Here is a 144,179-nt window from a genome sequence, read left to right on the forward strand (position 1 = left end):
CACAGCACTGTCAATACTGATCTCTTCAATATGAATGAGGGGCGCTCTGAAACTCACAGCACTGTCAATACTGATCTCTTCAATATGAATGAGGGGCGCTCTGAAACTCACAGCACTGTCAATACTGATCTCTTCAATATGAATGAGGGGCGCTCTGAAACTCACAGCACTGTCAATACTGATCTCTTCAATATGAATGAGGGGCGCTCTGAAACTCACAGCACTGTCAATACTGATCTCTTCAATATGAATGAGGGGCGCTCTGAAACTCACAGCACTGTCAATACTGATCTCTTCAATATGAATGAGGGGCGCTCTGAAACTCACAGCACTGTCAATACTGATCTCTTCAATATGAATGAGGGGCGCTCTGAAACTCACAGCACTGTCAATACTGATCTCTTCAATATGAATGAGGGGCGCTCTGAAACTCACAGCACTGTCAATACTGATCTCTTCAATATGAATGAGGGGCGCTCTGAAACTCACAGCACTGTCAATACTGATCTCTTCAATATGAATGAGGGGCGCTCTGAAACTCACAGCACTGTCAATACTGATCTCTTCAATATGAATGAGGGGCGCTCTGAAACTCACAGCACTGTCAATACTGATCTCTTCAATATGAATGAGGGGCGCTCTGAAACTCACAGCACTGTCAATACTGATCTCTTCAATATGAATGAGGGGCGCTCTGAAACTCACAGCACTGTCAATACTGATCTCTTCAATATGAATGAGGGGCGCTCTGAAACTCACAGCACTGTCAATACTGATCTCTTCAATATGAATGAGGGGCGCTCTGAAACTCACAGCACTGTCAATACTGATCTCTTCAATATGAATGAGGGGCGCTCTGAAACTCACAGCACTGTCAATACTGATCTCTTCAATATGAATGAGGGGCGCTCTGAAACTCACAGCACTGTCATTACTGATCTCTTCAATATGAATGAGGGGCGCTCTGAAACTCACAGCACTGTCAATACTGATCTCTTCAATATGAATGAGGGGCGCTCTGAAACTCACAGCACTGTCAATACTGATCTCTTCAATATGAATGAGGGGCGCTCTGAAACTCACAGCACTGTCAATACTGATCTCTTCAATATGAATGAGGGGCGCTCTGAAACTCACAGCACTGTCAATACTGATCTCTTCAATATGAATGAGGGGCGCTCTGAAACTCACAGCACTGTCAATACTGATCTCTTCAATATGAATGAGGGGCGCTCTGAAACTCACAGCACTGTCAATACTGATCTCTTCAATATGAATGAGGGGCGCTCTGAAACTCACAGCACTGTCAGTACTGATCTCTTCAATATGAATGAGGGGCGCTCTGAAACTCACAGCACTGTCAATACTGATCTCTTCAATATGAATGAGGGGCGCTCTGAAACTCACAGGATTACTTGTCTCTCCAGGCTAGATCTCTTCAATATGAATGAGGGGTGGTGATTAATAATCAATTCATGGATTACTTGTCTCTCCAGGCTAGTGTCTTAAAGCAGTGGTGATTAATAATCAATTCATGGATTACTTGTCTCTCCAGGCTAGTGTCTTAAAGCAGTGGTGATTAATAATCAATTCATGGATTACTTGTCTCTCCAGGCTAGTGTCTTAAAGCAGTGGTGATTAATAACCAATTCATGGATTACTTGTCTCTCCAGGCTAGTGTCTTACCTGTTGTGGGAAGCCCGAAGTGCCCCAGCCACAGTTTTCTACAGTTAGAAGTACACCCCAGGAGAGAGATGGAGAACAGCCTTGTCTGTAAGCTGAACTGCCCTCTCACGCTGCTATGAGTGGTGTTTCCGATTCTTCACCCAGATCCAGCACATTGACTTAAATAACATGCACACAGAGCCGCTTTCAAATCACTAGCACCCAGGCTTACTCATAAACTCCATTAGAAAAGACACACGGCCATCAGAGTGCCAGTCCCAACTGAATTACCAGGAAGATCAAAACTCAAAAGCAGGCGCAGATTTAATCAGGGACTTCTTGAACCGGAGCCAGGGCAAATTAATTGAATTGCTGAAAGAACTCTGACTTCATTCTCAGGAAAGAGCTTCTCTGTTTAACATCTAACGCTTGCACTGTAACCTCTTGGTCTGAATAGAATGGGGGCTGTCAATTAAGTTCATGGATGTGTTAAAATAGGTTATTTTCTGACCTTTTCCATATTTTTACAGACAGAATTACACTAAAGAGCCCCACGTGCATGGCTAGGTGTGTGGTTTGCATGACCTATTTTAATCTGGATCGGTATTTCAACCCTGCGGCCTGCGGAACATTAAGAGTTAACGAAACATTCCGGATGAACAAAGGAAGGGTCATGTGATTCCGCTCGCACTGGTTAGATCCAGCCCTGCCCAGCTGGGGACAGCGATAGCCTCTGGAATGCACTGCCAGATGTGTGCTTTTTCACATGAGGAATGTTGTCTGAAACTGTGCATCTGTAAAATGCAGATAATCTGTTTCCTAGCCCTGCCAGAGTCAGTTCCCAGAGCCTGCAGGAATGGGTTTCTATAGATTTCAGTGGGGTTTGTTTCTAAACCAGAAACACCTGTCATATGTGCATCATGTGTGCATTTCTCATGTGCATGCTCTGCCTGTCTTCTGATGAATTTGTTATGCATCCCTGACATGCATTCTGTAATAGATGCAAGCTGCATCTCTCAGCTTTGAGAAGCATGGGCAGTTCCTAACAGCCTCAATTTGAACTTGAAAATAATCAGAGGGCAGCTCAGTCTCAGAGGTTGTGGTGCGATTCCCTTTATACTGCTGGACAGCAACATCGTACAATTGTAATTTTAGATGTGATGGTAGATCTGATACTGAATCAATTCAGTCCAGTGCTCTGTCACACTGCTGAGTGCGGATTTTGTTTTCTTTATTTATAGTCTCTTTCACTCTGTCATGTTTGCAGAGTTGTATTTCGAAAGCATTTGTCTGACTTTGATGTTTGCAGAGTTGTACTGAGATCATCCTGTGCTTGCTGATCAGCACCTACAGATAAAAAGGGGGGGGGGGGGGTGCTCTTATTTTACTTGCAAGAGTATCATGAATTTATTATTTTCAGCAGTGAATATCCCACCCTGCATGCAGTTCTTCACAGATCCTGGGTTTCAGGTCCTGCGTGGGGCTTTTGAGACGCCCTGTTCTTTCTTGAGCTCTCTGTGCTTTCAGCCCGACTCCAGCCGCGTATCTATATCTGCCTCCACCACATTAGCAAAACAATGGCGTTGCACGCCCGTCGGACCAAAATCATTTATTTAGAAGATAAGTTAAAGGGAAACACATTAGTTAAAACTGTGTGCACTAAGCTGCATGTTTTGCTTCAATTTCAACCGATCACTTTTTATATTTTCTTGGCTAGAGTTCCTCCAACTCTACCCCTCTTCCACACACACACACACATACACTGATACACACACAGAGCGACACATAGACACACTAAGACACGCACACAGATATACAAACACTGAGACACACACACTGGGACACACACTCATACACATTGACACACACACTTAGACACACACGGTTTTATTTTAAGGAAATCTCTCGTAATCAGAGGAGGGTCTGGAAATCATTGACCGCTCGCTCTATAGTGGTTTGACTGAGGGCCAGACGTTTTTTAAACAATCAGAGCCCAGACTTCAGAACAGCCAGTCAGCACGAAATTCCAGAATAGCTCAGGGGCTAAAAATAGAGTGGAGAGATTTTTCCGAGAGAAAGGCTCTGCTTATTCATAATGTTATCATGGGGACTCTCCTGAGAAAGGCTCTGCTCATTCACAATGTTATCATAGGGACCAAGCTCAGAAAGGCTCTGCTTATTCACAATGTTATCATGGGGACCGAGCTGAGAAAGGCTCTGAACGTTCAAAATGTTATCATGGGGACCGAGCTGAGAAAGGCTCTGCTCATTCACAATGTTATCATGGGGACTGAGCTGAGAAAGGCTCTGCTCATTCACAATGTTATCATGGGGACCGAGCTGAGAAAGGCTCTGAACATTCACAATGTTATCATGGGGACCGAGCTGAGAAAGGCTCTGTTCATTCACAATGTTATCATGGGGACCGAACTGAGAAAGGCTCTGCTCATTCATAATGTTATCATGGGGATTGAGCTGAGAAAGGCTCTGCTCATTCACAATGTTATCATGGGGACCGAGCCGAGAAAGTCTCTGCTCATTCACAATGTTATCATGGGGACCGAGCTGAGAAAGGCTCTGAACATTCACAATGTTATCATGGGGACCGAGCTGAGAAAGGCTCTGCTCATTCACAATGTTATCATGGGGACCGAGCTGAGAAAGGCTCTGCTCATTCACAATGTTATCATGGGGACCGAGCTGAGAAAGGCTCTGCTCATTCACAATGTTATCAAGGGAAAGGCTCTATTGTGAGTCTGTCGTCTGTTAAATAGTCTGACCTGCTCACAAAGATTAGTTTTAAGAGCCTCTTCTCCCTACTTTCCATCACAGCCCTCCCCAGATCCCACATTGCCCAGGAGTGAACCGTGCTCGCGATGTGGAGGAGTGGGAGTGGAGAGCTGCAGGATCCTCAGCCTCTGCTACCCTTCAGCACATCTGCAATCTGCTGGAGAAAAGACACAGGAATAACTAGAGTAACATATTGCAGTGTCTGCAGCCTTCACTGTACATGGCATCTGCAGGGAAAGGCATCGGCCACGACCTCCTGCTCCACCAATTTCATTAAAATGATCAGAACTGGCTTTGCACCCTATTGGGTCTTTGTCAACAACTGCATCCAGTTTTATACAAGAAGTGTCAACACTACAGAGTGAAAAGTCTATCTTGTGTTAATTCAAATCCAACAACAGGATGACCGGAGCAAATCGCAAATGTAACCTAGCTTACCTGTGTGACAGTGACCTCCATGAGGGACGGGCACACAGAAATGTAACCTAGCTTACCTGTGTGACAGTGACTTCCATGAGGGACTGAAGAACAGTGGAAGCTTCTCAGACCACGTTCCTTTAAGAGAACGGTGATGCTGCAGATACACACCCCTTATCAGTTTAATGTGGTGTACCCAGGGAAAGGAAAAGCTAAAGGGGCACAGCTAAGCTGATAAAGCACAGACACACACAGGTAAGCAGCAGTGTCCTGTAGCAGACAGAGCCGAGCAGTATCTACAAAGCCATGCTGGAAGGAGCTGAATTCCACATGCTGCACAGCAGACTGCAGGCTCCTCCTTCTGCAGCACCTGGTTCCAATCACACAGAACAGGAACTGTCTGAGGGAACAATGGGGAGCATTGAAGTCCCTCTCTTACAGAACGGTGCCCCTCCCTGGCTGAAATGTTCCAAACAACTACCATTCGGATAATGCCCTAACAAAATCCTAGCCCAGCCACAGCAGGGCCAGCGACAGCAACACAGCGGGTCTGGAGTGAGTTTTGCACTGGGACCCTGGCATCCGGGGACCTTGCTGCTGATTGAACTGGAAGTGCACAAGACGGTTTGAGCTGTTGTGATACCACTGAGAATTATACAAACCAGCCTGCTAGCAACACCCCTGCTGTGACTTATGTTCCTTCATTTCTCTTTGGAAATAGGCACATAAAAAAAAAACATGTTAATATTGATTACATTAAAGAGTGAGTAGCGGGGTTGCAAAAAATATAGCAATTCACGTCCCAACGTGTTCCTACAGTAATACACCGGTCATGTTTCTTTTCATTGTTAACATCTGGCAACTTTTTTCACTCATAACTTTAAAGTCTGTTTCAAAGCTCCTTTCAAAACAGCCGCTCCAGTGCACGGATGTGTAAGGATTATTGCCCACATTGCCAGTTAACAGATCAATAACGATCCCTGATGTGGTACGGAACAGAAAAGCCAGAGCACTTGCTATGTTTGTTTGTTTTTTCATCGCTCTTCCTGCAGTGATTTAGAGGACAGATCTCAAACCCCAGTGCACTAGAGTGGACACTTTGAAAAGAGCTTTGAAACTGACTTCAACGTTATGAGTGAAAAAAGTTGTCAGGATGTTAACAATGAAAAGAAAAATGACAGATGTGTTATTTAAACAGTTGTAGCAGCACGTGGGGATGGGTAACGCTGTGTTTTAAAATGACAGGTGTGTTATTTAAACAGTTATAGCAGCACGTGGGGATGGGTAACGCTGTGTTTTAAAATGACAGGTGTGTTATTTAAACAGTTATAGCAGCACGTGGGGATGGGTAACGCTGTGTTTTAAAATGACAGGTGTGTTATTTAAACAGTTATAGCAGCGCGTGGGGATGGGTAACGCTGTGTTTTAAAATGACAGGTGTGTTATTTAAACAGTTATAGCAGCATGTGGGAATGTGTGACGCTAGATTTTAAAATGACAGGTGTGTTATTTAAACAGTTATAGCAGCGCGTGGGGATGGGTAACGCTGTGTTTTAAAATGACAGGTGTGTTATTTAAACAGTTATAGCAGCGCGTGGGGATGGGTAACGCTGTGTTTTAAAATGACGGGTGTGTTATTTAAACAGTTATAGCAGCACGTGGGGATGGGTGACGGATGACGGGTGTGTTAACGCCACAAAAATTTTACTGTCCACACAAATAAATTTGTCAATATCGTCGCGCACCCCTACCCACTGCGACACAAAATTTTTACTGTCCACACAATAAATTTGTCAATATAAATCGGAACCCCTACCCACTGTGTTACAAAAAAATTTTTATGTCCACACCCCTAAATTTGCAAATCGTCGTGCACCCCTACCCACTTGCGACACAAAAAAAAAAATGACAGGTGTGTTATTTAAACAGTTATAGCAGCGCGTGGGGATGGGTAACGCTGTGTTTTAAAATGACAGGTGTGTTATTTAAACAGTTATAGCAGCACGTGGGGATGGGTAACGCTGTGTTTTAAAATGACAGGTGTGTTATTTAAACAGTTATAGCAGCGCGTGGGGATGGGTAACGCTGTGTTTTAAAATGACAGGTGTGTTATTTAAACAGTTATAGCAGCACGTGGGGATGGGTAACGCTGTGTTTTAAAATGACAGGTGTGTTATTTAAACAGTTATAGCAGCACGTGGGGATGGGTAACGCTGTGTTTTAAAATGACAGGTGTGTTATTTAAACAGTTATAGCAGCACGTGGGGATGGGTAACGCTGTGTTTTAAAATGACAGGTGTGTTATTTAAACAGTTATAGCAGCACGTGGGGATGGGTAACGCTGTGTTTTAAAATGACAGGTGTGTTATTTAAACAGTTATAGCAGCACGTGGGGATGGGTAACGCTGTATTTAAATACTGTTGCCCACTATGTTATTTAAACAGTTGTAGCAGCGCGTGGGGATGGGTAACGCTGTGTTTTAAAATGACAGGTGTGTTATTTAAACAGTTATAGCAGCGCGTGGGGATGGGTAACGCTGTGTTTTAAAATGACAGGTGTGTTATTTAAACAGTTATAGCAGCACGTGGGGATGGGTAACGCTGTGTTTTAAAATGACAGGTGTGTTATTTAAACAGTTATAGCAGCACGTGGGGATGGGTAACGCTGTGTTTTAAAATGACAGGTGTGTTATTTAAACAGTTATAGCAGCACGTGGGGATGGGTAACGCTGTGTTTTAAAATGACAGGTGTGTTATTTAAACAGTTATAGCAGCACGTGGGGATGGGTAACGCTGTGTTTTAAAATGACAGGTGTGTTATTTAAACAGTTATAGCAGCGCGTGGGGATGGGTAACGCTGTGTTTTAAAATGACAGGTGTGTTATTTAAACAGTTATAGCAGCACGTGGGGATGGGTGACGCTGTGTTTTAAAATGACAGGTGTGTTATTTAAACAGTTATAGCAGCACGTGGGGATGGGTAACGCTGTGTTTTAAAATGACAGGTGTGTTATTTAAACAGTTATAGCAGCACGTGGGGATGGGTAACGCTGTGTTTTAAAATGACAGGTGTGTTATTTAAACAGTTATAGCAGCACGTGGGGATGGGTAACGCTGTGTTTTAAAATGACAGGTGTGTTATTTAAACAGTTATAGCAGCACGTGGGGATGGGTAACGCTGTGTTTTAAAATGACAGGTGTGTTATTTAAACAGTTATAGCAGCGCGTGGGGATGGGTAACGCTGTGTTTTAAAATGACAGGTGTGTTATTTAAACAGTTATAGCAGCGCGTGGGGATGGGTAACGCTGTGTTTTAAAATGACAGGTGTGTTATTTAAACAGTTATAGCAGCACGTGGGGATGGGTAACGCTGTGTTTTAAAATGACAGGTGTGTTATTTAAACAGTTATAGCAGCGCGTGGGGATGGGTAACGCTGTGTTTTAAAATGAGAGGTGTGTTATTTAAACAGTTTTGAACAGTAGCAGCGCGTGGGGATGGGTAACGCTGTGTTTTAAAATGACAGGTGTGTTATTTAAACAGTTATAGCAGCGCGTGGGGATGGGTAACGCTGTGTTTTAAAATGACAGGTGTGTTATTTAAACAGTTATAGCAGCGCGTGGGGATGGGTAACGCTGTGTTTTAAAATGACAGGTGTGTTATTTAAACAGTTATAGCAGCGCGTGGGGATGGGTAACGCTGTGTTTTAAAATGACAGGTGTGTTATTTAAACAGTTATAGCAGCACGTGGGGATGGGTAACGCTGTGTTTTAAAATGACAGGTGTGTTATTTAAACAGTTGTAGCAGCGCGTGGGGATGGGTAACGCTGTGTTTTAAAATGACAGGTGTGTTATTTAAACAGTTATAGCAGCACGTGGGGATGGGTAACGCTGTGTTTTAAAATGACAGGTGTGTTATTTAAACAGTTATAGCAGCACGTGGGGATGGGTGACGCTGTGTTTTAAAATGACAGGTGTGTTATTTAAACAGTTATAGCAGCACGTGGGGATGGGTGACGCTGTGTTATTTAAACAGTTATAGCAGCGCGTGGGGATGGGTAACGCTGTGTTTTAAAATGACAGGTGTGTTATTTAAACAGTTATAGCAGCACGTGGGGATGGGTAACGCTGTGTTTTAAAATGACAGGTGTGTTATTTAAACAGTTATAGCAGCGCGTGGGGATGGGTAACGCTGTGTTTTAAAATGACAGGTGTGTTATTTAAACAGTTATAGCAGCACGTGGGGATGGGTAACGCTGTGTTTTAAAATGACAGGTGTGTTATTTAAACAGTTATAGCAGCGCGTGGGGACAAGTGACACTGTATTTATTGGGAACCCCGCTACACACGATATAAGCAGTTGATTCGGTATTTCTTGAAAAAAGAAGGAGGTGTAAATACAAAGAAAATGGTCAGGATGAAGCTGTTTCCATTACAATGGAAAGTTATTTTTCTGTGTTGGTAAGTGAATGTTGTGCCTCATTGTTTGCGGTTTATCTCTGTGCTCAGGTAGATAAGCGTTATCACTGAGTGCACTGCTTTCTTTATCTCTTTTTCTTTTCATTGACACTGTGTGCGCTCAGAACAATTGCATTAATACATGTGAGCTACAGGCAGAATGAGATCTAGGGCAATATTATAGCATTGTAACTCCAAATTAATCACACAGGCACAATTTCAGGATTTATCAATTTCCCTAATCTTAGATTTCCCTATAACATAAAAAAGACAATTATTAAAGCACTATTAATCACAGTTTTGAAATAAAATAAGACACCAGCCAAAGAAAGAATGGAAGCAAACCAAGGGATATTCAACTTCCTGTATTTAATCAATTATTTAAAAAGAAAGGCAACAGCAGATCATTATTGACGTTTTGCTTTTTTTTTTTTTTTTTTTTTTTTTTTAACTAAGTCAAAACATGTTCTTTATCTTCCAAGCAGGGCAGTGCAGTTAGCAGCCACAATGTAAAACAGGTGAGAAAGCTGGAAGCTGGTACACAATAAAGAGGGGACCCAAAATATGTAGCAATTACACAGTACAGTGGGGGCCCAAAATGTGTAGCAATAGATTTAATAGCACTCACAGAGAGGAGGCACAGCCAGTAACTGTCCCAAATCCCTACAGCCTCTCAGTTTGGTGTGAGAGGGGGTTCTATAGCCAGGATCACATTGTGGAGCACAATGACCCCCAAGCATGGCTGCTGTATATACACATACCTTCCAGCAGGTGGCACTTGTGTATGTACTTTTTAATATCCCCTGGTAATTCATTCAGGAATGATAGCTGAAATGATTCAATCATACCGCATTAGCACACTGGGCCAATGCTTTGCAGTCCTATGCATTAATCAGTGTGGCTAATGCCTTACGAACACAGCCTCGATGTTGGATTGATCGGGGGGACTCTTTCCAACACTACCCTTCCCCTTAATCCCAGACCTGCTTTCCAACAGCCAGGCCGAGCCGCTCGTCTCACAGCTGCACAGCTGGGCACACTGAAATCAGAACAGAGCGTAGCGGTACACCAAACCCAATGGCTTTAAGACCAATAAATACAATTATTAAAAAACAATCATTATTACACAGCAATCCGTCACATATCCGCCCTCACCGTTTATCCACCATGATAAACCTCGTCGGCCACGTCAGTTTATTATTGAACAGAGACGTTCAGAGATTGAAGATCCCAGCAAAGTTTTCATGCACTGTGTTGTATGTGCTCCGTGCACTGCTATTGCTGCTAGTGTCACTTGAGATGTTTAGTGTGTTGACATGCAAATAAATCCTGTTCACCTGAGGGGCGCATCAACTTCAACCTCCATCTCGATCTCCTGCCTGTCACTCAGCAGTGAATGCACGCACCCACACGGCAGACGGCTATTCTGTCACAGGAATTATTACCCTGTATCTTTCTAAACAAGGGATGTAGGAGAGCTAATAAAAGCTGAATCTCAAAACAATGATTGTAAGAATATAGCCATTGTTTTAGCTGCGTATAATGGGATTTAAAACAGGATTCATTCATTTGACTTTTTACATATCTGCCCTTACTCTGGTCCCATCGCAGTCGGATATGCGATGGGTTACTGTAATAATAATAATAATAATAATAATAATAATAATAACAAGGCAAAGAAAACAAAACACAAAAAAGTCACCTCAGCAGTCCAGGTTTACAACAACAACAACAACAACAATAATAATTATAATAATAATAATTAAATAACATATTATAATAATACTATAATAACAATATCCAGTAAAGTTTTCCTTTTCTTTTTTACTTTCTCTAGTTATTTCCAGTTTGGCAGAAAGCTTGTTGTTTTCTCGGGTGTTCGTTGTTTGTTTGTTTGTTCGTAGGTAAGGTGTGTAGTGGATGTTAGTTGTCATACACGATTAAGAGTTGCAGTGAGAATATAGGTAAGAACAAGACTAATCAGACGCTTCTAAAGGTTTACCGCTGTGTTTTTGTACAATATTTTTACCATGCTTTTCCTATGGTTATACACTGCATGTATCATGATTTGACATGTTTTTATTATGCTTTACCACACCTCACTATGATTTACAATGCTTGCCTATTCTTTACTATGCTTTATTACACTTTGCTATGCTTTTACTATGGGAAACCTTCATAAGGGTGTGTCTGGACTTGCTCTTGAACTGATGATTACTTCATTAGAATTCAGTAGCTAATGCCCTTTAACTTCATGTGCCTCACCAGTGAATGGCTGCCTTTGTTCTATAGTGTTACCCAGTTACACAATGTGCTGGTTGCACAGTGCACACCTGCATTGAAACTGGAACCAGTGATGCTGCCCATTCGGGTCCCATTCAGTAAACTTGAACTCCTGGCTTATTTAAAGAAGCCTGTGTTTCACCTACCATGCAACAGCACCACAATGTATTATTGTTATACCAGTGCCCCTTAACTTGCTGTGCAATGGCCTACAGAATATAAAATTGGCATGATTCTCGAGGATCTCTTACTAAATTCAAAAACAACACCTGCTATTGACAGGACTCAATCTGCTTCCCACGTAATGCTCCCAGTACAAGCCCACATGCTTCAGTCTACACAAGGCTTTCTAAGATAATACGGGTTACTTAGTATAAATATTGTGCACATACATTACTTCCATCCCACCACTGCTCTGGCAGCAACAATGGCTGGATTACACAGTATAAATATCACTGAAGACTTTCATTATATCAAGTAGAACCAATTCCCCAAGCCTGATAATACACACAGGGGTGGATTGCAGGCTCGTTCCATTGCCTGCTGCTTCTGAGACCCGTGGAGCAGTCAGGCAACACCCCGGGGTCCAGGGTTAGAGACTGAGCCACAGCACGAGAGGTGACAGGTGCACTTTACCTAGCAATGATTCATGCATTCATTCATTCCTTCTTTCTGTTCTGCTTTCCTTGAACAACATAACACTGCTGTGCTACAGTACCTTATTGCATTGTCATCTTTGGTGTATTTTTCAGAACAATTTAAAATAATGTACTTTTTTTTTTTTTTTAAATCAGATTTGACACTATCCCTTAGAAAGGGCCATGGTCTGTGAAGGTCCCAACAGCTCACAGAGTATATAGGAACTGCCTGACTTTGGTAATACGGTCCTCCATCTACAGTACTTTGTAGCTTTTCTTTGGTAGCTCTGCTTCTTCACTAACACAACAACAAACCCACTGCATACCTGCTTAATCCTTCTACAATATCACTGCTCTGCTCCGTACTTTACTACATTACTCAATCCTGTCTGCTCCACAACTCTCCTCCAACAACCTCGCCTGCAGCGGGAGGGGCATTCGGAGGAACGGGAGAGGTGTGGCAAGAGTATGTCACACACACACGTGGGAGGGGTTATGCAAAGGGGAGGGGTTATGTAAAGGGGGAGGGGCTATGTCAGTATATGCATGGGTTGGGTTATGAATGAGTGGGAAAGGCGATTTGCTGAATGCAAGAATGTGAGGAGCTGTGTAGTAGTGGAAAGGGTTGTACGCATGCAAGGGGTATATAAGCAGCGAGGGAAGAGGGATAAAAGATCAATAGTGGTGAATAAGCAGCAAGGGAAGAGGGATAAAAGATCAATAGTGGTGAATAAGAAGAGTCCTCATGCCTTCTCCCAGATAAGACAGCAGCTTTCCTTCAACATATCCACAACCCTTCTACTAAGCAGTAGTAACTCAATCTCCAGCTTTCCTATCTTTTATCGATTACACCCTGATGTAAAGACTCATCTATGCTGTCCAGTCCAGCCCACCGAGTCTCCACCCTGCTGTTTCTGAAGCATGTCTTGCTCTGCAAGGTGATACGTATAGAGAGAGCAGACAGCCACACATGTGGAAGTCAAGGTTGCAGTGTTACAGCACTTAGATTACACGGTTTTAAATGACATTCATCAAGGAAAGGGCTGTCTAGACAAGCAGCACAGTAATGCCGGCTGGGGTTCTGAACTAGGGAAGTCATGTGATCCTTGACCTGAACCAGATTCCAACATGACATCTACACATTAGGACCGGGGCGGGGCGGGGCGGGTCTCACACATTTTTCATCCACCTCCCTGGTCGGAAGACTTCAGACCCCAGCTGATCCAAACTGGCTGACTTCCTAATCTCCCCTTTCTTCATATGCCTTTATCCTGCTCTCTTTACAGAAAGTAAAAGTACTCACTGCTTCATTGTCCTTCCCTAGTAACTTCTAAATGGGACGGGAAGGAATGACAGTGGAATGGCATAATAGAAACTATTCCCTACTGTTCTAATTCGCTAGTACCCTTGGTTGCAATACAAGCGTTTATGTGGAGTCAACTGTTTCTTTTTCCTGTTTAAATAGAAAACCAAAAATGGACCCTTTTCATCTTTAGCGGTTTAATAATAACTATGTCTCTTGTGTACAGCTATGGCCAAAAGTTTTGCATCACCCTAAAGAACTGTGTTATGAACAGAAATTATGTTCATATAGTTTTTTTGTTTTAATTAGGTCTCAATCTTAACATTCTAGGGTGATGCAAAACTTTTGGTCACAGTTTCAACCTGAAACCTTCAGAACTGATTTCAAACTGTGAGTTGCAAATGAAAGACTGGCTCGATGTGCTACGAAACAAAGAAAATCCCAGCAATCTACCGGTCGTCGTTCTAACCTCCCCACCCCCACCCCACCCAGGTGCCCGGCCGCATCGCTAGGTCAGATTGCCAGTGATCTCCAGGGCTTGCTGGTAGACCTGCGTCATGTCGTCCATGTCCACCAGCAAGGAGAAGCTGCCACTGTCCCCCTCCAGCAGCCGGCCGCCCCGGTAGAACTTCCCCCTGTGCTTCTGCGGTGCGGCCTGGAGTCGCCCAAAATCCCCCACCTGGAGCAGATTATCTGCTGAGACGCAGCTTCTGATCCTGGCTCTCCCCCCACCTGCTCCAGAGCCCACTCCGGCAGGCCAGTCCAGCAGGTCGAAGGACTCATTGGACAGGATGCTGTCGTCGCTCACCACACTGGAGGGGCGGCTCAGGCTCCGGGGCAGCCCGGGAGAGCTATGGCCTTCAGCAGAGGACTCTCCCGCTCCAGCCATGGCTGGCAGTGTGCCACTGGTGGAGTATTTCCCATTGCGCTTCAAAATCCCTTTCCTCCCCAGAGCTCTCTTGGTGGCAGAGTTAGTTCGGGGAGACTCCCCACCACCCCCTAGCTGCTCAGAGGACTCGCTGCCTTCAGGGGAGGAGTAATACCCTGACTCCCGCTGCTGCTGGGTCTTTTTGAGGATGCCCTTTTTGGGCATGGTGGTCGATTTCCCGGCCACCATCTTCAGTGGCGAGGCACTGCTGGCTTTATCTTGCTCCAGAGTCGTGCTGGAGTTGAGTTCCTGTCCGGAAACGGCAGCCTCTGTGGCTCCGGTGCTGTGGGAGTCCTGCTCTTCGGGGCTCCTGGTCTTCAGGATGCCCTTGGGTCTCTTCAGGCCCGGCTTGTCCTCATCATCCAGAGAGCGAGCCATGTCATTCTCCTTCTTGGACTTGCGCACAGAGCGCTGGCGGGCGACTGCGAGTGGTTTACCAGGCTTGTTCTCGAGCTCGGGCTGCAGGCCGGAGGAGCGGTGCTGCCAGTCAATGAAGCGCGCCAGCAGAGGGGAGCCAGCCTCCCGCAGGGAATCGCAGTCGCACACGCTGCGACTGTAGCCCCAGTTCACCCACCAGTGACTGGCGATATCCTCCACCGTAGCCCTCCTATCTGGGTTCACCATTAGCATCCATCGGATCAGACCACGTGCATCTGGACAGGGAATGGGAGGGTATAGGGAGAGCGCAAGAGAGAGAGAGAGAGAAAGAGAGAGAGAGAGAGAGAGAAAGAGAGAGAGAAGAGTTAGCACTGGAGGATTTCATCAATATATCTATTTATCTTACCAAGAACCCCTGAGATCACAGACCTCACTCCCAAGATTGCAACAGTTAAAATGACTGTGAGCTACAATTACAGTTCAGAAAAATACAGTCTGCAGAGGCTGGGCACAAACCAGAGGCCTTGTACACTGCAAGAGAGCATCTTAACCACTATACAAAAGAGCATGGGGTGCTTAACCTCATCTCATCACGGGAGACAGAATACTGACACACCTGAAAACAAGCATGTTTCCTAATAGACTTAAACATTATTAAGTCTCTAACGTGAAAGCATCATGAGATATGGAGGATGGGAGATGAGAGAAAGGGTGGAAGAGGAGAAAACAGCAGGAAGACAGGATATAAGGAAAGAAAGGAGCAAGTGGGGAAGGGAGGGAAGAGAGAGCAGGAGAGCGAAAATAAACAAGAATGGAAAAGTCAACAAGCATTATGTTATAGCAATACATAAAGGGAGAACGAGAGAGCAAGAATAGTATGGGAGTGAGTGGAATAAATTCAAGCCTTGTGTAGCACAGCGTTCTGTGGCACAGCTCTCTGTGGTACAGCGCTGTGTGGTGCAGCACTGTGTGGTGCAGCATGGTAAAGCGCAGTCCGCTGTACCTGATGACTGTGTGGGCTCGCGGTACTCCCCGCTGCTGATCTGCCGGATGAGGTTCTTGTGGTCGCCGCCGTCGAAAGGCATGGTGCCGTAGACCAGTGTGTACAGAAGCACGCCCAGGGCCCAGCTGTCCACCTGGAATCACCACAGCACAGACAGGGTGTGAGCACATCTTGTAGTGTTTAAAGTGCTCTATTTATACTCAAAGAGCAGCAGCACTGTGAGCCTCTCCATGCTCCAATGTGCCTCAACAGCCTGGCTATGGAGGGACCACCCCTGCAGGGAGACTGCAGTCTCCAGCACAGCCCCGCAAGGATCATGCAGTCTCCAGCACAGCCCCGCAGGGATCATGCGGTCTCCAGCACAGCCCCGCAGGGACCATGCGGTCTCCAGCACAGCCCCGCAGGGACCATGCGGTCTCCAGCACAGCCCCGCAGGGACCATGCGGTCTCCAGCACAGCCCCGCAGGGACCATGCGGTCTCCAGCACAGCCCCGCAGGGACCATGCGGTCTCCAGCACAGCCCTGCAGGGACCATGCTGTCTCCAGCATAGCCCTGACACAGTTGCTTTAAGGGGTATTGTTGGGCAATTTTGTTTCAGCTTTTAATATTATTTTAGTGGACATGTCTTATTTATTTTTTATAACTGCAGTACCCACGGGTATAAATGGAATGTGTGATGCAATACTGTGAAATATGAAGGGTGTTCAGTGTGACCCACTTCGTTTTGCCTGTGTGATTTTTGTGTGAGCTGTCTGAAAGCCTAAAAGCAGAAGAACATCTGTAAATATTTCAGCAGATCACTTCTGGAGCCCAGCTGCCAGCAGATTGTGATCAGTGTGCATTCCAGCCTGCCCCAGCCCTCTGCTGTAGGAGAAGCTTTCTACAGTGGGACTGGGCTTATTTACCTGAGATACTGCATTCTCCTCGCAGCCTTGCCAGCATACTGTATATCTTAAATGGGCAGCGTGTTGCAGTACTGAAGCTAACCTTCCTATTGTTTTACTAAGTGCCTGTCACTGCCTACGACATTTTGGAGCTTACATGCACAGAAATAATTCTGGTATTTTTCAGAAAAAAAGTTATTCAAACCTATTTATCAGAAAACATATTGGAGCGTTGTCATTGGATTAGCTGTTCCTTTCCATGAAAACATGATTTCAGTGTCATGTGCTCCCCTCTTTTCTCCCAATCCCCTGCTGTATCCCAAACTGTGGCTGCTGTTTTTACATTATTATTCACAAGCACAATAAACCTCCCCTGTCTGTTTAAAAAGTCTTTAGAAGGTAAATGTCTCCCTCCCATAAACATGCAATAAAAACAGACGCAACAAACGGAAGTGTGTTGCCTTCCAAGTGTACCATGTTCTAGAATTCCTGTTTTTAAATAAAGACTATTTAAAATAAGATGGAGTATCAGTGAATCCCTTGCAAGGCGCTACATTGTTGCCATGGTGACGCACCTCGGGCCCGCGGTAGGGCCGGCCATTGACGATCTCCGGGGAGGCATAGAGGGGGCTGCCGCAGAACGTCTGCAGGAGCCGGTCCTTGTGGTAGAGATTGGAGAGGCCGAAATCTGCGATCTGAAACGGACGGGACAGCTGGTCAGGCACCTCCACACAGGCAGGCAGCGTCTTCTGATCAGTGCTGCTGTGCACACTCACAGCTTTCTCATGACACCATGGTCAATGTGTTTATATATATATAAAACAGCCAACTTCCCAACGTTTCGGTATGTTTCATATTTTTTTCAAGGAAAAGTGTTTTGAAAACAAGCAATGGAGGTACTTTCATAAAGAAGGACCTGCATAAAGAAGGAAAAAACATTGAATGAAATAGCTTGCATCACTTGATTTTCAAGGTGTGGTATCCAAAGCATAATCAACAAATACAGAGAAACATTATCTGTAATTGACAAACCCAGCACTGGAAGACACAAAAAAGCTATGTAACAAGCATGAGCCACAAGATAAGACAAGCGTTGAATTGACAATAGAAGTGGCAGAAGGCACAGGTGTCGTTGTCCATCCATTAACAGTCCAAAGCACCTTTGACCATTGTTCCAGAGTCCAATTTCTGTGTTCTTGTGCATATTTCAGCTGTTTAGTCTGGTTCCCCTTTCTTAACAGAGGTATTCTTATTGCAACACATCCTTTAAGTCCTGATTTCAAGAGTGACCTTCTGCCAGTTCTGTTGTTAATTCAATGCTTGTCTTCTTTCTATTCCTTAAGGATATTATCTTCAAGTATTGCTCATCCTTGTTTTTCCTTCTTTATGCAAGTCAAGGTTGTTATAATAGTAGAAAACACTAGTGGAGGCTTTGAGTAAATTGTTGATGTTCATAATGCATCAGAGTAGAAAAATGCAACATGCGTAAGACTTTTGCACAGCACTGTAAATACACACAATGACAAAAATGAAAAGGTTATTTTTGGATGTACACAAAAAGTTGAAATGCAAACCCATGTGAGATCCCACTCCGTCTCCCAAACAAGCTGTGCTTCACACTAGTGTTCTATCTGCTCTTTGTTTTTCTTCTCTGCTCCTCCTGTAGGAGTATGAGTCAGGGGGTTTGCATTCGGAGAATGTCCTCACATCATGCATTGTGTGTATTTATATAATATTCCATTTCAAACTAATTCTTTTTTTCCTGGAAGTGCAGCAAGCTGTAATTGCAAAAACCTTCCATGATCCTAATTGAATCATAAACAGTATCCTCCAGGGGGCTTTTCTTTCAATGGGAGGGCAATGAAAGCAGAGGCTTGAGGTCTTTGCCTACGACTTGAAGAATGGAGAGTCAGGAAGGGAAGTCCTCTGCCTTCTCTCTTCCCTTCTCATTCTATTTCTCTGTCTGCCTGCGGGCCTGCCTCCGTGTCTCCCTTTATTTCAGGCTCTACCTGAGTGCCTCTCTGTCTGCATTATTCTGTGTGGATCAGTGAATGAGCTCCTCATGGACTGTACAGTGAAAAACAGGGACTTCAAACAGTACGATGAAGCATGGCCATCTGAAAGAGAGAAGACCAGCAGCTCTTATCAGGTAGCCGCCATAATCTCTCAGCATATAGACCAAGCTTTGGGGTGCAGTAACAGCCACTTCCCACGAAAGTGCATAAGACCCCCCCCATCTCAGCAGCACAGTTCCTCCGCTCCGGGGAGCCTGTCCTTCCTCTCAGATTCCTCTCTACTGTGAAGAGTGCACACCCAAGTGACATGCTGATTCAGATCCCAAGCAGCAGGACCCCCACCCCACACCCACCCCCCCCCCCCCCCCCCCCCCCCCCTCCCCTCGCTCCCTCCCTCCTCCTTCCTCCCTTGCCTTGTCATCGCTCAGGAAGAGTCTCATTTACAGCGGGGTCCCTCCCTTCCTCACAGACTGATGCTTATCACTACTCCCATTAAATCTTCCTGCAGGGAGATGAATGCGAGCGGCGATTACTTCACCTCCCTGGCACTCCGCTGCTGGTTCAGATGCTTTCTAAGTTCAGTCTGGGATTGAGAGTGGTTGAGTCGCTGCCTGTGCTATGCCCGGCTCTTCCTGTCTTTCTTTCTCTCATTGAGATCCACCGGTGGCCCCTGAATGCTGGGCTGCTGGTCGAAGGTATTATTCATACAGGAAGGGCACGTCCTTTCGGGTTCAATATCACAGATGCTTTGGGGATTAAGGAATTTGGGGGGATTAACTTCATCAGGACAGAGTGCAAGAACTTTTTGATCCGTATAGGAATTTAAAGGAGTGCTCATCTATTTCTGACCCCCTTATAACAAGCACTAGCCACTACCGACTGCTCCTCCTTTTCTGGTGCTGAAGATATTTTGGAAAGATATTTCTTTTTTATTAATGCACAGCTCTGCTCGCAATTTCAATGTTACAATCGTGTGCAGTAGTTTTATTTGGCAAGTGGATGAGCAATTTTGAAACTTTAATGAAATACCTCCACTTTGTATCTTTTTATAGAGCAATGGGTTGATAACATATTTACTCCCATTAGCTCAATCCTCTACTCAGAAGATGGACAGTAGTTTACTACAAAAGCAATTGAGTCCTAAAATTAGACAGAAGTTTTTCATTTTTTTTAGTGTCTTGCATGTTATAATGAGTTGCCTCTCGCTGTCGAATCCTATACAGGGTTAGCCTGTATTAACAGCGCACCATGGTAAAATCATAGCAGTAAAGCACAGTATGGAACATGATAAAGTACTGGCAAGCGTTTTTAACAAGTCTCTTACTTTAATGTTACAGTTTTCATCCAGAAGTACATTTTCCAGTTTCAGATCCCTGTGAACCACTCCATTCTGAAACACAGAAGAAGCAAAACATATTAGTGCACATACATGCTGTACATACAGTACATACATACATACACATGCACATATGTGCATACATTAGATGGCTATTTGAAGTTCTGTAGTCCAGGGGAGGTTGTAAAGTATTAGGATTAACCAAACCCAAATCTGAAATTCCTCAGGCACTATGATGCAGGCATGTGGAAAAAACAGGGATGAGGGGTGGCGACTGACTGACCCAATAAGATGCTCAAAGGGAGTCATTAGTTGCCTGTTCTGTTCTCGTTTCTGCTTTAACTCACATTGATCCTGCTGTATAGATAACTGATCCAATTGCATGCCAGTTAAAGAATCCAGTTTGAATCAAAGCTAATCAGTAACCCCTAGATAAGGAGGACTGTATTCATTTTTATTTGCATGATAACAGGATAACAGATCTTGTTGCAATTCATTCATGCACACACTCAGCAATTCATGGAATGTCTTCCCAGGATGAGGGCTTGGAGTTGCACACACACTTCTACGCTCATACACACAAACACACACGCTCACTTCCCCTTCCCCCTCTGCTGGAGTCTGGATTCCACTTGTTCCTCACATGTCAGCATGGTGAGATCTTCCTGTGTCACCTATGGGTCCTCGCCATGGAGACACTAGAGTCCTCATGATGGCCCTCAGCTCTCTGATTAGCTGCAGTCAGCACAATGGTTCCCATCTGGGCCAGTGACATCACCACTACTTCCAGCTGTGCAGACAATAAGGCAGCCCAGCCTGTGCATGTTTAACTGGGTTCAATAAATATCTTGAGTGCAGAGCTGGGATAACTAATGAAAAGGTCTACTTTCTTTCTTACATTTTGCACTGGTTACCTGTAAAGTTCAGGATTATTTTCAAAACTCTCTTGCTCACCTGCAATGCCCTTCATCACACAGGTCCCAAGTACCTCCTCAACCTGCTGACCCGCTATGTCCCTGCCTGCAAGCTGAGGTCCTCCGACTCTGGCCTGCTTGTTATCCCCAAGCAAAAGTGCACCACACTTCTACAACACTCATTTAGCTTCATGGCTCTGACTCTTTGGAAATCTCTCCCAGCTGTGGTGCGTGATGCTCCCACTGTCACTCGCTTTAAATCAACTCTCAAGACTCACCTGTTCTCTCTTGCTTTCCATGCTCTTTAAGCCTGATATCTGCTATTAGCTGCTGTGTTGCTGCTATTATTTCATGTATTATGTTACTATCATGTATTCTGCACTTTCCACTGTATTTAATGTATTATGCTTTTTTTTTTCATTGTATATCATGTATTTCTCTGTATTTAAGGTATTGTGGATTTTCGTGTACATACTGCATCTTGTAAAGCGCTTTGTGATGGTGGACCACTATGAAAGGCGCTATATAAAATAAATATTGATTGACTGATTGATTAATTCTTTCAAGATCATAACTTAACAAATAGTGGTACAAATTTATAATGGGAAATTCTGCCTCATTTGTCCATCTTTCTGCTTTCTTAAGAACCAGACATACAAGTGAATCCATTAATACCCCCTTCACACACAAACCCTCCATAGTCCACAGGAGACTTGTAATGACAGTGCTCAGCTTATTGCAGTGGTGAAGGGCAGCTCTCGTAGCAGGAGTGAGTCGAGCTCTTACCTTGTGGCAGTAGTGGACAGCGGACACGATCTGCCTGAAGAAGTGGCGTGTCTCCCTCTCACTCAGGCTCCTGCGCTCGCTGATGTAATCATAGAGCTCTCCCTTACTGGCATACTCCATCACGATCACAATCTTGTCTTTGTTCTCGAACACTGTAGTGGAGAGAAACAGGTCAAACCTACCTTCCCAGCACATCCATCCAGAAACTAACATGCCCTGCTGTCTTCAAATCCATAACTTCAAACACTCAATCATACTTGAGAGTGAGATACAAAGGGTTTGATTAGATTAGTCTATACCCAGCCAGGATAAGGCATGTGGATATTTTTTAGAGCATTTTACTGCACTTGGGGAAATCACCCTGGCATGCATCAACCTCTTAGCCCTGGTAATCGCAGGATTACCTGTAAAAACACAAGTTTGATACAGTCCAGGTGGATCCCCTGGAACCGCAGAATCACATGAAACAATCCAGGGATAGGTTGATGAAATCTAACCCAGCAGCTGGAGTTCGCTGGAGTGTCACCAGGGCTGAGGCCTGGCAGTGTCGCCAGAGCTGAGAGAGGAGGCCTGGCAGTGTCACCAGGGCTGTGAGAAGAGGTCTGGCAGTGTCACCAGGGCTGTGAGAAGAGGTCTGGCAGTGTCACCAGGGCTGAGAGAGGAGGCCTGGCAGAGTCACCAGGGCTGAGAGAGGAGGCCTGGCAGTGTCACCAGGGCTGAGAGAGGAGGCCTGGCAGTGTCACCAGGGCTGAGAGAGGAGGCCTGGCAGTGTCACCAGGGCTGAGAGAGGAGGCCTGGCAGTGTCACCAGGGCTGTGAGAAGAGGTCTGGCAGTGTCACCAGGGCTGAGAGAGGAGGTCTGGCAGTGTCACCAGGGCTGTGAGAAGAGGTCTGGCAGTGTCACCAGGGCTGAGAGAGGAGGCCTGGCAGTGTCACCAGAGAGGGAGGCCTGGCAGTGTCACCAGGGCTGAGAGAGGAGGCCTGGCAGTGTCACCAGGGCTGTGAGAGGAGGTCTGGCAGTGTCACCAGGGCTGTGAGAGGAGGCCTGGCAGTGTCACCAGGGCTGTGAGAGGAGGTCTGGCAGTGTCACCAGGGCTGTGAGAGGAGGTCTGGCAGTGTCACCAGGGCTGTGAGAGGAGGTCTGGCAGTGTCACCAGGGCTGTGAGAGGAGATCTGGCAGTGTCACCAGGGCTGAGAGAGGAGGCCTGGCAGTGTCACCAGGGCTGAGAGAGGAGGTCTGGCAGTGTCACCAGGGCTGTGAGAAGAGGTCTGGCAGTGTCACCAGGGCTGAGAGAGGAGGTCTGGCAGTGTCACCAGGGCTGTGAGAAGAGGCCTGGCAGTGTCACCAGGGCTGAGAGAGGAGGCCTGGCAGTGTCACCAGGGCTGAGAGAGGAGGCCTGGCAGTGTCACCAGGGCTGTGAGAAGAGGTCTGGCAGTGTCACCAGGGCTGTGAGAGGAGGTCTGGCAGTGTCACCAGGGCTGTGAGAGGAGGTCTGGCAGTGTCACCAGGGCTGTGAGAAGAGGTCTGGCAGTGTCACCAGGGCTGAGAGAGGAGGCCTGGCAGTGTCACCAGGGCTGTGAGAGGAGGCCTGGCAGTGTCACCAGGGCTGAGAGAGGAGGCCTGGCAGTGTCACCAGGGCTGTGAGAGGAGGTCTGGCAGTGTCACCAGGGCTGAGAGAGGAGGTCTGGCAGTGTCACCAGGGCTGAGAGAGGAGGTCTGGCAGTGTCACCAGGGCTGTGAGAAGAGGTCTGGCAGTGTCACCAGGGCTGTGAGAGGAGGCCTGGCAGTGTCACCAGGGCTGAGAGAGGAGGCCTGGCAGTGTCACCAGGGCTGTGAGAGGAGGCCTGGCAGTGTCACCAGAGCTGAGAGAGGAGGCCTGGCAGTGTCACCAGGGCTGAGAGAGGAGGCCTGGCAGTGTCACCAGGGCTGAGAGAGGAGGCCTGGCAGTGTCACCAGGGCTGAGAGAGGAGGCCTGGCAGTGTCACCAGGGCTGAGAGAGGAGGCCTGGCAGTGTCACCAGGGCTGAGAGAGGAGGTCTGGCAGTGTCACCAGGGCTGAGAGAGGAGGTCTGGCAGTGTCACCAGGGCTGAGAGAGGAGGCCTGGCAGTGTCACCAGGGCTGAGAGAGGAGGCCTGGCAGTGTCACCAGGGCTGAGAGAGGAGGCCTGGCAGTGTCACCAGGGCTGTGAGAGGAGGCCTGGCAGTGTCACCAGGGCTGAGAGAGGAGGCCTGGCAGTGTCACCAGGGCTGAGAGAGGAGGTCTGGCAGTGTCACCAGAGCTGAGAGAGGAGGCCTGGCAGTGTCACCAGGGCTGTGAGAGGAGGTCTGGCAGTGTCACCAGAGCTGAGAGAGGAGGCCTGGCAGTGTCACCAGGGCTGAGAGAGGAGGTCTGGCAGTGTCACCAGGGCTGTGAGAGGAGGTCTGGCAGCGTCACCAGGGCTGAGAGAGGAGGTCTGGCAGTGTCACCAGGGCTGTGAGAAGAGGCCTGGCAGTGTCACCAGGGCTGAGAGAGGAGGCCTGGCAGTGTCACCAGGGCTGAGAGAGGAGGCCTGGCAGTGTCACCAGGGCTGAGAGAGGAGGCCTGGCAGTGTCACCAGGGCTGTGAGAGGAGGTCTGGCAGTGTCACCAGGGCTGTGAGAGGAGGTCTGGCAGTGTCACCAGGGCTGTGAGAAGAGGTCTGGCAGTGTCACCAGGGCTGAGAGAGGAGGTCTGGCAGTGTCACCAGGGCTGAGAGAGGAGGCCTGGCAGTGTCACCAGGGCTGAGAGAGGAGGTCTGGCAGTGTCACCAGGGCTGAGAGAGGAGGTCTGGCAGTGTCACCAGGGCTGAGAGAGGAGGCCTGGCAGTGTCACCAGGGCTGAGAGAGGAGGCCTGGCAGTGTCACCAGGGCTGTGAGAAGAGGTCTGGCAGTGTCACCAGGGCTGAGAGAAGAGGTCTGGCAGTGTCACCAGGGCTGAGAGAAGAGGTCTGGCAGTGTCACCAGGGCTGAGAGAGGAGGCCTGGCAGTGTCACCAGGGCTGAGAGAGGAGGCCTGGCAGTGTCACCAGGGCTGAGAGAGGAGGCCTGGCAGTGTCACCAGGGCTGAGAGAGGAGGTCTGGCAGTGTCACCAGGGCTGTGAGAAGAGGCCTGGCAGTGTCACCAGGGCTGTGAGAAGAGGTCTGGCAGTGTCACCAGGGCTGAGAGAGGAGGTCTGGCAGTGTCACCAGGGCTGTGAGAGGAGGCCTGGCAGTGTCACCAGGGCTGAGAGAGGAGGCCTGGCAGTGTCACCAGGGCTGAGAGAGGAGGCCTGGCAGTGTCACCAGGGCTGAGAGAGGAGGCCTGGCAGTGTCACCAGGGCTGAGAGAGGAGGCCTGGCAGTGTCACCAGGGCTGAGAGAGGAGGCCTGGCAGTGTCACCAGGGCTGAGAGAGGAGGCCTGGCAGTGTCACCAGGGCTGAGAGAGGAGGCCTGGCAGTGTCACCAGGGCTGAGAGAGGAGGCCTGGCAGTGTCACCAGGGCTGAGAGAGGAGGCCTGGCAGTGTCACCAGGGCTGTGAGAGGAGGCCTGGCAGTGTCACCAGGGCTGAGAGAGGAGGCCTGGCAGTGTCACCAGGGCTGAGAGAGGAGGCCTGGCAGTGTCACCAGGGCTGTGAGAAGAGGTCTGGCAGTGTCACCAGGGCTGAGAGAGGAGGCCTGGCAGTGTCACCAGGGCTGAGAGAGGAGGCCTGGCAGTGTCACCAGGGCTGAGAGAGGAGGCCTGGCAGTGTCACCAGGGCTGAGAGAGGAGGCCTGGCAGTGTCACCAGGGCTGAGAGAGGAGGCCTGGCAGTGTCACCAGGGCTGAGAGAGGAGGCCTGGCAGTGTCACCAGGGCTGTGAGAGGAGGCCTGGCAGTGTCACCAGGGCTGAGCAGTGTCACCAGGGCTGAGAGAGGAGGCCTGGCAGTGTCACCAGGGCTGAGAGAGGAGGCCTGGCAGTGTCACCAGGGCTGTGAGAGGAGGCCTGGCAGTGTCACCAGGGCTGTGAGAGGAGGTCTGGCAGTGTCACCAGGGCTGAGAGAGGAGGCCTGGCAGTGTCACCAGGGCTGAGAGAGGAGGTCTGGCAGTGTCACCAGGGCTGAGAGAGGAGGCCTGGCAGTGTCACCAGGGCTGAGAGAGGAGGCCTGGCAGTGTCACCAGGGCTGTGAGAGGAGGCCTGGCAGTGTCACCAGGGCTGAGAGAGGAGGCCTGGCAGTGTCACCAGGGCTGAGAGAGGAGGCCTGGCAGTGTCACCAGGGCTGAGAGAGGAGGCCTGGCAGTGTCACCAGGGCTGAGAGAGGAGGCCTGGCAGTGTCACCAGGGCTGAGAGAGGAGGCCTGGCAGTGTCACCAGGGCTGAGAGAGGAGGTCTGGCAGTGTCACCAGGGCTGAGAGAGGAGGTCTGGCAGTGTCACCAGGGCTGTGAGAAGAGGTCTGGCAGTGTCACCAGGGCTGAGAGAGGAGGCCTGGCAGTGTCACCAGGGCTGTGAGAAGAGGTCTGGCAGTGTCACCAGGGCTGAGAGAGGAGGCCTGGCAGTGTCACCAGGGCTGTGAGAGGAGGCCTGGCAGTGTCACCAGGGCTGAGAGAGGAGGCCTGGCAGTGTCACCAGGGCTGAGAGAGGAGGCCTGGCAGTGTCACCAGGGCTGAGAGAGGAGGCCTGGCAGTGTCACCAGGGCTGAGAGAGGAGGCCTGGCAGTGTCACCAGGGCTGAGAGAGGAGGCCTGGCAGTGTCACCAGGGCTGAGAGAGGAGGCCTGGCAGTGTCACCAGGGCTGAGAGAGGAGGCCTGGCAGTGTCACCAGGGCTGAGAGAGGAGGCCTGGCAGTGTCACCAGGGCTGTGAGAAGAGGTCTGGCAGTGTCACCAGGGCTGTGAGAAGAGGTCTGGCAGTGTCACCAGGGCTGAGAGAGGAGGCCTGGCAGTGTCACCAGGGCTGTGAGAAGAGGTCTGGCAGTGTCACCAGGGCTGTGAGAAGAGGTCTGGCAGTGTCACCAGGGCTGAGAGAGGAGGCCTGGCAGTGTCACCAGGGCTGTGAGAAGAGGTCTGGCAGTGTCACCAGGGCTGAGAGAGGAGGCCTGGCAGTGTCACCAGGGCTGAGAGAGGAGGCCTGGCAGTGTCACCAGGGCTGAGAGAGGAGGCCTGGCAGTGTCACCAGGGCTGAGAGAGGAGGCCTGGCAGTGTCACCAGGGCTGTGAGAAGAGGTCTGGCAGTGTCACAAGAGCTGTGAAAAGCTGCTTGGCAGTGTGTGATACCAGAGTATAGAGAAAGTTGGGCTTGACGTTTTCCTCTATTTGCCTGCACATGTCTATACTCGGCGGTACAGGCTTACAAAACTTTGTTCAAGGTGTGCATCCGTTCTCTTTGAAAAAAAAAAACCAGCTACAGTACTGCATACATAACTGAAGTATTTAAATTCTTAAAGGATGTTGACAAAATAAACCCAAAGCAATACTGCAGGCATAGCACAGAAACCAGGGCCAGAACAAACAGCTGGAAATTAGAAAGCAATACACCCTAATTTGCATAGCGTGGTGAGGATATGGAATTCCGTACATACATTGTTGTATGTTCTTACAAACAATTTGCATGTGGATGTTGCTTATTTCCACTTGTGAAACAGTAACATTGCTTGTGCTGGGTAAATCTGGCCAGGTTTCAATAGTCACTGTTTTAAGTCTCTGTAATTTCATTATTACAACTTTCCTTGTTGCCTCAAGGAATTGTTGAACCGTGATTCTAATCTAAGATCATAGTCTGCTCAGGCAGGGGCTTACAAACCTCCCTCTGTCCCATTGCTTGAACACGGTGTGACCTGATTCTGAGTGACCCAATTAAACTCAAATTAGAAACTGTTAAGAAATGACTTGGGATCCTGTAAAGCAGTCATTGTTTTGTTTTCTATTTCAGGACAAAAATACAGTTAATTTGTATCACGGTTCTGGAAATATCAGCATTAAAAAAGCTGTATCAGATTGGCATTGACCAAGCATACAGAGCACATCAGAAATGATAGCTTCAACTCCGTAAAGAGCAGCGATGATATCACAACTAAAGAAAAAAATGTAGTGATTCCAGTGCTTTCACATGTATCGTCTTACTTCTTAGCACTGACAACATTATAACTGGCTCCCCCTAACTTCTGTGGAATAACTTGTGTTTCTTTGCTTCTTTATCACAAGCAGATTTTTCAAATACATCCATGCACAATAAAAGGTGCTGCTGCTTCCCGCGGTCCAGTCCCACCCTGTGATGTTGCTCACTTTCACTCCAGTGGTCTAGCAGCAGCCAGGTGATTTTTAGACGCCAGGAATTAAAACTCCCAAAAAAGAAAGTGGGGGAGATAAGGTTGCATGCTATTAAGAATTAAGAAAATTAATTAGAATGCCTTGCTTAGCTAGCTGTCTTTTAATAATCAAATGTAGAATCTGTTCCAGGATGTAAAATCTTAAGCTGACCCAAATGTGTTCAATGTGCAGCCAGCGCCACTCTGGTAATACACGGTGATACAGGCTTCAGGGGATAAGGCATTCTTCCCAGAAGGTCCCCAAAGTAAAAACACGTCTCAGTAAACAGTCGTTTACAAACACAGCGCTGTGCACTTGGAACTCACTGCTAGCAAGGCAGACATGGGGCCAGTGTTATTGGGGTTAACACAAACCCTGGCTTCCAGACCTTCAGTTACACAAACCCTGGCTTCCAGACCTTCACTTACACAAACCCTGGCTTCCATGCTTCAGTAACACAAACCCTGGCTTCCAGTTCAGTTACACAAACCCTGGCTTCCAGACCTTCAGTTACACAAACCCTGGCTTCCAGTTACCAAACCCTGGCTTCCAGTTACACAAACCCTGGCTTCCATGCTTCAGTAACACAAATCCTGGCTTCAAGTCCAGTTACACAAACCCTGGCTTCCAGTCCAGTTACACAAACCCTGGTTTCCATGCTTCAGTAACACAAACCCTAGCTTCCAGACCTTCAGTTACACAAACCCTGTCTTCCATGTCCAGTTACACAAACCCTGGCTTCCAGTTCAGTTACACAAACCCTGGCTTCCAGTTCAGTTACACAAACCCTGGCTTCCAGTCCTTCAGTTACACAAACCCTGGCTTCCAGCTTCAGTTACACAAACCCTGGCTTCCAGACTTCAGTTACACAAACCCTGGCTTCCAGACTTCAGTTACACAAACCCTGGCTTCCAGACCTTCAGTTACACAAACCCTGGCTTCCAGTTCAGTTACACAAACCCTGGCTTCCAGTCCAGTTACACAAACCCTGGCTTCCAGTTCAGTTACACAAACCCTGGCTTCCAGACCTTCACTTACACAAACCCTGGCTTCCAGCTTCAGTAACACAAACCCTGGCTTCCAGACCTTCAGTTACACAAACCCTGGCTTACAGACCTTCAGTTACACAAACCCTGGCTTCCAGTCCACTTACACAAACCCTGGCTTCCATGCTTCAGTAACACAAATCCTGGCTTCAAGTCCAGTTACACAAACCCTGGTTTCCAGTTACACAAACCCTGGTTTCCAGTCCAGTTACACAAACCCTGGCTTCCAGCTTCAGTTACACAAACCCTGGCTTCCGTGCTTCAGTAACACAAACCCTAGCTTCCAGACCTTCAGTTACACAAACCCTGTCTTCCAGTCCAGTTACACAAACCCTGGCTTCCAGTCCAGTTACACAAACCCTGGCTTCCATGCTTCAGTAACACAAACCCTGGCTTCCAGACCTTCAGTTACACAAACCCTGGCTTCCATGCTTCAGTAACACAAACCCTGGCTTCCAGACCTTCAGTTACACAAACCCTGGCTTCCATGCTTCAGTAACACAAACCCTGGCTTCCATGCTTCAGTTACACAAACCCTGGCTTCCAGACCTTCAGTTACACAAACCCTGGCTTCCAGTCCACTTACACAAACCCTGGCTTCCATGCTTCAGTAACACAAACCCTGGCTTCCAGACCTTCAGTTACACAAACCCTGGCTTCCAGTTCAGTTACACAAACCCTGGTTTCCAGTCCAGTTACACAAACCCTGGCTTCCATGCTTCAGTAACACAAACCCTGGCTTCCAGACCTTCAGTTACACAAACCCTGGCTTTCGTGCTTCAGTAACACAAACCCTGGCTTTCAGTCCTTCAGTTACACAAACCCTGGCTTCCGTGCTTCAGTAACACAAACCCTGGCTTTCAGGGCTTTCTCCTGGGCAGAGAGCAGCTCAGATCAGTGCTGTGCAATGTGCTCAGTTACATAACCAGACAAGCACAGGGACTTTTCAATCCAAACACCCATAAGACTCCCCATTTGTGAAAAAAATAGTGAATTAGTGAAGAGCCCTTATACAGTGTAGTGCTTTTACAGTGTGTACTATCTGTGAATTACCCACATTCGTGAACGATCGCGTCGTTAAGCGACAAGCACTCACTTTATCATTAACAAACTATAGAGCACATTGGTTAACATGTAATTAAAATAGTAGGTATTATACGAGTAAGAGTGACCATTACAAAAATAATAAAGTTTAAACAGCCCCACGTGTTCCTTCACTTTAGCGAGCAGTTATGCAGGTTTTGTGTATTTTGTAAATTTTGCGTGTGTTCCCTCGTGGTCGAGGCTGTTATCAGTGTAGAGTCTCTGCTGTTGTTATAAAAAGCATTATCTCTCCTCTCCACTTGTGCTCCAGGAGTTGATGAGCTCTGAAGTGACGTATTCCAATCACAGTCTGTCCACTCACAGACCAGCCACGAATCACAGCTCTGGAGAACACTGCAGAACCACCACAGCCTGTCCACTCACAGACCCGCCACCAATCACAGCCCTGGAGAACACTGCAGAACCACCACAGCCTGTCCACTCACAGACCCGCCACCAATCACAGCCTTGGAGAACAGTGCAGAACCACCACAGCCTGTCCACTCACAGACCCAACACCAATCACAGCCCTGGAGAACACTGCAGAACCACCACAGCCTGTCCACTCACAGACCCGCCACCAATCATAGCCCTGGAGAACACTGCAGAACCACCACAGCCTGTCCACTCACAGACCCGCCACCAATCACAGCCCTGGAGAACACTGCAGAACCACCACAGCCTGTCCACTCACAGACCCGCCACCAATCACAGCCCTGGAGAACACTGCAGAACCACCACAGCCTGTCCACTCACAGACCCAACACCAATCACAGCCCTGGAGAACACTGCAGAACCACCACAGCCTGTCCACTCACAGACCCGCCACCAATCACAGCCCTGGAGAACACTGCAGAACCACCACAGCCTGTCCACTCACAGACCCGCCACCAATCACAGCCCTGGAGAACACTGCAGAACCACCACAGCCTGTCCACTCACAGACCCGCCACCAATCACAGCCCTGGAGAACACTGCAGAACCACCACAGCCTGTCCACTCACAGACCCGCCACCAATCACAGCCCTGGAGAACACTGCAGAACCACCACAGCCTGTCCACTCACAGACCCAACACCAATCACAGCCCTGGAGAACACTGCAGAACCACCACAGCCTGTCCACTCACAGACCCGCCACCAATCACAGCCCTGGAGAACACTGCAGAACCACCACAGCCTGTCCACTCACAGACCCGCCACCAATCACAGCCCTGGAGAACACTGCAGAACCACCACAGCCTGTCCACTCACAGACCCGCCACCAATCACAGCCCTGGAGAACACTGCAGAACCACCACAGCCTGTCCACTCACAGACCCGCCACCAATCATAGCCCTGGAGAACACTGCAGAACCATCACAGCCTGTCCACTCACAGACCCGCCACCAATCACAGCCCTGGAGAACACTGCAGAACCACCACAGCCTGTCCACTCACAGACCCGCCACCAATCACAGCCCTGGAGAACACTGCAGAACCACCACAGCCTGTCCACTCACAGACCCGCCACCAATCACAGCCCTGGAGAACACTGCAGAACCACCACAGCCTGTCCACTCACAGACCCGCCACCAATCACAGCCCTGGAGAACACTGCAGAACCACCACAGCCTGTCCACTCACAGACCCGCCACCAATCACAGCCCTGGAGAACACTGCAGAACCACCACAGCCTGTCCACTCACAGACCCGCCACCAATCACAGCCCTGGAGAACACTGCAGAACCACCACAGCCTGTCCACTCACAGACCCGCCACCAATCATAGCCCTGGAGAACACTGCAGAACCACCACAGCCTGTCCACTCACAGACCCGCCACCAATCACAGCCCTGGAGAACACTGCAGAACCACCACAGCCTGTCCACTCACAGACCCGCCACCAATCACAGCCCTGGAGAACACTGCAGAACCACCACAGCCTGTCCACTCACAGACCCAACACCAATCACAGCCCTGGAGAACACTGCAGAACCACCACAGCCTGTCCACGGGCTGCCTGTACCAACCTCATCTGACTTTGCATTTAAGACAAATCTGAAGATATAGCCTGCAAACAAGCCAGCCTAGATAAGAGAATGTTAAGGGCACTACACAGATTCTGCTATGCTTAATTTCCAGTTTCATTGCAATTGGATGTGCCGTTCACAAGATATAGACAAAAATGTAACCATGACCAAAGCACTGACGAATGAACAAACAGATATACAGGCTATGTCCCCGTAGCTGGCAAACTTCATCCTGCCAATTATATTTAGTTCTAGTAGAGACAACTAGAGAATCATGCTATCTTCAAGACTCTCTCCCTAACATATTCCACATGCAATATTCCATAGGGCCGAATTACTTCACTGGGTCTGTGTGTTACTGCTGCTTTGTTCTGTAAGCACCCTTCAGTGAAACTGGAGAAAGACAGATCATATATCATGTAAACTTGGGTGGTTCTTGCAGTAAAAAACTTGATAATTATACACCATTACTAACATGTCTTAGATCCCAGTACTGCTGCAGTAAAACTAGCAGAAGAGCATCGTGTTTTATAGTGGTCCGGGAGACTAACAGTCAGTAAATCAGCCGTGTTTTGGGGGGATGCCGTTGCTGTGGAGATATTCAGACTCTCTGCTGTTCAGTTCAAACAGCCCCCATGGTGTGCTGGGGAGATGTCCTGGAATGGGTTAGCTGGGTTCTTCAATAGAAGCAGCTGCAGGAGCCTGTGTTTCATCTACAGGGATCCCATCTCCCCCGGCCCTGGGATTTACAGCTGCACAGTAATAAGAAGCAGATGTTTCGTGGTGGGGGGGGGGGGGGGGGGGGGGGGTCAGTGGACCAGTCTTGATAAATCAGCTTGTAAACCCCATCCGAAACCTGACTCCTCTGATGTGGGACACCCCTCTTCCAGAGTCAGAGCCTGCCTTCCGTCCCACAAGACCCGCGCTGGCTGAGACTGGGAGGGGGGGATTGATTTCAGCTGCCCTGCGGGTGACCTGTGTAGCACACTCACATACACACACACTGACACACACAGAGACTGCAGAAAACCGGAAATATTCCACTAGCAGATTTATCTCCTCTGCAGAATGTAGCAGCACGTGTTTCAAGGGAGCTGCACGGTCACTTTGTATCATAGGAGGCTTTTTTATTATTGTCGATTGACTGCAGTTCAGCGGCTCGTTTGGGCTCCACAGGGTGACCCCCCTTGTGTTCTTGTATCGTTCTCAGATACCAGCTCCCACTCTGAACCAATAGCTACTGTTATTCAACCAGACTTCCATTTGACCTGCGATACCTGCTCACAAGAGGCATGACCGCAAACAGAGTACATGTATATTACATTGATCATCATTGCACTGAATTGCAATATTAAACCACTAGCTTGTCAAGACCCAGTGCTGTTGTCCCAGGGGCCCCAGTGAGCATGCAGCCAGGCTGGAGCTATCGATTCTGAAGTCAGGAACACCCCCCCCTCGACATGGCTCAGCTATGGCCTCCCCAAATTAATCCCAGTGCGTTGACATTCCTTCCATTGGCATCTCGGAGTTCAAAAGCACTTTTAGAACCAACCCCCCTCTACTCCTGGACTCAGATTCCAGCTCTATCTAACAGCAGATTCACTGCCTGCCAGAGCTATATTTAGAACACTGTACTCTCCTAGACAGCTAGGAAGCAGAAAAGCACAGGGCATAAACACAGAAAATACTGGGAGAGATAGACAGGTGGGTTTGAAGAGGCAGAGCGGGAGGGTTAGGGTCAGGGTCAGGGTTAGACGGGGAGGTGGGTGACCGCACAGCTAGCCCTGTCTCTTGTTTGCAGCGTTACCTTCGTAGATGCTGATGATGTGCGGATGCCGCAGCGATGACATGATCTCAATCTCCCTCCTGATGTGCACCATGTCCTGCTCGTCCTTGATTTTGTCCTTCCGGATCAGCTTGATCGCCACCTGGAAGCAGACAGAGAGCAGAGATGTGGTTATACTGTACATTTACCATAGGTTACCCTGGCTTGCCATGTTTATTAATATGCATTACCATACAGTAGTATGCTTTACAATGCTTCCCTACGCTTCACTGTGCTTTCACTGTGCTTTATTGCTTTGCTTTTACTAGAGTAAACGTTTATGAGGATTCCCATATTTTGTGTGCGGGGTGGGGACTCCTACAGGCACAGCTGGAACTGGGATGTTCACAATATAAAAACACTCTCGCCGCTGCAGGCCAGGACTCACAGACAGCACTGGAGCGAATTCACAAGAAATGCCTCCGCTGATTAATGACGCAAGACATTTAAATCAATCCCACCAATGGTGGTTAATATTGCATGATCCTTCATGCAGTGGCAGAGGAATCCTTTCCTGCTGGATTGTTTTCACTGACCTGTCGTCGTCAATTGGTCTAAATGCTGCTGTTTTCTCTCACTAACACAGGCCTGCCACGGTTATAAAGACAGCATCTTAAACAGTGTATTTCTGTCTTCAAAAAAATATGTGAAATTGCAGGGAAGGTAATGTTAAGACTATTTACAGCGTGACAATATTCTGATGAAATGAATAGCTGTTGGATTTTCAGTTCCGATCATTCATTTCTATTTTGTGCTACTGGTCCAGTTAGACTTGTGACCCGCTTCTGAGCTTCTTTCAGTTAGACTTGTGACCCGCTTCTGAGCTTCTTTGAACAAAGTAATCTCTCCTCAGTTTGTATGTTGAGGTAGAGGCCACTACAAAGGCTGGTTATACCTTTCCTCACAAGCCACATGCAGCCTTTTCTAGTGTTACTCAAATGGAATCATTGTGGGAAGAGATCAGTGGTTCAGCTTCCATTGTATTCAACAAGTTTATGAGAAATGATCTCACTCGGTATCCACACACATGGGAGAATGGGTGTTCTGTTTCTAGGCCCAGCATTAAGTGTGTGTGTTTTTCTTTATAGGCGTAGCTAGCTGCTTTTTATTTATTTCTTTTTCCTGAGGAAATGGTTTCCCTCTGTGAGTACACATTGTTTGAGCCAGTCGATAAACGCATGTAGGATTTTTTCACCATGGTAAGAGCTAACTGGAGAGAACTGGAGTCTCCTGCGAGCTCTGATACAGTAAGTGAGGACTGGAGTCTCCTGCGAGCTCTGATACAGTAAGTGAGGACTGGAGTCCCCTGAGAGCTCTGATACAGTGAGTGAGGACTGGAGTCTCCTGCGAGCTCTGATACAGTGAGTGAGGACCGGAGTCCCCCGCGAGCTCTGATACAGTGAGTGAGGACCGGAGTCCCCTGCGAGCTCTGATACAGTGAGTGAGGACCGGAGTCCCCTGCGAGCTCTGATACAGTGAGTGAGGACCGGAGTCCCCTGCGAGCTCTGATACAGTGAGTGAGGACCGGAGTCCCCTGCGAGCTCTGATACAGTGAGTGAGGACTGGAGTCCCCCGCGAGCTCTGATACAGTGAGTGAGGACTGGAGTCCCCTGCGAGCTCTGATACAGTGAGTGAGGACCGGAGTCCCCTGCGAGCTCTGATACAGTAAGTGAGGACTGGAGTCTCCTGCGAGCTCTGATACAGTGAGTGAGGACCAGAGTCCCCTGCGAGCTCTGATACAGTGAGTGAGGACCGGAGTCCCCTGTGAGCTCTGATACCGAGAGTGAGGACCGGAGTCCCCTGAGAGCTCTGATACAGTGAGTGAGGACCGGAGTCCCCTGAGAGCTCTGATGCAGTGAGTGAGGACCGGAGTCCCCTGAGAGCTCTGATACAGTGAGTGAGGACTGGAGTCCCCTGCGAGCTCTGATACAGTGAGTGAGGACCGGAGTCTCCTGCGAGCTCTGATCACTCTGTGCTGCATTCCTGTGGAAATGACCCCTGTGAGGTCAACAGTGAGAGAAACCATTGAGGAAAGGGAGGCAGAGAGGAAGCATCACGCCGTTCAATCGCTTCCCGTCATCATGACAACCTTGCCCACATCCAAAGTGATGACAGAAATCCCTTGAATAAAGCTGCTGTACAGCACAGAACAAAAACAGCAGCTTCAGGAACCAGGCAATCGAGTACTTGTTAAAACCCCCTAAGAAACTGTGCCAGATCCTCTGCTCCATCGTTACAGCATGCCACTGAGGAGGTATTTCTGGGACCCCACGTGTAGTAGGCCAAACGCTGCATATAGTTTAAAAAATAAGCATTTCCTATAACAAACGATGAGTGCACAAAACATTTCCCCCTGAGAAACAATGGACATCGCAGACCAACATTTAAAACATCTTGGTATTTACTTGCTGGTGCAGCAGCAGGCGCAAGCAATGTGAATGACAGACATCAGGGCTGTGCATACTGATAAATCGGTTTAACATAATGGAAAGTGCTTGAGTCAACTCTCGTGCATTTTAAAGAGAGCTGTGAGATGAGAGGCTGAGGTGGGGTGACAGTTGACAGTAAAGGGCAGAGATGAATGAATGGCTCTCAAAGCTGGCAGGCTACTTGCACTCCCTTCACAATGGGTCCTGGGGTGTGTCCCCACCCCCACCCCACCCCCCCCACACACACACACACACACACACACACACACACACACACACACACACACACACACATACACACATACTCCGGTTACCAGCCCTCACTGAGGATCAGCATAGGTCGCCTCATCGCCATAGCAACAAGGCTCTGCATACAACAGCTGGGTGGAATACTAACCAATCATCTATAAATGATGCGGCAGCATTAATTAGAATCGCAGAGGAGAGAGGAGAGCCGGAGCAGTGTAGTCCCTCCTGAGGCCTGCTTCCTTTGTCATTATTGCTGGGATGGAGTGTTTGATTCTCAGGGGAGCACTATCGCTGAAGGACTCATCTGCTAAAGGAAGCAGTTTCACACTACAGCAGCACATGCATATTAAAAAACAGTCATTACCTTCAGTGGCACTGGTATCATTTTCAGTCCCTACCCATGCATTATGTATTGATCTGTATTGATTTTCTTTGCATTATTACTATTATCATTGATGGGAATTGTCCAAGCCATTCAACCAGGGAATAGATCCAATGGTTCCACAGCTGACAATGGATATTTTGACCTACAGATGGAGTGACGGTAGTGATACTGAATCTCTGCCAGCACGGAGTCACAGGAGCACAGTGCAGTATTAGTTCCAGATCCATTGTGATGTCATCACAGGTTTTACTGTTATTCGCTCATGGTTTTTCTGGGGTTATTCCAGAGTCATTATTTATGTAATTTTGTAACCAAGAAAAAATATATATAATCAATAAAAAAAGAATTCAAAATATCTTAATAAGGGGCTTATTTCTCATCAGCACCTTTGTACAGAACTCTAAATAAACAGCTCAACAATCCCTCACGATTTGTAACTTCTGTGCTGTTTTGCTCTTTTCTTCCTAATCAGAAGCTATGTAAAGGCACTTTGGAGAAACAGCTTTGACTGCACTGATGAAAACTCAAGTGGTACAGAGGGAAGCGGACAGGTCTAAACCTGCCATCCTCCACGCAGTCTGATCAGAGATACTGTCCCTGCTGTGTCTACAGACCAGGTGTGTCAGGACTCCATTCAGCTTTCAATACACCCACTGACTCTCAGACACTACACTACTGAATGTGCGGGCTCTCAGAGCCACAGTACTGACTTCTCTGTACTGTACTGTACGTGCTGGTTCTCAGATGCACAGCACTGACTTCTCTGTACTGTATAGTATTGAATGAGCTGGTTCTCAGATCCACAGTACTGAGTTCTCTATACTGTACTGTATTGAATGTGCTGGCTGTCAGATCCACAGTTCTGAGTTCTCTATACTGTACTGTATTGAATGAGCTGGCTCTCAGATCCACAGTGCTGAGTTCTCTGTACTGTACTGTATTGAATGAGCTGGCTCTCAGATCCACAGTACTGAGTTCTCTGTACTGTACTGTATTGAATGAGCTGGCTCTCAGATCCACAGTGCTGAGTTCTCTATACTGTACTGTATTGAATGTGCTGGCTCTCAGATCCACAGTACTGAGTTCTCTATACTGTACTGTATTGAATGTGCTGGCTATCAGATCCACAGTACTGAGTTCTCTATACTGTACTGTATTGAATGTGCTGCTCTCAGATCCACAGTACTGAGTTCTCTGTACTGTACTGTATTGAATGTGCTGGCTCTCAGATCCACAGTACTGAGTTCTCTATACTGTACTGTATTGAATGTGCTGGCTATCAGATCCACAGTACTGAGTTCTCTATACTGTACTGTATTGAATGTGCTGCTCTCAGATCCACAGTACTGAGTTCTCTATACTGTACTGTATTGAATGTGCTGGCTCTCAGATCCACAGTACTGAGTTCTCTATACTGTACTGTATTGAATGTGCTGGCTCTCAGATCCACAGTGCTGAGTTCTCTATACTGTACTGTATTGAATGAGCTGGCTCTCAGATCCACAGTACTGAGTTCTCTATACTGTACTGTATTGAATGTGCTGGCTATCAGATCCACAGTACTGAGTTCTCTATACTGTACTGTATTGAATGTGCTGCTCTCAGATCCACAGTACTGAGTTCTCTATACTGTACTGTATTGAATGTGCTGGCTCTCAGATCCACAGTACTGAGTTCTCTATACTGTACTGTATTGAATGTGCTGGCTATCAGATCCACAGTACTGAGTTCTCTATACTGTACTGTATTGAATGAGCTGGCTCTCAGATCCACAGTACTGAGTTCTCTATACTGTACTGTATTGAATGAGCTGGCTCTCAGATCCACAGTACTGAGTTCTCTATACTGTACTGCACTTAATGTTCTAGCTATCAGATTCAGATTAATATATTTGCAGTCTCAGATCCAGACACCCAAACTTGCCAACCCTAACCTCCAGCCCTGGGTAAAATTCTGGAAGCCCTAGCTGGCATTAGGTGTCGGAGCACAAGGCATTGTACTGCTGCTGCTGCCAGCTTGCTTGATCTGCCCACTTACTGCTATACCAGCTCACTTCATCACAACCCCCAACTTCTGAAGCTATTGGGAAAACAATGAGTCTATTCAATGGATCTACAGAGCAGTGCATCTCAGCAGCACTGCCAGTGCCTCAGATTCCTCTTAGTGTGATTATGCATTGCTTAGACTGCACAACTCACAGAGAAGTCAGTACTGTGGCTCTGTGCCTTTCTATTAGACATGCTGCCTGGCTCAATGTGTTTAAATCAAGATAAAAGACTGCTGTAGTTTAGCCTTTCAACCTGGCTCACAGACTCCATTGTTTTTTTTTTTTTTTATCTATTTTTATTTGCTTATTTTTTTATTTCAATTCATTTCTTGTTTTCTTCAGTTGTTTATTTTTTTACTGTTGTTATTATAATTATTTGCAGGTGATTCTACATACTTCTGTTCTGTTGAGATACTGTGGTATGAAAGGCGCTATATAAATAAAACAAATGGAAATCAATGAAACTATAATAAGATCCTAAATGGAAAATTACTTATATGGTAACAGTATCGTGGGAGACAGTCAGCATGGTTTTAGGAAAGGGAGATCGTGTCTAACTAACCTGCTTGATTTTTTTGAGGATGCAACATCGATAATGGATAATTGCAAAGCATATGACATGGTTTATTTAGATTTCCAGAAAGCTTTTGACAAAGTCCCGCATAAAAGATTAATTCTCAAACTGAACGCAGTTGGGATTCAAGGAAACACATGTACATGGATTAGGGAGTGGTTAACATGTAGAAAACAGAAAGTACTGATTAGAGGAGAAACCTCAGAATGGAGTGTGGTAACCAGTGGAGTACCACAGGGATCAGTATTAGGTCCTCTGCTATTCCTAATCTACATTAATGATTTAGATTCTGGTATAGTAAGCAAACTTGTTAAATGTGCAGATGACACAAAATGACTCCGAAATGTCTCCATCTAGACAATGTGGGGAAGCTATAAAAAAGGCTAACAAGATGCTCGGATACATTGTGAAAAGTGTTTTATTTAAATCAAGGGAAGTAATGTTAAAACTGTACAATGCACTAGTAAGACCTCATCTTGAATATTGTGTGCAGTTCTGGTCGCCTCGCTACAAAAAGAATATTGCTGAAAAGTGTTGAATTTAAATCAAGGGAAGTAATGTTAAAACTGTATAATGCACTAGTAAGACCTCATCTTGAATATTGTGTTCAGTTCTGGTCACCTCGCTATAAAAAAGATATTGCTGCTCTAGAAAGAGTGCAAAGAAGAGCAACCAGAATTATTCCGGGTTTAAAAGGCATGTCATATGCAGACAGGCTAAAAGAATTGAATCTGTTCAGTCTTGAACAAAGAAGATGACGCGGGATCTGATTCAAGCACTCAAAATTCTAAATGGTATTGACAGTGTCGACCCAGGGGACTTTTTCAGCCTGAAGATTAGATAAAGGGGCATTCAAAACAGAAAATAGAAGGCTCTTTTTACACAGATAATCGTGAGAATCGCCAAATGGCCTCCTCTCGTTTGTAAACTTTCTTATGTTCTTATGTAACAGGAAAGTGCCGGAGTTGGCCTCAGTTTTAATATTAAAATGGTGGCAGCATTTAGGTCCTCTGCCATTCCAGTCACATTGACCACAATGCTGAGCCAAACCGACTCCTAGAGAAGGCAGGTCTGTTAACACGCCACACGCTTCAGGCACGCAGCATCACTCTGCCTGCCGTTCTCCAGTTTCCTGGGATTGCAGTAATGGGCGTCCCTGCAGGTCAGTGGTCTGTAATTGATTCAAGAATGGCTGTTCTGCCTCTTCCCAAAGTAACTGCAGTAACCCCTGCTGCTTTAAACAGAGAACTGCAATGTTTTCAGTTCTAACTTGCTTGAATCAGCACAGAGCTAGACTAAATGCCCTCTATAAACATCTCAGAACAAATGAAGTCTTTGTAAGATTTTCAGATAGAATACGTGCGCGTTGCTGTGTTGGGCGTGCTTTGGCTCTGATGGCACTCTGAGAAGGGCTGCTCAGCCCGTACACAGTATGGGCTGCTTCCTGCAGACAAATATACGGAATAAAAAACAAGCAAACGATGCTTTAAAAAAAGCAGCAGACAGACATTTTGAATGCTTGGAATGCTAACAATGTGTGGCCTCCCCCTCACAGGTCAAGTAGCCTGTGCAATTTTAATCGAGCCATTATTTCCTGCCATGCGTGTAGACTAGAATAATGTCACAGCACTGGGGGGTGGGGGGTTGGACTGAGCTGACCCTGCGGTAAGGGGGGGGGGGGGGGTGCCCCCTGCAGAGCGAGGCCCCGGATTACCAGTCTCAGTGGGGGGGTGCTTCAGTCACATTCCTGGAGCCAGGTCAGGATACCAGTCTCTGGGGCAGTGCAAAGCAGACAGACACTTAGATATTAATGATTGATGACAGTACTTCTTGTCACACTTTCAGCCTCACTGTATAAACGCTTGTTTGGGTTTTAGTCAGCACATTCCTCTTTCCTCTCTTGAGCAAGTGCAGACTGGTCTGGTCAGTGTTGAGCTGGACTGCAGCGTAGCCTGTTGTCCTGCCTGCAGCTGGAGCCCTTCCTGCCCACGCGGTCTAAGAAGTGGACGCCCTGCCCAGCAGATCCCTGCAGCCCCCAGTCTCCCCGATATCGAGCAGATGGAACAGCATTGGTTTTCCTCTCTTTCAACATAATTTTTGGGTGGGGGGTTGGCGTGGGCTGATAGGGAAGGATCTGCATTTCGTCTGAAACATTAAAGCCTTGCACATATTCCAGAGCTAACTGTATGTGTGAAGTGCCAGAGTTATCGGAACTCATGTATTCTTCTTGTCGTTTGGATTCACTTGGTATAACTTTGTTTCATTCATCATTGGAGGTGGCAGAGCTAACCACCAACTACATCTGTTACACCGAGTGTAACCATTAACCTGTCCCCCTAAAAACCTCTTCCCTCCACTAGGGAAGAGGTTAATGGTCAAATTTTGGTGTATCAGTTGTGCTTGGAGGTTTGTCACCATTCTCAGAGCTCTATAGAGGAAGCAAGGGTGCTTTAAACTTTCTGAGGTTTAGAAAGCTATCTGATGACCGAAACAGAAATTTATATCAAATTAATCCAGACACTGAGAAGCACACAGTCGATACGATGGCTGTTTAGTTTTACCCTAACCAGACTGCACATTCAGATCCCCTGGCACAGATTTAAAATAAGAATATGGGTGAATAAGATGAAATCGCTGATAATAAACTTTGAAAAGGTCTCTGTTCCCCAGTTAATGGCAAGGGTTCTTTTCAAGGCAGGTGACACACAGACACTGCAAGGAGGAGGGGCTCAGTCCTGGATTTGAAGGGTTCTTCTCGAGGCAGGTGACACACACACCCTGCAGGGTGGAGGGGCTCAGTCCTGGATTTGAAGGGTTCTTCTCGAGGCAGGTGACAGACACACCCTGCAGGGAGGAGGGGCTCAGTCCTGGATGTGAAGGGTTCTTCTCGAGGCAGGTGACAGACACACCCTGCAGGGAGGAGGGGCTCAGTCCTGGATTTGAAGGGTTCTTCTCGAGGCAGGTGACAGACACACCCTGCAGGGAGGAGGGGCTCAGTCCTGGATTTGAAGGGTTCTTCTCGAGGCAGGTGACAGACACACCCTGCAGGGAGGAGGGGCTCAGTCCTGGATTTGAAGGGTTCTTCTCGAGGCAGGTGACAGACACACCCTGCAGGGAGGAGGAGCTCAGTCCTGGATTTGAAGGGTTCTTCTCGAGGCAGGTGACAGACACACCCTGCAGGGAGGAGGAGCTCAGTCCTGGATTTGAAGGGTTTTGCTTAAACACCAAACCTTTTTGTCTGCTAGAGAATCCCAACTGAGGAAATTCGGGAGACTATTATCATGGCACAAACAAGCACTTCTAAAGGATATTAACTTTCTCTCACGGCTTCATTTCCTGCTGGAGACCCTCTTTCATGTGCCATTACCCATTCATGATGCTTCTGTCATCGGGGCCTTTTCATTGTTAATCCCCACGTAGCCTAACTCTCCCTCACTCTATCCCAGCTGAGAAATGCAACAGCAGGTCAAAAGTGTACTTGCTAGATGTCTGGAAATTATTTCACAGCCTTGTCATTAGTTGGCTCACTGTGTTACTGTGTGGTTGAAATGTCTCTTTTTGCATCACACAGTTATTCCTCACTCAAGAAGGTGAAGTGAAAGGAGACTGTGAAGTAAGTATAACATCCTTCCTGTGTTTCACCAGTGCAGAGCAGAGGGAGGATGTTAATTAAGTATAATAGCCTTCCTATGTTTCACCAGCGCAGAGCAGAGGGAGGATGTTAAGTATAAGAAATGAAAGAAGTTATTTACAAATCACTAACCAAGATCATGCAGCAGTCTCTTGACACAGGGGTGGTACCGACAGACTGGAAAATTGCAAACGTAATACCGATCCACAAAAAGGGAAACAAAACTGAACCAGGTAACTACAGACCAGTAAGCCTGACTTCTATTATATGCAAACTTATGGAAACTATAATAAGATCCAAAATGGAAAATTACCTATATGGTAACAGGGTCCTGGGAGACAGTCAACATGGTTTTAGGAAAGGGAGATCGTGTCTAACTAACTTGCTTGATTTTTTTGAGGATGCAACGTCGATAATGGATAATTGCAAAGCATATGACATGGTTTATTTAGATTTCCAGAAAGCTTTTGACAAAGTCCAGCACAAAAGATTAATTCTGAAACTGAACGCAGTTGGGATTCAAGGAAACACATGTAGGTGGATTAGGGAGTGGTTAACATGTAGAAAACAGAAAGTACTGATTAGAGGAGAAACCTCAGAATGGAGTGTGGTAACCAGTGGTGTACCACAGGGATCAGTATTAGGTCCTCTGCTATTCCCAATCTACATTAATGATTTAGATTCTGGTATAGTAAGCAAACTTGTTAAATTTGCAGATGACACAAAAGTAGGAGGAGTGGCAAACACTGTTACAGCAGCAAAGGTCATTCAAAATGATCTAGACAAGATTCAGAACTGGGCAGACACATGGCAAATGACATTTAATAGAGAAAAGTGTAAGGTACTGCACGCAGGAAATAAAAATGTGCATTATAAATATCATATGGGAGATACTGAAATTGGAGAAGGAATCTATGAAAAAGACCTAGGAGTTTTTGTTGACTCAGAAATGTCTTCATCTAGACAATGTGGGGAAGCTATAAAAAAGGCTAACAAGATGCTCGGATACATTGTGAAAAGTGTTGCATTTAAATCAAGGGAAGTAATGTTAAAACTGTATAATGCACTAGTAAGACCTCATCTTGAATATTGTGTTCAGTTCTGGTCACCTCGCTATAAAAAAGATATTGCTGCTCTAGAAAGAGTGCAAAGAAGAGCGACCAGAATTATTCCGGGTTTAAAAGGCATGTCATATGCAGACAGGCTAAAAGAATTGAATCTGTTTAGTCTTGAACAAAGAAGACTACGTGGCAACCTAATTCAAGCATTCAAAATTCTAAAAGGTATTGACAGTGTCGACCCAAGGGACTTTTTCAGCCTGAAAAAAGAAACAAGGACCAGGGGTCACAAATGGAGATTAGACAAAGGGGCATTCAGAACAGAAAATAGGAGGCACTTTTTTACACAGAGAATCGTGAGGGTCTGGAATCAACTCCCCAGTAATGTTGAAGCTGACACCCTGGGATCCTTCAAGAAGCTGCTTGATGAGATTCTGGGATCAATAAGCTACTAACAACCAAACGAGCAAGATGGGCCGAATGGTCTCCTCTCGTTTGTAAACTTTCTTATGTTCTTATGTTCTTATATAGCTTTCAAAAGGTCAGGGAAACTCATTTTTAAAAAAAATTCAATAGTGGTGCTGCTATAAAAAATAAAGTTTGGTGTAGGATTCAAATCTCTAAAGGGTCACTGTAGACTAGAATAGAACTGTTCATTTACAAGAACATAAAAACCAACGAGGTGCCTGTCTCTGTCTCACCCCTGCGCAGCAAGCTGACTGGTGAAGCATGTTCTATAGTTCAGTGTATTTACTAAAAGGAGCAGGATAAAAGTGAAAGAGCAAGACGAGAGTGAAACACTGAATCAGATTACTGCCGTGCCAGAACCCTCCGAAACATTCTCAGAGCTAATCTGTTTCAAAGGAAGCAAGAACAGAAACCAATATATCCCTGTGTGGGGCAGCTTGCTCTCTGAATGAAATAGTTAAACCACAGCAAGGGATTGCATGCATGCTTCGAATTCTGTACTGGCTACTGAGGAGCTAATCATTAACTGGCTGGCCTGCTTTAGAAATAATATAGCATGAGGCTGGTGCTGCTGCTCAATGAACTGCAAGGTTGTTGAGGCCGGATTCATGAGGAGCGGATATGGATTACAGATACAGCTCTCGGTATCGCAGGAGTCTGTAACCAGGGGAAAGGTGAGGGAATGGGAGACAGGAGCCCTGTGAGATCGATACGCTGCTCAGACTGTCAAAGCACGCTTCGTCTGCACACTTTTGCAGAAGGTATATTACGTGAAAGGAAAATGTCTCTGTATAAAATGATTTGCCTACATTAAAGGAAACCCAGGAGGAGGTATTATTTGTGAAGGAAAATCTGACTCTTTCATTTATGCAGAGTGCACGTATCTTACTGAGGTCTACCGAGAAGTCTAGTAAAGCACTAAGCATGATAAAGTACAGACAAGTGTTGTAATGAATTGGCATCTCAGCCCATTGAACTGAATGGAAAGGCAAAGGCTGGATGCAAACCACAAACCATACAATTAAAAGATGAACAGCTTACCATTCAACTAAACAGCAAGCTGCGCAGCCAGGAGGTAAGTACGGGTCTTATGCTGATGTCAGTATTATTAGCTCATCAGCCACTAGGAAGAAATCCATTACAGTGTGGTAAGGCAAGGAACAAACCATGGCAATGGCTGACTATCTTTTCATTACTGCATACAGCAGGGCTTTAAAGTCTGCAAGCGGTTTCTCCTAATTAACTACAGTACATTGCCAATACAGATTGTCCAAATATAATTGCTTCTTCATTCTGCATTGCTATGAGTAATTTCATGCCAGTTATAAGAGGACTTTTAGAGTTTGAATGAAACCCACATAATATTTTTAAGGTCAACACTGTATACCCTGATATTAAACAATATGATAAATGTTTGTAATTTTATTCAGGAGAACACAACTGAACCCAACTCAGACTCTTTGAACACTCGGCGTGCAGCTGGGCTGAACCAACGCCTAGCGTGCAGCTCACTGCTCTCCCCCTCTCCTTCATATGGTTCTGTTTTCTCTGTGTCAAGTATGCTAACAAAAGCAGCTGGGTTGATAATTAAGGAAACATGCGTCTGCATGTGTGTGTGTGTGAGTGTAGTGTGTGTGTGTGTGTGCCTGCGTGCATGCGTGCATGCATGTGAGTGCAGTGTGTGTGTGTGCATGCATGTGAGTGAGTGCAGTGTGCATGCATCTGTGCGTGCGTGCGTGTGTGAGTGCAGCATGCATGCATGTGTGAGTGCTGTGTGTGTGTGCGTGCATGTGTGCATGTGTGTGAGTGCAGCATGCATGCGTGCGTGTGAGTGCAGTGTCTGTGCATGTGTGCGTGTGTGCGTCCCTTGTAGTCGAGAGATTCTCCATGCTGTCCCTTGTAGTCAAGAGATTCTCGTGATTTTTGTTCCCTCTTCCCACTGACATGTGTGTTCCATGCTGAGAGGGGGAGGGTTGTGGTGGAGCATTGTGACATCACAGGACGGGCTAGAAGGGGGGAGGGGTCCTGATTTAAACTAAAACAAACACTTCTAACGGACCCTCAGCACTGTTGTGGATTGCAGTAACAACATCTGCAGTAAACCTATAAATCCTTCTAAATCGTGGTTCCCTTTTAACTGTATGGTTCAGACGCTCACTATTACACCCTTTAACCCTCCACTCTGCTACACTGGTGCTGTGACTCAGATCTCGTACATTGGCTGCAGCCGATCAGCGAGGTTAAACTGAAGAAGCGTGATGCACTGCTGTTACGGATTCTGTCTGCCTCCAAAAGCAGCTGGGTATCAAAGACTGGGTGAATCTGATAAATGACCTGAAGCAAACTGATGTTTACCTCATAGGTCGACAGGACTGGGAGATGCTATTGTTAAGAGAGCACAATTAGACATTAAGTCTGCAGTCATTTCGATATGCGCAAGAGACATTGTTTGCCTCCAGGATTTGTTCTTCCAACCTCGCACCTACCACAGCTACAGTATGTCTCTCTGTGTGTGGAAGGGCAGCCATATAAGGAGACAGACCCGTGCTTAGCTGATGAGCAAATAAACCAGTCTCTCCCTTTCCTCCTTAGTGATTCACTGTGCTATATGTGATCCAAGGACAGTCAGATATGACAGGATGCACTGTCCTGAGTGCTAGGATGTCCGGCCAGTTTCAGCTTATCATCAGCTGTCTTCCTGCCACCAGATCCTCTCTGTTGTTAACTCCTTGTGGGCCAGCTTGGGAAGCCACGATAGGGGTGTGTGCTATGTGTTGCATGCTTTCATATTGTACGTCACTGAACCATGACCACCCCTAAACCCCAAAAGGGTCATTGTAGACTCAAACAGAACCGGTATGTGGCTGTGTCAGTGTGGTGTCTTCACAGTTTGCTTGCATGCTAGCGCTAGCTTGAACTAGCTTGAACTGTCATGGCAAAACACCACACTCTAGAAAATATCTAGAATGTACTTCACTGCTTATGACTACTTGAATGAGGGAATTCAAAATGAACGTCAAAACAAGTGTGCAAACGCTAAAGCTCCCAGAGTCAATACAAACACAGGTATCCCAGAAAAAATGCATGGAAAACTGCCCGGCCAGACTGTATAGGGTGCCTCTCCACAGGCATGCAGGGCTAGTCTGGCTTCTGAATGATATACTTCATACACAGCTGCAATTAGACTGAGAGAGGCAGGGATTGCACTAACATGAGTCCCTTACTGAGCAGTCTGGAGGAGCCCCTAACAGACTGCGCTGGTCATTACTCTCTGTGTGTGATTGGGATTCATCAGGGTTAATTGAGTGTGTGCATGTTCTACTGCTGTAGTAGACAGCACTGGTTTGTATGTGTGTGAGCAGGGAGGTCAATCTACTGCCTGAGTGTTTAACAGGATCGGAGCTCAGAAAATAATTCTGTGCATTTTCCACACCACACTGACCAAACACAGCTAACCAAACACAAGGACCGCTCCCCACTCCCCTATATGAACACACACGCGCTGCTCCACTCCCCTCCATGAACACACACACACACTGCCCAACTCAATTCCATCACAGCCCACTCCCCTCCATGAACACACACACACACTGCCCAACTCAATTCCATCACAGCCCACTCCCCTCCATGAACACACAAACACACTGCTCCACTCCATTCCATCACAGCCCACTCCCCTCCATGAACACACACACACACTGCTCCACTCCATTCCATCACAGCCCACTCCCCTCCATGAACACAAACTGCTCCACTCCATTCCATCACAGCCCACTCCCCTCCATGAACACACACACACACTGCTCCACTCCATTCCATCACAGCCCACTCCCCTCCATGAACACACACACACACTGCTCCACTCCATTCCATCACAGCCCACTCCCCTCCATGAAACTGCTCCACTCCATTCCATCACAGCCCACTCCCCTCCATGAACACACACACACACTGCCCACTCCATTCCATCACAGCCCACTCCCCTCCATGAACACACACACACACTGCTCCACTCCATTCCATCACAGCCCACTCCCCTCCATGAACACACACACACACTGCTCCACTCCATTCCATCACAGCCCACTCCCCTCCATGAACACACACACACACTGCTCCACTCCATTCCATCACAGCCCACTCCCCTCCATGAACACACACACACACTGACTCCATTCCATCACAGCCCACTCCCCTCCATGAACACACACACACACTGCTCCACTCCATTCCATCACAGCCCACTCCCCTCCACTGCCCACTCCATTCCATCACAGCCCACTCCCCTCCATGAACACACACACACACTGCTCCACTCCATTCCATCACAGCCCACTCCCCTCCATGAACACACACACACACTCCACTCCATTCCATCACAGCCCACTCCCCTCCATGAACACACACACACACTGCTCCACTCCATTCCATCACAGCCCACTCCCCTCCATGAACACACACACACACTGCTCCACTCCATTCCATCACAGCCCACTCCCCTCCATGAACACACACACACACTGCCCAACTCAATTCCATCACAGCCCACTCCCCTCCATGAACACACACACACACTGCCCACTCCATTCCATCACAGCCCACTCCCCTCCATGAACACACACACACACACACTGCCCACTCCCCATCACAGCCCACTCCCCTCCATGAACACACACACACACTGCTCCACTCCATTCCATCACAGCCCACTCCCCTCCACTGCCACTCAATTCCATCACAGCCCACTCCCCTCCATGAACACACACACACACTGCCCCACTCAATTCCATCACAGCCCACTCCCCTCCATGAACACACACACACACTGCTCCACTCCATTCCATCACAGCCCACTCCCCTCCATGAACACACACACACACTGCTCCACTCCATTCCATCACAGCCCACTCCCCTCCATGAACACACACACACACTGCTCCACTCCATTCCATCACAGCCCACTCCCCTCCATGAACACACACACACACTGCTCCACTCCATTCCATCACAGCCCACTCCCCTCCATGAACACACACACACACTGCTCCACTCCATTCCATCACAGCCCACTCCCCTCCATGAACACACACACACACTGCTCCACTCCATTCCATCACAGCCCACTCCCCTCCATGAACACACACACACACTACTCCACTCCATTCCATCACAGCCCACCCCCCTCCATGAACACACCACACACTGCTCACACACACATTTGGGTGAGGGGATTGAGGGACCTTTGTACACACTCACACTCCAAGGTGTAATTGATTGTGAGGAATACAGCCTAACTTACACCCATGAAACACACACACACACACACACACAATAGCTACCTTTTCCACACACTCACATTAACTACAGAAGCCCAAACAGATTTCATTGCAGCCATTCATCTTTCTCCCATGCGTGTGTTATTGTGGGCATGTTTATAGTGCTTATTGAACATAACAAATCATTTTAAAAGAAAAAATGTCAATGCGGGACTATTTACTATAGCCCCTTTTAGCACCCATTTTCATTTGTGTGATGATCCATGTCCTCTATGAAGTTTAGAATAGGATATATTCTTAGATAGATAGACACATAGATAGATAGATGCAGGCAGGCTGACTGATGACAGGAGCAGGTAAGAAACACTACACAACACACACTAACATCACTAACACTAAGAATGATCCATATTACACATCACCCAGTGACCTCACATGCCCTGCCTTATTTACTGTACAATACCCCCTAGTGGAAAAAAGACAAATATATTTATGCAGCCTCTACGGGCTGCAGTCTCTGAAAACACTTCATACAGTGGAGTTTATGCACTGGATGTGACAGACAGAAGCTAAAAAAGACTACATTTAAATGTACACGTGTGAACCTCCAGCCCGAAAAAAAAAAAAAAAAAAAAAAAAACACTCCCTTACTCCCTCACTCCCGCACTCCCTCACTCCCTCACTCCCTGGAAGGGGGTTTTCAGAGCAGCACGAAGCACTTGTGAACCTCCAGCCCGCACTCCCTCACTCCTTCACTACCGCACTCCCTCACTCCCTTACTCCTTGGAAGGGGGCTTTCAGAGCAGGACGAGGCAAACTGTCTCTATTTTTATTCCTGCGCAACATGAGAGCAGCAGGCTGGTGAGACGGGATATCTCTGTTTGTTCTGGCAGGTTCATATTGAAACAGCGGCCGGGCTCTTCAGAGATGGAAAGTTATCTGTGGCGCCAATGCCGGTCAGCAGCACAGTGGACAGTCTGGAGCTTGTGACTGGGGCAGCTGGCACTGCCAACAAGCCCCTTCAGCCTCCTCCAGATCCTGTCTCCAATCACACCAATGAGAGAGGGGCAGTACTCCTGGAAGGCGGCACCAGTTCCATGATTAAAAAAATAAATAAATAACATTACCAGACACACTGCTGATGTATTTGCACAATCTCTTGGTTGTTTGTTTACAAATATTTACCGCTAGTGTATTCGCGCGTGTGCATATGTGTGTGTGTGCATGTGCGCGTGTGTGTGTTTGCGCGAGTGTGTGTGTGTGTGTGTGTGTGTGTGTGTGTGTGTGTATGTGCGCGTGTGCTCCCCTAATTGAAGTCTGTAGTGATTTCCACATCAACACATCAACTCCGAGACCACGTTCACACACCAACTCCGAGACCACGTTCACACACCAACTCCGAGACCACATCAACACGTCAACTCCGAGACCACGTTCACACACCAACTCCGAGACCACGTTCACACACCAACTCCGAGACCACGTCAACTCCGAGACCACGTTCACACACCAACTCCGAGACCACATCAACACGTCAACTCCGAGACCACGTTCACACACCAACTCCGAGACCACGTTCACACACCAACTCCGAGACCACGTTCACACACCAACTCCGAGACCACGTTCACACACCAACTCCGAGACCACGTTCACACACCAACTCCGAGACCACGTTCACACACCAACTCCGAGACCACGTTCCGAGACCACGTTCACACACCAACTCCGAGACCACGTTCACACACCAACTCCGAGACCACATCCACACACCAACTCCGAGACCACGTTCACACACCAACTCCGAGACCACGTTCACACACCAACTCCGAGACCACGTTCACACACCAACTCCGAGACCACGTTCACACACCTCCGAACTCCGAGACCACATTCACACACCAACTCCGAGACCACGTTGACACACCAACTCCGAGACCACGTTCACACACCAACTCCGACCACATCCGAGACACACACACAACTCTGAGACCACATTCACACACCAACTCCGAGACCACGTTCACACACCAACTCCGAGACCACATCAACACATCAACTCCGAGACCACGTTCACACACCAACTCCGAGACCACGTTCACACACCAACTCCGAGACCACGTTCACACACCAACTCCGAGACCACGTTCACACACCAACTCCGAGACCACGTTCACACACCAACTCCGAGACCACGTTCACACACCAACTCCGAGACCACGTTCACACACCAACTCCGAGACCACATCAACACATCAACTCCGAGACCACGTTCACACACCAACTCCGAGACCACATTGACACACCAACTCCGAGACCACATTCACACACCAACTCCGAGACCACGTTCACACACCAACTCCGAGACCACATCAACACATCAACTCCGAGACCACACACACCAACTCCGAGACCACGTTCACACCAACTCCGAGACCACATCCACACCAACTCCGAGACCACGTTCACACACCAACTCCGAGACCACATTGACACACCAACTCCGAGACCACGTTCACACACCAACTCCGAGACCACGTTCACACACCAACTCCGAGACCACATCAACACACCAACTCCGAGACCACGTTCACACACCAACTCCGAGACCACGTTCACACACCAACTCCGAGACCACGTTCACACACCAACTCCGAGACCACATTCACACACCAACTCCGAGACCACATTCACACACCAACTCCGAGACCACATCAACACACCAACTCCGAGACCACATCAACACGAACTCCGAGACCACGTTCACACACCAACTCCGAGACCACATTGACACACCAACTCCGAGACCACATTCACACACCAACTCCGAGACCACGTTCACACACCAACTCCGAGACCACATTCACACACCAACTCCGAGACCACGTTCACACACCAACTCCGAGACCACGTTCACACACCAACTCCGAGACCACGTTCACACACCAACTCCGAGACCACATTCACACACCAACTCCGAGACCACATTCACACACCAACTCCGAGACCACATTCACACACCAACTCCGAGACCACATCAACACACCAACTCCGAGACCACGTTCACACACCAACTCCGAGACCACGTTCACACACCAACTCCACCACGTTCACACACCAACTCCGAACCACGTTCACACAAGGTGCTAAATCAGAACTGAAACCTCAAATACCCAGTTAAAACACTTCCAGTGAAAGAGTGAAAGTGCATGCTTATTGTATTTTAATAATAATAATAATAATAATAATAATAATAATAATAATAATAATAATAATAATAATAATAATAATGTATTGCTTTCAGTAAAAGTTGTAATGGTTATAAGAATTGAAAAAGTCTGCTTAAAAAATCAGGTATTTGTTTTGTTATTCTATTGAAATCAACAACAAAGAAGAAGATCAAATTGCAGTCAGGCTGTACGATAAATCTTGTAACAGTTGAACCCGGTGGATATTGTGCTCACCACTCTCCCCGAGAACCTCTCGATCGCTTTCTTCACTTTGCCGTACGTGCCCTTGCCCAGCGTCTCCAGCAGATCGTAGCGGTGTTTCAGGTTGTGGTTGTGGTGGTGCTTTTTCACGGACCCTTTCTCGGTCTCCGAGGCCGTGTCTCCCCTGGGAGGCGAGGATGCATGCATCGGGGGTGATGCTAGGCACTCCTTCCGAACCATCCTCGGTCTGTTCAGGGCGAACTCGGCACCAGAACGCGAAAGCAGGCGAGGGGTCATGCAGGTAGCATCCATATCCCGCACACCCCCCAGAAACAATCCGGTCAGCCTTCAGAATCTAGGCTATTTCTCCCTAAAAAAAAAGTCATCTGTTTTTCACAACTCAGCTTAAAATATTTGTATTTTATAAAGCAAGATGTAGAAGAACTGCCAGCTGTAAGGTCCTTGTTCTGCAAAAAGATTACACACCCGCACTAAACAGCGATCACCTCTCCATAGCCCCTGGACACGCTCCCCGCTTGTACCCTGAAGAGAACCGCACAGCAGGTCATTCAGCAATTACTGCTAGCAATTAGAGACGACCCCCTCATACCAATAATATTATTATGAGGCTGTTTTGTTCCGTTTTCTTTTTTCATGCTGAGACATCGCTACCCCCCAGTCCGCCTGTGTAACAGTATAGTACTAATATAACTACTGCATTAGACGGTACCGGTATAACAAATTATAAAGAAGAAATCGCAAAATCGCTAGCGTCATCGTCTACTGCAAAAGATCCGACTCGCCAGGCGCACAGTAAAATACAAGCAAAGTGCGCTTCATTTCGTCCTGAAGCCCAACGTGTTGCCTCTGTGTATAATCCCTGCTGATTCGGTGCTCAGGGGTGCGTGGTGTACAGTTACAGGACGGTGAATCACGCTGTCTAATGCCATGATCCTTTTATTTCCTTTGCTCTTTTCTTCCTTCTCTCTCTCTCTCTCTCTGTGAATAAGGAATGCGAGTGGTATGAAGCCGGAGGCGGGGTAACAGAGCTGCCTCCCTGCCTCCCTCCCCCTCGTTTTCCCTCTCTGTAACATTCCAGATGTCGTGCCAGACTCTGTACCGAGGGACCAGCAGAGCTGAGCAGAGTTTGCAAGCGGCGAGACGCGACCCCTGAACACGTTCTGAGAAATGACAGTGGTGTGCGGTTCAGAGGGCCCCTCTGTAGTCCCACAGCAGCGGGACAGCTAGTATACAAGTTCACCTCATTATCGTGTGGAGCCCAGGTATACAGCAGTACAGTTACACAGGCTTTTCCTTTTGTATTCCTATCGTAATGATAAAAGTCTTGTAGTTAGTTTTCTTGTGTGTTTCACTTGTTACTAGCCCTGGACTTTAACCACTGAACCACCTTGGCTGTATTGTCCTTCTGTAATGCCGGCAATGCAGAGTGCTTGTTCACTAGATGGCACAGACTTCATAACATTTAAGGAATGTTTTTTTAAGGACTCTATTTTTAATGGTGCTAATATACATAAAGTGTTTATAGGTTAAACAGCACTTGAAAAATAAGAATGAACTGATAAGCCCGCTTTGAAACGGCTAGGTTAATGAATGAATCCCTGTGGCTTTTGAAAACAGGTCCTTGTCATGTTTCCTCACAATCACACAAGCGGTTCTCAGCTCACGCAGAACGCACCCCAGCAGCTGATCATATAAAGAGCCCTGTTCACAGGGATCACAGTCTGAAGGGTCTTGCTGTTCCCCTGTGTGTCTGGCTCCAGTCCGCCCTGGTGCTGACAGTGCCAGGGTACAGCAGCACTGTGTGGATACAGATAACGTTGATTCCCTTCCACACTTCAGACAGCAGGAAGACTTGCCTTGCTTTATATAATGCATGGGCTTATACTGACGCTGTCATATTGAGCAGTGCTGTATAGCGTCTATGTTGTTGTATTATTTAATATAGAATCTGTTTAAAATGTTTTTTTCACATAAACTGTGATCTGTTACCTCATTTGGTTACCTGTCTGAAAAGTGAACCATTACAGCTGCACGTTACTGTAATAATAGAATGCTTTAATCTCCAACACTTCTTACCAGCTATTCTAGCAAAACATGCTCCTGAAATCAGGCTGATGGTGGGGAAGCATGTCAGTGTTGCACAGGCTTCAGTGCACACACATAATAGGATTTTTAACAGGTAAGAAACTAAATATTAGAAACATGTAGAGGATCCATAATATTGTAATAGAAAAGCAATAACCTTCAGTGTTGAAGTCCAGGAGTGAATTTTCAAAGAACGGAAGCACATTACTGCCCTCTGCTGGTTAAATTAAGTCAACCACTATCAAAGATTGAAGCTACAGGGCTGTGCCCCCTTGCTAAAATGTGTCTCACAAGTTGTGTTGAACCAATGCAAACCTGACACCATCCCCTACTACATTGTGTCTTCTTGTAAATAACAAATTTTCCTTTTATTTGTTTTACGAAATGTTAGATTCATAATAAAATAATAAACTGTTTATTGGGTTTTTAACATACTGGGGTAGACGTTACCCTCAAAGAGGCTTGCAGTAGAAAGGAAGTAAGCCTCCCTGCCGGCCTGCCTGCCCCCCTGTCCCCCTGCCTCCTGCCTGTCTCTTGCCTGCCTCCCTCCCTGCCTGCTTCCCTGTCTGCCCCCCTAGCTCCCTCCCTGCCTGCCTCCCTGTCTGCCAGCCTCCCTGCCTCATTGTCTGCCTGCCTGCCTGCCTGCCTGCCTGCCTGCCCCGCCTGCCTGCCTGCCTGCCTGCCTGCCTGCCTCCCTCCGTGCCCTGCCTGCCTGCCTGCCTGTGCTTGCTGCCTGCCTGCCTGTCTGCCTCCCTGCCTGCCTGCCTGGCCTGCTTGCCTGCCTCCCTGCCTGCCTGCTGCCTGCCTGCCTGCCTGTCTGCCTGCCTGCCTGCCTGCCTCCCTCCCTGCCTGCTGCCTGCCTGCCCTCCCTGCCTGCCTCCCAGACGGCCGGCAGCTCCCTGACCTCATTGTCTGCCTGCCGGAGGGACGCCTGCTTGCCGGACTGCCCTGCGGACGGACCCCCTGCAATGCCGGAGGCCCCTGGGGGGAGCCTGCCTGCCTGCCTGCCTGCCTGCCTGCCTCCCTGCCTGCCTGCCTGCCTGCCTGCCTGCCTGCCTGCCTGCCTCCCTGCCTGCCTGCCCCTCCCTGCCTGCCTGCCTCCCTGCCTGCCTGCTTGCCTGTCTCCCTCCCTGCCTGGCTGACTCCCTGCTTGCCTGCCCCCCGCCTGCCTGCCTCCCTGCCTGCCTGCTTGCCTCCCTCCCTCCCTGCCTGGCCTGCCTGCCTGCCCTGCCTGCCCCTGCCTGCCTGCCTCCCTGCCTGCCTGCTTGCCTGTCTCCCTCCCTGCCTGGCTGACTCCCTGCTTGCCTGCCCCCCTCCTGCCTCCCTGCCTGCCTGACTCCCTGCCTCCCTGCCTCCCTCCCTGCTGGCCTCAGTGGCAGTGGAACAATTTTTAAAGAGGGGGGTGCTGGAAGCCATGCAAAGCACCCCCAGCACCCTTATTTCCAACACCCGGAATCTGTAAGTAAAGATCGTGACTACTTTTTTAAGACAGAAAGAAATTGCAAACAAACCAGTCCGTATAAAGGCTGCTTTTGAAAAAGTAGCGAGCGATGCACAGATGGCCAGACAGAAGCTTCTTTTTGCTGTTCACTTTTAATTGCAAAAACAAAACAAAAACCTCACAGTATGGGTGAAGAGCTGTTCAAAACAGCCTGTATTCAAACGGTCGAGAACACGTGTGGCCCACAAAGGGCAAATAAGATTAAAACGCTTCCATTGTCAGCACAGTAGATGTGCACAGTGATTTTCAACACAGTAGATGTGCACAGTGCTTTTCAGCACAGTAGATGTGCACAGTGATTTTCAACACAGTAGATGTGCACAGTGATTTTCAACACAGTAGATGTGCACAGTGATTTTCAACACAGTAGATGTGCACAGTGATTTTCGACTTGCTGTTGCAAATATAACGGAAGACATCTCAATGCTTGTAAAGAATCTTCAAGCTCAGGGTTCTCACTAACAGCAACAGAGCAGGTGTGTGTGTGTGTGTGTGTGTGTGTGTGTGTGTGTGTGTGTGTAAGGTAGGGAACCGCTGTACTAGACCACACTACATTGTTTTTGAAAGGTACGATAGGATTTATAAACCTTTCTACTGCTTTACACCGCCCCCTAGCGTTTAACACAAAACAAGCAGGGCAGTGAGGACAGCTTAAAATAAATGAAGGATTTTGTATACAGGACAGCTAGTTGCCCCTAACTGGATACCGGTATTTGAAATGAAAGAGTTCCGTGTACTTTTCATTGAATTAAAAATAGCATTTAATTTGTAATACCTTCCTGCAAAAAAAAAAAAAAGAAAATTAACATAGTTTACTTTTTAGAATGTACACCTTTTCACGGATATGATCAACTATGAGTTGAGATTTATTGAGAAAGTTAGGTTATTATTATTATTATTATTATTATTATTATTATTATATTATTATTATTATTTAAAAAATAACAAATAACAAAAAATAAATACATACATATAAGGATATAGATATATATTGGCACAGAATATCCACCATAAAAAAGGCACATTTAATACTTTCACTGTTCTTGGTGGGGTGGGGGGGGTTAGTCTTTTATTAATTGTCTTAAATATATTATACTTGTTTTAATATATATTATTAAACGTTGCATTTAAACAATATTTAACCGCCAAATCAGGAGGAGAAAAACGACGACAGCGCGCCTCCCCGTCGGGGAATTGAACCCCGGTCTCCAGCGTGACAGGCGGGGATACCGACCACTATACTAACGAGGAGCAGCTGCGAGAGAGGAAGACATCGTTTACAACGGGTGCTGCACATCGAGGAGAAGAGAATGGATTCAGCTTTTAAAATGACGCGGTTTACCTAGTTTCGCGTGTAAAACTGGTTTCCTTTTTAAACATTAATCACATTAATTGTTTATGTTGGGAAGGGCGCTCGGGGCGCAACGGTAGCGCGTCTGACTCCAGATCAGGAGGCTGCGTGTTCGAATCGCGTCGGGGTCAAAGCTGTTTTTATCATTAAAACATATACATATAACACGTTTCACTATCTGGATTAGTTTACGTTTTGGGTGTATTGCGTGAAGCTGTATCTCAGCGTGGTCTGGGTGAGAGTCGAGCAATGCAAGTTACCGCTGATGGGGAGAGGGCGGCTTGGTCTGGAGTTACAGCGCAGGGTCTGGTTTGAAATCGCTTTCTCGCAGGACTCATTCTGACTTGTTCTTCAGCCCCCTCCGGACACGGGGTGACTCTCTCTCTCTCTCTCTCTCTCTCTCTGTCTCTGTCTCTGTCTCTGTCTCTTCTCTTCTCCCTCCGTTTTTTTTCTGCGGTACAGGCCAATAGTGAGGCTCCTTCAGCACCCGCGCCGCCCAATAGTGTTGCACTTTATTGTGCGGTCGGGCCGGATCGGCGCTTTTCTCGTCGCGGGTGATAGTGGGGCGGGTCGTGCGTGGCTGCTGTTCCTTGGCTGAAGTGGTTTTATTTTACAAGACTACCCTGGACTCGATATCTGTGCAGCTTGAAAACAATTCCGCAACGCAAAGCGCCGAAAGAAAAGGAAAAACACAGGCGAGCGCTGTCTGTGGAGTGAAGTGTAACACAAAGCCTCGTTTTCTGTTGTGCGTTTTGCTTTTTCCAGCCGAGAGGCGCCGCTGCCCCTCGTACTGTTGAACACGAGTCGCTTGTCGGGCGAGCTCCTCGTTGTGTTGGGTTGTTACTGTAGTTGTCGGAAATGTCGGATTTCCTTGAAGACCCGTCGGTGTTGACGAAAGACAAGCTGAAAAGCGAGCTGCTGGCCAACAGCGTGACCCTGCCGTCCGGCGAGCACAGAAAGGATGTTTACATCCAGCTTTACCTGCAAAACCTCACGACCAGGAACACGGCTATGAACAGGGCCGCCCCGGAGGCTTTTTCCAGCGACGAGGAGCAGGCAGCCCCCGTGGCCAGCAGCAGGAACCGATCGGGACGGGTGGGTTCATTCTCTGCGGTGATTGCGTCTTGTGTAAGCTTTGCAGCGCACCCTGCTTAGAGCCGCGGAGTCGTGGTAGCAACACTGGGGCGAGTCACAGTCCAGCTGGATTTCAGTGTTTCTGTTAAATTCTGGAAATTAGCAGCTGTTAAAACAATTTTAAATGAGTCTTGTGCTTCGTAACGATAGCCAGGAATACCCCCTCCTGTCAGCCTGGCTCTGGAGGCAGCACCGTCACTCTTCTCTACAGTCAAGGCCGATTTAAGATTTGCCAGCTTTTGCTTTTGTCTGTGCCGACTCGTTTTACACTGGTTTTTGTTTAAGTGTTTTAAGCTATTTGTACTCGTGTTTTTTTCTTCTTCTTCTTCTTCTTTCTAATTAATTCAGTACTGTGATTTATTTGAGAGGAGATGGGTGTTACTATTTAGGTACACAAGAAAACATCTTTGTTTTATTTTTGATTATCGGTTTGTTTTGCATCAGGCGTCTCCATTTCATAACACCACACTTTGGACCGCCGGTATTGCTGCAGAAGAGAGATCCGTTTGGTAATTGCTTGTTGCACAGTCGGTTTTATTACGAGTGGATTCCCGCTTAAATACTTCAACCCTGTGACTTGCGCGGCACAGGATGCTGTTCACATCCCCTTGTGTAAATTACAATGCATTCATTCTTGTTAATGTGGTGGTAAAAGGTGCGTTTTTAAACAGTGTAATTGTGACGTTTACTAGGGGGGTGGTATTTTAAATACTTGTGTATAGAGAGAACAGTAGCACACATGGCTTTATTGATTTGTAATTTTTTTTTTTTTTTTTTTTTTGTGCGTGTGTGTCACGGTTGATTTTATGATTCGGTGTAAGTTTTTATTAAGTGATTTGTGTCGTTATTATTTCCCCTTCCACAGCAGCGCGCTATGTGCTGACCACAGACAGCCTTTCTAGATTTCATAGCTGTGCCTGGGAATCCAGTGCGACTGGTGACCTCTGAGCCAGGGGAGGTACGTTTTCAAAATGTAATTAGGTTCATTTAAATGAACTTGTGAGCACCGCAGGTGCAGCGAACAGCACCAGAGTGTAAATCTAGTGCAGGCTGCTGTTTCTGTTTGGTTTGAGTTTGTGTGCATTGGAGTAAGTCATTCTGTATTGAATTGTACTGAAAATACAGTATTGTTGACTTTAAAATTGGGTTGTATAAGTAAAAAAAAAATTTCATTTTTCACTCCAGCAAAACAAATAATTGCATATTGTTTCTCTGTATTAGTCATCAGTCATTATGGTAAAACCAAAAAATTCCTACAACAGGAAACTAATTGACTTGCAACTTTATAGCTAGCTTTGACAGTAGAAGGACCAGAGATATACTCACACCTAGAAGCCCTGCAGCAGTCTTTCTGATGGCTCTATTCAAAACACTGTAAATAGTATAAAAGAAAGGAGAAACAGTCAGATGTAATTCGTTTTTTTTTATTTTTTTATTTATTCAGTACACCACATCTGAACAACCAAAACATATTGTTGGTTTTGTGTGCACAACCACACAGTGTGTGTGTGTGTGTGTATATATATATATATATATATATATATATATATATATATATATATATATATATATATATATATATATATATATATAAAAAATGTGTGTATTATTTGTAGACTTGTACCCGATAGTGTAAATGGCCATCCGGTACATATTTATAAAGCTGAAACGTTAGAAATACACTTTTTACTTTTCAACAGCAATCAGTTTATTATCAGATGAGCAAAAGCAACTGAACAACGTAGATAAGTAAACTTAGAAAAAACAAAACATTTTACAGAAGCACACCGCAAGGTTATAAAAAAAGTATAATTTTTCTTTTTTTTCAACAGAAGGGTATTTGTTTACCTTGAGTCTAAGGCTGTTCTCAACACAGATAATGCGCTTCTCCACTCCATCTTTCTGCACAGGGCACAGCTGTCCAGTTTTATTTTTATTGCACTTGCCAACCTGGCATTGGCGTCTCTTGGTGTTGCCAGCTTCAACTGTGGCAGTCTCCCTCTGTTCCAAATGCTTCTTGCGAAGTTCCTGTGTTAACTGTAAAATATATTCTCTCCTTGGTAAATTGTTCTACGTGCATTCTTTGTAAAGTGCCCAGGAGGTGATGGCTGCTAGGTCCGATACGTTGTAAAACACCTGAACAGACCACCGTCGGGAGCCAGCCTTCACAGAATACTCTGTGCCATCTGATCCAAAACAACAACTCCATATTTTGTTGCGTAGTAAAACTCCACGGTCTCTGGTATTTATTTTCACTAGTCCCGATGCTAATTGACTGACCAAAGCAGCACAGCTGGCAAGCAGACAGCAGCCTTCAGAAGGCTGATTGAAAACAGTAGACTGTCAGTCATTCACTCAGACAGAGAGCAGAGACTAATCTAATTACAGCTGAACACATTGCGGACTGGTAAATACAAATAATAAAGTAGAATACAGTTCTGTATAATCACAACACAATTGTTTTCTGTGTGGCCGTCAGTGTGACTGCTCCCGGTGCTTTTAGGTATAATGTATTTCTGCACTCCCACGCTTCATGCTTTGTGAGAATATTTAATGCATACAGACAGAAAGGTACGTGAACGCGCAGCCCCATATGTGTTACACGACTGGAGAAAATGACATTTTAAAACCAGAAACCACCTGAATGACCGGCACAGAACTTCTAGTGTTAATTTCTAAGCCTTTTAGCTGAGGATTTCCAGTTGTAAAAGTCGTTTTGACATTCTGAAAGACTGTTACTGTATTAAGAGGTAACTTTGCTTACAGTGGGAGGGGGGGACAGTAAGTTGAGTCTTGTCTTAAGTTACCATTGCACTTTCATGTAAATAGCCAAAGCCCCCTGAATAAGCAAGCCACCTGTCTTGATGAAATGTTTAGTCAGGTTGGTGACTGGTTGGTTAATTCAGATTTCACTGTACCAGTCACTCCGCTGGTGGTGCTGTGCTGATGCAGCAGCACCCATGTGTTTCTCCTGTAACTGTTTGAATCAGGAGTGCCTGTGCTGCAGGGCCGGCGCACGATCGGAACAGCGACCAGAAAATCCCGATGTTCCCGGATAGTGCAAGTCAGCGGCAGTATCCCCTGTGGAATTCCAGAAATGCAGACGCCAGGTTGAACAAACATATAGCCAGTGCTGCCAGGACTTATTGTGTGATTAGCTGCAAAAAACAAAAACAAAACCTAGACTCTCCATCTGATAATTGCTTTTTAAAATGCATTGTTGGAATTTTTCTGACCGAGGAAGTACATTTTGTTAGTATTAAACTGTCGTGCTGTGCAACAAAATTGATTTACATTATGTACGCTAATCTAAAACAGAAACTGCAAAAACCTCTGGAAATCAGTCTTATTTTTTTTAGACAATTTAAATTGTTTTAGATATCATCAGTTGTATTTAAAACACTTCATTGTGTAATGTATAGGATTGTGTAACTGGCAGGCATTTAAGTAAACACTTAAAGCAGAGAAATAAGGCAATGTTATTGGCACTCCATTTAAAAGGGATGTTATTGACCTGTTTCAACAGCAAGGAAATGCACAAATGTGGGAATGATGAGGGTTATTGGCTTTCCTTCCGCAGAAAGCCACAAAGAAGACGGACAAGCCCCAGTCGGAGGACCTGGACGTGACGCAGCTGACACCAGAGGAGCTAAAGGACGAGCTCATAAAATACGGGTTCCAGCCAGGACCCGTTTTATGTAGGTATTCCCAACGCTGAGCCAGGACCTGCTGTGTGTAGGTATTCCCAACGCTGAGCCAGGACCCATTGTGTGTAGGTCTCCCCAACGCTGAGCCAAGACCCGTTGTGTGTAGGTCTCCCCAACGCTGAGCCAGGACCCGTTGTGTGTAGGTCTCCCCAACGCTGAGCCAGGACCCGTTGTGTGTAGGTCTCCCCAGTGCTGAGCCAGGACCCACTGTGTGTAGCTCCATCCATCAGAATTAATTTTTTAAATAGATTGCTAGAATTTTTCTGACCTAAAAGTACATTTTATTGATGTTAAACTATCGTGCTATGCAACAAAACTGATTTACGTTCTATATGCTAATCTGAAACAGAACCTCATACTGCAAAAACCTGTGTCTGGGGGAAAAAAAAAAAAAAAAAAGTTTTTTAGGTGCTTGCATTATGAAATGTATAGGATTGCAACTGGTAGCCATTTAATATAACATGTAAAGCACATAGAGATATAAAGCAATGTTATTGGCACTCTAAAAGTGGTGTTACTGACCTGTTTCAACAGCAAGGAAATGCACGGTTACAGCCCTTTCAGTGATCGTTTGAATCACTGTTACAATTGGCAGCTGTAAATTGCACTGTATGGGTTTTGGTAAAGTGGGTGTTGGTTGTGTTTTAATGTTGTACTGTAAATCTACATCAATCTCGCTAGCACACTCAAATGCTGGATTTTGATTTCTTTATACTCCCAACTGATTTACTGTATTTTGAAGCATTAATTAGGTAGTTACCAGAGTCCCTTTCCCAGAGATCAAGACTTTCAGCTGCTGTCCTCTGACTGCTTTTGCCAAATGGAAAGTTACCAGCACTTACTATATTTTATTTATAGTGCATTTTGGCGGGTGTATCAGACTACAGACGCAGTACCAATGTGTCCGTTTATCAACCGTGATTAGTTTGCAGAAGTAGTTTCCAGGGAGATTGTGTCATTGTTTGTTTAGTAATGGTGTAAGCTGACACTGACAGCGCAGCTCAGTTGAGAGATGCAGTTGTAGAAAGGGCAGCAGTGCCCCTGTTTGTGGAATATGACTCAAGTTCTGCGCAGGTCAGTAGTAAAGGAGGTGAACTCTCAGCTTCTTCCACATGCTGTTTCTTAAGAAGTGGTGTTGCGGTTAACACTGCCTTGGAATGTGGTGGCGAGACCTGGCATCCTGCCCAAACCATTAATTGCAGTGTGGTTGTGGAGCCAAGCAAGGAACACCTTTTCACCCTGCTTTAATTTAATAGGTAATTAAGAATGATATAATGGCATGACTGCTCTCTTTCAACCCAGTTACGGTCCTGGAAGACCATTCCAGCCCACGTTTAATAGGCTAATAGTTGTAACTAAGACCTGAACTGGAAGAGTCTGCGCCTTTTACTGTAGGACTGCCATCACAAAGCACAGTGCTATCCAAATCCTACAAGTGTAATTACCTAGTGCTTTAACTCTTATTAACACGTGCAGTGTAATCACTTCTCTCCCTTTCTGGTGTTGGAGATCCATGAGATCAACAACAAAATAATCAAAAGTCCAACACGCATTCACAGTAATAGTGTACATCTTTCATGAGTAAAATGGGAGCCCTGTAAGCGATGCACCTGATGCACTTTGGGTAATGTTTACAGTGAAATGAATGAAGAAAAGCTGATGCCGATGTCTCTCGTTGTAGCGTCCACCAGGAAGCTGTATGAAAAGAAGCTGCAGAAGCTGCTGGATGAGGGCCCCCTGGAGTCACAGCCAGCCCCTCCAGCACCGGCCCCTGCTGCAGACAACAACCAGAACGGCAACACAGACTCCGACCAGTACAGCGACAAGGAGCAAGGTACACCTCTGCGGGGAGCAGGGCAAGAATATTAACATACCCTGCTTTGGACCACAGTCCACTGAAACCAAGTACACACTAGTGCATTGCACCCCCGTCTTAGATTAACCTGCATTACATTACACAGGGCTGTTAGAGAGGTTGTTTGCAGATTGTGCAGCATTTTGTTTTATTTATAGTTATTAGTAGTAATATTTGGCACCTCTGAATATCCAAGACCACCAGTACCTTATCTATATGAAGACACACTCATTTACTGTGTGCCTCAGAACCAGCTGTTCATCATTCGATTATCAATAACCTGGAGCTCAGCAAGTTAACACCAGCTGTTTAGGTAGCTTAAATAGGGCTAAGAGCAAGAGTGGATTCTGCTTGGGTTTTGTGTTCTGTTTGTGAGGTACGGAAGACACTGAGATTGCCAAAATATCACATTACACAGGATGTGTTGCAGGGTTTCTTCTTTGTTGCAAAATTGATTTCAAATTTTTGTTTAGCAATCCATCTAGTAGAATGAAGCCCTGTACCCAACTGCATTACATTTGTTTTATGGTCAACACGGCAATGTTTTTTGCATCCCTGTTAATACCACTTTTTTTGCGGTTCGTCTCGTTCTCTGCATTGCTGACTCGTTGCACCTGCACCCTGCAGCTGTTTCCTTCACAGGAGATTTCAGAGTTTAAACATTTGACGTTAAACATTTCAATATTTTTTTCTAAATGTTAAACAATGGTCAAAGATATGCATTCAGTCTTTATACGTAGGCTGAGTACAGTGTGAGCTTATGTCTATGTATTTTTCCAAATGTACACACAAATGTTGCATACATGTAGTCAGATCTACATTAATATTGTATCATAGAAAGTAACAGCACTCTAATCGAGGATTTGTTTGATTGGATACAAAAAATCCCAAAGTTCTAAAGTTTTAAATGTTTCCTTCTGAAGTGGAGGCTCCCGAGCGGGTCATCCGTTAAAGGCAGTGGAATAGCCTGGACTCGAACCGGCGCCCTCCAGGCTATTCCACTGCCGACCGCGGAACGGGTGTCCTCTGCTCACCGTGCACCAGCGACCCCTGCACTGGCCGGCCTGCCTGTAAGTTACTCAGACCTGCATGGTCCTCCTCCACTGTAGCTCTGAGTTGGCAGCATGGTGGGCCCGCAGAGCGAGACGTAGCGGACAGCTGACAGCACGCGTTTCGGAGGACACCTGTGTCCTCTTTAGTTTCTCCCGAGTCAGCGCGAGGGTGGCCGCAGTGAGACAGGTTGAAATAAAAAAATTATTGGACATTTAAAAAATTGGGGAGAAAACAAGAAAGATAATTGCAGATTTCCAAATTTATTAACAAAAAAAAATTTTTCCTTCTGAAGTTTAAACATTAAGAAATGAAACCGAACCTTACATCCTTACTTCACAGAGGAGATGCCCAAGCCAGTGCTGGAGAAGCGAGAGCCACTGAAGAGCAAAGCAAAGCCCCCGGCCAGCCTGCGCACACGCCGGCTCGAGCAGAAGAGGGTGAGTCTGCACAGCACCTGAAAGAATACAGCAAGGAGCACAACACAAGCAATAGCAGGAGGGATTGGGCCATGTTTAGTGTGAGCGCATGAGCAAACAGTAGGATTGTATTGATACCATCTCAAACACTGAACAACATACTCAACACTGATGACATGCACAGTTAAATAAATAAATAAAAATTGTTACAAGTTCATTTTTGGATAAGTATTCTCTAAGTTCTATTAAAGGTAAAGCTTCCATAGTAACTTTTTTTTTCCCTTCATGTTTTTGGAGGAGGGGGGGGGCTCCCATGATCCCCCATCAAAATAAACAGTAGAGAGGAATTACACAGTTAACCCTTTCTTAGCTGCCAGTCAGAATTGTATTTTGTAGACCATGCTTCAGGGACATTCCTGGACCCTTGACTGGAAAGTAGGTTAATGAAGATCCGATCTATCTTAGCAAAGCCTTATGCTAAAATAATAATAATAATAATTCTGTTTTTAAGTCTGGGCCTGTATTGGAGTGTTTGAGTGTGCTCCGGATATAACTTGGAAGTCCAGAATAGGAAGGCACTGGAACTAAAAGATCTGCCAGCTGGTGCCTGTTTTACAGATGCAGAAAGTTGCAATACTGCCACCTGTGGATGAATTTGGGTATTTCGAGCCCATAATCATTTCAGCTTATATGTTGAATTGGAAGCTCCAGAAAGATATTTATTTATTTTAATTTTGTATTATTTTTAAGTGCACCCTTGTCGTGGGGATGTGTACCTGATCCTCCTTGCTGCGTGTGTGTGTTGAGTAGCTGCTGTGTTTTGTGTGCAGAGTGTAGAGCAGCAGCAGCAGCAGGAGGAGGAGGAGGAGGCTGTCTCTGCAGTGGGGTTCCTCAATGTGAAGAGAAGGAGCAGAGCAGTGCAGCAGGACCAGGCTGTGCCGGGCAGCGATAACACTGTAAACACTCCTTGGCACGCTCCCGCACTTCTCTACTCTAGACTGCACCACATGGGGGGCGCTCTTTCCTTTGAAAGGGGTGTGTTTGTCAGTCTTTCACATGTCTGTGAATGTTTGAGTGAAAAGCACTGTGGTGATGTACAGTTGATGGTCCATGAACGCCACTGTCCCGTTATAGTGACTTTGTTAGTCTCGTTCTTCCATTGTAGTTGGCACGATGTAGTAGAGTGGCCAGGTTTGCAAGTATTTGTAAGGGTGTATGCTGACTTCAGAAAACTTGACAAGTACTGTTTACACTTACACGCTTGTTGATTGTTATGAATTCGCGAATGAGAAGCGCAATGTAGGGGACCAACTTGAAAAACTTCAGGAATTGTGTTATTATAGAGCTAACAATTCAAATAATACAAAGAGAATGGATACAGTACTGGGTGAATGTAGCTGCGAGAAGCATGGACACCCCTGCTACTGTAGGCACTGAAGTAATGCTGTGGAAAGCCATGCCCCGTAACATTAGAGCAGATGTATAACTATGCTGGAGTTTCTCTAGGGGATTTTGCTGAGTAGACCCATCTGTCTGTTCCATAGTCAAAGCTTGTGCCATTGGTTTGGTCATGGTTATTCGGCTGCACTGTGTGTTATATTGCAGTTGTTCCTGGACCCTGTATTGTTGGTTGTGTGTGAAATGGCACGGCACTTGTTTTTCTTGTTTAGTATGTTCACTGCACACTCACAGGGTGTTTATGGGGGGTGATGGTTAGGGAGTGTTTTGAACCTGTACTTGCCTGTTTATTGAGCACTGGCAGCTGCTTGTGCTAAAGTGTAACTACCTAACCTCCTTCTTCCTATCCCAGGACCTCTCTGAGCTTTCTACACCCGAGACCCTAGCCAGGGAGAGTAGGGACCCCGGAATCCCCAAACGAGGGGCCCTTCTGGGGGGCAAAGTCAGCGACTCCCCACGATCCACCAGGAAGACCAGAGTAGAAGTAAATATGAATTCTGGTGGTGGCGATGAGAAATGATTGATCCTGTTTCACGCTGGGCTGAATCTCTAAATCTTGTGTTACAGGTAATATGACTTCTGCTATTGCCTGTAACACGCAAAGAGATTGGGAACCCCACTGAACCCCCATCAGACTTGCAGTGTCAACGAGCCACTGTCTCTGCCCCCAAACCCCCCACCTCCCATTCTGACACCCCTGTTTGTGTTCTCCCCCTCCCTGCACAGGAGATCCCAGAGCCCCTAGTAGTGAGACGAGTGCGTGATGTCAGTAAGGGCTTTGGATCCAGTGAGCTCCCCCAGATTCAACCACAACCCATCCAGCCCCCTAATGAAAGCAGCGCCGGGACACCAAGGAGACTGAGCACACACAACAAAGTAAACTCACTCTGTTATACACCTGTCACATAGCTTAGTGTAACCTTGACGTTATTACACATTTCATACAAATGTTATCCACCCTTATCAATGCTATGCAGTTCAGTCCTACATTTATACACATGCATGTAGGAGGGTGAGCAGGACAGGTGTGTTTTTATTCTATTTTATTTAATTGATTTTCTCATTTGTATTTATAATTTGAATGGCAGCTTTCAAAGTGTTCGTTTTGGTGACTGTCTCTTGCACGTGTCGGTTTAAAATGCAGGCAAGGCAGGGGAACTTTTGTTATTCCTAGAGTCCTAAAAAAAGAGGCAAAGTAAGTGTGAAGATGTGCCTGCTTAGACAATCCAAAACTTTAGTTTTCTTATGTTTGTATAGTTAAAAAAAAAAATCTAAATTCAAACTTGTCCTGAAGCTTCACTATGTCAGCATGTGGAAATGCAAGACTGAACCCATGTGCACAGTACTGAAAAAAAAAACAAAAAAACACTTAGCTAGGTTTGATGACAAAAAATATCTGCCTTGGCTAATGTAGCGGCCTTACGGGGGCACAGTGGTATGGGTTTGGTTCCTTGTTTTGTGCCAATGTAATTTTGTTTTTAAATGTAAACCAGTGGTGTTGCCCACTTTGTGTTGGGTCTGCCCAGCTCGCCCCTTTCATGGGCATTCCTTTGCAGTCGTGAAGTATTGGAGTTTCATTTACAGGAGAGTGAGGAGGAAGGTTGGCGTGACACCATAGAGACTCCCCCTGCCAGGCAGACAAAGATCCCTCGTCCTGCGCCTGTGGCCCTGCTGGACACTGCCCTGCTGGAGGTGACTTGTCTGCTTGAACACTGGCAGCACTGCGCTTCAATCACCCTCATAGCCACCGAGCAAGCAAGCATGCACCAGTACAGGCAGCCTACAACAGCTCCCTTGTCTGATTTTGATTATTCCCTGGGGTATATTCCAGTATATCCCTTTTTCACTTTTGCCAAAATTTACCTTTCCAGGTATTAGTGTCAGATTCTCTAATCTAGGAGGAGACTTTCCATGGTGACCAACAAGCAATGAAAAGGCTATTGTCACCTGTGTCTATAGCATACAGTGCTACCATGAAGTGATTCGTGCAGTTACCCTAAGTTTTTTAAATCCAGGCTTTTATACAGTTTGTTTGAAAATATTTTTGGATTCTTATAAGTCTTTTGTAAATATGATGTAATATGGACCAAATGGTTTTGTGTTCTTTTTTTTTTTTTTTTTTTTTTAAAGTTAACTAGTTAGGTTAATTTTGTACTCAGTTTCCTAACAGTACTACCTATATAATATAAATTGAACTATGGCTATGAAATGTGTAGTGAGTTGTGAGTAATTTTGTTGCCACTATACAATATTTGGATAGTAAAATAAAAGAACATGATTACAGAAAAAACTAGGGAATTTGTTGAAATTCCATCTAAAATCTCACACAATCATTGTAAAGATCAAAAAGGCAAGGGTGCTGTTAATTAAACACAAAGGTTTTATTACATGCATATTGAGCTTAAAACATATTGCATGGTTATAAAATCACTCAGCTACTTTTGCTGCTGTGGAAGACCTGTTCCTATAGGAAATAAAGGTACTTCATCCTTCCAGAGAAATGTCCCTGTGGAAAGGCTTCATGTTGCTGTTTTATCAGTAAGTGCTGGGGAGCAAAACCCAGGTTCAGGTACTGTGAGCGAATAGAACAGAGCCGCTGCACTTTACAGTGAGCGAATAGAACAGACCCGCTTCACTTTACTGTGAGCAAATAGAACAGAGCCGCTGCACTTTACTGTTTTGTACAAGATCAAATCAAACAGAGTTGCTGAAACTCTGAATCTTAGGTAATGGATTGCTCTGTTTGTAATGTTGTGCAGATGTCAGACTTGCAGCCTGTACTGTGGTTGGTTGTGGTTGTCTCCTTTTTTTGTGTCACTGATGGCTCTAATTTAGAAGCTGTGGCAGGGGTGGTTTGTTATTGGCACCCTCTTTGGTGGTCTTGCAATCTTGTTACCTTTCGCTTGTTGTTGCAGATTATTTTGGCCTGCAGTTTTTTCAAGCAGCAGCACAAAGTGGCCTAGTAGTTTTATTTGTTATTTTTAGAACAACCCTGCACAATGTACAGTACAATACAGCTCCAACATTGGGTATAGCACCTGAGAACCATGCATGCAGGCCGAAAGGGCTGCTCGTGTTTGAGACCTGAACACTCTTGCCCCTATTGAGCACTCTGTGTGCTGGGAAGCACTGCTGTGGAGGGATTAACAGTTTGCAGTGGCAGGCAGGGCTGGTGAGCAGTGGGGCTGAGCAGTGCGTTCTCCTCCCCAGGAGGATATGCTGGAGCCGATGGCTGAAGACTACACTGACTCCCCCAAGCAGAAAACCAGGCACCAAAAAATCTGTGCTTTCCTGAAACCAGTCAAACCCCAGGAAAGTGTCTTCTCTTAGGGGGACTTGTGCCCGCCGAGGGCTGCGTGCCCCGGGCGGTGTTCCGGTTACTGGGTTTCTTCAGCACAGATTTCACTCGTGGTGTCACCACTCCACTAAGAACAGAGACCGTGGCAGGAGAGAGCCATTATCGGAACTATTTGCGACCACAGCTTTTTTAAAATTTATTGTTATCATTCATGCAAGATCCATGACTATTTAGTTTGAGAGCATTCCTGGCTTTGCATGACCTTACCTAACCCAACTGTCTTTCCTCCAAACCCACACGGTGACCTGCAAAAGCTGCTTGGGTAAACGGTTCTGTACTCGTGAGCACTGCAGGGTCTCTGAGGGGGGGGTGCTTACCTTGGGGCTGCGTACCCACACACCCTGCTGAGCTGTCTGCCTCTTCTCTGCAGATGGAGGGACGGATAGCAGGAGGGGACTATGTTGAGCAGACCCAGGAGAGGGACATTCTCAAGGAGATGTTTCCCAACCAAGTGGCAACACCGACTGGAATCAGGTCAGTTCTTGCAGACAGATGCCTTCGATCCAAGCTGCCAGTTCTGCACATGTCCAGGGTGTCACTCTATGACAAATATCCACCATATTTCATTAAAGCTTTATATATTGAATAAGAGGAGTTGCAGTAAGTACTTTGATTTTAAAACACAGTAAAAAATAAAGTAGTGAAATACATGAGTAGCACATTTGTTGTGGTATTTAAACATGTAATTGTAACAATCGCAGTAGATCTTGATAGACACACAATAAACTTGGTTTTATTTATGTTTTTGTATGTGTCCGGTTATAATTGTCAGTCACTTATTTGATCCTATTGCACAACATACGTGATCGGTCCTTAAAGCCATCGCATGTACCATAATTGTTCTGCTGTTTTATAGTGCTGGGGTGAACGTACGTTTCGGATTTTTCAAATATACGTAAAAAAATGTAAAAGAATATTTGTATAAATAAACCTGACACCCCATCAAATTACTTATTAAATAATTCATTGATATAGAATGCATTGATTTAAATTGCATAGTATGTTTCATCTACATCATTCGTACATCCTGCTGTATGAACCAATATGAACATGGTAGTTGCCACAGAATATATTTCAAGCAGTATGTGTTTGTTTGAATTTGAGTATTCGAATGTCCCTCCCCGTTCTCCACAGCGCTACCTGTCGCAGGCCGATCCGTGGTGCGGCGGGCCGCCCCCTGGACAGTAGTTCGTTCCGGCTGGACGACTCGCTGCTGCTCCGCTCCCAAACCAGCTACCACTCCAACCTGAGGACAGAGTCCTTCAAACCAGCCAGCCCTGCTTTCACTGCAGCCAAGACCAACTCCAACTCTTCCACCTTCTCCTCCACCGGCGGCTCTGCGCCATCGCGCCGCTCCTTCCCCGTCTGGATCCGGCTACTCCTGCTCTCCCTGGTCGCCGGCTTCCTCTTCTTCATCTACCAGGCCATGGAGACCAACCAGATGAACCCCTTCACCCAGGACGCCCCTGCTGCCTCTACTCCGCAGGTCCAGGACCAGTGAGACTGCTGTGCCCTGCTCAATCCACTCCTCTCCCTGCCATCCTTCTCTACATACCAGAAGCTGGTTTATCATGATCTGATACTTTTGTTTGTTTTTCAGTGTTTTACAGTGTCCAGTTTATTTTTATTTTTCCAGCTATGCTGAGAGTTGTAGTCTGGTAACTGGTACCTCAGTAATTTAACGGTGTAAGCACTCTTGTGGAAATGGTCGGAAGCTTCCAGTGAGCACACAGAGAAGCTAGTGTGTAGCCCAGTGGCTAGAGACTGGAGGCCTCCCGGGTCAGAATGGCAGTTCTGCAACTTAATGATTTACTGCGTCTCCAATGAGACTGGAGGGATGGAAATGAGACTCCCATTGCATGGCAGGTGGATCCATTCTGGATTTTACTATTGGTCTAGTAACACCCCTGAGCTTGTTCCCTATACACTGTGACTAATCAAGCTTGTATTATAATCTGGTATGGGTGAAACTGCTTTGCAATAGGAGTCGTATTTCCATTCCTGAGCTTTTTCATGGGGTTGTTCAATGTGCCTCATCCCAAACTGTGAAGTCGGATAGAAACCGGTCCTATGCACTGGAAACTGCCTAGTCATCCTGGTCTTCTAAATAGTCCCTTTTATTGAATCAAGAAAGCTTTCTTGTACAAGCAGAGATCAGTTTTTCAGGGGGTAAAATATTGAGGTAGACAGTAAGTGATCCTGAAGTAACTTTGTATCTGAGTTTTATTGTTTGGAACACAGCAGGTCTTATGAATTTGCAATCGCAGCTACCGGTATCACCTCATGAAGAGTAGTATCTTTACAATCTGGCAGGGCTTCTAATCTTTTTTTATTAATGTTTTATTCTCTTGGTCCAGTCCTGGAAAGTTACAACGCTTTTCCCTTAATTTCTTAAATAAAAAAATAAACTGGGCTGGTATGGTGAGAATTTTATATATAATATATATTTTTTTTATTATGTTTGATCAGGTTTCTTGTAGCTGTGACTGTCTATCTATGCTGGGACATCTTCCATGTTTGGACGCTGTTCAACTCCTTCAACACAAAGCAACGCTACAGAAAGCCTACACTAGAATAACCAATGAAAGTGTTTCTGTGACACAGATATACTACTTAGTATGTTGCTGAGAACTGGTGTACTGGTCTGCTCTTTCATTTTCTTTCCTGTACTATTAGAGTGGGTTCCAGTTCCGAGTGCAGGTATCTCACAAAGCCCTCTATACAGCTCTGCCGTTCTGAGTGCAGGTATCTCACAAAGCCCTCTATACAGCTCTGCCGTTCTGAGTGCAGGTATCTCACAAAGCCCTCTATACAGCTCTGCCGTTCCGAGTGCAGGTATCTCACAAAGCCCTCTATACAGCTCTGCCGTTCCGAGTGCAGGTATCTCACAAAGCCCTCTATACAGCTCTGCAGTGCTGGAAATGTTAACCAGTCTAAAGGGGTGTTTTAAAGTGTTGACTGGCCTCTGGGGAATCATTACCAAATACATTTATATGTGTGCTATCCTAAATGATAAAGTGAGGATTTAAAAAAAAAAAAAAAATAGTAATGTGTTCCTTTTTTATAGTAGTAATAGTAATATAAGGGTTGTATAGAATGGTTAAAGTTAGAAGTAGAGAATGTGTTGCATGTCCACAAGCTGGTGTCCTTTGCTGTGTCTTGCTTTTTATCTGCCAGGAGATTTTTTTGGTTGTTTTTTAAAAAAAAAGAAATGAAAATAAACATTAAACAGAAGATGAAAACTAAACGACTACAGCAAAAGAAATCTGGCTACTACTAATATTCTTGGACTTCTGATCTGGGCGTTCATGCCATGTTGAAGGACTGGTTTTTAACAGGTTGCCTGGGGTATGGAAATGTGTGTTTTTTTTTTTTTTTTTTTTTTATAAACTATGGTATTTTTATAATGCGATTTGTCTTTAAAAAGTAATAATTTAAAAAAATTATGAAATAACTTTGACTACATGTAAAGGAATTGATGGCAGTAAGCTGCAGTGTAATGATGTGGAACAGCTGGCTTATATGCTTCACAATTACACATGTGTTTAAGAAGAAGTAATAATAATAACCATGACAGTTTCCATACAGTGTATTAAAGGATTTGATTTGTTTTCCCTCCTGTGGGAGGGGGCTGGGGGCTGGGTAGAATATTTGGGGGAGGGTAAACCTTTTGTACATGACTTTATATACAGCAGCTGAAATACTTTAGCCACAGACCTTGTAGAAATCAAAAATAAAATGTCAAACTAAGATTGGCTCTTGTACTGCTTTTGAATGGGAGATTCTCCCCCCATTAATTTTGTTTGTATGATATCGCTCCTCAGTTGTGAGGTATTTTGAGTGGTATCACACACCACCATATACAGTAGAACATTCCATCCTGGCCCTCGGAAACTGCAGCACTTATTTGGTGGTATTTAAAGACTCATTTCTATTTCCCCCACTGTCATCTGATCAGATCTCTCAAATTCCAATGCACAGGGTCTCAGTAGAGGCTTGATATTGCACCCAGGATCTGTAAAGTGGAGACGACATGCAATTATAACCATGTTATTAATCCTCTATAATATAAAGCCTTGGGTTTTTTTTTTTGGTTTTTTTACATGGGGAAATATTAATGAACCTGGACTGAAGAAGGTGCCTGATCAAACATGCCGCCTTCTGTAGTCTGTTTCTGCACTTATCACATACAGCATGAGTATTATGGTATCAATTGTAATCTTCTGAAAACTGGACTGAAAAATTGCCAATATTGTTCCTATATTTAAAAAGGGAGGCAAGTCTGACCCTGGGAACTACAGACCTATAAGTTTAACATCAATCAGGTGTAAAATCATAGGAACTTTAAAGGACCAAAATGGAGGAATATTTATATAGTAACATAGAAGACAGCCAGTATGTCTTTAGGAAGGATAGATCTTGTTTAATTCACTAGATTTCCTTCAGGAGATGACTACTAGAGTGGACAAGGATAGTGCCATCATCTGCTTACATTTTCAAAAAACCTTTGACAAAGTACTGCACAAAAGACTAAAGATTAAATCATAGGAATAAATGGTAAAGTAGCAGCATGGATTCATAACTGGTTATAAGATAGGAAGCAGAGAATTATAATCAGGGGCCAGGCATCAAACTGAAGTAAGGTAATAAGTGGGGTTCCGCAAGGATCAGTATTGGGACCATTGCTATTCTTAATCTATATAAATGACTTGGACCAAGACAATCAGTAATCTGCAAATTTGCAGACAACACAAAACTGGGAAGGGTAGCCCACTCCCCATCAACGACTCTACTAATACAATGAGATTTAGACAATGTTCAAGCTTGGGCTGACACATGACAGATGCTCCACACTTCACCGCCATACAGGGGAATGGGTTGGATGACACTTTCAAAGATTCTGAGCTAAACTGAAATTGAGAGTTTTGTATGAAGTTTTCTCTTAATGTCATAAAACGCCCTGCGTGCTTTTGCGCTCGCTCACTAACTCGTACGTCACTTTACAATCCAGCCAATCAGACTGCGGATGGATCCTACCAATTCCGCCCATTTAAGTGTTCTGCACTGTGATTGGCGTTGGCAGAAAACTTGCGTCCCCGTGACGTCAGAGAAGTGGCAACTAATCAAGCAGCGACGGCGCCGGGTCTGCTGTGAGCCAGCGGCAGTGAGGGCAAGCGCCATCTTAGAGACGCGGACAAAGTGAGGGCAAATCAATTGACTGATTTCAGAACAATCACGTGAAAGTGCGAAATTGACGAAATGCAGGTTCTTCAGGGACTTCGTGTGGAGCTGTTTCGTAGATGCGTGTATTTATTTGTTCTAGATGAGGCAGCAGGAGAGCCGGTGTTAGTGTTGAGATCTGCAGGGACCAGTTCATTGACACGTTTGTGTTTTCTGTGGCTCTGTGCGCATGTCTTAAACGTTAAGCTTGTTACTTGTAATCGCGTAACTTCTCCGTTGTCTAAAGTACATTTTGTGTCTGCCCGCAGACGACCACCCCCCTCGCAAGATGTATCCCACCACGCTGACTCAGCTGAGCCGGGCGAACCCGTTCAGCGCCCCGCTCTTCCTTCTCCAGCAGGTGGAAGAGGCGAGCCGGACCCCGGCTGCTCCCCCACAGACTCGCCGCCTCGCAGCTGCTGCAGTGGCAGGTAAGCGGCTAGTGTCGGGTCTGGGTTATTTATTTACTGTACTTTCTAAATTACAAATGTGTCATCCAGTAAGTGTGTGTGTAGTTCTATTAAATATTGCGTGTTAATGCTCAGGGTCAATGTTCAAGACTCCATTGCCCTTGAATTTGACTTGGATAGATAACTGTCAAAGTACATGAATGCAGGTATCTTACGGAAAATGCATTCAACTTAATATTGTATAATCATTATTTAGTATTCCTGTTAATATCCAGATATCTCGGCTTCATCCTGTTGCTTTTATACTGGTACGAATACGTAGCATTAGCTGGCAGTGCATCTGACATGGTTTTACCCTCCTGTCATTAATTGCACCGTATTTTACACTGCTGTGGCTGAATTGGGTTGTTGTGTAGATGTTAAAGAAACCCAAAATGTGAATCGCGGATCGAGTCGGCCTCCCGTTTTGCTGCGGTCCGGGAGCCGGTGGTTTTTGTGTTTTCGCGGCCTCGTGGAGGGCGAAGGAGGAGGTGGATCGTGATCCTCTGAAGCAGGGATTGGAACCGGTCAGCTCCGCGTTCAGGGATTGTAAATCGGTGAAGGACGAGGTGGATCGTGATCCTCTGAAGCGGGGATTGGAACCGGTCAGCTCCGCGTTCAGGGATTGTAAATCGGTGAAGGACGAGGTGGATCGTGATCCTCTGAAGCAGGGATTGGAACCGGTCAGCTCCGCGTTCAGGGATTGTAAATCGGTGAAGGACGAGGTGGATCGTGATCCTCTGAAGCGGGGATTGGAACCGGTCAGCTCCGCGTTCAGGGATTGTAAATCGGTGAAGGACGAGGTGGATCGTGATCCTCTGAAGCGGGGATTGGAACCGGTCAGCTCCGCGTTCAGGGATTGTAAATCGGTGAAGGACGAGGTGGATCGTGATCCTCTGAAGCAGGGATTGGAACCGGTCAGCTCCGCGTTCAGGGATTGTAAATCGGTGAAGGACGAGGTGGATCGTGATCCTCTGAAGCAGGGATTGGAACCGGTCAGCTCCGCGTTCAGGGATTGTAAATCGGTGAAGGACGAGGTGGATCGTGATCCTCTGAAGCAGGGATTGGAACCGGTCAGCTCCGCGTTCAGGGATTGTAAATCGGTGAAGGACGAGGTGGATCGTGATCCTCTGAAGCGGGGATTGGAACCGGTCAGCTCCGCGTTCAGGGATTGTAAATCGGTGAAGGACGAGGTGGATCGTGATCCTCTGAAGCAGGGATTGGAACCGGTCAGCTCCGCGTTCAGGGATTGTAAATCGGTGAAGGACGAGGTGGATCGTGATCCTCTGAAGCGGGGATTGGAACCGGTCAGCTCCGCGTTCAGGGATTGTAAATCGGTGAAGGACGAGGTGGATCGTGATCCTCTGAAGCGGGGATTGGAACCGGTCAGCTCCGCGTTCAGGGATTGTAAATCGGTGAAGGACGAGGTGGATCGTGATCCTCTGAAGCGGGGATTGGAACCGGTCAGCTCCGCGTTCAGGGATTGTAAATCGGTGAAGGACGAGGTGGATCGTGATCCTCTGAAGCGGGGATTGGAACCGGTCAGCTCCGCGTTCAGGGATTGTAAATCGGTGAAGGACGAGGTGGATCGTGATCCTCTGAAGCGGGGATTGGAACCGGTCAGCTCCGCGTTCAGGGATTGTAAATCGGTGAAGGACGAGGTGGATCGTGATCCTCTGAAGCGGGGATTGGAACCGGTCAGCTCCGCGTTCAGGGATTGTAAATCGGTGAAGGACGAGGTGGATCGTGATCCTCTGAAGCAGGGATTGGAACCGGTCAGCTCCGCGTTCAGGGATTGTAAATCGGTGAAGGACGAGGTGGATCGTGATCCTCTGAAGCAGGGATTGGAACCGGTCAGCTCCGCGTTCAGGGATTGTAAATCGGTGAAGGACGAGGTGGATCGTGATCCTCTGAAGCAGGGATTGGAACCGGTCAGCTCCGCGTTCAGGGATTGTAAATCGGTGAAGGACGAGGTGGATCGTGATCCTCTGAAGCAGGGATTGGAACCGGTCAGCTCCGCGTTCAGGGATTGTAAATCGGTGAAGGACGAGGTGGATCGTGATCCTCTGAAGCAGGGATTGGAACCGGTCAGCTCCGCGTTCAGGGATTGTAAATCGGTGAAGGACGAGGTGGATCGTGATCCTCTGAAGCGGGGATTGGAACCGGTCAGCTCCGCGTTCAGGGATTGTAAATCGGTGAAGGACGAGGTGGATCGTGATCCTCTGAAGCAGGGATTGGAACCGGTCAGCTCCGCGTTCAGGGATTGTAAATCGGTGAAGGACGAGGTGGATCGTGATCCTCTGAAGCAGGGATTGGAACCGGTCAGCTCCGCGTTCAGGGATTGTAAATCGGTGAAGGACGAGTCCTTGGGTTTAAACCGCCTCTATCCGGTGACCCCTAAACCATGTTAAAGGTCCCAACAAACCTGCCGGAGTTGTGGACTTCATCCTGCGTTTTGTTGGTAGTGTTTGTTTTTTGTTTGTTTTTTACTTAAGTTTCAATGCAACAAATGACAACGTGAAAATAAATGCTTTAAAAAACGTTACAGACTCTGTGTTCCTTGTTAGGAATGTGAATGTGAAAATCTGGCCTGTTCCTGTATCATTTTACCTGCATTGAGCACTTTAGTTTAACAGGGAATTGCTGGACGGGTGGGTTATTAAATTGATCTGTACATTATTTAAACTTGGTGTCGTTTTAGCCTTGTTAACTCGAAATGGGGCGTTTGGAATAAACCACAATATTGCACAATTCTTGCTGGTGTACCAGCTGTATGTTTGATACCTTCGTTGCCAGCAGTCATGCCATTAGCAATTTATTAAGGCATGCCAGTAAGGTGATCTCAAACTACCCCCCCCCCCCCCTTTTTTTTTTTTCTTCTAAAACCTAAGCTTCCTAGTTTTGTTAATTTTATAAGTTGGTAAACCTGTGCATTCGATTACTGGCAAGACCGAGAAATACAAACTTTCTTTGATTTTCAGTAAGTTTATTCCTGTAAATGTTAACTTTTTTATTTTAATTAAATGGTACAACATACAGTTCCCACACTTGTTAAATGTAAATGGTCAGTTTCTTTCCTGTTTTTCCACAGAGGGAGACAGCTGTGCATTTGGTTCAAATAAGTATTATGCCCTTTGTGGCCTGGGTGGCATTCTTAGCTGTGGCACAACACACACAGCTGTTGTGCCCCTTGACCTGGTTAAATGCAGACTTCAGGTTTGTTTCAGTGCATGTGTGTGTGTGTGAACCAGTCTTGCAACAAAACCCGACATAATCCAGGTTTTATATAAATACTAAGAGTGGATATACTTGTCATCATTGGGGCTGTTCACAACATGCTCTGGTGAGATTGATACTCAAAGCGAGGTGCAGAAAAGCTCCTTTTAGAACTTCTCCCTAACAGGAATATTTCAGTGACGTTGTGGGGTGAGTCCCAGGCAAAACTGGCACTGTAACCTTGGGGGGTTACCTACCAACTTTAACACTTGCCCAGAAAATACGTGGCTCATGTAAGCTGTTAAGGAGTGTAAGAATAAAATGCTTTATTTTTTTTTAGTTTAAGTAAACCTTTTTAATCAAGCATGTCCACTTTTTTGAAAACTCTTAACAGCATGTTGTGCTGTGAGCCGTTCCACACAAGGAGCTGCTTTCAGAAGTATGAAGGGCGCCTCCATGGTCCTGCATACACGTGTATAACAGAGTGGAGGCTGTGTGTCTTTACCACTGCAGGGCTGAGCTCGTCTGCATTCGTGGTGTACAGAGCTTGGAACCTCGTCTCGCCAACGGGACCGAATCTGTAAGGGCAGAGTTGCACAGCGCTGCCTGGTACTCGGACAGGACTTCATGTATTTGAAATGGGTTCCTGATCATTTCCACAGTGGGATATTCATGTATTTTTTTGTACATGCTACCATTGGAATTAATTAATCCATAATGTTCAACATTCAACACATGTACACTTTTCTATTGTCCATGTAGATTGTAGCGTTGGTGCCCTCCATCAGTATCTAAAACAGCATGTTTAATAGTTTTTTTTTAATATAACAGCATGGTGTGTGCTTTGTGTTGCTTTAGATGGAGTAAGCTGTGAATTTGGCTCTTCAAAATACTATGCACTGTGTGGTTTTGGTGGTATCCTGAGTTGTGGAATCACGCACACGGCTGTTGTGCCCCTGGATTTGGTGAAATGCCGCCTCCAGGTTTGTATTTGGAATTGTTATGCTGCATTGAAAAGCTGCTTGCAGTAGGCCTCTACTGACACTTTTAAAATCACTGTTTGCAGCCCATGAGCATGTGAGATGTATTTAACTGTTTCCATGCCAACAAGCAGGGGTGACAGCCTTAGCTTGCAAACACAACTGAAATGTTTATAGTTGAACTCTGATGTTGTTTTATGTCTTTTTGAAAGGAAGGATACGGTTTCTTTAATGTTTCAATAGTTTGAAAGTATTTACATTCCACAAATAATGCATTTTATTATTCTGTTATACAAGAACCAGTTGGAAAGTTTTAAACTACTCTAACTACATGTTGTGACTAATTTGCTGTGTAAAAAAGCATCAAAGCATCAAGTGTATTATGCAGCATGTTATTTACCTTGTAATGTATGGATGAGTCTTTCTGAAGCTGTGGCTCACTTCATGCTCAATCTATTTTGACATGCCACTGTCCTTGCCATGCAGGTGAGCCCTGATAAGTACAAGAACATCTTCAAAGGCTTCTCCGTCACAATCAAAGAAGATGGCATGCGAGGGCTTGCCCGGGGCTGGGCTCCCACGTTTATTGGATACTCCATGCAGGGGCTCTGCAAGTTTGGGTTTTACGAGGTGTTCAAGAACGTGTATGGAGAATTTCTGGGAGAGGTAGGTAGGCGTTAGATACCGAACTTGGTTCATTGCTGTGTGGTCTGCCTGTTTCCATCTCTACCATGTAAAAATCAAATCCCAAATTCCAATATCAAAATGTACTTGACGGAATATAAGGGGGTGCCTGTCTCTCTGCCTAAAGAGTATATGTTTGTCACACTTGCGTTTCTTGTATCTAGTGAAGCGCTTATCCAATTGTGATAAGACTGTTGCAGCATGGTTCAGTGCTAGATCTTGATATTACAAACAAGGGCTATGTGGTGTCATGTGTCTAGGTCAGTGGTGTAATACTTTCTTCTATACATTTATATACTTATTTGTAAAAGTGTTTATGCTCAAGATGGACTTGTAACATGTTTTTTTAAGAATTTAATTATCAAAATTGCTGTGTTTTCTTTTCACTCTAGGAAAATAGCTACATGTGGAGGACATCCTTATACCTGGCTGCTTCTGCCAGTGCAGAGTTCTTTGCAGATATTGCTCTGGCTCCCATGGAAGCTGCCAAGGTCCGTATTCAGACCCAGCCTGGGTATGCCAACACTCTGAGGCAGGCTGTTCCAAAAATGTATGCAGAGGAAGGTATCTGGGCGTAAGTATTCATTGAACTATATATATTTAATTTGCACACGCTCCCTTAGATCCACCTACGGGATGTGCCTCTGAGTTGAGTTCTGCTCTTCTCCCTGTGAGTCCTGCAGTTCCAGCCAGGAAGCATCCAGCAACTTTCCAGGTTGTACAGTCGGAGGTGCTTGAGTCATTGGCGTGTGAGAGCAACACACCTGCACGCCAGCCATTCACGTTCTGTTGGACAACAGTCTGTCTCACAGCAGGCTGTCTTTCACCAACAGAGCCAGGCTGGTGTGTGGACAGTCTTTTTGTTTTAGTCAATTTTCTGATGCTTCTGAGTGAACAGACAAGATTTAAACATTTAAAATGAAGCTTTTGTCTTGTCATGTAGTGTGCAAAGAGTTAACTAACCAGTGTGTTTCTCAGTAACTGTTGATAGTTTTTAGAAGTGTCCCAAGTGTCATGAATTGTAATGGTCAGCTGTCTGGGGTGGGTGGGCAGTGTGCTTAATGTGGCTGCTCAACCAGTAGGCATTTTTCTCCTGTAGGTTTTACAAGGGTGTTGTCCCACTGTGGATGAGGCAGATCCCATACACCATGATGAAGTTTGCTTGCTTTGAGCGCACAGTTGAAGCCCTGTACAAATATGTGGTACCAAAGCCCCGTAGTGAGTGCAGCAAGCCTGAACAGCTCGTCGTCACATTTGTTGCTGGTTATATCGGTAAGTTTAGCAGCATCCTGTCCTCCAGTGTGCTGTGCCAGCGTTTCAGTGTTCATTCAAGGATGTGTGTGGAGGGGAAGGTTGTATGAGAGACTTCAAAGAATAGAAAAATCATACACTGCTGTACATGTTATACATGTCCAGGGAGCAGTGAAGTGAAATGTTAGACCTTAACTGTAATTCTGAGATGAAGAATCTTATGTAAAGTTTAAGAAACTGACAGTTTAGGATGTAGCCAAGTGGCTTGGTATGTTTTTGAATTGATGTTGAGGTGGGGGTCAGGGCTCTGTTCTACCAACCCCTTCAGTTAGCTAAGATTCGGTTCAGTAGTAGTTTGCACACGCTCCCTTAGATCCACCTACGGGATGTGCCTCTGAGTTGAGTTCTGCTCTTCTCCCTGTGAGTCCTGCAGTTCCAGCCAGGAAGCATCCAGCAACTTTCCAGGTTGTACAGTCGGAGGTGCTTGAGTCATTGGCGTGTGAGAGCAACACACCTGCACGCCAGCCATTCACGTTCTGTTGGACAACAGTCTGTCTCACAGCAGGCTGTCTTTCACCAACAGAGCCAGGCTGGTGTGTGGACAGTCTTTATTTTTCTATAGTTTATCCTAATGTTTGTGATCCTTCTGAATGAACACGGAAGCCATGAAGATGAACTCTGCCTTGATTAATGTGTCTCCCATAGTCTCCTGAAAGTGAAGGGTATGAAGAATAGCACCCTAATGTCTACACTCTGCCGATACTGATTGTGTGTTTTCTTGTAGCTGGTGTGTTCTGCGCTATCGTGTCTCACCCTGCCGACTCTGTTGTGTCTGTGCTGAATAAGGAGAAGGGTAGCACTGCCCTCCAGGTGCTGCAGAGACTTGGACCCAAAGGTAAGCGACCCCCTCCAGAATTGCAAACCTGTTGCACATCAAAATAACTGGAATGCAGTGTAATATGTGAGGTCTCATAAGGAGTACATGGTTGACCTTAGCGAAGGTCAAATTAAATAACTCAGTATATAGAACATTGCTAAAAAAAAAAGTATAGAAATGACTTTTTTTTCTTTAAAACCCACTGCATAGCTAAAACTTTAAAGAAATACAGTACTGATTTTGTGCATTTCTGCACATTTTTCACATGAATTTGGTCAGATCTTTTTGTGGGTTGTAGTAGTAGTATAGAGGGAGTTTGAGAGAAAAAATGACAGTTACGTGCTGCTTTCATTTGTTTGGTGTGCAAGGTAACCAAAACTGCAATGTTCAGGTGTGAAAAAGCTATTGCCCCCGTAGTTAACTCAACCAAATTAAAGGGGTAATTAGGGTCAGCTGTTTGAATACTTTGGTTGACAATCAAGCCTGATTTGGGCCAGCCCTGCCCAATATAAATCTGACTAACTTTGGCCCTACCATCATAGCGAAGTTGTCAGCACACAGGTTCTAGAGTAGGGGTGCGCAATCCTGGTGCTGGAGGGCTGGTGTCCCTCCTGGTTTTTGCTCCAACTGTCCCCTAAATTGCTTGATTGGTCCAATTAAGTAATTTAGGGGACATTTGGAGCAAAAGCCAGGAGGACACAGTCACACCAGGACCAGGATTGGGCACCCCTGTTCAAGAGGCAAATCATGCCACGATCAAAAGAAATTCCTGAAGACTTTTGGAAAAAACTTGTTGATGCCTATCAACCTGGAAAAGGTTACAAAGCCATTTCTTAGGCTCTGGAGCTCCACCAAACCACAGTCAGAGCCATATTGTCCAAATGGAGAAAGTTTGGGACAGTAGTGAATCTTCCCAGGAGTGGCCGTCCTGCCAAAATCTCTCCAAGAGCAAGGCGTAAAATTGTCCATCAAGTCACAATGAACCCTAGAACAACATCCAGGGATCTGCAGGCCTCTCTCGTCTCTAAGGTCAGTGTTCATGAATCCAACATCAGAAAGATGCTGGGCAAAAATGGGATTCGTGGCAGAGTAACAAGGCACTGCACTGCTCACTAAGAACATGAATGCTAGTCTCAAGATTGTCAAAAAGCACCTGGATGATCCTCAAGAGTTCTGGAACAATGTTCTATGGCCAGATGAGTCAAGTGGAACTTTTTGGCCAGCATGGGCCCTGTTATTTCTTGCGAAAACCAAACACTGCATTCCACAGTAAGAACCTCATACCAACGATCAAGCATGGTGGTGGTAGTGTCGTGATTTGGGGATGCTTTGCTGCATCAGGACCTGGACGACTAACCTTCATTGAAGGAACCATGAATTCTGCTCTGTATCAATTCTACAGGAGAATGTCAGGCCATCCATCTGTGAGCTGAAGCTGAAGCGCAGCTGGGTCATCTAGCAAGACAATGATCCGAAACACACAAGCAAGTCTACATCAGAATGGTTGAATAACAAGAAATTTAAAGTTTTGGAATGGCCTAGTCAAAGTCCAGACCTAAACCCCATTGAGATGTTGTGGCAGGACCTGAAACGAGCAGCTTATGCTCAAAAACCCACAAATGTCACAGAGTTCTGCATGAAGGAGTGGGCCAAAATTCCTCCACGGCGCTGTGAGAGACTGATCAATAACTACAGGAAGAGTTTGGTTGCAGTTGTTGCTGCTAAAGGTGGCGTAACCAGTTACTGAGTGTAAGGGGGCGTTTACTTTTTCACACAGGCATTCGGTGTTGTATAACTTTCTTTACTAAATAAATCAAATTTTGTGTTTGTTCACTCGGGGTTCCTTATCTAATATTAGATTTTGGTTGAAGATCTGATAACATTCAGTGTCAAAAATATGCAAAAATGCAGAAAATCTGTCGGGGCAAATACTTTTTCACGGTGCTGTGTGTTTTTTGGAAGTTTGTTGAACAAGTCTTATTCTTCAGTAATGTACTCCTCTACCTGTGTTCCCAGGGGTCTGGAAGGGTCTCGTTGCCCGTATCATCATGATCGGTACCCTAACTGCTCTTCAGTGGTTCATCTACGACTCTGTCAAGGTCTACTTCAGGCTGCCCCGCCCCCCTCCCCCTGAGATGCCAGAGTCCCTGAAGAAGAAGCTGGGTCTGATCGAGTAACTCCACCACAAGGACTCTCCGCTCTGCTCCAGGAGAGGAGCCAGGAGGAGGAGATGATCAGATTTTATATATTTAAAAAAGAAACTCCCCAATCCATCACTCTGCTGCTCTGATGTGTTGTAAATGTGGATACTCTCCTTGCCTATAAATTAGGGGGAGACCCAGAAATGTGCTGTCGGTTTTATCAACACCTGTCTTTTTAGTTATGTGAAAATAAACCTCTGTAAACAACTGTACAGCTTGCTATGATCTCATTTTAATATTGCTCTGAACAGCACCTGCTGAACGATGTGTTTTTATCGCGTATATCTGCTGCTTGCAAACATTATGAAACTTTAGAGGAAGCTAACCAAAGCACAAAGATCAGCTCTGTGTTCGTTTAACTGCTTTGAGTAGTTCTTGGTTAAAGTAAATTAGAAAGGACTACAGTCCCTAATCCTGCATTTATGGATCATGTTCTTTTAGCCATCTAGACCCACACTATGGAATTCCCTACCTAGGGACATTTAGCAGTATCCACTCTCTTCCCCTTAAAACGCAAACATTTTTGTTTGATCAGTTTTTTTGTTAAAATTCTTATTTGTGTGTGTGTGTATATATAGCGCTAGCGCTCCGGAAAAAATTTGTTTTATTCTATAAACCACTGACAACATTTCTCCCAAATTCCAAATAAAAATGTTGTCATTTAGAGCATTTATTTGCAGAAAATGACAACTGGTCAAAATAACAAAAAAGATGCAGTGTTGTCAGACCTCGAGTAATGCACAGAAAATAAGTTCAGATTCATTTTTAAACAACACAATACTAATGTTTTAACTTACGAAGAGTTCAGAAATCAATATTTGGTGGAATAACCCTGATTTTCAATCACAGCTTTCATGCGTCTTGGCATGCTCTCCACCAGTCTTTCACATTGATGTTGGATGACTTTATGCCACTCCTGGCGCAAAAATTCAAGCAGCTCGGCTTTGTTTGATGGCTTGTGACCATCCATCTTCCTCTTGATCACATTCCAGAGGTTTTCAATGGGGTTCGGGACTGGAGATTGGGCTGGCCATGACAGGGTCTTGATCTGGTGGTCCTCCATCCACACCTTGATTGACCTGGCTGTGTGGCATGGAGCATTGTCCTGCTGGAAAAACCAATCCTCAGAGTTGGGGAACATTGTCAGAGCAGAAGGAAGCAAGTTTTCTTCCAGGACAACCTTGTACTTGGCTTGATTCATGCATCCTTCACAAAGGCAAATCTGCTCAATTCCAGCCTTGCTGAAGCACCCCCAGATTATCACCGATCCTCCACCACATTTCACAGTGGGTGCGAGACACTGTGGCTTTTAGCCCTCTCCAGGTCTCCGTCTAACCAATAGACGACCAGGTGTTGGGCAAAGCTGAAAATTGGACTCATCAGAGAAGATGACCTTACTCCAGTCCTCTACGGTCCAATCCTTATGGTCTTTTGCAAACCTCAGCCTGGCTCTTCTTTGCTTCTGATTGATGAAGGGCTTTTTTCTAGCTTTGCACGACTTCAGCCCTGCCCCTAGGAGCCTGTTTCGAACCGTCCTCACCGTGCACTTCACCCCAGCTGCCATTTGCCATTCTTTTTGTAGCCCACTTGATGTCATCCTATGGTTGCTGAGTGACATTCGAATGAGTTGGCGGTCATCCCGGTCAGTGGAGAGTCATTTTCGCCCTCTGCCGGTCTGTAGCTTTGTTGTCCCCAGTGTGTGCTGCTTGACCTTGTTCTTATGAACCGCTGTCTTTGAAATTTTAAGGATGGAAGCAACCCAACGCTCACTGTATCCCTCTGCCAGTAAAGCCAGAACTGAACCCTTCTTTTACTCACTCAAAACTTTCCTTTTCAACTCTTTGGGCATGGTCAATAGTTATTTTTTGATTCCAATTACTTTTGAGGTACTACTAGCACTGTTTTGCCATCCAGCTGGTCCTATTGCAAGAGGATAGTGATGACCACAGGAGTGGTTTTTATACTTTTCCTCATTAAATAAGATTTGGTTCAGGTGATCCCCTAATCAGTACCTCATTCAGTAGAATGAGGTGTGCCTGTGTTGGAATTCAACAGACACTGGAATGGAATGGCTGCCACACATGTAGAGATGCTGATTTAAGAATCCAGAGCTGTGTGTATGTGTATGTATATGTGTGTGTATATATGAGATATATATATATATATATATATATATATATATACAAACTCTCGGTGTATATGGGGTGCTATATTAAATGTACAATTGATTAGATAATCCTGGAATTCAGGAATTGGCTGTGGCAGAATGCTGGTGTTTTGGGATGAACACATTATCTGTGTTAAATTAGAGGTATAGCAGAGCAGGTGTAAATTGGGGATACTTTTTGATGTTCCAATGTTATAGTAGAAAAAAAGCACAGACATTTTCATTAGAAACATGTTGCTTGCATGACCTGAGTGCATGAAGTAATCACCTTTCACATACTTGCATTGAAGGGCCACCATCTGGACGAGGCAGCAGACCCCCAGAATAGGTGAGCAGCTGTAAGGGTGGAATGAATCCAATGCAAAGGGGGCAGAGCTCTGTGCCACTGTTTAAGCTTTTTATTCCAATCTGTTGAAGCAGCAGCGAGTGGTTTTGTATTGATATAACTGAAGAGGAGAGAAAGCTGGTTATTCTTGAGTCTTCCTGGTTACCAGTTCTGAGATCTGTAAACAAATTCACATCTCCACTCATACAAGGAGTTTTCAGGTAACTCAGTCACTCTGGGATTTCACTTTCTGCTGGTTTGAGGTTGGATATACTTTTAATACTCTCATGAATATCATATAAACTTGGTACAGGTAGGGCATCGGAGCAAATGATCCTTGCATGCCTTGCTCTACTGGGATTTACTGTCGGGTGGGTATGGGTTACTTCTCACAGAATATAGTGCAGTGTGAGAGCTGGAGAATTAGATTTGTTTTTCTTAAACATTTGGGGAATCCCTTTGTGTTCTACTGTAAGAGTTTTCTCAGATGAACACTTAATGAAATGTACAGTGCCTATAGAAAGTCTACGCACCCTTGAACATTTCACATTTTGTGTCAGTGCCTCAGTGTTTCATCATTTAAATGAGGATTTTTTTCCACTTATCTATACTCTTACCCCACACTGTTAAGGGGAATAAAGTTTTATATTAAACATACAAAGCTGAAAGATCATAATTTGATAAGTCTCCACCCCCCTGAGTTAATACTTGGTGGAAGCACCTTTGGCAGCAATTACAGCTGTGAGTCTGTTGGGATAGGTCTCTACCAACTTTGCACAATCTTCAAGTCATGCCACAAGTTTTCGATTGGATTTAGGTTGGGGCTCTGACTGGGCCACTCAAGGACATTTACCTTTTTGTTCCTTAGCCACTCCAGTGTAGCTCTGGCTGTGTGCTTTGGGTCGTTGTCATGCTGAAAGGTGAACTTCCATCCCAGTTTCAGCTTTCTTGCAGAGGGCAGCAGATTTTCCTCAAGGACTTTTCTGTACTTTGCTCCATTCATTTTCCCTTCTATCCTGACAAGTGACCCAGTCCCTGCGGATGAGAAACATCCCCATAACATAATGCTGCCACCACCATACTTCACAGTATAGATGGTGTTCTTTGGGCGATGTGCTGTGTTGGGTTTGTGCCAAACATAATGCTTTGCATTTAGTCCAAAAAGTTCCATTTTAGTTTCGTCAGACCACAAAACTTTTTGCCACATGGCTATTGAATCTCCTGAGTGTTTTTTTTGCAAACAGGATTCAAGGTGGGCTTTTTTTAAGTAATGGCTTCTTTCTTGCCAGCCTACCATGCAGGCCAGGGATTTGTGGAGTGCTTGGGATATTGTTGTCATATGCACACTTTGACAAGTCTTGGCCATAAAAGCCTATAGCTCTTGCAAAGTTGCCATTGGCCTCTTGGTAGCCTCTCTGATCAGTCGCCTTGCTCGGTCATCCAGTTTGGAGGGACAGCCTGATCTAGGCAGGATCTTGGTGATGCCATACACCTTTCACTTCTTAATAATCATCTTGACCGTGCTCTAAGGGATCTTCAAGGCCTTTGATATTTTTTATACCCATCCCCTGATCTGTGCCTTTCAACAACTTTGTCCCGGAGTTCTTTTGAAAGTGCCTTGATGCTCATGGTTGAGCCTTTGCTTTGAAATACACTACCCAGAAGAGGGAACCTACAGGAACTGCTGAATTTATCCTGAAATTATTTGAATCACTACAATTTAATACAGGTGGCGGCCACTTAACTGTGTGTGTGATTTTGAAGGCGATTGGTTACTCCTGCACTAATTTAGGATTGCTATTACACTTCTCCAACCAAGCTATTTCAGTTTTTATTTTTAATTAATTTTCTACAAATTTTCTTTAAAGATTGTGGCGGGTTTCTGAAAAATATATAGCATTATATCTCCCTGCGTGTTGCTACAACTGTTTAAATAACGTACATGTAATTTCTCTTGTGTTAGGCTTGGCTCTGCTCTCTCTATGTGTTTGAGGAGGCTGTGTGCTGCTGAGCTCTGCTCTCTCTCTCCTGTGTGTGTTTGAGGAGGCTGTGTGCTGCTGAGCTCTGCTCTCTCTCCTGTGTGTGTTTGAGGAGGCTGTGTGCTGCTGAGCTCTGCTCTCTCTCCTGTGTGTGTTTGAGGAGGCTGTGTGCTGCTGAGCTCTGCTCTCTCTCCTGTGTGTGTTTGAGGAGGCTGTGTGCTGCTGAGCTCTGCTCTCTCTCCTGTGTGTGTTTGAGGAGGCTGTGTGCTGCTGAGCTCTGCTCTCTCTCTCCTGTGTGTGTTTGAGGAGGCTGTGTGCTGCTGAGCTCTGCTCTCTCTCCTGTGTGTGTTTGAGGAGGCTGTGTGCTGCTGAGCTCTGCTCTCTCTCCTGTGTGTGTTTGAGGAGGCTGTGTGCTGCTGAGCTCTGCTCTCTCTCCTGTGTGTGTTTGAGGAGGCTGTGTCCTGCTGAGCTCTGCTCTCTCTCTCTGTGTGTGTTTGAGGAGGCTGTGTGCTGCTGAGCTCTGCTCTCTCTCCTGTGTGTGTTTGAGGAGGCTGTGTTATGCTGAGCTCTGCTCTCTCTCCTGTGTGTGTTTGAGGAGGCTGTGTGCTGCTGAGCTCTGCTCTCTCTCCTGTGTGTGTTTGAGGAGGCTGTGTCCTGCTGAGCTCTGCTCTCTCTCCTTTGTATGTTTGAGGAGGCTGTGTGCTGCTGAGCTCTGCTCTCTCTCCTGTGTGTGTTTGAGGAGGCTGTGTGCTGCTGAGCTCTGCTCTCTCTCCTGTGTGTGTTTGAGGAGGCTGTGTGCTGCTGAGCTCTGCTCTCTCTCCTGTGTGTGTTTGAGGAGGCTGTGTGCTGCTGAGCTCTGCTCTCTCTCCTGTGTGTGTTTGAGGAGGCTGTGTGCTGCTGAGCTCTGCTCTCTCTCTCCTGTGTGTGTTTGAGGAGGCTGTGTTATGCTGAGCTCTGCTCTCTCTCTCCTGTGTGTGTTTGAGGAGGCTGTGTGCTGATGAGCTCTGCTCTCTCTCCTGTGTGTGTTAGAGGAGGCTGTGTGGTGCTGAGCTCAGGGCAGGGTCTCTCTGCTCACCATTATATCCACTATGTTGAAGTCCAGAGGGATTTTTGGATAGGATGTCTGCAGCCAGCTCCTGCACCACCTTAGTGAAAGACTTTCCAGCACCTGAGACCTGCAAGGCAGCAGACACATAAAAACACAGACAGACACAAAGACAGACAGACAGACGCTGACTAGTGAATCACTATAGAAACCCCCAGGACCCTAGAGCTCCAGGTTACAGACCCTGGCTAGTGTGTCACTAAAGAAACCTCCAGGACCCCAGAGCTCCAGGTTACAGTGTATCACTATAGAAAATCACCATATCCTACAGTCACACCACTGCTGATGCTGTTCCATCTTAACGCCACTGGGTGGCAGCATAACCTTGGCAACAGCACAGGGTCCACAAGAACGCTGGAGTTTGGAAACCCTCACTCTCAGTTCTGCAGCTGGTAGTGGAGCTGGCATTTTAAGTGCCCCGGCTGTCGGTGAGCCCCACCTGGACCTGCCGGGCGCTGATCCGCAGGTCCAACTCGTATGGGATGTTCCAGCCAGCGAGCCGGACATGCGCCACTCCTGAACCAGACATGGATGAAGCACAGCCCGAACAGCAGCCTCTCCCACTCCTGAGAGAGAGACAGAGAGAGAGGGGGGAACCGTTACACTGAGAACCAGCCTCACACACTTCTGAGAGAGAGACAGAGAGAGAGGGGGGAACCGTTACACTGAGAACCAGCCTCTCACACTCCTGAGAGAGAGGACAGAGAGAGAGGGGGGAAACTTGGTCGGAGTTGACACTGAGAACTCTGCCTCTCTCTCCTGGCAATGTGAGAGACAGTCGGAGTGGGGGACCGTCTCTGAGAACAGCCTCTCCACACTCTTGGCAAGATGTGACAGAGAGAGGAGTGTGGGAGGACTCTACACTGAGAACCAGCTCTCACCTCCGAGAGCGGTGACTCTTGAGAGAGAGGGGGGAACCGTTACAATGAGAACCAGCCTCACACACTCCTGAGAGAGAGACAGAGAGAGAGGGGGGAACCGTTACACTGAGAACCAGCCTCACACTCCTGAGAGAGAGACAGAGAGGGGGGGGGGGGACCGCGTAGAGGAGTGTGAGAACCAGCTGGGTCTGTCACAAAGAGAGGGGGGGAGAGACAGAGACAGAGAGAGAGAGGGGAGGAGAGTGAAAGAGAGACAAAGACATAGCGAGAGGGTGAGAGAGTGAAAGAGAGACAGAGAGGAGAACTTCTCAAAGGGGACCCTAGCTGTCAGAACATCCTTATCAATACACAGGTCAAATCTGAGAGAGAGATTATTATTATTATTATTATTATTATTATTATTATTATTGCTCCAGCCTCTGTATCGGAGAGAGGGTTAGTATTATTATGAGACAGAAATGAGCCAGTCTCTGTAGAGCTGTGTGTGCGGGCTCACCCAGGGCTTGCTCCAGCCTCTGTAGAAGGCAGGGTCGGAGATAGGGTTAGTATTATTATTATTAATGATCCTGTATGAAATGAAGCCAGTCTCTGTAGAGCTGTGTGTGCGGGCTCACCCAGGGCTTGCTCCAGCCTCTGTAGAAGGCAGGGTCAGAGATAGGGTTAGTATTATTATTATTAATGATCCTGTATGAAACGAAGCCAGTCTCTGTAGAGCTGTGTGTGCGGGCTCACCCAGGGCTTGCTCCAGCCTCTGTAGAAGGCAGGGTCGGAGATAGGGTTAGTATTATTATTATTAATGATCCTGTATGAAACGAAGCCAGTCTCTGTAGAGCTGTGTGTGCGGGCTCACCCAGGGCTTGCTCCAGCCTCTGTAGAAGGCAGGGTTAGAGTTAGGGTTAGTATTATTATTATTAATAATGATCCTGTATGAAACGAAGCCAGTCTCTGTAGAGCTGTGTATGCGGGCTCACCCAGGGCTTGCTCCAGCCTCTGTAGAAGGCAGGGTCAGAGATAGGGTTAGTATTATTATTATTAATAATGATCCTGTATGAAACGAAGCCAGTCTCTGTAGAGCTGTGTATGCGGGCTCACCCAGGGCTTGCTCCAGCCTCTGTAGAAGGCAGGGTCAGAGATAGGGTTAGTATTATTATTATTAATAATGATCCTGTATGAAACGAAGCCAGTCTCTGTAGAGCTGTGTGTGCGGGCTCACCCAGGGCTTGCTCCAGCCTCTGTAGAAGGCAGGGTTAGAGTTAGGGTTAGTATTATTATTATTAATGATCCTGTATGAAACGAAGCCAGTCTCTGTAGAGCTGTGTGTGCGGGCTCACCCAGGGCTTGCTCCAGCCTCTGTAGAAGGCAGGGTTAGAGATAGGGTTAGTATTATTATTATTAATGATCCTGTATGAAACGAAGCCAGTCTCTGTAGAGCTGTGTGTGCGGGCTCACCCAGGGCTTGCTGCAGCCTCTGTAGAAGGCAGGGTTAGAGTTAGGGTTAGTATTATTATTATTAATGATCCTGTATGAAATGAAGCCAGTCTCTGTAGAGCTGTGTGTGCGGGCTCACCCAGGGCTTGCTCCAGCCTCTGTAGAAGGCAGGGTTAGAGTTAGGGTTAGTATTATTATTATTAATGATCCTGTATGAAACGAAGCCAGTCTCTGTAGAGCTGTGTGTGCGGGCTCACCCAGGGCTTGCTCCAGCCTCTGTAGAAGGCAGGGTTAGAGTTAGGGTTAGTATTATTATTATTAATGATCCTGTATGAAACGAAGCCAGTCTCTGTAGAGCTGTGTGTGCGGGCTCACCCAGGGCTTGCTCCAGCCTCTGTAGAAGGCAGGGTCGGAGATAGGGTTAGTATTATTATTATTAATAATGATCCTGTATGAAACGAAGCCAGTCTCTGTAGAGCTGTGTGTGCGGGCTCACCCAGGGCTTGCTCCAGCCTCTGTAGAAGGCAGGGTTAGAGTTAGGGTTAGTATTATTATTATTAATGATCCTGTATGAAACGAAGCCAGTCTCTGTAGAGCTGTGTGTGCGGGCTCACCCAGGGCTTGCTCCAGCCTCTGTAGAAGGCAGGGTCGGAGATAGGGTTAGTATTATTATTATTAATGATCCTGTATGAAACGAAGCCAGTCTCTGTAGAGCTGTGTGTGCGGGCTCACCCAGGGCTTGCTCCAGCCTCTGTAGAAGGCAGGGTTAGAGTTAGGGTTAGTATTATTATTATTAATGATCCTGTATGAAACGAAGCCAGTCTCTGTAGAGCTGTGTGTGCGGGCTCACCCAGGGCTTGCTCCAGCCTCTGTAGAAGGCAGGGTCGGAGATAGGGTTAGTATTATTATTATTAATGATCCTGTATGAAACGAAGCCAGTCTCTGTAGAGCTGTGTGTGCGGGCTCACCCAGGGCTTGCTCCAGCCTCTGTAGAAGGCAGGGTCGGAGATAGGGTTAGTATTATTATTATTAATGATCCTGTATGAAACGAAGCCAGTCTCTGTAGAGCTGTGTGTGCGGGCTCACCCAGGGCTTGCTCCAGCCTCTGTAGAAGGCAGGGTCGGAGATAGGGTTAGTATTATTATTATTAATGATCCTGTATGAAACGAAGCCAGTCTCTGTAGAGCTGTGTAGGGCTTGCTGTCTGTAGAAGGCAGGGTCTCACCCAAGGGGCCCGGTTAGACATTAATCCGTCCCAGGGTCAGTCTCCTGTAGAATTACTATGTGGTGTTGCTTCAGCTCAAGACAGGGCGACGCACAGCCTCGTGATAGAAGGCGGGTCGGAGATATCTTTAGTATCCCATCATTTAATAATGATCCTGTATGTTTAATGAAGCCTCGTCTCTGTAGAGTGTGTTGTGCGGGCTCACATCTTGCTCCAGCCCTTATCCCTCGGCGATAGGGTTAGTTTCTTATTATTAATGGTTGAAACGGGTTTAGGGTTAGGGTTAGGGTTAGGGTTAGGGATAGGGTTAGGGTTAGGGTTTAGGGTTAGGGTTAGGGTTAGGGTTAGGGTTAGGGTTAGGGTTAGGGGGTTAGGGTTAGGGTTAGGTAGGAACTTTGTTTCCCTGAGAAACCTACACTTGGTTGGTTTTCCAGGGAAAGAAAGGTGCACGGGCCATCTGACTGTTTTTGGATTTATTTTTCTGTTTTTTTGTTTGTTTCAAATCTCTTTTTCTAGTGTAGGTCTATCGTGGAGTTCCTAATGTTTAGGCCCAGTGGGAAAGCAGTTTGTAGTTTGTTGATCCAGTCTTTTTCTCTCCATTTCCTTTCTCCGATTGTCCAGTTCTGGTTCCTCTCCAGCCCTGTAATTCTCAGAGATTCTAAGTTGTGTTGTAGAAAGTGTGCTACTAGAGGTGTTTGCGATTCTTTTTTGTGTTTGATATTATAGATGTGTTGTGTTAGTCTTACTCGGATAGTGTTGCCTGTTTCTCCAATGTAAATAATTTTGCATGTATCGCATTGTATCGCATAGATGCAGTTACTGCTGTTTTGTGTAAAGGTTTGTGGAATGTTGTATGTGGTGCCTGTGGTTTTGCTCTGGAGTGTGGTAAGTTGTTTGAAGTGTCGTGGTGCTTTTGTTGGTTTGCGATTAAGTGCAGGCAGTTTACTGGACACTAAGTAGTTGTTCAAGTTTTTGTTTTTTCTGTAGGCTGAGATTACCTTGTGCCCTGTAAGAAGGTTGGTGTCTTGTAATTTGTTGGTTAGATTTTGCTTGACCTGTGAGTTAGCTGCAACACTAAAATGTGAGTAGGTAGTTATAAGTGGAATAATCTTTTTGTTGTCTGTAGGCTTTTGTTCTAGGAAGGTTTTCCTTATTCCTCTGAGGAAGGAACGGGAGTACCCCCTTTGCCTGAGTGCTGTGAATAAGATTTTGGTAGCTGCCTGGAAGTCAGTAGGTTGTGTGCAAATTCTGTGGAATCTGAGTAGCTGTGATTTGATTAAACCTCTAAAGGTGTGTTTAGGGTGGTAGCTTGTTTTGTGTAATAAAGTGTGTGTGTCAGTTTCTTTAAAATATACTTTGGTGTCTAGCTGGTGTGTTTGTGAAAAATGTGTTCCTTTGTAAGTGGTCGTGTCTAGAAAGTTTACTTCGCTGCTATGTGTGGTGTATTTCACTTTGATGGACTGATGGTGTGTGTTAAGTAAAGAGATGAAATTTTTAAATTCGTCTATGCTATGTGTCCAAGTGCCCCAAATGTCATCTAGGTACCTGAAATAGTGCGTTGGTCTCTGTGGGCATCTGCGGAGGATCGTCTCTTCCCAGTCGGCCATGTAGATGTTGGCATACGATGGCGCAAAGCGTTTCCCCATCGCTGTTCCTTTGGTCTGTAGGTAGAATTGGTTGTCAAATTCAAAGTCATTTTTTGTTAAGCTGATTTCCAGGAGTTTGATCAATTCTTCGTCTGGTCTGGTTGGATCTGGGTTCAGATTCAAGCATTTCCTGACAGCTGCAATGCCTGCGTTGGTCTCTATGTTTGTGTACAAGCTGTCTATGTCTATTGTAAAAAGAAAAGCAGTTTCTGTTAGTTTGAGTGTTTTAATTTTTTCTATGAAATCATATGTGTCTTTGAGGTAGCTAGTGTGTTTGGTGGATAGGGGGTTTAAAAAGTGATCTATGTATTCTGCAATTCTATATGATTCGCTGTTGCAGTCCGATACTATCGGTCTGCCTGGTGGTATGGTGTGTGGGATAGTCCAAGTGTCTGGCGATTTGTGTATTTTTGGTAGCGTGTAAAAAAGGCATGCTCTGGGTGTGTCTGCCCCCCTGAGATAGTGTGCTTGTTTTTTGGTAATTATTTTTTGGTCTGTTAGTGTTTGTATTATTCTATTAATTTCCTGAGCGGAATCAAGATAAATTGGGTTTAGGGTTAGGGTTAGGGTTAGGGTTAGGGTTAGGGTTAGGGTTAGGGTTAGGGTTAGGGTAGGGTTAGGGTTAGGGTTAGGGTTAGGGTTAGGGTTAGGGTTAGGGTTAGGGTTAGGGTTAGGGTTAGGGTTAGGGTTAGGGTTAGGGTTAGGGTTAGGGTTAGGGTTAGGGTTAGGGTTAGGGTTAGGGTTAGGGTTAGGGTTAGGGTTAGGGTTAGGGTTAGGGTTAGGGTTAGGGTTAGGGTTAGGGTTAGGGTTAGGGTTAGGGTTAGGGTTAGGGTTAGGGTTAGGGTTAGGGTTAGGGTTAGGGTTAGGGTTAGGGTTAGGGTTAGGGTTAGGGTTAGGTTTAGGGTTAGGGGTTAGGGTTAGGGTTAGGGTTAGGGTTAGGGTTAGGGTTAGGGTTAGGGTTAGGGTAGGGTTAGGGTTAGGGTTAGGGTTAGGGTTAGGGTTAGGTTAGGGTTAGGGTTAGGGTTAGGGTTAGGGTAGGGTTAGGGTTAGGGTTAGGGTTAGGGTTAGGGTTAGGGTTAGGGTTAGGGTTAGGGCTAGGGTTAGGGTTAGGGTTAGGGTCGGGTTAGGGTTAGGGTTAGGGTTAGGGTTAGGGTTAGGGTCGGTTTAGGGTTGGACAGTCTGGCGAGCAGCCCTTTATGCGGCTCAATGGTCATCTTGATGCCGTCCTGCAGGATGGACACGGGGAAGTCTGCCGAAGGGTAGCTGGTCAGCCAGAGGCAGAAGCCTTGCCGCGTGCGCTCCCGGTCTGGGATGAGCTCCTGGCAGATCTGCTCCAGCTCCGGGAGCCAGCTGAGAGCCAGGTGCCCTCAGTTACGCCCTGCCAGAGGATAGGGACATACTTAGCCAGACGCTTCCTGCTGTACGCTGCATAGCTGACTCATCCAGCTTGGACACATTATCCAATAACATATATCAGAAAAAGTTTAAGAGAAATCACTGTTCGGGTTTTCTCAACCCTTACACAGTACAAGTTTCCCATATTAAAAGCATAGCAAAGTGTAATCAAGCACAGTGAAAGCATGGCAAAGCATAGATAAGATAATAGCGAGCAAGGTAAACTATGGTTAATGCACAGCATAACCATTGGAAAAGCATGAAAGGAAACCTGCAAAAATACCACGGGAAACTCTTCTAAGAGAACTCCAGGACATCTTCTCTTGTGAGCAGGTGTTATGTGTGTGGGGGGCCTCTTATTAGAACAGAAATCTTCTCCTCTCAGCCAGACTGCACAAGATGACATCTCTCAGAACAATAAGAGCCACCCTGCCCTTGCGTGACACATATGTACTGAAACACTGGAATCCCCTGCAACAAACCCACCTTCTTGATCATCCTGCAAGCCATGGATCCCTGCCCCTGGGAGATGGTCTGCATGGCCTTTGCCATCCCTAGAACAAGAGGGAGACTCAGACAAGCACACTAGCCCTGTCCTCAAACCATCTTCTGAGAGGGAGACAGACAAGCACACCAGCCCTGGAACGAGAACCATCCTCTGAGAGGGAGACAGACAAGCACACCAGCCCTGTCCTCAAACCATCCTCAAAGAGGGAGACAGACAAGCAAACCATATTCTGAGAGGGAGACTCCCAGCCAAGCCCTCTACCGCCCCCTGTTGGCTGCCCTGAGAAGGGTGTGGTAACGGGTGCCCTACACTGCACAGACCAGACCAAATAAGGGCTGTTCCAGCCCAGGCTTCTGTTTCAATGTGAACCAATCCCTCCCCCTGAAGATCCGTTCATTTACACTTGGGGGCGCTAGCTCCCTATGATTAAAAATAGAAATACAGAACGGCTAGTGACTAATCTAAGCAGCACTCCTGTTCCTCATTTTCAAAGACTTTCAAAGACTAACAACTCATGGGCACCAGGGCCGCTGCAGAGAGAGGGTTTAGAGATTTTGCTTTCCTGCTACAGAATACATGTTCTATATGTCTGTTGTCCTACTTAGTTGTTCCAGGATAATGGGGAAGTTGTGGCAGAACCAAAAGTGCAGTTCTTTTGATGGTGTTTCCGAGCTGTGACCAGCAGCCCTTTCATGTGTTTCACATGCACTGTATATATTATCCAGCAGAGCATTGAAAACAGTCCAGACTCTGCCAGCTCCTGGTAACATGCTTTAATTGCATTGCTTTTAAATGCTGGTAAATTATTAACAACACAGCTGCCTGACCTATTTGACAGAAAAAGACCATTACCAATTATAAGAGCTTTTATTAAAAAAAGGTTGTCTTTACTCCCACGCCGAGTGCGTCGCTGTGGGTAGGTGTGAGGAGACTAATCAAATTCTATATATAAAGCATCATTCACATCAAAGGCATCTCAAGACGCTGTACAGCAACAACAATTCATAATCAAATACAATCCAAAAAATACAAACGATATACAGGAAAACAACGTTAAAAAGACAGTAGAGGCACACTAGGCTTTAAAGTCCCAGCCTCCCTAACAAAGACAGGAAGTGCATTCCATAGCTGTGGTGCTGTGTGTGAGGACAGGTACCTTGCTCCTCTGCGAAGCGCAGGAGAATGGCCATGGGGTCGGCCCCGGGTGAGAGCAGGAACACCAGGGGGGTGCCATGGCTGGAGTCCCTGTAGCTGTGCTGGAGGTCGAAGGGTGGGGGCTCAATGTAGGGGGCGCCCACATGGTCAATGATGAACTGCTGGGCTGCAGGGATGATCTGTGACCAGACAGACAAACAGACAAGAAAGCAATCAGACAGACAGACAGACAAGAAAGCAATCAGACAGACAGACAGACAAGAAAGAAATCAGACAGACAGACAGACAAACAGACAAGAAAGCAAACAGACAGACAGACAGACAAGAAAGAAATCAGACAGACAGACAGACAAACAGACAAGAAAGCAATCAGACAGACAGACAGACAGGCAAGAAAGCAATCAGGCAGGCAGACAGACAGACAGACAGAAAAGCAATCAGACAGACAAACAAGAAAGCAATGAGACACACAGACAGACAAACAAACAAGAAAGAAATCACGACAGACAAGAAAGCAATCAGACAGACAAGAAAGCAATCAGACAAGCAATCAGACAGACAAGAAAGCAATCAGACAGACAGACAGACAAGAAAGCAATCAGACAAGCAATCAGACAGACAAGAAAGCAATCAGACAGACAGACAAGAAAGCAATCAGACAGACAGACAGACAAGAAAGCAATCAGACAAGCAATCAGACAGACAAGAAAGCAATCAGACAAGCAATCAGACAGACAAGAAAGCACTCAGACAGACAGACAAACAAGAAGCAATCAGACAGCAGCTGAAATCCCCAGACGGGGGTCCACACTGTTCAACCAACTAAATCAGCCTTTCGTTAGTGTTCTTGCTCAAAAATAGTATATTAGTGTGTAGGGTTTCCTGACCCAGCGACTGCGGATCTCAACGACCATTCTAGATGCTTCTTGCTGCTTATCCAGTTTCCTTGCAGCAGCTTGTAAAAACAAATATGAGAATTGGGTTTTTGTGATATACTGCATTTTTAAAGGGTCCTCCCCTATAAGTGAAACTATAAAAAAAGTTTTAAAGCAATACAATGCAATACATGTATGCAGCGTTTCTGCACATTAAAAATGCATGCTTTCTAAAATATAAAACAGCCCATTTCTCTTCCGGCTTATTAGCACTGTTTTCCTTTTCCAAAGTGTTAAGTAATGAATTACTTTAAGCCCTGCATTAACCCTTTAAAAGACCAGGAAGTTTAGTTTGGCATGCTATCAGGATGGAGTCCATGCACTTGTACAGGATTAAGTATGTGTATGCAGGCAGTGGAGATGCTGTGTTTGTGCTTGAATAGGACACAACAGCCATCTGTCCTCTGAGCTTTATTCAGTGACAGGGCAAGCCCACCACTGTTCTGAGCACTATATTAACTCTAGCAAGGGAAAGAGAAGCCCTGAAGCAGACAGGTAAAGGGTTCAGTATTGTTCAGAGCTCACTGCCCTTTACATGAGAGCTGGCCCTTCAAGCTCTGTGGTCCTTTCTTTTTTTATCATTCTAGATACTCCTATGAAATATGCATTATGTTTTTGTAGTTGGAGTAGCACAAGCTGTTGGGCAGAATTAATGCATTGTATAAGCAGAGCCTGCCTCGTTGAGCAGAGATTCAATGCTCGCTCTTCACAAATTAGTTATGGATTTTCTGTCTGAGATTTCAATTAACTGTGGCCGCGTCCATATGCTCAGTGTTAGGTGTGCAGTGCTCAGTGCTCAGTGCTCAGTGCTCAGTGCTCAGTGTTCAGTGTGCGCTGCTCAGTGCTCAGTGCTCAGTGTTAGGTGTGCAGTACGCAGTACTCAGTGCTCAGTGCTCAGTGTTCGGTGCTCAGTGCTCAGTGCTCAGTGTTAGGTGTGCAGTGCGCAGTGCTCAGTGCTCAGTGCTCAGTGTCCAGTGCTCAGTGCTCAGTGTACAGGTGTGTGCAGTGCCCAGTGCTAGGTGCTCAGTGCTCAGTGTGCGGTTCTAGGTGTGCAGTGCGCAGTGCTCAGTGCTCAGTGCTCAGTGTCCAGTGCTCCCTGCTAGATATACAATGTGCAGTGCCCAATGCTAGGTGCACAGTGCTAGGTGTGCGGTTCTAGGTGTGCAGTGTGCAGTGTTTAGTGCTCAGTGCTAGGTTTGCATTGTGCAGTTCTAGGTGTGTAGTGTGCTGTGTGTGGTGCTCAGTGCTCAGTGCTAGGTGTGCAGTGTGTGGTGCTCAGTGCTCGGTCTAACCTTGTCTGGATGGATGCAGAGCAAAATTAGCTAGGTTTGCGGTTCTCAGTGTGCAGTGTGCGGTGCTAGGTTTGCGGTGCTAGGTGTGCAGTGCTCAGTGTGCAGTGATCAGTGCTAGGTGTGCAGTGTGTGGTGCTAGGTGTGCGGTGCTCAGTGCTCAGTGCTAGGTGTGCGGTGCTCAGTGCTCAGTGCTAAGTGTGCAGTGTGCAGTGTGCAGTGTGTGTGCAGTGTGCAGTGTGCAGTGTGCGGTGCTAGGTGTGCGGTGCTCAGTGCTCTGTGCTAGGTGTGCAGTGTGCAGTGTGCAGTGCTCAGTGTGCAGTGTGAGGTGCTAGGTGTGCAGTGCTCAGTGTGCAGTGTGCAGTGCTAGATGTGCAGTGTGCGGTGCTAGGTGTGCAGTCCTAGGTGTGCGGTGCTCAGTGCTCAGTGCAAGGTGTGCAGTGTGCAGTGTGCAGTGCTAGGTGTGCAGTGCTCAGTGCTTGGTGTGGGGTCTCACCTTATCTGGATGGATGCAGCGCAGGACCAGCAGTCTCTGGAATGTAGTCAGCAGGTGCTCCCAGGGCTATGGCAGGGGCAGCTCATTGGGATGGGAGGCATCGTAGATCTTCTTCCACTCTGCCACCTGAACACATAATGCTATTATGGCAAAAACTCCTTCAATTTTTTTAATGTAACTGTACTCAATGGGACTTTTCAGATAACTGATACAGTACAAGGCTACCATGTTTGCACAGGATATCAGGCAGTTTCCAATGCTTTTCCCAGGCTTTTAGTACACATTTAGTACTTTAGAAATGCTTTGCCATAGCTCTCTGTGACTCATGATGCAGAACTGCACTTTATTGCATTTTATTATACTCCACTTAGGGGGGCTTTGTTGTAACTGCAGCACATCAGAAAGCACTGCTGGATAAACAACATGAAATACCTCTTCTAGACATTGACACTACAGGACTTATGAAAAAGAGTTTCATATTCATAAAACAGCTCTCGTCTCAGAAAGGTTCAGCAAGTTCCAGATTTGTATTTAATTTAATAAGGCTTTAAACAAAGCTTGTTTTTAAATTGTGAAATCGGACCTGTAGTCTCTCTGAAGTCAGTGAGTGAACATGCTGCTTTATGTGCTCTGAAAAAAGAAATAATTCAGAGTGACGGACCAGCGCGTTCTCTGCCTCCGCCTCGTCCACCTGGCCGCGGTTCCACTGCAGCCCCACGCAGAGCAGGAAGGAGAAAAGCATCTTGTGCTTCTCAAACAGCAAGAGGCACACGTTCTGGTACACACTGCAGGTTATCAATCTGCACTGTACTGGGACTCTACTGTGCTAAAACAGGGGTTTTCATCCAGAACTATAAACTCTGTTTTTTTTTTCTTTTAGTATTTCTACAAATAATGTGTGTTTTGCAGGTCTCTCTCTCACCTGTATGTGAAGTGAGTGTGGAGGAGTCTGGTCTCTCTCACCTGTTTGTAAAGTGAGTGTGGAGGAGTCTGGTCTCTCTCACCTGTATGTGAAGTGAGTGTGGAGGAGTCTGGTCTCACCTGTATGTGAAGTGAGTGTGTGGGAGTCTGGTCTCACCTGTATGTGAAGTGAGTGTGGAGGAGTCTGGTCTCACCTGTATGTGAAGTGAGTGTGGAGGAGTCTGGTCTCACCTGTATGTGAAGTGAGTGTGGAGGAGTCTGGTCTCTCACACCTGTTTGTAAAGTGAGTGTGGAGGAGTCTGGTCTCTCTCAACTGTATGTGAAGTGAGTGTGGAGGAGTCTGGTCTCACCTGTATGTGAAGTGAATGTGTGGGAGTCTGGTCTCACCTGTATGTGAAGTGAGTGTGGAGGAGTCTGGTCTCTCACACCTGTTTGTAAAGTGAGTGTGTAGGAGTCTGGTCTTACCTGTATGTGAAGTGAGTGTGGAGGAGTCTGGTCTCACCTGTATGTGAAGTGAGTGTGGAGATTGCTGATCCTCTCGTGCAGCAGAGTGGCTCGCTCGCTCTGTATGTGAAGTAGAGGTTGTGAACCAGGCCAGGGAGTACTAGTACATGGGGTCGATGTTTGCCAGGTCAGAGATTACAAAGAACAGCACTATGGAGTGGTTCGCATGAGTGAGGAGACAGGTCACAGTGAGTGGGAGGAGTCTGGTCTCACCTGTATGTGACAGTGAGTGTGGAGACACACTGATCCTCTCGTGCAGCAGTGTGGAGACAGCTCGCTCTGGGTGATGGAGTTGATGTAGAGGTTGATGAACCAGGCCATGTCCTCACTTTGTAAAACACTTTTTTAAGAACTAAATATGCCAGGTCAGAGATTACAAAGAACAGCACTATTTAGTGGTTGTCGCTTTCACCTGTGTGGACTGACAGGAGTTCGAAATAGTAAATAAAAATATGTGAGCGTCAATGAGAAGTCCCCACAATTATAGGAATACAAACATGTGTGTGCGCGCTTGTGTGTGTGTGTGTGTGTGCAATGCACTACACTGCAGAAGCAAAGCACATCATTAACAGAGATCCTGATTGCTGTGTGTGTGTGTGTGCAATGCACTACACTGCAGAAGCAAAGCACATCATTAACAGAGATCCTGATTGCTATGTGTGTGTGTGTGTGTGCAATGCACTACACTGCAGAAGCAAAGCACATCATTAACAGAGATCCTGATTGCTATGTGTGTGTGTGTGTGTCAATGCTTACACTGCAGAAGCAAAGCACATCATTAACAGAGATCCTGATTGCTATGTGTGTGTGTCTGTGCAATGGAGTTGCAGAAAAAGCACATCATTAACAGAGATCCTGATTGCTATGTGTGTGTGTGTGCAATGCATTACACTGCAGAAGCAAAGCACATCATTAACAGAGATCCTGATTGCTATGTGTGTGTGTGTGTGCAATGCACTACACTGCAGAAGCAAAGCACATCATTAACAGAGATCCTGATTGCTATGTGTGTGTGTGTGTGTGCAATGCACTACACTGCAGAAAAAGCACATCATTAACAGAGATCCTGATTGCTATGTGTGTGTGTGTGTGCAATGCACTACACTGCAGAAGCAAAGCACATCATTAACAGAGATCCTGATTGCTATGTGTGTGTGTGTGCACTACACTGCAGAAGCAAAGCACATCATTAACAGAATCTTAAACTGAGCGTTGCTGTGTGTGTGTGTGTGCACCACTACACTGCGAAGTCAAAGATGTTTCACTTTTCCTACAGAGATCCTGATTGCTAAATGGGTGTTGTATTTTAATCTTGACAGAGATTGATCTGGTGTAGTGTGTGTAGGACTAACGATACACAGAAGCACACACACATCCATTAACAGTGACGTGATCGCTATGTGTGTGTGTGTGTGTGTTTGTGCATTACACTGCAGAAGCAAAGCACATCATTAACAGGAGAACGTTGATCGTTGACGAGCAATGCATTTTACCTGATTACACTGCAGAAGCAAAGCACATCATTAACAGAGATCCTGATTGCTATGTGTGTGTGTGTGTGCAATGCATTACACTGCAGAAGCAAAGCACATCATTAACAGAGATCCTGATTGCTATGTGTGTGTGTGTGTGTGTGCAATGCATTACACTGCAGAAGCAAAGCACATCATTAACAGAGATCCTGATTGCTATGTGTGTGTGTGTGTGTGCAATGCACTACACTGCAGAAGCAAAGCACATCATTAACAGAGATCCTGATTGCTATGTGTGTGTGTGTGTGCAATGCACTACACTGCAGAAGCAAAGCACATCATTAACAGAGATCCTGATTGCTATGTGTGTGTGTGTGTGTGCAATGCACTACACTGCAGAAGCAAAGCACATCATTAACAGAGATCCTGATTGCTATGTGTGTGTGTGTGTGTGTGCAATGCACTACACTGCAGAAGCAAAGCACATCATTAACAGAGATCCTGATTGCTATGTGTGTGTGTGTGTGCAATGCACTACACTGCAGAAGCAAAGCACATCATTAACAGAGATCCTGATTGCTATGTGTGTGTGTGTGTGCAATGCACTACACTGCAGAAGCAAAGCACATCATTAACAGAGATCCTGATTGCTATGTGTGTGTGTGTGTGCAATGCATTACACTGCAGAAACAAAGCACATCATTAACAGAGATCAATGCATTACACTGCAGAAGCAAAGCACATCATTAACAGAGATCCTGATTGCTATGTGTGTGTGTGTGTGCAATGCACTACACTGCAGAAGCAAAGCACATCATTAACAGAGATCCTGATTGCTATGTGTGTGTGTGTGTGTGCAATGCACTACACTGCAGAAGCAAAGCACATCATTAACAGAGATCCTGATTGCTATGTGTGTGTGTGTGTGCAATGCACTACACTGCAGAAGCAAAGCACATCATTAACAGAGATCCTGATTGCTATGTGTGTGTGTGTGCAATGCATTACACTGCAGAAGCAAAGCACATCATTAACAGAGATCCTGATTGCTATGTGTGTGTGTGTGTGCAATGCACTACACTGCAGAAGCAAAGCACATCATTAACAGAGATCCTGATTGCTATGTGTGTGTGTGTGTGTGTGTGCAATGCACTACACTGCAGAAGCAAAGCACATCATTAACAGAGATCCTGATTGCTATGTGTGTGTGTGTGTGCAATGCACTACACTGCAGAAACCATGAGCAAAGCACAGTATTGGCAACAAAAATTCAGCACAGTGCACATTGTCATGCCCTTTGTATTTCAACATATTGACGGCTGTGCTAACATCTGGCCAGTGGCTTATACCAACTGAACTGGTATTCATTGCTCCACAGCAAATGTCATCAGCATGTGAAAAGACTTAAATTGGAAATACAGTTACATTGCAATAAGCAACACCACAACAGCATGACTGCAGATCTCTAGCAGACTGTGAAATTGTAAAGCATTACTGTAGCATTACACCACAACAGCATGACTGCAGATCTCTAGCAGACTGTGAAATTGTAAAGCATTACTGTAGCATTAGAGGGGGTAACGGGTACCTCAGATCTCTAGCAGACTGTGAAATTGTAAAGCATTACTGTAGCATTACAGGGAGTAATGGGTACCTCAGATATGTAGCTGACTGTGAAATTGTAAAGCATTACTGTAGCATTAGAGGGGGTAATGAGTACCTCAGATCTCTAGCAGACTGTGAAATTGTAAAGCATTACTGTAGCATTACAGGGAGTAATGGGTACCTCAGATATGTAGCTGACTGTGAAATTGTAAAGCATTACTGTAGCATTACAGGGAGTAATGGGTACCTCAGATATGTAGCTGACTGTGAAATTGTAAAGCATTACTGTAGCATTAGAGGGGGTAATGAGTACCTCAGATCTCTAGCAGACTGTGAAATTGTAAAGCATTACTGTAGCATTACAGGGAGTAATGGGTACCTCAGATCTCTAGCAGACTGTGAAATTGTAAAGCATTACTGTAGCATTAGAGGGGGTAACGGGTACCTCTGAGACAGTGTCACCACGCTCTGGTGAAGTGCTTGCACATTTAGACAGATGCACTACTGACTTCCTGTGACATCTCCACATCGTCCTGGATGTGATACGGAACCTTCTCCAGGGCGTCCTCAGGCCACGCCTGCCGGGGTACACAGGAAGAGAAAAGGAGGAGAAAAATGAAAAGGAGAGGAAAAGAAAAACCTGCGTATAACAACCACTCAACAGACAGGAATATGCTGCATATCATCAGAGCTGTCATACTGACAATACAGCACCCAAAACACACGCCTATTGAACAGCAAGAGGAAGCTGGCACTCAACAGACAGGAATATATTGCATATCATCAGAGCTGTCATACTGACAACACAGCACCCAAAACACAGGCCTATTGAACAGCAAGAGGAAGCTAGCACTCAACAGACAGGAATATACTGCATATCATCAGAGCTGTCATACTGACAACACAGCACCCAAAACACACGCCTATTGAACAGCAAGAGGAAGCTGGCACTGAGGAGCCACTGATAACATACTGGGACACAGCCATATGGGACAGTGAACAGCATAGACAGGAGAGGCCATAATGGCACTGAGGAGCCACTGGGATAGTGGTCAAAATGTGCATTTATACTGGGACAGTGGCAGAGGCCATAATGTGCATTTATACTGGGACAGTGGCAGAGGTCATAATGTGCAATTATACTGTAGTTGAATTGAGTGAAGGAGTTTAGCATTCAAAGGCTCCATCAACGCAGTTTGATAGGAACTCTTGGCTGAGCTGGCTATCGCTCGGTACTCCCTGGTGGATTGGAAAACACAGACGCAGGTGTAGATGGTGACCCAGTAAAGAGAGAGAGAGGCAGCCCCACCTGGAACCAGTCGATGGTGCAGCAGTTCCGGAAGGACTCTCCGATGGGGCTGAAGGCCAGGGCCATGCGCAGGTCGCTGCGGATAAGCCGAGAGAAGAGACTGTACACAGCTCTCCATCCTCACAACAGAGAGATGAACAGTAGGTGGCGCTAATTAACTATTATATGTTAGAACACTATATTCATATGAATCACATTGTAATTAAATGCACTGCTGTATAACTTGATATCTTATTTTTCAGATTTAAATGGCCCTGGTGGAGTTTGGCTGTTGTTTTCTACATTTCCAGTCTTGTAAATTATTAACGTGGAACATCGCCTGTGAATCTGCATTAATAATGCCACCAGATAACAGGAAGCTGATCTTCTTATTTATCTGCTGATATGTGAATAACTCCCTCAGATTAGCTGCCTTCTTCACAGGGGATCCTCCAGGGGATGCTGGCTTGATGCATCAGGAAAAGTAACCCTCTCACCCACCCAACGAGGGTCCTGAAAACGCGTTCAAACCGCCTAGCAGAAGACTCGCTATTGCAATTACACAGCAATAAAATATTACATGCTGTTTTATTCATCATCTGCTTTTGTTTTCTTGAATTCCATGAATCAGTCACAGTGGGGGTTCAACACGCCCCCCCCCCCCCCCCCATGGAGCGGAGTTGTCCTGTCCACAGAACAGTGAGCCTGTTTTTATAGCCAGACGGCTCAATTCCAGTTGATGTTTCTGGTTCACATACCTGCATTTCTTTAATGTATATATATTTGTATTTAGTCACACTGTGCAGAATTCTTTTTAGTTACAGTACGGTCACCTAAGTTTACCACAGTATTTATTCAGCTTTACGATGCTTTCCCCATGGTTTTACTGTGCATTTACTATAGTTTCTCCTGGTTTGCCATGTTTATTGATATGCTTTACCATACCTCGCTATTCTTTACAATGCTTCCCTATGCTTCACCATGTCTTATTACACTTTACTGTGCTTTTACTGTGGGAAACTTTTATAAGGAACCCTAATAATCTGCTTGGAATCCTGGTCACAGAGGCTGTTGAAGAACTCTCTGAACCTACAAGCAATGGAGCAGGAGACGCACACAAACACAGGTACAATTTCAACAGTGATTCTGCGGAGGGGCGCGGCGGGGAGGGGCAAAGCATGGGATTCTGCTCCTCTATACTCACTAACCTAACCCCTCAATACTCACTAACCTAGCCCCTCAATACTCACAAACCTAACCCCTCAATACTCACAAACCTAACCCCTCAATACTCACTAACCTAACCCCTCAATACTCAAACACCTAACCCCTCAATACTCACAAACCTAACCCCTCAATACTCACTAACCTAACCCCTCAATACTCACTAACCCTAAACCCTCAATACTCACAAATCTAACACCTCAATACTCACTAACCCTAAACCCTCAATACTCACAAATCTAACCCCTCAATACTCACAAACCTAACCCCTCAATACTCACTAGCCTAAACCCTCAATACTTATAAACCTAACCCCTCAATACTCACCAAACTAACCCCTCAATACTCACTAACCTAACCCCTCAATACTCACTAACCTAACCCCTCAATACTCACTAACCTAACCCCTCAATACTCACTAACCTAACCCCTCAATACTCACAAACCTAACCCCTCAATACTCAAAAACCTAACCCCTCAATACTCACTAACCTAACCCCTCAATACTCACTAACCCTAAACCCTCAATACTCACAAATCTAACACCTCAATACTCACAAACCTAACCCCTCAATATTCACTAACCTAACCCCTCAATACTCACAAACCTAACCCCTCAATACTCACAAACCCAACCCCTCAATACTCAAAAACCTAACCCCTCAATACTCACTAACCTAACCCCTCAATACCATTCTGGTATTACAATTTAGCTGTATGACCCTCCTGTTCTTGTGCAGGTGTTTTTGGTTCTTTGTTTTTATTCTCTTAATTAAGAGAACATGTCTGTTTTCAAGGACCAAACTATAGATTTTGAAAGTCTAAGCGAAAACCAGGAAGCAAAATAAAAAGGATTTTACATCAAAAGTTTGAATACAATTTTGTACAAATACACAAATGTGAGTATCTGCACAGCCCTGCAATAGGGAAGGGGGTTTCTCTCCCTACCGCTGCTTGGAGGAGGCGTTAAGGAGACCCCCTAGTGACCAGACCACGGAGAAAAAGGCTCCGGCCACGATCATGCTGCTGGTCTCCTCCTGCTGTTTCTGCTTGCTAGCCTGGACGCTTTATTCCTGCTCTTCCAGAGTCTCGACACAGGCCTCTTCTCTCTCCACTGCAGAGTCCACACAGCTGCAGGAAAGGAGACACATGGTCACAGTGAGGGACAGACTCGCTCATCAATACAAACTGTCCACTGGACTGTCCACAGGGATCAGTGTCTCAGATGTGGCTCAAACACCTTGAACACACTTGAGAGATTCTTCCCGTTGTAACGATTCCCTGTATATTAATCAGCAAACACAGACACTGTCTGAAAGCAAACAAACTGGTGCTAAATACCAGAGCGTGTCTTACACAGATCATCAGAGTAAATTCAAGGCTGGCGAGCCTGATTCACTGCTCTCTGCAAACCAGCAGGCTGAAGATAATCCCTCTTTCTTACAACAGCCTCAGTTCAAACCGATCAATTACAAGCTGCCAGTTGCCTATCACTGTGGGTGATGCTCCAGAGCTCCACTAGTATCAGACTCAGACAGGGCTATCTATTTTACACACCAGAGAAAAAGGGTAATGATTTCAGGAAACGTCTGAAATCATTAAAACTTGAAATCTATAAAACACCTCGAGTTTCACCTCTGCAGGGGCTGTATAGTAAATCATAGCCAGAGGCAGCACTATTTTCAATTCTAGAAAACTCCTTCCCACGGATTTTTAAATAGATCATTTCAGCATGTGTTTGAGGAGTCAGAGAAGTTGAAATTCCTTTCAGTGCACACAAGGTTACAGATTTACTGCAATTCTTCAGCATTTTTGACAAAACAAAAAACTAAAGCTATCATGTTGCAAAACTAGCGACTGGTCACTCAGAAGGGTCTCAGAGGGCTTGAAAGTTGGCAATTTTGTAACTTCCCTTATAAAAATGTACCATAATCTATGCATGATACTGTTGCTGTTTTAACATGCTTTTCCCATTGTTATATTTTGCATATACAGTTTACTCTGGTTTGCCATTTTTTTTAATAGGCTTTACCATACCTTGTTATTCTTTGCAATGCTTGCCAATGGTTTGCCATGCTTTCACTGTGCTTTTTTGCACTTAGCTATGCTTTCACTACGGTAAAATATAACTTTTATAAGGGTTTTAAGTTTTCTATTTCCGGTAAAAAAAAAAAAAAAAAAAGAACAGGACTCTCAACAACCCCCCCCCCCCCCCCACTTCCCCTCCCCCCCCAGTCTACCAACCTGATCTCAGCCAGCAGGCACTGGCAGAGCTTGAGCAGGGCGGAGGTGAGGTGCATCGAGTATGACTGCGCCACCGGGCGGCGGCGCTTCTGGATGAAGCCCAAGCATGGTGGGTGCAGCCATTCACACAGCAGATGCAACACAAGCAGAGGAGCCCTGTATAAGTGATCCCCCACAGCACTCAGAAACATGCTGCAACACACAGACAGAGGAGCCCTGCATGAGTGATCACCCCAGCACCCTGAAACATGCAGCAACACACAGGCAGAGGAGCCCTGCATGAGTGATCACCCCAGAACTCTAAAACATGCAGCAACACACAGGCAGAGGAGCCCTGCATGAGTGATCCCCCACAGCACTCTGAAACATGCAGCAACACACAGGCAGAGGAGCCCTGCATGAGTGATCCCCCACAGCACTCTGAAACATGCAGCAACACACAGACAGAGGAGCCCTGCATGAGTGATCACCCCAGAACTCAGAAACATGCAGTGCCAGTGTGTCAGTGTTTCAGTGTGTCCCTGTGCCAATGTGTCCCTGTGTTAGTGTGTCCCTGTGCCAGTGTGTCCCTGTGCCAGTGTGTCCCGGTGCCAGTGTGCCAGCATGTCCCTGGGTCAGTGTGTCAGCGTGTTCTTGGGTCAGTGTGTCAGCGTGTCCTTGGGTCAGTGTGTCCCTGGGTCAATGTGTCAGGTGTCCCTGGGTCAGTGTGTCAGCGTGTCCCTGGGTCAGTGTGTCAGTGTGTCCCGGTGCCAGTGTGCCAGCATGTCCCTGGGTCAGTGTGTCAGTGTGTCCCGGTGCCAGTGTGCCAGCATGTCCCTGTGCCAGTGTGTCCCTGTGCCAATGTGTCCCTGTGCCAGTGTGTCCCGGTGCCAGTGTGCCAGCATTTCCCTGGGTCAGTGTGTCAGCGTGTCCCTGGGTCAGTGTGTCAGTGTGTCCCGGTGCCAGTGTGCCAGCATGTCCCTGGGTCGGTGTGCCAGCATGTCCCTGGGTCAGTGTGTCAGTGTGTCCCGGCGCCAGTGTGCCAGCATTTCCCTGTGCCAGTGTGTCACTGTGCTAATGTGTCCCTGTGCCAGTGTGTTCCTGTGTCAGTGTGTCCCTGTGCCAGTGTGTCCCGGTGCCAGTGTGCCAGCATGTCCCTGGGTCAGTGTGTCAGCGTGTCCCTGGGTCAGTGTGTCAGCGTGTCCCTGGGTCAGTGTGTCAGCATGTCCCTGTGCATACTGACCTGCTGACCGTGGCTGGAGAGGCCTGCTCCAGATCCAGCACCTCGAAGATGATTTTCTGTTGAGGACTCATCTGAATGATTTCCGCACTCATCAGACACAGCTGCCAGGCACAAGAACAGCACACGACTATGTTACAAGCCACAGCACAGCCAGTCCAATCTAACCCATCTGAAATTATATATCTGGGCTGTTCAGAGTAACCGCAACCCTGCCCGAACAGAAGCAAATGTGTGGGCATTCGGCATGTTGTGAGGGTTTTCTTTCATTGCACACATTCAGCCATTGTATTGTGATGTGTGTATATGTACAAACATGCTATATATATATATTCAGTAATGAAGATTTAGGCTAAATATTGTAGGTGGTTTGAAGTTATCTTCTCTGTTATGAGAGGGAAGTGAAGAAGCATGTGGTGATTATTGAGTATGAGATGGAGTCTGAATCAAGACACAGCCTCAGTCATCATATGCACCGCAAGCATTGGGGGAGCAGCTGGTCAGTCGCTACATGCTGAAAGTCTGCAGGTAACTTCACTGTGTTGAAGCGAGTGGTTCTGGTGTCAGGCAGAGCTGGGCGCTGACCTTCTTATTGTCGAGGACTGTGTTCATATTCTCAACCCAGACCGCGCCCACGGGCCGGTCAAACACGCACCACTTCCTGTCCGCGGTCAGGCTGGTGGCGTGCTTCCGGAGCACTTTGTCCAGGACCCCTGGGGGGGCAGCAAGGTCAGTCATTGGGGTTGACTGCTTGGAATCCAACAGGAGTTGAAGATTACTTAAAGTGTAGGCTTGTGCCTTCTACATGAAATATCAGTCAAATTGACTTAAGGGGTTGATCTGATCAACCTGTAGCTTTCAATTCACATTTTCTTTGCTCGTAATTATAGTGTTCAATTGTTTTTAATTGCCATAGATACACTGATAATTGACTGCATGTAATTAATCTAATTAAACACATGCATTACAGTGAGGACAACTAGAAGTGGAATTCTGTATTTAAAATGCTAGATGTTCACAATATTTTCAAAAATGTTTTGCTGAAAATATAATACTGTAAAAGCATAAATATTTGGCGAATAACACCCTTTAAACCTATTTTGCTACAGAAATGCTGGTGACCTGTTGCAATACACAAAGTATGTACCGTTAGTGGAATTTGATATTCCTGCCAAAAATATACACAAAGTATGTACTGTTAGTGGAATTTGATATTCCTGCCAAAAATATACACAAAGTATGTACTGTTAGTGGAATTTGATATTCCTGCCAAAAATGTTTGCGTTTGGAATTTGATATTCCTGCCAAAAATACACAAAAAAACGCATAATAAAAGGCTCGCAAATATTTATACAAGAAAATACGCATAGTAATATTTTTGCGTCGGCTGTTTGATATATAATATATATATATATATATATATATATATATATATATATTGGGAAACGGCTGCCTGATATATATATATATATATAAAATAAGATATATACCAGTAAGCAAAAAATAAAAAAAACTGTGGAAATGGGTATCTGGTAAAAGGTTAAAGCTGGGCATCACAATACATTGTATTACCTAGGAGTCCTATTATCACTCCCCTCATTTGTTGAGCTGAAGTAGGTTTTGCATTTTTAACTTAAATTAGTTAACTATTCATATTTCTCAAGGAAGGGCGTGGCAGCATGACCCTGTTTTAGAGGTGTCCTGTCCCCGTCTGTCCTCCTGCTTTTTAAAGGTATTCTCAGAATGCCTTTTGCACAAACCCGGCTGTAGAGCTTCCAAATAAAATAAAAAGCTAATGGGACATTAACTAAAACAAATAACCAATAACACTACATTAAAACTGCTGCAGTGCTAAAACCTCAATCAGTCATGGGTAACAAGCTTTCTGCTCCTCGCGAGGGACTAATGCCGTTGATGGAGACTGTGCATCGATTGTGTTATGACAGGTACAGATCACAGCAATTGCACGCCTGGAGCTCGTCTCGCTCCATCACACCAAATTGACTGCTAGATTACAAACCCCAAATCAATTTCGCAAAGGCAATAGCACGGCGGGCTGGGAGATGGGAAACGGCTGCCTGACTTAACTGAACATAATGCATTATTAAAGCATGGGAAGAGATGATAAAATAAGAAATAAAAAACTGAAATCTAGCTGTCAAAAAAGAAATAAAATAATACGTCAGGATCAAAAATGTATAAAAGCAGTATTGAGTTTCCACAATCTCATTACATCGGACTGGAATTGGTGTTGCTACAACACGTTCCTCCAGAGGAGATGTTGCTGGCAAGCTAGTCTCCTTGTCTGTGCTTCTCAAAACATAGGATCCCCGGGGAGTGCTCCTCTAACTTCGGGGGGGGGGGGGGGGAACAGGTATCCAATTGGTTACTTCTAACTAGAATTCTGATTAACTCTTTGTCTCATTGTACAACTTAGGACACAGCTGGTATCAATTGTACATGTTTAACAAGGTTGTTTCCTTATATAAGTAAATATATTGGGTTTTGGGACTGAGGATCCATATTGCAATATATTGCAATACTAAAGACAATATTGTGATATATTGCGATACATGTTAGAATTCAACACTGAGTGTGGTGCTGATGCTGATTTTTTGCTAATAAAACAATCTACATATATAAACTGTGCTTGTTGTCATTTTTATGGCATTTAAAGTATTATAATGTAAGATGACACATGAAACTCTCCTATGAAATCCCAGGAACTCATTTTTGTTGGCTCCTCTGAAGTATGTGCATGTGCTCCCAATTTGAAAAACAGTGCTGGTTTGAAAGCTATTCAAAATTTTCTACACATATTGATTTTAAATGTCATTTTTTATTTTTTATCATAAATAGTATATTTATTTTGATTTTATATTCAACATGTTTTTCAAAAGTGGCCATAAACACGGGTTTAAAGCTGCTTCATATATCAGTGCAGAGACCCGGGGTCTGGAATAAACGATTGCCCTTGCTTTTAAGAGTCAATATATATTACAAAAGCATAAATAAGTGCAACACATTTATTTAAATTAAATACCGGTAAGTAATGTTATAAACTATTTATTTATGTATCTGCTTTGCTTGTTTTTTTCTCACAACTTACAGTAACAGAATGGATGTTTTCTTATCTGATTAGATCAGGGCAGAGTCAGGGGTAAAAGATATTCAGAATACAGTGCAAAATTACATTGCTCAGAACTGTCGGCAGATAGTCTTTAAAAATACATGTAAAAACAATTCAAATTGCACTGACACCGTTCTTAAATTGGTGACAAATAAAAAATAGCTGGAAGGAAGGGGAGTGTGATATATTATACTCCTGTATAAGGACATCGATGTGATTGAAGACAGTGGGAGGATGTGATATACTATACAGGGTATCGATGTGATTGAAGACAGGGGGAGGATGTGATATACTATACAGGGCATCGATGTAATTGAAGACAGGGGGAGGATGTGATATACTATACAGGGCATCGATGTGATTGAAGACAGGGGGAGGATGTGATATACTATACAGGGCATCGATGTGATTGAAGACAGGGGGAGGATGTGATATACTATACATGAAGACATCGATGTGATTGAAGACAGGGGGAGGATGTGATATACTATACAGGGCATCGATGTGATTGAAGACAGTGGGAGGATGTGATATACTATACAGGGCTATACATGGCATCGTGATTGAAGACAGGGGGAGGATGTGATATACTATACATGGCATCGATTTGATTGAAGACAGGGGGAGGATGTGATATACTATACAGGGCATCGATGTGATTGAAGACAGGGGGAGGATGTGATATACTATACATGGCATCGATTTGATTGAAGACAGTGGGAGGATGTGATATACTATACAGGGCATCGATGTGATTGAAGACAGGGGGAGGATGTGATATACTATACATGGCATCGATTTGATTGAAGACAGTGGGAGTGGGAGGATGTGATATACTATACATGGCATCGATTTGATTGAAGACAGTGGCAGGATGTGATATACTATACATGGCATAGATTTGATTGAAGACAGTGGGAGGATGTGATATACTATACATGGCATAGATTTGATTGAAGACAGTGGGAGGATGTGATATACTATACATGGCATCGATTTGATTGAAGACAGTGGGAGGATGTGATATACTATACATGGCATAGATTTGATTGAAGACAGTGGGAGGATGTGATATACTATACATGGCATAGATTTGATTGAAGACAGTGGGAGGATGTGATATACTATACATGGCATAGATTTGATTGAAGACAGTGGGAGGATGTGATATACTATACATGGCATCGATGTGATTGAAGACAGTGGGAGGATGTGATATACTATACATGGCATCGATTTGATTGAAGACAGTGGGAGGATGTGATATACTATACAGGGCATCGATGTGATTGAAGACAGGGGGAGGATGTGATATACTATACAGGGCATCGATGTGATTGAAGACAGGGGGAGGATGTGATATACTATACAGGGCATCGATGTGATTGAAGACAGGGGGAGGATGTGATATACTATACATGGCATCGATTTGATTGAAGACAGTGGGAGGATGTGATATACTATACATGGCATCGATTTGATTGAAGACAGTGGGAGGATGTGATATACTATACAGGGCATCGATTTGATTGAAGACAGTGGGAGGATGTGATATACTATACATGGCATCGATTTGATTGAAGACAGTGGGAGGATGTGATATACTATACATGGCATAGATTTGATTGAAGACAGTGGGAGGATGTGATATACTATACATGGCATAGATTTGATTGAAGACAGTGGGAGGATGTGATATACTATACATGGCATAGATTTGATTGAAGACAGTGGGAGGATGTGATATACTATACAGGGCATAGATTTGATTGAAGACAGTGGGAGGATGTGATATACTATACATGGCATAGATTTGATTGAAGACAGTGGGAGGATGTGATATACTATACATGGCATAGATTTGATTGAAGACAGTGGGAGGATGTGATATACTATACATGGCATAGATTTGATTGAAGACAGTGGGAGGATGTGATATACTATACATGGCATCGATGTGATTGAAGACAGTGGGAGGATGTGATATACTATACATGGCATAGATTTGATTGAAGACAGTGGGAGGATGTGATATACTATACATGGCATAGATTTGATTGAAGACAGTGGGAGGATGTGATATACTATACATGGCATAGATTTGATTGAAGACAGTGGGAGGATGTGATATACTATACATGGCATCAATGTGATTGAAGACAGGGGGAGGATGTGATATACTATACATGGCATCGATGTGATTGAAGACAGTGGGAGGATGTGATATACTATACATGGCATAGATTTGATTGAAGACAGTGGGAGGATGTGATATACTATACAGGGCATCGATGTGATTGAAGACAGGGGGAGGATGTGATATACTATACAGGGCATCGATGTGATTGAAGACAGGGGGAGGATGTGATATACTATACAGGGCATCGATGGTGATTGAAGACAGGGGGAGGATGTGATATACTATACAGGGCATCGATGTGATTGAAGACAGGGGGAGGATGTGATATACTATACAGGGCATTGATGTGATTGAAGACAGGGGGAGGATGTGATATACTATACAGGGCATCGGATGAAGACAGGGGGAGGATGATATACTATACATGGCATTGATGTGATTGAAGACAGGGGGAGGATGTGATATACTATACAGGGCATTGATGTGATTGAAGACAGGGGGAGGATGTGATATACTATACAGGGCATCGATCGGGGGAGGATGTGATTGAAGACAGGGGGAGGATGTGATATACTATACAGGGCATTGATGTGATTGAAGACAGGGGGAGGATGTGATATACTATAGAGGGCATCGATGTGATTGAAGACAGGGGGACGTTGTGGTGATACAAGTAATACACAGAGAGGTATGATAAATCATAGTAAAACAACTTGGTAAACAATGGTAAATGCATAGTACAAGCATGGGGGAAAACTGCAAAAATACTATGAAAATTTACAGTGGTAAACTTGTACAAGGGTACAACTGCAGCAGTAGCATTTTCACAGCACGTTACAGATCAGTATAACTGCAGCAGTCTGGGTTAATGTCCTGTGCCGCCCCCTGCCTCCCCACACTGGGAGGGAGGGTTACCTTGGGCAGGTTGACGTTGTTGATGGATCTTAGCATGAGCATGTCCTCCCTCTCCTCCGGCAGCCTCACTTTCAGGTTTCACAGCAGAGCTAACATTCTATCTAAACACAGGAGTACTCTTATAGAATACTACCATAGTCATAGCAAAGCGTAATAAAGAACAGTAAAATACACAGTAAAGCATAGGTAAGCATTGTAAAGAATAGCGAGGTATGGTAAAGCATATCAATAAACATGGCAAACTGTAGTGAATGCATGGCATAACGATGGGAAAGGCATGGGGGGAAAACTGTAAAAATACTGTGCAAAAATGCCGTGGGAAACTTTTATAAGGGAGGCTCCTATAGCTGCATAAACACACCAAAACTAGAGGGCAGAAAGTGGAAACCTTCGACACAACAAGTCAATTCTCATTTAGTGGAACTCCTAGGAGGGCTGGTAATATCCAGTAGACTTTTTTACTGTGTTTCATTTCTGAGAGATTAACAGAGCTGCGGCCCTGCTGATTTCATTCTTCACAGCTCTCTGATGATCTATTACAGGAGCGCGGGACCAGCGAGGAACACTAGGGGTCAGAGACGACGGGCTGATTGTCTTTAACAACAACCGCGACAGGGGCACTGCATTACTGGGAAGTTTGTATAAGAGACCCAGACCCAACATCCTCCGAGTGACAATATGAAGGAAACACTTTGGTTTGAGGTGTATAAGGTTAGGTGGGTTAGGGTTAATGTTAGGATGGATAAGGTTAGGGTTAGGGTGGGTAAGTTTAGGTGGGTTAGGGTTAGGGTTAGGGTGGATAAGGTTTGGTGGGTTAGGGTTAGGGTTAGGGTGGATAAGGTTAGGGTTAGGGTTTGGGGTGGATAAGGTTTGGTGGGTTAGGGTTATGGTTAGGGTTAGGATGGATAAGGTTAGGGTTAGGGTTAGGGTTAGGGTTAGGGTTAGGGTTAGGGTTAGGGTTAGGATGTTTAGGGTTAGGGTTAGGGTTAGGGTTAGGATGGATAAGGTTAGGGTTAGGGTTAGGGTTAGGGTTAGGATGGTTAGGGTTAGGGTTAGGGTTAGGGTTAGGGTTAGGGTTAGGGTTAGGGTTAGGGTTAGGGTTAGGGTTAGGGTTAGGGTTAGGGTTTAGGGTTAGGGTTAGGGTTAGGGTTAGGGTTAGGGTTAGGGTTAGGGTTAGGGTTAGGTTAGGTTAGGGTTAGGGTTAGGGTTAGGGTTAGGGTTAGGATGGTTAGGGTTAGGGTTAGGGTTAGGGTTAGGGTTAGGATGGATAAGGTTAGGGTTAGGGTTAGGGTTAGGGTTAGGATGGAGGAGGGTTAGGGTTAGGGTTAGGGTTAGGGTTAGGGTTAGGGTTAGGGTTAGGGTTAGGGTTAGGGTTAGGGTTAGGGTTAGGGTTAGGGTTAGGGTTAGGGTTAGGGTTAGGGTTAGGGTTAGGGTTTAGGGTTAGGTACCTATTCAAAGCCGATCCATCGAAATCCCTATTCCAATCCTAGGTTAGGGTTAGGGTTAAGGTTTAAACTAATTCTAAAATGAATAATAAACAACTTAAAGACTCCTTAGTGGAACCTGAATTAAATGTCTATTTCTGTTTTTGATACGTTTTTTGGGTGCATTTGTGCTAATGAAGGTTTGGAGTCAGCTTTGAGAATCCAGCCCAATGTGTTTAAACGGAGTGTTCTAGAGGCTGCTGTTTCCAATGGGGATCAACAGGGAGTATCCCCATCCATAAGACACAGGTCCAGCTGTGCATTTCAGTTGAACTCTGCTGTACCAGTCCCTCCCCAGTGTTCAGCTTGTGGGTCCTTTTACAGCAGCACGGGAATGGAGCGGAGCTGTCCGGAGCAGCACTCTCATCCAATCAGGCTGTTCAGGTAAAGGAAGAGTGATGTGAGTTACTTCCAGCTCGATATGATTAAACTCATCAAAGCAGGCCCAGGCTCCAGACTGCACTAGTCCTTTGAAAAATTTCCCAATGCCTTTGTAGTCCAGGCCATCAAAGCAATTGAACACAATGCACTGCAAGGAGCGGGAGAGAGACAGTGGTGATGCACAAAACAACAAAGCTCTGATAACAGGCTGTGGATTGCACTGAAGGACAGACACCCAAGTGCTAGAACAGGGCAGAATCCAGAGTAGAAGGTAAGGTTCGGTCCAAACACAACCCACTGGAAAATAAATACTATAGTATTCTGTAATACTGCAACAAATATTGTAGTATTCTACTGTTCTGCCAAAATACTACAGTATTCTGTATTACTGCAACAAAGCAGTATTCTGTAGTATTCTACAATTCTAAGCCAACATACTGCTGGGTGATTCCAGCTCAAGTGCAGCAAATCCTGGAGAGGTGTTTCCTCCCGCTGGGAAGGAGAGAAGGGGGTTGTGTGGGAGTGCAATGGGAGCTGGGATGGAGAGAAGGGGGTTGTGTGGGAGTGCAATGGGAGCTGGGATGGAGAGAAGGGGGTTGTGTGGGAGTGCAATGGGAGCTGGGATGGAGAGAAGGGGGTTGCGTGCGAGTGCAATGGGAGCCGGGATGGAGAGAAGGGGGTTGTGTGCGAGTGCAATGGGAGTCGGGATGGAGAGAAGGGGGTTGTCTGTGAGTGCAATGGGAGAGCTGTGCACTGTGCTATAGCTCACGCCCCAAAGCTTTGCAACAACATGAACTTTTCACCATGTGGGGTTTGACCTTGAAAAATAACGTTAGCGTCAAACCTTTCCACTAAAAAGTAATGAACTGACGCAAGGGGTCCTTAGTCCACTTGAGCTGGAACGGCGCTACAGATGGTGCACTCTTGTGAGAGATTTTTGTCGATGCTATGATTTCTGTGCTTTGTTTTTTGTGAAAGTAGTATAAATAAAATAGTTAAAGTTGCAAAGATAAAAATAAAGGGTTAACTGAAGGACTTGAAAAGTACAGTATGCTTGTGTGCAAACTGGACTCTGCCTAGATTCCATAGATCGGGATCCAAGAGAGTGGCGTGCACAAAGACATGCAGAGCCAGTGATTCATGCTCACCTGTATGGCCACGGCTTTGGCCAGGTCCTTGCAGATTTCTGTCTTCCCTGTCCCTCTGGAGCTCCTCTCAGGTTTAACTGCAGCGCTCCCATCAGCATCCTGACCAAAGAGGAGCGAGGAGTTACTGCTAAACATGCTAAATATTATTTTCATTGTCAGTTCATGGTCCGGCTGTGAGGCAGTAGAATATGTAAGTAAGAGTGTATGGGTATAGAGAGCAACAGTATTCACAGCCTGCTCATCACGTGTCAATCCCACAGCCGCTGCAGGGGTGCAGTACAGGGACAGGGATATTCCCTGGGTTATCCACAGTGATCCGCTGATAATGCTGCCTGGGGGCTGGGCTCTGCCATTCCAAAAGTAACTCAGCGGGAAGCGTGTGTAACTCGGGAGGGATGCAGCATTAATGCAAATCCCTTCTCGTCAAATCCATTTTCAATGAGCTTGTTCTTTTTTCTATCCGTTAATGCAGCTGTATTGGCAATAACTCTGTATCGCCTTACTCTGGTTATGGCCAGGGTCCCTGGTTCGAATCTGTATTTGCTCATAACAGACAGGAACTGGCTGCATCTTCAACGGGTCCCACACATGGCACTGCTCAAAGAGCAGAGAGGGAGAGAGTTACACTGCTGGACCCGGGACAGAGTTACACTGCTGGACCAGGGACAGAGGTACACTGCTGGACCCGGGACAGAGTTACACTGCTGGACCAGGGACAGAGTTACACTGCTGGACCAGGGACAGAGTTACACTACTGGACCCGGGAGAGAGTTACACTGCTGGACCCGGGAGAGAGTTACACTGCTGGACCAGGGACAGAGTTACACTGTTGGACCCGGGAGAGAGTTACACTGCTGGACCCGGGAGAGAGTTACACTGCTTGACCCGGGACAGAGTTACACTGCTGGACCCGGGACAGGGTTACACTGCTGGACCAGGGACAGAGTTGCACTGCTGGACCCGGGACAGAGTTACACTGCTGGACCAGGGACAGAGGTGCACTGCTGGACCCGGGACAGAGTTACACTGCTGGACCAGGGACAGAGTTACACTGCTTGACCCGGGACAGAGTTACACTGCTGGACCTGGGAGAGAGTTACACTGCTGGACCAGGGACAGAGTTACACTGCTGGACCAGGGAGAGAGTTACACTGCTGGACCAGGGACAGAGTTACACTGCTGGACCAGGGAGAGAGTTACACTGCTTGACCCGGGACAGAGTTACACTGCTGGACCCGGGAGAGAGTTACACTGCTGTACCCGGGAGAGAGTTACACTGCTGGACCCGGGACAGAGTTACACCGCTGGACTCAGAACAGAGTTACACCGCTGGACCCGGGAGAGAGTTACACTGCCGGACCCGGGAGAGAGTTACACTGCTGGACCCGGGACAGAGTTACACTGCTGGACCCGGGAGAGAGTTACACTGCTGGACCCGGGACAGAGTTACACTGCTGGACCCGGGACAGAGTTACACCACTGGACCCGGGACAGAGTTACACTGCTGGACCTGGGAGAGAGTTACACTGCTGGACCCGGGACAGAGTTACACTGCTGGACCCGGGAGAGAGTTACACTGCTGGACCCGGGACAGAGTTACACCGCTGGACTCAGAACAGAGTTACACTGCTGGACCCAGGACAGAGTTTAGATTTTAAGGGGCACATGACTTGCAAATTATATTATAAGCAGATGCATGTTTTCTGTTGCATTTGAAGACTTTTGTGAGAAGCCTACTTTGTGTATGAATTTTTTTAGCTTATAAATAATAAGCTGTTCTCAATGTATCGTTTATTAAGGCTCATCACCTGTCTTTTGTTCGATCAGGAAATCTGCAGCTTATTGCACACATCAAAACACCTGCCATAACACTACGAATGAGCTGGACAACATCCAGGGAAGATTGTACTATAGCTAATGAAAATGTATTGTTTTTTTAGGTAGGTAACTACATCTTAAAAGCAGTCCTAGCCAAGGTGTTAAATCAATTTCTTTAGCTATTCTTAGCATTTGCAACATTCACACTGGTGATTGCTCCAGCCTTGTTGCCTCTCCTGCAGGTGTAACGAGTCACGTCTCACGTCTCAAGATTTGAGAAGAGGCTTCTACTTTCAGCTGCTTTTGCAACAGCTTTCATTTTTTTCCCCAGCTGAATTTCAATGGAAGCTGGAAGTTTATCTGGCAGTTAACTGTGCCTTTTAGAGTTTAACAATCTGACAGCTGTCAAGGCCCCTGACGCAGAGAGTTTGATTAATGAGCTCTTCCATAAAATGGGTGACCCTCCCGCCCTTCAGGTGGCTGCCAAAATCACAACGCCTACATGTTCTTTCTCTGGCTTTGTCAGAGGCAGTCGTGCACAGCGCTGGCTCGCTCTTTCTCTGGCTTTGTCAGGGGCAGTCGTGCACAGCGCTGGCTCGCTCTTTCTCTGGATTTGTCAGGGGCAGTCGTGCACAGCGCTGGCTCGCTCTTTCTCTGGCTTTGTCAGGGGCAGTCGTGCACGGCGCTGGCTCGCTCTTTCTCTGGCTTTGTCAGGGGCAGTCGTGCACAGCGCTGGCTCGCTCTTTCTCTGGCTTTGTCAGGGGCAGTCGTGCACAGCGCTGGCTCGCTCTTTCTCTGGCTTTGTCAGGGGCAGTCGTGCACGGCGCTGGCTCGCTCTTTCTCTGGCTTTGTCAGGGGCAGTCGTGCACAGCGTTGGCTCGCTCTTTCTCTGGCTTTGTCAGGCAGTCGTGCACATCGCTGGCTCGCTCTTTCTCTGGCTTTGTCAGGGGCAGTCGTGCACAGCGCTGGCTTGCTCTTTCTCTGACTTTGTCAGGGGTAAGAACATAAGAACATAAGAAAGTTTACAAACGAGAGGAGGCCATTCGGTCCATCTTGCTCGTTTGGTTGTTAGTAGCTTATTGATCCCAGAATCTCATCAAGCAGCTTCTTGAAGGCTCCCAGGGTGTCAGCTTCAACAACATTACTGGGGAGTTGATTCCAGATGCTCACGATTCTCTGTGTAAAAAAGTGCCTCCTATTTTCTGTTCTGAATGCCCCTTTGTCTAATCTCCATTTGTGACCTCTGGTCCTTGTTTCTTTTTTCAGGTCAAAAAAGTCCCTTGGGTCGACACTGTCAATACCTTTTAGAATTTTGAATGCTTGAATTAGATCGCCACGTAGTCTTCTTTGTTCAAGACTGAACAGATTCAATTCTTTTAGCCTGTCTGCATATGACATGCCTTTTAAGCCCGGAATAATTCTGGTCGCTCTTCTTTGCACTCTTTCTAGAGCAGCAATATCTTTTTTATAGCGAGGTGACCAGAACTGCACACAATATTCAAGATGAGGTCTTACTAGTACATTGTACAGTTTTAACATTACTTCCCTTGATTTAAATAAAACACTTTTCACAATGTATCCGAGCATCTTGTTAGCCTTTTTTATAGCTTCCCCACATTGTCTAGATGAAGACATTTCTGAGTCAACAAAAACTCCTAGGTCTTTTTCATAGATTCCTTCTCCAATTTCAGTATCTCCCATATGATATTTATAATGTACATTTTTATTTCCTGCGTGCAGTACCTTACACTTTTCTCTATTAAATGTCATTTGCCATGTGTCTGCCCAGTTCTGAATCTTGTCTAGATCATTTTGAATGACCTTTGCTGCTGCAACAGTGTTTGCCACTCCTCCTACTTTTGTGTCGTCTGCAAATTTAACAAGTTTGCTTACTATACCAGAATCTAAATCATTAATGTAGATTAGGAATAGCAGAGGACCTAATACTGATCCCTGTGGTACACCGCTGGTTACCTCACTCCATTCTGAGGTTTTTCCTCAGTAGGTGCACAGCGCTGACTCAGATGACACATGACCCACACTGTTCTGCAGTGAAGCTCAGCACTGGTTTACCATGAATTCAAGTCCCATGCATGGACTTGTCAGACTCTATAACCCTGTACCAGCTGCTAAAGGGACTGTGCTGTATCAGTTATGAATGTACTGTAGAACATGACTGCTTAACTGCAATAACCGCTCTGGCAAAAAAAGAAAAATTCAGCTTCTGAACTTGCTAAGAGCTGCTTTTTTATTTGCATGGGATGGGTAATATATTAGTGCAGTGCTTTACACCGAATCAATCCAAATTAATGTTCCTAATGGTTCCGCTACGTCTCTGAATTACAACACATGGTGGTCCTAAATCCAGGGTGTGGGATGATGAATTAATAATGCTTGGTCTCTTTTGTTTTAACTGTTTCCACAGCTTCCCTGCTTCCAGTTATTGATTAGAGCTTCACTGCGGTAGAGAGCACAGCTACTCTGTCTCTTCAGAGAGTGTCTCTTCATACAGGAATTCTCTTGGTCTGTCTCCTCAGAGAAAGTGTCTCTTCATACAGGACTTCTCCTGGTCTGTCTCCTCAGAGAGAGTGTCTCTTCATACAGGACTTCTCCTGGTCTGTCTCCTCAGAGAGAGTGTCTCTTCATACAGGACTTCTCCTGGTCTGTCTCCTCAGAGAGAGTGTTTCTTCATACAGGACTTCTCTTGCTATATCTCCTACTTTATGTGAATGTCAGACTTGCCTGTTAATAACTGAAGTACAGGACTTCTCTTGGTCTGTCTCTTCAGAGACAATATCTCTTCAGAGAGAGAGTGTCTCTTCATACAGTCTCTTCATACAGGACTTCTCTTGGTCTGTCTCCTCAGAGAGAGTGTCTCTTCATACAGGACTTCTCTTGGTCTGTCTCCTCAGAGAAAGTGTCTCTTCATACAGGACTTCTCCTGGTCTGTCTCCTCAGAGAAAGTGTCTCTTCATACAGGACTTCTCTTGTCTGTCTCCTCAGAGAGAGTGTCTCTTCATACAGGACTTCTCTTGGTCTGTCTCCTCAGAGAGAGTGTCTCTTCATACAGGACTTCTCTTGGTCTGTCTCCTCAGAGAGAGTGTCTCTTTATACAGGACTTCTCCTGGTCTGTCTCCTCAGAGAGAGTGTCTCTTCATACAGGACTTCTCCTGGTCTGTCTCCTCAGAGAGAGTGTTTCTTCATACAGGACTTCTCTTGCTATATCTCCTACTTTATGTGAATGTCAGACTTGCCTGTTAATAACTGAAGTACAGGACTTCTCTTGGTCTGTCTCTTCAGAGACAATATCTCTTCATACAAGACTTCTCTTGGTCTGTCTCCTCAGAGAGTGTCTCTTCATACAGGACTTATCTTGGTCTGTCTCACCAGAGAGTGTCTCTTCATACAGGACTTCTCCTGGTCTGTCTCCTCAGAGAGAGTGTCTCTTCATACAGGACTTCTCCTGGTCTGTCTCCTCAGAGAGAGTGTCTCTTCATACTGGACTTCTCCTGGTCTGTCTCCTCAGAGAGAATGTCTCTTCATACAGGACTTCTCCTGGTCTGTCTCCTCAGAGAGAGTGTCTCTTCATACAGGACTTCTCTTGCTCTATCTCCTACTTTATGTGAATGTCAGGCTTGCCTGTTAATAACTGAAGGAGGAGGAGGCATTATCACTTACCGTACAGTTTTATGTGCACAGCTGCTCAAGTGCCTAATTAGTAAATGGAACACAGAGTTCATTAAAAGTGGTTTGAGCTGATAGATCCTTCATGTAGTTCTGGATTGGGTGGGGTAACACTAGCCTCTTTATCACCACTACTGCACTTTTCCCGTTGGGTGAGACGGCTGGACAGGACAGTGTAAGGTGTCTTTTCCGTGGGTGGAGCTGCACGGGCAGCCCTGACTGTAATATAAACACTCAGGTTTGGCTTCACACAGGCTTGCGGATCATCATCCCCATTCACACATTTTGCTTTTAAACCTCAACCTAGCAAGGTGTGTTACAGTCCAGCTGTTGTTTTACCTTCTCCTTACCTCGGAGCAGTATACTGCTATAGACTTAGGTGAGGCTAAAACAAACAAAAATGTTGCCACAGTGTAAACACTGAAACAACAACAACAAAAACAAAAGAAACTACGGAAACGCAACTGAAAACGTTTAAGAAGGTTCCTTTAAGAGTACAAGAATCCTCAGCATTTCTAAAACGATTCCAAGCATGTGAAGCCGTGTAAGCAGCGGTACCATGAACGTCGACGGTGATCAGAGCCCCCAGGGTAATGCCCTCCAATTTAGTGAGCTAGCCCTGGACCAGCCTCACGATGTCCTGCCTGTTGCTCTTCTCCAGGTAGGACTGCAGACCCCCTTCCTGGGTAATGGCCTGGGACAGAGCCAGAAAGGGGGGCATCAGCATAGAGGGCTCAAGACTTCTCAGAGAAACCTTTCTATTATAGTGCTATTGTTTTAATGTTATAGAAGAAAGAGAGAGCGAGGGAAAGAGAAAGTAATAGTAATGGAGAGTCGGGAAAAGAGAGTGAAGGGACGGATGGAGGGAATGAGAGAGAGGGAGGCAGAGACAGATGAAGGGAACGTGAGTGAGGGGGAGATGGAGAAAGTGAGATAGAAAGAGGAAGAGAGACGGAGAGCAAGGGAGAAATTGAAGAGAGAGAGGGGAGTGTGGCCAGCAAGAGAGCGTTAACGTTTCTGGATTACCAGCTTGTTCATTGAGGTTGTCCCTTCTCTTTTGTAGCTGGTGAGCTTGTGATTGAGCCTCTGGAAGGAAACACTGCTTGATGGGCAGCCAGGCATGTTCACTTTGACACAAACATTCTCTTTAAATAACACACGCTCCCCTACCGGCTCACAGAGCTGTCTCTTTAATCTGAGCTCGGGGAGCCTGACACAAACATTCTCTTTAAATAACACACGCTCCCCTACCGGCTCACAGGTGAAAAGACAAAACAAACCTGATATCAACAGTGGGGGGGGGGGGTGTTTGAGAACAAGATTGAGGAGTGAAGACTGATACACCATCACACAGGCACAGTCACACGTGACACCATCACACAGGCACAGTCACACATTACACCATCACACAGGCACAGTCACACGTTACACCATCACACAGGCACAGTCACACGTTACACCATCACACAGGCACAGTCACACGTTACACCATCACACAGGCACAGTCACACGTTACACCATCACACAGGCACAGTCACACGTTACACCATCACACAGGCACAGTCACACGTTACACCATCACACAGGCACAGTCACACGTTACACCATCACACAGGCACAGTCACACGTTACACCATCACACAGGCACAGTCACACGTTACACCATCACACAGGCACAGTCACACGTTACACCATCACACAGGCACAGTCACACGTTACACCATCACACAGGCACAGTCACACGTTACACTATGACACAGGCACAGTCACACGTTACACATCACACAGGCACAGTCACACGTTACACCATCACACAGGCACAGTCACACGTTACACCATCACACAGGCACAGTCACACGTTACACCATCACACAGGCACAGTCACACATTACACCATCACACAGGCACAGTCACACGTTACACTATGACACAGGCACAGTCACACGTTACACCATCACACAGGCACAGTCACACGTGACACCATCACACAGGCACAGTCACACATTACACCATCACACAGGCACAGTCACACGTTACACTATGACACAGGCACAGTCACACGTTACACCATCACACAGGCACAGTCACACGTTACACCATCACACAGGCACAGTCACATGTCAGACGACAGACACTTAGTTGCAGTAGATGGATAGAAAGACAGACACAAAGACGCAGATGACAGACAACAGTCAGTTAGACATAGTAGATGGGCAGGACACACAGACAGTAATTGGAAAGACTCACAGACATGCAGTAGCCCCACTGTGAGAGACTATCAGGGCACATGTATGCACACCCACTGCGAGGGACTATCACGATACATACACGCACACACACACAGTGAGGGACTATCAGAACACACATACAGACACTTTGGGGGACTATCAGGACACACACACACACACACACACACACACACACAACCACCCACACACACACACACACACACACACACACACTGTGGAACACTGAGTTAAATGACTGCTGAGTTAAAGCTTTGTCAATTGAGCCTATCATCTCTCACAGTATTTAAGGTACACACTATAAAACTGTTCCGCAGGTCTAAGGCTCTAGATAATGACAATTTATAACCTGCAGACAGACATTACTGTCAAAGGCCTGGCTGCTATATTAAAGTGGAGAGTAATGAGCAGAGTGTCTCAGTCCAGAAAGGCGAGCTGCCCCTTGTGATTTCTCACTGCAGACAGGCGCGTCTCACACTGACCCCCGGCTCTCAGGCTCTGCTAGTTCATCCCTCATTATCTGCACAGCCTCTCTCTCCTGCCTGCACTTTCCATCCTGAGAGCAGGCTGGGGGACATCATTTAGCAGCAGTGCATCATTCAGGAGCGAACAGCTTCCACAGCACAAGGGCACACTGCATCTCAGAACAGTTTCTGTTAGAGACCAGTAATCAATTAATTAGAAGCCAGTAGGGCCATGTATCTATTGTTCCATACTCGCTATCTGGTCACTTTATTATGACATTTACAGAATATTAGGCCAGGCTGCCTTCTGCCCAGATCACAGCCTTGACCCGACACGGTATTGACACCACAAGATACTGGAAGGAGTCTTGCGTGATCTAATCATTCATATTTCAGGCTTGACAAGCCCTTCTAGCTGTCTTCTCCCTCCTTCTGCAGCCACAGCTCTCTCTCTTGACAAACTCTTTTCCCACTATTTGCCATTGCTGAGGACTGATGTCTCGCAGCAGCCTATTAACAAGTCTATCCTTGCTACTGTGGCACCTGCTTGATGTGCACCCACTATCGAATGCTGCAAGATCTTTGCCTCTCAACATTTCTGGTAGGCTGTTTGCCCAGGTGCTGCTCCCTGGCTTGCCAGTGCTGCAAGGATCCCATGCCTCACTCAGAGTTTCTGGTAGGCTATTTTCCCAGGTGCTGCTCCCTGGCTTGCCAGTGCTGCAGGGATCCCATGCCTCACGCAGAGTTTTGGTAGGCTGCTTGCCCAGGTGCTGCTCCCTGGCTTGCCAGTGCTGCAGGGATCCCATGCCTCACTCAAAGTTTTGGTAGGCTGCTTGCCCAGGTGCTGCTCCCTGGCTTGCCAGTGCTGCAGGGATCCCATGCCTCACTCAGAGTTTTGGTAGGCTGCTTGCCCAGGTGCTGCTCCCTGGCTTGCCTGTGCTGCAGGGATCCCATGCCTCACGCAGAGTTTTGGTAGGCTGCTTGCCCAGGTGCTGCTCCCTGGCTTGCCAGTGCTGCAGGGATCCCATGCCTCACGCAGAGTTTCTGGTAGGCTATTTTCCCAGGTGCTGCTCCCTGGCTTGCCAGTGCTGCAGGGATCCCATGCCTCACTCAGAGTTTCTGGTAGGCTGCTTGCCCAGGTGCTGCTCCCTGGCTTGCCAGTGCTGCAGGGATCCCATGCCTCACTCAGAGTTTCTGGTAGGCTGCTTGCCCAGGTGCTGCTCCCTGGCTTGCCAGTGCTGCAGGGATCCCATGCCTCACTCAGAGTTTTGGTAGGCTGCTTGCCCAGGTGCTGCTCCCTGGCTTGCCAGTGCTGCAGGGATCCCATGCCTCACTCAGAGTTTCTGGTAGGCTGCTTGCCCAGGTGCTGCTCCCTGGCTTGCCTGTGCTGCAGGGATCCCATGCCTCACTCAGAGTTTTGGTAGGCTGCTTGCCCAGGTGCTGCTCCCTGGCTTGCCAGTGCTGCAGGGATCCCATGCCTCACGCAGAGTTTCTGGTAGGCTGCTTGCCCAGGTGCTGCTCCCTGGCTTGCCAGTGCTGCAGGGATCCCATGCCTCACGCAGAGTTTTGGTAGGCTGCTTGCCCAGGTGCTGCTCCCTGGCTTGCCAGTGCTGCAGGGATCCCATGCCTCACTCAGAGTTTCTGGTAGGCTGCTTGCCCAGGTGCTGCTCCCTGGCTTGCCAGTGCTGCAGGGATCCCATGCCTCACTCTGAGTTTCTGGTAGTCTGCTTGCCCAGGTGCTGCTCCCTGGCTTGCCAGTGCTGCAGGGATCCCATGCCTCACTCTGAGTTTCTGGTAGGCTGCTTGCCCAGGTGCTGCTCCCTGGCTTGCCAGTGCTGCAGGGATCCCATGCCTCACTCTGAGTTTCTGGTAGTCTGCTTGCCCAGGTGCTGCTCCCTGGCTTGCCAGTGCTGCAGGGATCCCATGCCTCACTCTGAGTTTCTGGTAGGCTGCTTGCCCAGGTGCTGCTCCCTGGCTTGCCAGTGCTGCAGGGATCCCATGCCTCACTCTGAGTTTCTGGTAGTCTGCTTGCCCAGGTGCTGCTCCCTGGCTTGCCAGTGCTGCAGGGATCCCATGCCTCACTCAGAGCGATGCCGAGCCCAGTCGGACAGGCAGGTTCTAATGCGGTGCTCAGGCTGTGCACATTATTCTGACACTTCTTCTCTTGGATTCACTACGTGTGCATGCTTATCTAGTTTTCTACTTATCTTACGCACCTCAAGGCCAGTACAGAGTTTGCTTCGTCACATTTAGACTGAGCAAAACAAGGGCGAGACACGTTCTCTTAACATGCCTGTTCTTTAATGTACCATACATCAACAGAAATACTGTGCCTTCCTTTCTGTTTACATGCTTTTAAAAACTTTTAAAAACTTTCCCCGGCAATGAAATACAATTTAAAGATGACAAACGCTGCTCTGGTAATGCTAGCTGGCTATGATAAAAGCCTCGATCTTAGTTGACTGCAGTATTGTGCAGCTTGTGTTTATATGCTCCTGCCTGGACTCGCAGCTCTACAACCAGCACCCTGCATTCAGAGGCACTTAATTACACAATGAATGTGAACCCATGTGAGGTAGAGAGAGGACAGAGTAAGAGAAGTGGGTGTGAGAGAGAGAGAGAGATGGAGGAGAGAAGCCGTTAAACAGAGTAGATCAGCACTCACTGAAAAATTCGTAAACGCATGAATCGGGCGCAGCGCGGTGTGTAATTTGCTAGGTGTTGAAATCAAAGCATTAGCAGCTCTGCTGGCTTCTGTTCCCTGTTGTCAAGCAAAACAATCCCTGGTTATCAAAAAGAAAGCACCACAGGCCCGATATAGAAGAAACCATTTCAGAAAGGGAAAAACAACTCAGCACAGCATTAAACTGTTCCCACATGCAACCAAGTGGAGCTGGCTTTAGAAAGGAGGGGGGCAGACTTTGAAATGGCTTTAAACTCCAACCCTGCAAAGACACTGATCTGCTCCTTCACCTGTATACACTCTTCCTAGCAGCCTGCAGCTAACAAAAGGGGTTGGATGCACCAGGTTGCTGTGGACAATGGGAATGACCTGGGGAGGCTCCCATTGTCTGCGGTTTTAGACATTTAGATAGACAGTACCTGATGAGTTGGCCTGGCCTGTTACAGTACAAGACTTTCTGTGAACACTTAGCGTGGGCAGGAGAATGGCTGCAGTTAAATACATTTCAGGATGCTTCTGTAAGAATGTCTAATGTTACAGAACTGATAAAAACGGCACACATATTTTCCTCAACAGTTTGGCTTGAGTGTGTCTTTGCACACAACTTGACAGAAAAGTTAGCATCTGCTATAAAAGTGTCAAATGCAGTGCCTTCAGGCAGAGTAATAAAAAAGGACATGTCCAGAGGGAGCAGCTCACTTTGACAGATATTCAGTTTGAACAGCTTTGGAAAAAAAACTAAATAATTGGAGAAATCCTAAACACAAAGCTAGCTTTCTATCGCTCTCTCTGGTCCCCAGAGCCCTGGCAGAATTGTAATTGGCCTCTCCGTTGTTCCTGTTGCTGGGCAAGGCTCAGTTTACAGAAAGCTGAGCAAATGCCACATTAGCATTTCCACTCAGAGCTAACATTTGCTTTCCCCACTCTCTTTCTTGGCATTTGCAGAGCAGGCTGTGTTTGTGGAGCTCACAAGGAGCTCGCCCATGGGGCGGCTTCGCCCAGAGGTAATTACTGCAGCCCTGAAAGTGGTAATGCTAGGGTGACTGAGTGCTCGGACTGGTGCCTGTCTGTTTCATTGCCTCAGCGCTTTGCAGTTCAGCACTGTCCTCCAGATGGGATTCTGAACACACCTCTGTGTACCGGCGCACTCAATCAGAGAAGAGGAGTCTCACACTTCACACAAAAAAGCAGCTTCATCTCCGTGTTGTGGAGGTATAATAAACTCTGTGGTACGCAGGAAGCCTGCCAGTCGGGGCACCAGCTCCCATGGACTGAAGTTACCAGGCATGTCTCTCTACAGACACCTTGAATATAAACAGTATCTAACTGTCTAGGCACCAAACACAAAGCAGTAATGCAATCACAACGTTCTTACAAAGTCAACACTTGTGGATCAGCATTAATGCCTGTTATTGAAGAACATCTTGTCCCTTCAACGGCAATACAGTGGCATGATGCACTACTAATATGTCATTGTAGATATAACTTGTAATCCTATTTCATATTGTATTTTAGTAGTATTATTTGCACTTGCTGGAAACTATACTGTATTAAATATGAATCTTGCACTGTAACCCTGCAACACCTGTAATTTGCTTGGAGAGTAAAATAAATAATAAATGTGGCAATGCATGCAATGATCCTGTATTAAATTGGGCAGCCCCAGTGGTACAACAAGGCTGCTTCGGTAGAATGGGAACGCAATGGTTTTTCTATTTTGACGTACACATTGTACCACAATCCGCACTAACAACCCTAGTACCATGGTGGTGTATCAGTACCAGTGTTCCAGTGCTTGCTGTGCCGCTGCTGTGCTCTCTCAATGCTTCTCTAGGACTGCTTTTGGTGGCACATAGGCATTCTGGTGCTGTCAGGGATTACAGCAGCTCTTAGATTGTGGGGTCGAGTGTATAACCAGGTAATAACCCTACCAATGGTTCCTGCTCTTATGTGATAATGCTTGGTGGAATGAGTGTGTAAATACATGGGGATGGCCTGTGCCATGCGGTTACCCCAGATGTTCATAAAGCCGCTTCCATGTACCTGCACAATAGTTAACAATATAAGAACAGGAACCAGTGGTAAATACCCAGTGTAATTACACGGCTCTGCTCTCAGTTTATGGAAGTATTTATTATGAAACAGGGTTGTAGAGTGTATGTAACAAGTGCCCAGAGTGACATTGGCAGTATACAGGACATACTATCAAATCTTCCATTTAAACTGACATCATCACAGCATCTAGTTTAACATATGGTTGAGAGAGAGAGAGTGGTTACCGTAATGTTGTGAGTATAATCTTCACTCTTTCACATATCTGAGGAGTACGTATCCATGTTATACACTGGTTGCGTGTAGTACACAAGGCTAGCAGTACAGTAGCCTAAAGCAGTTTACAGTAGCCTAGATAGTATACTATGGAAAGATTGTGCCCATGGGGTGCTGGTGACACAAGAGACGTATGTAATCTAGGGGGTTCTCAGTGTTATACACAGGGTACTCGTTATATCTCAAACCTTACGATTCGAGTTTCCTGTAACCAACAGCCTGGAGTGGTGTACTCACTGACTGATCCACTGACTGGACAGACGCTAGTGTCAGAACTGTGGAGTCTTGTACAAAGAGGGCAAGTCCAGCAGCAGGTTTGCATCTGAAGCACGTTACAACACAGAGAGTGCCCGTCAGCCTTTAATCAAGGGCCGTGCTCAGATCAGACAGTCTGGGACTGGGGTCACAACGAGGAGCAGCAGAATCAGACACAAGGCACTGAGGCACGAGCCTTTTATCAGATCTGCAAACAGTGAGAGAACAGACAGCCTGAGCAGAGAGCTCTGTAGAAGAGTGACCTCCCAAGCTGATTCAGAGTCTCCCAGTGCTCTCTGGGCTACAGTTACTCTATGCACACCTGTCCTGTGGGTTCTGTAAAGCAGCGTGACGAAGGAGGGGTTTCAAATGTGGAAAAGGACTCTTTCTCCATCCAGCACAGAGAGAGCAATGTGCTTTACATACAGCACCAGTGTGGCACATTACCTGAGAATAGCTGATTAACTCAACTACAGAAAGTAAAGGTAGAGGTGAAAACAGCACTGAAGATGATAAAGGGCTATGAAGAGACATAGCGATGTAAATAGCACCATGGAAATATAATGGGAATAAACCACTGAAAATACCTAGAGGCACTGGCATTGTGGAGCTCCTGATTGCTCCATTATCTTTATTCCTGCAGACGGTTAGAGAGGGCAGGGAATGGAGACTAGAGAGCGCATCTGTAACAATCGCAGAAGCCTGAGCCGTTGTTATTTTAATGGAAAGGCTGACTTGTGATGGACGTGCTGGCAGAGAGCTGGAGGATGAGATTAACGATGAGTCTCCTGGCCCCTCCATGGAGTCTGATTAGAGTTGATTGCAGCAAAGACAACACTGATTAAAGATCCCAACCTCCTGCCCCTCTGCTGTTGCTGATAGCAAATCCAATAGGCTGATTAGCAATGTTTGCAGAACAATAGCATGGCTTGGGGTTTTCACTAACCAGTCTCACAGGCATCGAATTAACCATCTGCTTTTTAAAGAGAGGATTTAGAAACGTTGGCACTGTCTGTGGCACAGCTCACTGCACCGTCTGTAGCACACGGGCTCTGGGGCAGGGATGCTCTGCACTGGCTTAGACTCAGGATGAGAGTCTGGCTCACACCTACACCTTCAATATGGTGCACAGCTCAGTAATTAGACCTTCACTGTCTGTCTTCTACATACTGCTGTATTGCATGCAGCGGGCCACAATCTCAGAGCCTTTACACTCAAATTATCACTAACATGAGTTATTTTTTGCTCTGGAAGTGGTACAAAAATAGCAATTAAAATTCTTAAATTAATAACAAACAACTTGAGATGAATTACACACCTGAATCAGCTGTGTAATTTGTGTCTTTCTTATTTGGTTAATTATCGGATATGTTTTTTACTTCAGGTCAGAGTGAAGCTTTGAGACGCTAAAGCCATTTAATGTCATTAACGCATTTAGAAAATAAAAAAGGCCTTTAATTTCAGGGCTTGTAAATCAAGTTTTGTTTATTTTAGAATTGCAATTCCCTTTCAAAAGAAAATTGTGGTACTGATATTTTGCAGTAAATAGCTTTGAGAATCTAGCTGTTAGTCAAACAGACAAACACTTTCCAGACCATGCTTTTTTATGGACCAAAAGACCCTTTCCAGGCAGAACCACTGAACCCAGGCTGTGCCATGCAGCTTTACTGGCTCCTTACTGCACCTTGACTAGCTAGCTGTGATAAATAGCTGAAGCCAGTTTCCTCTGGCTCTGCTCCTGGCTACAGACCTAGGAGGTCAAAGTAGCTCCAAGGTGTACCTGATGTGTTTTATTCTTCTTGCAGAGCGCCACACAGCTGTGCTAATGAAATCTGCAAAGACTTTCACAGACACACACACACGCATGCACGCACACACCACCACATCAGCATGGCGAGGCAGATGAACCTGCTTCCGGAGGAGATTCATATTCATGCCCTGCTCCTGCCTGCTGCTCAGGTCTCTACCCCTATATTTCCTTTATTTAACATCTATACTTTATGCAAAGACTATGTTGTGTTTGCATGGCAGTGTTGACTAGGATGTGATGTGCTGCGTATCGGGCACTCCACAGGAGTCTAGTTCAGTTGGCTCAGTGCAACACAGGGCAGTATCTAGAAGACAGACGGAGAGGACCTAGTTATCGGACTGTGCAGCATGCTGGATGTCTAGGTATGCATCTCTCTCCAATCTCATTCTGTAACTTACTTCATGTAGTTTATAGAATCTTCTTCACCAAAAACCTAAAAAGCAAGCTCTCCCTGTGGCAGGTCAGTGCTCCGGACTGATGCACCACTCTACCACCTGCACACCTTGCATTCCTCGTGGGTTTATTTAAACGCTGCTGTGTAGCTTTCCACCTTTACTGCGTGTAGATTGGGATGCCTGGTCTGAGCTGAATTTCCTGATTGGCAGGAGTTATTACTGGGTGCTGCTTGGCTAATGGGCTGATCTTGGAGGAGATTTAGACTTGAATAAAGAGGATACTCAATATATTTAAACATAGTGCTATGAACAGGATGTGTGATGACAGGATATTAGATATGTGTTGCAACACAGCTGTGTTATTTTCTCTAGGCATTACTTGCTACAGGTATAACATCACTCTGGCATGTGGGCTGGGAGTCCTATCTAATAGCCTGTCATCACCTCCCTTCCAGACACAAGCCTGTCGATACCCTGCGCAGCTGGGTGCTGTCTTACCAGCCCTGTGTCCTGCATGCCAGCACACCCACTAGAACACCTGCGAGAAGAGTGTGAAGGATGTCTTGGAAAGGAGAAACAGAAGCACAGACAGAGAGAATGAAAGAAGTTATTTTATTTTTAGCTGAGAAAGGAAAGAAATAAAGGATACAGCATAAAAGAGACAGCAGAAACAAAATGACTTTGTAATCCCCAGTGCCAATCCTCTCTTTAATTAACCTGTGAAACTCAAGCCATGCTGATGTCAGCTGCATTAACAGTTTCTCTACTAATGTCACTCTGCAAAGTATAAATATATAAATATTTGTAAATAGTATAAATATATATTATAGTGATATATATATATATATATATATATATATATATAGTTATATATATTTACTATAATATAAGTAAAGCGTGATCTTTACTATAATATATATATGTAACTTCACAACTCATATGAATTGATTTAAAGCACTAGGAGAAACATCATCCAGTGTCACATGAAGTCTCCACTCCCAAAACAGAGTAGCTCGACCTGCCTCAGTGAAGCTACCCCAGCAGTGGTACCACTCCACAGGGGTGAGATTGCTGGTTCACTGGACCCCTGGACAATCCTGGCTGGATTCACGCTGACCTCCGCTGACCTTCCACTGCCTGTTTCATGGCTTCCACCCCTACACGAGCCTTCATTACCATCATGTAGGAATAAAAAGCCATAAGACACTGCAGAGAATCCATCTCAATTCACGCAGGGCCCAGTGTTTACTCCCACGCCCAGCCTGCTGAACTGGCTGCCACTCCATGCTGCCTTAGCTCCCATTTAAAGACCTCCTTCCAATGCCCAGGGCACTTAAATTAGAGACACAGATTAGACAGCGTCGAGAGCGAAGGAGCACAGGCAGTGAAGAAACACTCTGCCTCGTTGACTGGAATTCGAATCCGGGCCCCTTGGAAAGCACTCTGAGTCTGACTGTTTACCCTGCTAAGCGTGGTGTCATTCAAACAGGGCTTTCTTATGGAAAATTTCCAGTTAAGTGCAGTTTAATCGGATTCCAGCTACCTGAGAATCCGAGTCATGTCAAGAGTAAGAGGCGAAATTATTCTTTACAAACAAGTGTGATTATAATTTTGGTTTATAAAAAATAATCCTAACCCTAAGTCAAGTCTGACTAGTCCAGCAATGTATAAAACAGACTCCTGGTGTCTAATTATGCTGAGTCTCTACGAGTCTTCTTCTGCAGGCATCACCGATCTCTTTCTAGTACAAGAGCAAAGGGGAGCTCCGATGGGGTTTACCAAATACCTTCAGCCAACTGTCAGGTCTGGAACAAGTGATTAGAGCAGAATCTCTGGAGGCTCTGTGTTTCTCTGTGTCAGTGTGTGTGTGTGTGTGTGTGTGTGTGGGTGTGTGTGTGTGTGTGTGTGCGTGTGTCTGTGTGTGTGTGTGTGCATGTCTGTGTGCGTGCGTGTGTATCAGTGTCTATGTGTGCATGTCTGTGTGCGTGTGTGTGTGCATGTTCTACTCAGATAGGTCACACACTGCATTCTTCCATAACTTACCTGTGTGTCCGCCAGAGTCAAGGACACAGAGGAGACAGAGAGAGGGGAGAGAAAGAGAAAGCATTAACAGGAGCAGTATATAAGAAAGGGTGTTTCATGTAATATCGGGCACACTTTTGAGTTGTTTGAAGAATGTCTTTTAAAAGTCTATATTTCTTAATTAAGCAATCTGACATTCAAACTAGATTGTTGATAAAAAAAAAGTACAGTCCAGAAATGTGTATCAAAGAACTGTGAAGAGAGTCACTGTCTGTCTGTCTGTCTGTCTGTCTAGTGTGTATCACATCACTGTGAACAGAGTCACTGTCTGTCTGTCTGTCTCTGTCTAATGTGTATCAAAGAATTGTGAACAGAGTCACTGTCTGTCTGTCTGTCTGTCTATCTAATGTGTATCAAAGAACTGTGAACAGAGTCACTGTCTGTCTGTCTGTCTGTCTGTCTAATGTGTATCACAGAACTGTGAACAGAGTCACTGTCTGTCTGTCTATCTAATGTGTATCAAAGAACTGTGAACAGAGTCACTGTCTGTCTGTCTAGTGTGTATCACAGCACTGTGAAGAGAGTCACTGTCTGTCTGTATCTATTAGTGTAATCAAAAGAACTGTGAACAGAGTCACTCTGTCTGTCTATCTAATGTGTATCAAAGAACTGTGAACAGAGTCACTGTCTGTCTGTCTGTCTGTCTGTCTAGTGTGTATCACAGCACTGTGAAGAGAGTCACTGTCTGTCTGTCTGTCTGTCTGTCTAATGTGTACCACAGCATTGTGAACACAGTCACTGTCTGTCTGTCTGTCTGTCTGTCTGTCTGTCTGACTAATGTGTACCACAGCATTGTGAACAGAGTCACTGTCTGTCTGTCTGTCTGTCTGTCTGTCTGACTAATGTGTACCACAGCATTGTGAACAGAGTCACTGTCTGTCTGTCTGTCTGTCTGTCTGTCTGTCTGTCTGTCTGTCTGTCTGTACCACAGTTCTGTCTGTCTGTCTGTCTGAGACGGTGACACATGGACACTGTCTGTCTGTGTCTGAACTGTCTACATGTGTACACGTCTGTCAGTCTGTCTGTGAGACAGCACAGACAGAACACTGTCACACTGTCTGTCTGTCTGTCTGTCTGTCTGTCTGTCTGTCTGTCTGACTAATGTGTACCACAGCATTGTGAACAGAGTCACTGTGTGTCTGTCTAATGTACATTACATTCCTCTCTCTGTGACTGCAGATATTGCTGGTGGACAAATACATTTTAATCACAAGTCAGCCTCCTCTCATACAGTATTTATGAGGTCTCAAATTATTCTTTATTCTTGTTCTGTAGTGTATAATTTCCTCTTAGTAACCTGCCAGAAACTATTTATACAGGAAGGTAGCTTTGATCATGTTAACAGTTTGCAAAAAACTTTCATGCAAAAGTTAAAATTACACCACAGCCACTGAAGTCCCAAGAGTTTCAGTCTGTGATCCAGTCACATTGGTACACTTGATTCTGTTATATTGGAAAAGCTCTACCCGACACATAACAGCACAGCCTGACAATACACACTCTGACTACAGTACACTGACACACACAATGTGACGTTACAAAACACTGACCACAACTTGCAAATACGCAGACACACGCATATGAACACACACGCACACACACAAGCTCTAAGAGAGTGTAAAACCTGCTTGCTCTTGTAAACAAGGTGCTAAAAACCATGTGGCTTTTTTATAGTAATATTGAAATGATAAAATCAATTGACAAATTTTTATGTACAGTCTAATCGGATTCAAACTCCTGATCTGATGAACCGATTCCAAAGCCCTCTGTACGTATCTTGCATTTGAAGCTGTTTTCCTGGAACCGGGGTGGGGGGTGACGCAGGTTCAGAAGTATTCATTCCTGCTGAGTTTGCCGCATTTGTTTTTGAAAGAATCAAATCAAGAGGATTGATTTCCTGTGCATGTGAGTGCTGTGAAGTGACTTTTCTGGCTTGTTTAATGTTTGCACTGTTGAAAAAGCATGAGAGCGGTGATTAGCCTTGATTGCCACCCCTAGACAGAGATAGTGTAGAGCTCAGGGTTGCGAGCAGTATACATTTCATCTAATTCATTGTGCGTGGCTGCCTTAGGGGTGAGCTGAACTCAGTTACATAAGAGACCGGCCAAATCAGACAAACAGGAAGTTTCATGTGTTATATTGGTGCGTGGAAGTAAATGAGAAGCACATAAACATAGCCATTTATTTATAAACGATTACAGTCATTTATCATGGCAGAAAATGATACTGCGGGCCCCAGTCACACAACGAACCCACTCTCCAATCAAGTGTGTTTATAAAGCCTGCAGTACATAAGGGCACCGGACCCTAACTAGATTAACAGATGCACCTTCAACACCTGTGCACCTGTTTCCTTTGAAAGGAAGACAAGTTAGTACTTGTGCCCCTGCTATAGGAAGCAGGGTTTTGTTCTTTATTCTGTCTGTTTGTGGCTTACCCCGGGAAGAAGAGCCTTTTCTTCTCTAAGTAGTCATTTAAGCCTCTCTGAATGTCGTCCAGCATCGACTCGGCCTCTCTGAGTACTGCGCACCTGGACCTGAGAGATAACCTGCATGGCATTGCCAGTCTGCTGCGCCTCAGCCATGACCTGCCTCCTGTACGGACAGGGGCACAGCACAGTTAGCACCACAGCACAGTCACCCCGCTCAATATTCATACAGCAGAGAGGGGCACAGCACAGTCAGCACCACAGCACAGTCACCCCGTTCAATATTCATACAGCAGAGAGGGGCACAGCACAGTCAGCACCACAGCACAGTCACCCCGCTCAATATTCATACAGCAGAGAGGGGCACAGCACAGTCAGCACCACAGCACAGTCACCCCGCTCAATATTCATACAGCAGAGAGGGGCACAGCACAGTCAGCACCACAGCACAGTCACCCCGCTCAATATTCATACAGCAGAGAGGGGCACAGCACAGTCAGCACCACAGCACAGTCACCCCGCTCAATATTCATACAGCAGAGAGGGGCACAGCACAGTCAGCACCACAGCACAGTCACCCCGCTCAATATTCATACAGCAGAGAGGGGCACAGCACAGTCAGCACCACAGCACAGTCACCCCGCTCAATATTCATACAGCAGAGAGGGGCACAGCACAGTCAGCACCACAGCACAGTCACCCCGCTCAATATTCATACAGCAGAGAGGGGCACAGCACAGTCAGCACCACAGCACAGTCACCCCGCTCAATATTCATACAGCAGAGAGGGGCACAGCACAGTCAGCACCACAGCACAGTCACCCCGCTCAATATTCATACAGCAGAGAGGGGCACAGCACAGTCAGCACCACAGCACAGTCACCCCGCTCAATATTCATACAGCAGAGAGGGGCACAGCACAGTCAGCACCACAGCACAGTCACCCCGCTCAATATTCATACAGCAGAGAGGGGCACAGCACAGTCAGCACCACAGCACAGTCACCCCGCTCAATATTCATACAGCAGAGAGGGGCACAGCACAGCCAGCACCACAGCACAGTCACCCCGCTCAATATTCATACAGCAGAGAGGGGCACAGCACAGTCAGCACCACAGCACAGTCACCCCGCTCAATATTCATACAGCAGAGAGGGGCACAGCACAGCCAGCACCACAGCACAGTCACCCCGCTCAATATTCATACAGCAGAGAGGGGCACAGCACAGTCAGCACCACAGCACAGTCACCCCGCTCAATATTCATACAGCAGAGAGGGGCACAGCACAGTCAGCACCACAGCACAGTCACCCCGCTCAATATTCATACAGCAGAGAGGGGCACAGCACAGTCAGCACCACAGCACAGTCACCCCGCTCAAT

At 46.2% G+C, this 144,179-nt stretch overlaps 4 protein-coding genes and 2 non-coding genes across 14 annotated transcripts in view; 4 read left to right on the forward strand and 2 right to left on the reverse strand.

Annotated features, from left to right (window-relative positions):
- Positions 1-11,753: 11,753 nt before the first annotated feature.
- On the reverse strand, positions 11,754-54,655 carry LOC121320120 (NUAK family SNF1-like kinase 1). Its single transcript, XM_041258368.1, has 8 exons — positions 54,066-54,655; positions 53,613-53,949; positions 34,014-34,134; positions 21,797-21,948; positions 20,085-20,150; positions 17,321-17,440; positions 15,861-15,993; positions 11,754-15,132 (listed from the first exon to the last, which is right to left on the reverse strand). Exons 2-8 carry the CDS (start codon positions 53,889-53,891, stop codon positions 14,060-14,062), a joined length of 1,944 nt encoding a protein of 647 aa, XP_041114302.1. The 5' UTR covers positions 53,892-53,949; positions 54,066-54,655; the 3' UTR covers positions 11,754-14,059.
- Positions 54,656-58,971: 4,316 nt separating this feature from the next.
- On the forward strand, positions 58,972-75,268 carry LOC121320121 (lamina-associated polypeptide 2-like). Of its 7 annotated transcripts, none has more exons than XR_005950790.1 (10): positions 58,972-59,665; positions 63,252-63,369; positions 65,060-65,212; positions 66,626-66,723; positions 68,513-68,644; positions 68,887-69,036; positions 69,745-69,852; positions 71,889-71,992; positions 72,653-74,218; positions 74,264-75,268. XR_005950790.1 is itself a non-coding variant. In XM_041258369.1 (9 exons), exons 1-9 carry the CDS (start codon positions 59,396-59,398, stop codon positions 73,017-73,019), a joined length of 1,500 nt encoding a protein of 499 aa, XP_041114303.1. In that variant the 5' UTR covers positions 58,972-59,395; the 3' UTR covers positions 73,020-75,268. The 7 variants fall into 7 exon arrangements, 5 of the variants coding, with proteins under 5 accessions (XP_041114303.1, XP_041114306.1, XP_041114305.1 ...); XR_005950791.1 differs by having other exon boundaries at positions 74,309-75,268; XM_041258369.1 differs by having other exon boundaries at positions 72,653-75,268.
- A 1,343-nt stretch (positions 75,269-76,611) lies between these two features.
- Positions 76,612-86,608, forward strand: LOC121320122 (phosphate carrier protein, mitochondrial-like). 3 transcript variants are annotated; one of them, XM_041258377.1, is made up of 8 exons: positions 76,612-76,717; positions 77,008-77,169; positions 81,262-81,386; positions 81,870-82,049; positions 82,460-82,641; positions 83,167-83,339; positions 84,103-84,213; positions 86,212-86,608. In XM_041258377.1, exons 2-8 carry the CDS (start codon positions 77,028-77,030, stop codon positions 86,370-86,372), a joined length of 1,074 nt encoding a protein of 357 aa, XP_041114311.1. In that variant the 5' UTR covers positions 76,612-76,717; positions 77,008-77,027; the 3' UTR covers positions 86,373-86,608. The 3 variants fall into 3 exon arrangements, with proteins under 3 accessions (XP_041114311.1, XP_041114309.1, XP_041114308.1); XM_041258375.1 differs by lacking the exons at positions 76,612-76,717; positions 81,262-81,386 and adding exons at positions 76,740-76,820; positions 80,279-80,403; XM_041258374.1 differs by lacking the exon at positions 76,612-76,717 and adding an exon at positions 76,740-76,820.
- LOC121320311 lies at positions 82,676-82,923 on the forward strand. The gene has a single exon (XR_005950813.1). It is a non-coding gene; the product is annotated as a small nucleolar RNA SNORA53 (small nucleolar RNA).
- Positions 83,677-83,924, forward strand: LOC121320312. The gene has a single exon (XR_005950814.1). It is a non-coding gene; the product is annotated as a small nucleolar RNA SNORA53 (small nucleolar RNA).
- Positions 86,609-141,464: 54,856 nt separating the features above from the next.
- The window catches only part of LOC121320123 (dynein heavy chain 3, axonemal-like), a 99,832-nt gene continuing 97,117 nt past the window's right edge, over positions 141,465-144,179 (reverse strand). Inside the window, exons 5-6 of the mRNA XM_041258382.1 lie at positions 142,808-142,964; positions 141,465-142,319 (exon numbers count right to left, since the gene is read on the reverse strand). Of these exons, the coding sequence (XP_041114316.1) occupies positions 142,947-142,964 (18 nt within the window). The 3' untranslated portion in view covers positions 141,465-142,319; positions 142,808-142,946. The remainder of the gene's footprint in view (positions 142,320-142,807; positions 142,965-144,179) is intronic.

Source organism: Polyodon spathula, chromosome 8, assembly GCF_017654505.1.
Source record: "Polyodon spathula isolate WHYD16114869_AA chromosome 8, ASM1765450v1, whole genome shotgun sequence".
NCBI classification, from domain to species: Eukaryota; Metazoa; Chordata; class Actinopteri; order Acipenseriformes; family Polyodontidae; genus Polyodon; species Polyodon spathula.

What these genes read in the sequence shown, in the direction of transcription:
- LOC121320120 (XM_041258368.1), bottom strand. Translation starts at nt 53,891, where the DNA reads ATGGATGCTACCTGCATGACCCCTCGCCTGCTTTCGCGTTCTGGTGCC. An exon ending in CATCATCAGCATCTACGAAG is followed by an intron (nt 21,949 to 34,013) that starts GTAACGCTGCAA and finishes TCTCCACTACAG; the next exon opens with TGTTCGAGAACAAAGACAAG. An exon ending in CGAGCCCACACAGTCATCAG is followed by an intron (nt 15,133 to 15,860) that starts GTACAGCGGACT and finishes TTCCCTGTCCAG; the next exon opens with ATGCACGTGGTCTGATCCGA.
- LOC121320121 (XM_041258369.1), top strand. Translation starts at nt 59,396, where the DNA reads ATGTCGGATTTCCTTGAAGACCCGTCGGTGTTGACGAAAGACAAGCTG. An exon ending in GCCGGCTCGAGCAGAAGAGG is followed by an intron (nt 66,724 to 68,512) that starts GTGAGTCTGCAC and finishes TTCCTATCCCAG; the next exon opens with GACCTCTCTGAGCTTTCTAC. An exon ending in GACTGAGCACACACAACAAA is followed by an intron (nt 69,037 to 69,744) that starts GTAAACTCACTC and finishes TTTCATTTACAG; the next exon opens with GAGAGTGAGGAGGAAGGTTG.
- LOC121320122 (XM_041258375.1), top strand. Translation starts at nt 76,778, where the DNA reads ATGCAGGTTCTTCAGGGACTTCGTGTGGAGCTGTTTCGTAGAT. An exon ending in ATGGAGAATTTCTGGGAGAG is followed by an intron (nt 82,050 to 82,459) that starts GTAGGTAGGCGT and finishes TTTTCACTCTAG; the next exon opens with GAAAATAGCTACATGTGGAG. An exon ending in GCAGAGGAAGGTATCTGGGC is followed by an intron (nt 82,642 to 83,166) that starts GTAAGTATTCAT and finishes TTTCTCCTGTAG; the next exon opens with GTTTTACAAGGGTGTTGTCC.